At 38.6% G+C, this 144,179-nt stretch overlaps 1 protein-coding gene across 1 annotated transcript; it reads right to left on the bottom strand.

The window, feature by feature from the left end:
* Positions 1 to 10,215: 10,215 nt before the first annotated feature.
* On the bottom strand, positions 10,216 to 86,928 carry TRPC6 (transient receptor potential cation channel subfamily C member 6). The gene is made up of 12 exons (XM_030233950.2): positions 86,786 to 86,928; positions 40,844 to 41,618; positions 32,916 to 33,101; positions 30,882 to 31,046; positions 28,868 to 29,081; positions 26,908 to 27,135; positions 24,963 to 25,227; positions 23,944 to 24,139; positions 22,430 to 22,633; positions 16,363 to 16,446; positions 13,870 to 13,945; positions 10,216 to 13,121 (listed from the first exon to the last, which is right to left on the bottom strand). Exons 1-12 carry the CDS (start codon positions 86,926 to 86,928, stop codon positions 12,970 to 12,972), a joined length of 2,688 nt encoding a protein of 895 aa, XP_030089810.2. The 3' UTR covers positions 10,216 to 12,969.
* Between the last annotated feature and the right edge of the window lie 57,251 nt (positions 86,929 to 144,179).

Raw genomic sequence — 144,179 nt, forward strand, 5'->3', positions numbered from 1 at the left:
AGAGGAGGTTAGAAAGGAGGTTTGTTAAAAAAGTAAACTTTTCTCAATCAGGAATTTGATGTCATATAAAGTTTCTGATCCTTGCTGCACAGAAACAATAGGAAATATTGCTAGTCAAGAGGAGGGAAAAAAAAAGCTTTTTACTGACATGAAGAGTATAATAAACCTTCACTCTCCCATTTCTGTCGATGCTATCCATTTTCAGGAAAAAAAACATGCTCAGTGCTTCTAGAGCACTGGCAGGTTGTCACTCCAGACAGTCCTTTGCCATTTTGGTGCTTTCTGAGGTCAGACCCCAGGATCTTTATGTAAAAGTGCAGTGAATAATAATATGAAAGAAAGAAATATTATTTTTTTCATTAAAATATACTTTGTTTGGTCCTTATACCCAGTAAATAGATCCAGAAGATGGAAGTTTGGTGTAGATCTTTAGATGTCTTGGGAGCAGCCCATAGAGGGGCAACTGGAGCTCTGAGCAGTCCTGGGTGGATTCCTGCAGGCAAAGACTGCTCTGGGGGGTCCTGTTGGGTACTGAGGACACACAGATCCCTCCCCAATGCACTCCTAATTCCACAGGGGTCTTCAGTGTTAGAAATCCAACAGCCATGAAAGCAGTAATGCTATGGAAGCAGGTGGCAGCACCAAATCTTAGGCTACACTCCATGTAAAAAGAGCTTACTTTAAAAGCAGGAAGATACTTTTCCTTCCCACGAATGAAGGCCTTCTAATGCCTTTTATTTTGCTTATCACAAGGCATTAGCAGCAAATACACACAAGTCAGCTCTATCTCTGTTTTTTGGAGAAGAGTCTTGCTGTTTATAGCTGTGGGGAGTGATTTAGTGTTTCCTTACTGAGCACTGGTGTCATGCAGAAAACACAGCAATGAGATATTCATGCCTTGATTTCCCTGAAAGGAATTTTTTTTTTTCCCAAATTCCACAGGCAAACTGATTTGGTCATTGTTTCCAAGTGGGAGGACAAGTCCTTTGTCATATACTCATTCCATAGAACTCCCATCACTTAGGACCTGGAAAGCAGCTGTGTAGATCTTATTGTCTGTGTGTCCTCCCAAAAACCTTCTAAAAATGAGAACATTTCCCAACCATAAATAGTGAAATGCATTCACTCAGTTTTTCTGAGTCTTCCTTATATCCCACATAATTTCCCAAACCTTCTTATCTGTGGTCAGATACAGAACTCCTGGGGAAAGGTAAGTCACAAAGTTTGCTCAAAAGTCACCTGCTTGCTTGTTGCTTTCTGAGCCACAGAGTGCAGATTGCAGCACTGGCTTTAGTAAAAATTACTTTTAAAACCAGAAGCATATCCAGCAATAGATGGCTGTGTTTTTCCCAGGTAACCAGCAGTTTCAGCTCATCTTCTAGCAGGCACAGAAAACCTATGGTCAATTTACTCACATCACTCCTCTGCCTGCCAAGGCTTAAGAGCAAGGGGAGAAAATGAATAGACACAAGGCCATGTCACGTAACCAGCACTTTACTGCAGAATAAAATCCAGGCACTGAAGTAATTCAACCCTCATGACCTTGCTAGGACTGGAGATGTGCCAGTCCTAAGAGAAGAAATTAGATCTAAGACAAATAAACCTAAGTCACAAGGACAGTGACCATTGAAATGAGATTGCATATGTATAAACGAGGCAACAGCCAGTCCACTAGCAGGTGTGGGATGGTGAGGATGAGAAGTACAAAAACACAGCCTGACAGAACTGCAGTTTTCAGTTTCCACTATTGCAGCACCCCAGGAAACACATGCACAGTCCAAAACCATGCAACATGTTCAAACTGTGGATTTCTGTGGTGCCCCAAGATAGTGGGATGGGTGGCTGGAATGTTTTATTTTCCCTGAGTAAAATGAAGACAGCCTTTGAGCTATTCTGCAATGAGAGCCATCTGTGAGCCAGTAAACAAATCAAACATGGGAGAGCCAGAACCATGGAGCTGAGAATTAGCTTTGCAGCTTTCTAACACTGTTCTATCAATGACTCCTCTGTCAAGCCAGAGCAGATGAGAACTGGGGTGAGGAGCACCAGCCACGGGACATGTGCAGAGCTGAAAGGTGCACTGCTCCTGGTCCTCATGCCTTCTCCCACTGGGTCAGGACAGGTTTACTGCCTCCAGGGGTCAGAGGCTGGGCCCTGCCTGGTCCCTGAGCTGTGTTTGAGCTCCAGGGCTGCTGGGTAAAATGCTCTGCTCTATTTCCAAATATTATATATGCCCAAAGTGGCCATTTGCTCATGGGCTTCTCTCAGAAACTTCTGGCTCCATCCTGAGTGAGGAAAGTACAGCACAAGCCTTGTACAGAGCTACCACACTGGCTGGCTATTGGATTTGGGAAACATTTGCAGTGACAAAAAAATAATGAATGAAAACAGACATCATAGTAAAACATCTTATTAAATAATAATAATCTAATACAAACCCAGGAATGAAGAAGGTATCAAAATACATTTCATATTTACCTGTAACCTAATAAAGTTAATGCATGGCATTTAAGATACAAAAAATCCAACTCATTTGACCTTCTGCTGTAAATCCAGAGCAGGTTCTCTGCTTCTCTCTCTCTCTGCTCTCCTGTGCCAAAGAAGCTCTGTCAAACTCACACCTTCTAGCAGCTATTCCAAAATTAATATCAAGCATTGATGACCAAGGGTTTATTGGAGAAAAATGGTGCAAGGTGGGAAAAGAGAGAAAATAATTTGGAGTTGTTTTTCTAGAAAGAGGATAAGGTGAAAGTAGGTGAAGCACTTTTCATGCTTGGATTTTAGCCTGACAAGTGACAGCAGATATATTTTAAGACTTAAAAGTTCCTGTCTTCAGAGATTTAAAACATTCATAAATTCTCCCTGGGGTGTGACTTTTTATAGACCTTCATTTTTGATGATATAATATCTTTTTAAAGAATTGTTAAGACAATTTTCAAGGCAGCTTTCTAACACTGTTCTATCAGATTAGAATAACAACATTTTTCTGCTACATACAAATGTTATATTCTGCAAGACTTTCTAAGTAGGGATAGGCCCTGTTTGTTTGCCTATATTGGTTTGGATTTTTGTGGCTTTTGCTTGCCTGATTGTTACTTGGTTGTTTTCCCTGGCTGGGAAAATAAAATAAACAAATACTGTAAGTCTGCTGTTTTTAGATGAGAGGCAAGTGATTAATCATAGACATAAAAGACATGCATTAAAAAAAAAAAAAACAATTAACAAATTCACCAAGGGAAAAGTGAAATGGTGAAATCTTAGAAGATTTCTTGCATCCATTCTGGAGCACAAGCCAGAGGCTTTGTAAACATGGTCAGCCCATGATCCCAAATAGTAGCTTTGGTTAAATATAGGTAACACATTCAATTACTGAGGCTTGTAAATGTGTTTAAAGTTATCCATAATAATCAAAGACTTATAGAATTATGGAATATCTTAGTTTTGAAGGAAGTGCAATAGATCATCTGCACCACCCTCCTGGTCAAAATTGATCCAAAGCCTGTTAAAGAGCTCAAAACTTTGTCCACTCAGATTTTTGAAATCTGAAAATATTAAGACTACACAGTGTCTGTGAGCAGCCTGTGCCAGTGTTTGAACACGTCCAGGGGGAAAATACTTTTCCTAATATCTGACCCAGCTTTACTGCCTTGCACCTTGTGCCAATGGCCCCTTATTCCCGTCATGTGACCAAGATGCATAACTGTAAATCTGAAATTATTTCCACAGCCTTTGAGTAATTTTACTGCCATCATAGTTTCACTTGACTATCTCTTTTACAGGAAAGATTGCCGGGGAATGCCCAATGTACTGTAAAAATCAGATAGGTTTGGTGTCTGAATGTCTAATAATCCATGCATATGTGTTAAACTATATATATATATATATATATATATAATATTTGTGCATGGATATCAGATAAGTAGTATACACAGGCATACATATCAGCATGTATGTGATGGGTGTACACCTGCATGAACACACTTGTATAAGGACAGTGCAAAGCCTGTGTGAGCCTCTAGCCAGCCCTGCTCAGTGAGATGAGAGCACAGGTTTGGCAGGACTGTGCACAGCCAGTCCATCCCTGCTTTTTCAGCAAACCCAGGGCATTACTGCCCCAGCGTGGTGGATCGTGCTCTTGCAAGTGCCTTGAAATTGCAGGCCTAGAATTTACTGAACTTTTTCTCACTCTGATCTTTAAAGCTTTACCACATTGATACAAATTCAGAGTTTTGTTTCAATTTTCACTTCAGTTTCCCCGAACCTCAAATAATAGTGGTGCTATTAGACTAGACAGCTCCAAAAGAGGCATAATGTCCTTTTTGTTTTGAAAACATACACACAAAAAATACACTGTAAATGAATATAATCACTTCATCACTTCAGATTGTTTCGAACATTTGTTGGAAGTGGTGCATTCCTTGTGATTTCCTTTGGTTTGGTCAGCAAGCTTGCTCATGCCTGGAGAGATCTCGTGGAGACATTAGCTCCACTCACACTGCATTTTCCCATAGAACCCAAAGCTTCTGGGAAATACAGTTGGAAAATAAAAATGTTGTTAAAATAATTGCTTTATTGGAAAGAGGAGAATACTTCATGCATTTACATAGACATTTACAGGGGTGGACTTGGCAGAGTTTAGTGGGACTACTGCAGAGAGCGAGTGTGCAGCAAGAGGGAATGCAGTTCTCATAAACTGAAGAAAATGTGGTTGATATACTTCTGGGCTATAGCAGACCTTCTCTTTGATCCAGACAGTAGTTGTATTTATTTTGTATAGCACTACAAAAAAAAGCATTGTTGCAACTCAGCTAAGTTGAAAGTTGCGAATGTTTTCTTTTCCTGCTGTCCACAGGGGGACATCCCCCAGGAGTGGGCAGCTTTTTGTCAAGAAAATAATTATGTGTTCAACTCTCCTGGCCTGTCTTGCAGACCATAAACCTCAGGGGTTGCTAGAAGCTGATTTTCAGACAGTCACTGCTACTTCAGTTCTCTTGGAACTATTCTTAGGCTTTGTTTTACAATTTTTGGGACTAGAAACTCTCAAGTCACTGAATGTTCTCATTGGAGATTCCAGGCTGGTTCTTGCAGGGCTCTGGGAGCCTACCACAGTCCTGCAGGGACTGCACTGTAACTCAATCCCCATTGCTACAGCTCCCCCTTGTTCCCCCTTACCTACCAAGTCACCTGAGCTAAGAAGCACCAGAGGTTCCATTTGAGGACTAACTTCTCCAGGTTGTTTTCACCTTTGCTATTAGACAGAATTATTTTAGACAAGAAACTACAGGCCTGTATCACACAGAACAGGGTGCATACAGATATTTTTTAGTCCCATTATAAAGTTAATTAAAATTGTTTAGGTGTGCAGGAAGGAAAATTCACTCCAAGTCACTGGAATGGATTAATTTGAGAGTCTCTACAATGTATCCTGTGAATGCAAACCCAATTTCCAGAAATTCCAGGTTCTCCTTGCTATAGCCTATTAAAAAAGATGGATATCTAATACCACCTGTCATCTTCTGATCTGCATCCTGGGGTCTGCAGGTACACAGACAGCTTTACCTCTTGCTGCATCAGCTGATGGTATTCATTGGGCATAGAGGAATCCCAGGATGACAAACTCTTGGCTAGGAGCTGATGGCTATGCTAGAACACCACCATTAAATTTATAGGCATTGAAAGATGACCTGAAATATATTTATTTTAGTTAAAGTTGAATTCCTGCCTAAACCCACTCTATAAACCAATAAACCTAAAAATAAATGGGTAACCTTAATCATTTACTTTTCAAAATAAGTGTTAGATGAAAGGAAGGGATAAGTAAGCAGAAACAGTTTATTGGGAGCCAAGTATATGGCAACCTTGAAGTTCCTAAGACTGCTTCCAAATTTTTCAAGTTTTTTTCCCAGAAGAACTGGAATTATTTTTACCAGAGATACTGCAGTACAGTGACTGCTGTTCTGCAGCTCAGGTACTCCTCTCTGTATAAAATCAACCAAGAGAAATGCATGCATTTGAAGTAATTTCAAGCAAGCCTGACAACAGGAGAATCTGTTAAAACAGATTTCCATTCTTTTCAATTATGTGTAGCTTTATTGGCCTATCAAGTTGCTAAGGTAACCCCTAAGGACCATGGCATGCCACCATCCTTTGAGATGACGTTGGAGCAGGGAGGTGAGGATACCTCACTTGGAGCATCAAATGGGTCCTGTTCCCAAAACAATCTCCTTCATATTAAATTTTGGCTGGTGATCAGAAAATTCACCTGCATTAGATAAAAATATCTCGGTGTTTGCCTAATGCAGCAATTAAATTTGAGGTTTAATGAATGACAATTCTGCAAGCTGTTAAATCTACTGGAACTACTGGATTTTATTGTCTGAAGACAAGTGTTATGGGGGTTAATTTGTAATATTCACAGGTTATTTAAAATCTGAGTCTTACAAAAGTACTCGGTGTGAAGCCATGAAAACTTCTGCAGAGAAGAGCACTTGACATATTTTTATGTGCAATTGCCAGCAATTCTTGTTAGCTCAATACTCCATGGAGACCTCATTGCTGACCCTATAAGGGATTTACACTTAATCAGGATCTTGAACTACAATAGCTTGGGCCAAGGTTGTGCCTCCATTTAAAGCAAATATGTACCTCTGAAACAGCATTCAGAGTTTTCAGAGACTAGCAGGGGAGCCTAGATGGCTGACTGTAAGGTGTGCTGTGCCTGTTGAACCAGAAGGGACACAATTTGCACACACATGGAACATTCATGAGTGAATACAGGCTACCTTGCAACATTAGAAGACCCATAGGCATTTTGGGAATGATTTTGTCTTTATTTCTTTCCAGACTGATTTTGAGAACTATTTCTTGGTATAGCCAGGGCTGGTTTTTAACACTCTTGATGGTACTAGGTCAGTGCCCTCCTGTAGGGTAAGAGAGAAGCCAGGCACTGATATTGCTGCACCAGGCAGTTTCGTTTCCTCAAATAAAGTGTGATGTCCACTTCAGAGGGAAGTAAATGGCAGAATTCTAAAATTATGCTAACAGATTGAAGCTCAAAGTCATTTCTAGAAGAGACATTTTCTTTAGAGAAACAGAATCAACATGTCAGGAGAGACCACATGAGCTCTAGCACAGCCACATAAAGTAGTCTTGAATCTTTTACTGCCAACATGATTTGATAGCAACCTGACATTGTACCTTATCTTCAGTTCATCAGAAAGATTTGCCCATGCTGTATGTATTTAAAAAATTCACTGTGTCACTGATATTTCTCCATTCAAAGTGAGGGTACTGACATCAGTTTACCATTAGGAGATGGGGGGGCTGAATAAATTGGGCTACAGACAGGACAAATTCAGTGAGGGTCTCAACTGGAACTTTTAGAACAGCAGTTCTAAAGAACAAACCCATAGCAGTGCCTTTTGCAGTGAAGACATCAACTCATGAAATCCCATGGGTTTTCTCTACTGAAGTTGATTACATCATTGGAGTTCTGGTAAAGGTACACAAAATCTTCTTTAAAAAAAAAATACCTTTGAGAAAGATGTGAACTTTTTCTTCATTAATTCATCAAATCACTGATTTGAGCGTGTTGACTCAATTAGTCTCATTTTCTCCTGGCATAAATGAAGAAGCTGAAGAACAGAGACTGAGCTGGTTTAACAAGGGTCATAGGAAAATACATTTATTTGTATCTGAGAGTGAGTAGGTTTTGCCTACTAACAAAAAGTTTTTGGACTGTTTGTCACTTTTTTATGCTCTTTGCCCTTTGCAAACCTACTAGAATATACTTGTTTATAAAGCACAATTAAGCATAAGAATGGTATAAAAGTGTTCATATATAAAAGGGCATAAAATATTGCTATTAACATTGATAATGATTTATCTGCTGCATTTTACTTTGAATATGAACTGATCTTCACTTACTTTGATTGGAGTTCCATTGATTAAAGTAGCAAGGTGTAAATGTCGAAGAACTAAATCACAGAATATTCAAAAGCTTAAAACAAAACAAAATACTACTAAAATACATCCCCTTGGACAGAGAAAGCACTGAAAATTTGTACTTTTTGATCCCTACTGCACTGTCACATGGTGACAAGATGGTGACAAGAACAGAAAAAGGAACAGGAAACTTGGCTTTTTGCAAAAATTGAAACAAGAGAATAAATGAAATATTTTGAGGTACTCATGGTAACTAGGGAACAAGAGAAAAGAAAAGAAATATTTTGAGGTTACTCATACACCAGGGAAGAACAGTGCATGGGACTCCTTGGCATGGAGCATGGAGCTCAAGGTACACACCTCAGCCTCGATTAACTTCTCTTTTGAGATGAGCTTCTAAAGCACAAGTAGTTTTCCAAGCACAAACTTTGTGAATTCTATTTTCCACAAGCCAAATTAAAATTTCAGCAGGAACACAAGTACTTAGATAGATTATTCACACCAGGCAGCTTATAACAAATTTTTAAAAGTGTTAAATATTTACATGAAAAACTAGCAATTTACACTGGAAGAACAATTTCTTCTGTTCTGCAAATGGGTACAGTTTCAGATTACGTGGTTTGTAATGTATTAATTATAATGTTCAGATAGAAATTTCAAGCCTGAGGGAAATCTCTAAGAAGCAAATGCAAGGTTTTGTTGTACTAAACTGCATTTTGGGACACAGAAGTCATGAGAATGTGTTCTTAGTAAATTACAGGATACAGCTGCTATAGCTGAAGTACTGCCAAGATTAAGCTATTTGAAAACATATCATTGAAAATATATGCTCACCCCAATGTACTAAAACATGAGATATAAACTTCTCTTTATTATAAAGGTCCTGGTTTGGCAACAAGAATTTAGTTGCCATGTGCTCTGTAACAGAGTTTTTCTCATGTTTGTGATAGATTTGGTTGATGGGTGCTTTTGTTTATGCTGACCCACAGCAACACTAATGAAGAAGGAAAAATGAAAATATTGGTGCAGAGCAAAGAAGATCCCAACTCACCCATCATCCCTGGGGGATGGGATGGATTCTTGGGAAGGCAAGTTAGATCCTGCCCCTCTCAGTGACTGTCCCCATCAGTTCAAGCCCTTCCAATGAGAGGATCATTTGTGATGGTTCATGGCCTGGTAGTGCTCATGAGCTGAGTGCTGATTTCTGACAAGCTGGGACTTACACTTCAATAGAAAATGTTGCTAACAGCTAGAGTGGCTTTTTCAGAGTAAAAGGAGATAAATGGTCACTTCTACTATATGACTTACCTGGAATACTAGTCTACCTTAAGATGACACAAAATCATGCCTTTGACCATTTCTATCCACTGAACACAAAGAAAGACCAGACAAGCTCAGTTGCATAAGTCTTCACGGCTGTCATGTAAAATGAGATGAATCTGTAGATGCCACTTCTAAAACCAGTAGCATTCACTGGCTTGGCTTGTCAGTGCTCTAAAATATGGTGTAATGCAGCAGATTTTTACCTGGAATGTCAGAACTTTAATTTGAAATCCTGTAGCTTTTTCTCAGCATCTGTCACAGTAAATCTTGGGTACCTTAGGCTTGCATTGCATGATTGATCTCTAATAAAATTTCCAGTCCTCCATGGTGTAAAAGCTTTTTCTCAATATTTTCTCAATATCCAGAACAGTGTGAGAAAACCTTGCACAGACATTGATTCGGGGATTTTCTCACTTCATTGTCTTGTCTTCAGAAGTTCTCAAGTCCTTCCATACTTTTTAGTGAAATACATTTGGGTGAACAGAAAGGAGATTTTCTAAGGGATGACAAAATCCACTGATGATATTTCATAATTCAAGTTTAAGACATACTCAGGGAAAAAAATGTATAAAAGACAATACTTCATAGCAGGTCTGGTTTAGATGTGGAAGCTGCTGCTACAGAAACAGAATTGCTAAGCTCAAGTAATTAACAAAGTTTAAAAAAAAATTAGGTAGGTTAGGTAGCAAACTATCTTGTTATCCTAATAATTCACAAAACAAATCTGGAAATATCTTCTGATCAAATTATTGTTTTATTATAAATGAAAAGGATAACTATGTAAGGTGAAAATTATGTTACTGCAGATGTTCTGAAACATCTAGCATCAGGCACAGTTACAGGAGGCAAAATACTTGGCCTTGAGTCTAATTAAGTATGAAAAGACTTCTTTGAAATGCTTTTTTAATATTAGTGATGTTAGCAAATGAAAGTTTTTTACCATATCAGTGTTCCAAGTGGGAGTAGCCAAAGGTTCCCAGTGAAATACCAAAATGTTCATACAATGGATCACAAAGGCATTTTTAGTTTGGTACATTTAATTTTTTTTTAATCAGTGTGTTATATTTGGTATTGTGCTCATTTTAAATACTACATTGCTTGTCACACTACATTTGGCAATAGACCTCTTCCAATATATTTAACAAATTGTTCAATGAGTAATAACTACATATAAAATATCTTCAATGATTAAAAAAATCCATATGTATTTTCTTCATGAAATACAATATATACATTACGATCTTATAGTTTTAAGGTACATCAAATTTTGAGTTTAAACAAATTCACAGTGTACATTTTACCTCTGTAATAAAAATCTTCACTTTAAAAGTGCCTGGATCTCAAACTGTGTATGTGTATTTCCTCTCTCTGGGTTTATGGAGAGTGAGGGTTTACCATCAATGAGCACTACAGCAGATCCAAATTGTTTATTACAATGACCAAAAATTAAGACTTCTGATTATTGAAAGTGAACACTGACTGTCCCTGTTACCTCTGATCCTGACCAACAGGTTTTCTGAAGAGCTTCTCTCAGATGGGAGATGTGCTTTGAGCAGCATGGCCCCTAACACAGCCCTTCAGTGGAGCTGAATGAACTGTCCACTGTTTCAGAAAACCAGGTCCAAAATCCTCAGGTGGAACTTCAATTCAGAGGCCAGTCCTGGCCAAGGGAGATGGCCAGGAACCATCCAGGAGACAAAACGCAGTGAAGTTACCATCACACTGCCTCCAGCCTAAGGTCACACCAGCTGCCTGTGCTCTACTGCCTTTGAATCCTCACCTTCCTCCTTCTCCCTCAGAGGAAGAAGCCTTAGAAGTTTCTAAATCCTAAGTTCATTGCACCTGAGGCCCACAGGACACACACTGCTCCCCATACTCCATTTGTGGCTAAACTTTCGTGCCAAGCTCTTCCTCCAAAGCGTGACAAACACTCACGGGGCAAGCTGACCTCAGTCCCCCACCTCCACCTCACTGTCTCCAAGTGATTTCAAAACCCATTCTAATATGTCTTTTTTCCCTGAAAATACACAGTGAGTCCATCAACAATTTTTTAAAAAGAACTATCAATAAATCCAGCTGGAAGCTAATCTAAACCCAATAAAAATAATCTCCAGCCTGAAAGGGAAAGGCAGAAACATTTTAATACATTCCACAGTAAATAAGTTTCAGAAAGCTAATTTTAAAGCAATTACTGGCAAGCCTTTTTAAGTCCTGTTTCATACAAGTCTTTTGCAGGTGTGTTATACACCTGGATGCCATGTTTTAGTTTTTCACAGCCCTTTCACTAATCTCCAAAAAAAAAAAAAGCTTAAAGAGAAGAAGAGATGCCCAATGTAATGTATGTTTATAACAGATCCAGAATTAGTGACTGTCCAAAGAGAGAAACACAAATTACTCTATTAACCAAGGGGAAAATTATGGAATGGAATTTATGCTGTTTCTGTCTGGAAAGACAGAAACCATCTGACTGTCCTGCATGGACATTGTTACACAACAAACAGCCAGACAGAGCATGGGATAGCTCATCTGCAGTTTAACAGAAAGAGATTTTTAACTATTGCAGTGGGCAGGGTGAAAATGTTGGAGCTTTCTTTATCACATGGAGTGAAGATTCTTCATTAAAAGAGTCCTAAAAAATGCAGCACAAAAGCTGAGCTGTCACCAGTGGAAAAAAGGACGAGGGATGCAAATCCAGAGAAGATAAGATTTCATTATTTTTTGCAACAAGACTGTTTTGTTTGCTATCTATGTCTGCAGAAAATTTAATCATTTAAACAGGTTTAACATAGAGAAACATGATCCCCCATGCATGAAATTCCCAGAATTCAAAGAGAGGTTTGCACCTAACACTTTAGTATCTTCCACCTCAAATAAAAATGTTGCATTCAAACCCCTAACCTGCAGTTTTGGAGGTTCAGTTCAAGACATAAAAGCTGGAGAACTTGGAAATTCTGAAACAGATTGGACCATCAAGGGTTAATTATTTTGGGTTAAAGAAAGTTTTCTTCCAGCCTCAGAAATAGCTTTTCAATAAACTTGGTGGAAAATATTTCTTTTTTAATGCACTGACTCCCATTGGAACCAAGGTATCTCACAGGATACTCCAGTGCTGACAGGGATCAGTAGGGAAAATACAAAACAGTGCTCTGAGTGTCCTGATATCTACTTCTACATGGAAACGTCCATAAGTTTATTTTAATATCCTACACATTCTTAAGAAAGGGAGTTAGCTTATTTTTCTCTTTTTGCTAGTTGGGAATGCTGGAAAAATGAAATAGGTTTTGATATATGTATATATTTAAAAGCCTGGATTTTTCTCTTTTGCTTCACTAAAATATATGTAAGAATGGTTACAAAAGGAAATTTGCAAAAATAAACAGTTAACATAGGAAAAGTTTCAATCTATGCTTTTAATCCTTCATGACTGATCTCATCAAGATTCCACTGGAATTCTAGATGGTAAATTGAGTACTTGAATTATCTCAAATCAACTATTCTTCAGCAGGTAAAGAATAAATATCTTTACTGAAGTGGTATGGTCTCCCTACTGTAGATCTAGAGGATTTGCCACTGTGTTCTTTCAATAAAGAATTGGAATGATTTAATTTCTGAATCTTTTTTAGAAATGTGAGCTAGACTTGAGGAAAACAGAAATATGGCTTTAAGTGAATTGTTAACATTCTGTTGCATATCTTCTTTTGGTTATCTCTTGCTTTCTTCTTCCTTAGAGTCAAGTGACAGTTTTTCCCCAAGTTTCCTTATAAGTTCTGCCAGATCTTCAGAATTCTGAGATTTCTCCTCAAGGAGTTCATACCGGAGACTTGAGATGTCCTGTTTAATTTCCTTCAATTCACCTGTGACAGATTTTAAAAGATCACAACATTAACAAAAGAAAAAACAGCATACCCAAATATCTCACAACTACATTTTTTTTCTTTGTTGAAACAGAAGAAGTAGATATTTTGCTGCCCATTGGTGAATCATAGGATAGTCTGAGTTGGAAGGGACCCACAATGACCATGGAGTCCAGCTTCAAGTGAATGGTCCACACAGAGATTAAATCCAAAATCTTGATGTTGTTACCACCATGCTCTGACCAGCTGAGCTAACCTCAGTGGAATGGTGTCTTGGGGATAGGAATACAAAGATGCAGTTCAGGAATCAAATAAATCTGAAGGCAAAAGTGTGAGACCATGAGTTCACAAAACTCATATGATCTATTTAATGGAAGATGCTGTTCTGCTGCAATAGAGATCACAGAATCATAGTAACAAAATCATTTAGGTTGGAAAAGACCTCCAAAATCACTGAATCCAATCATTAATCCATCACTGCCCTAGCCCACCAGATGATCTTTAAGGGCCCTTCCAAACCATTCTATGATTCTATTATTACTAGATGTAGCAACACATTTTAATGCTTGTCACATCAGTGATAGTTTCTGATGGGAGAGAAGAGACATAAATCCCATCCCCTCTTCAATAGCATATTAATTTTACCTCTTGTACTTGTAAACATGTGAGGTGGATTAAGTATTTTGGAAATATATAATCACTTTAGTTTGATTCTCTGATGAAATCTACAATTCATCAGCATACTCACCTTCATTGACTTCATCACTTTCCTTATCGATCTGAGCCTTCAACACGTATCTTTTAATTAGACGCTTCATTATTTTCTGCAGAGAAGAAACAAAGAAAGGAAAAAGGAGTTTTCTTAGTTGGACTGGTATTATTATGACATTTCAAAGTAAGAGCTCTCTTCCTGATTTCAGCTGGGACAGAGTTAATTTTCCTTTTAGTAGCTCGTACAGTGTGAGTTTGGGTCTAGTACGAGAATAGTGTTGATAACATGCTGGTGTTTTAGTTGTTGCTGAGCAGTGATTACCCAAAGGCAAGGACTTCTCAATGCCTCATGCTCTGCTGCTGAGCAGGTGCACAGGAAGCTGGGAGGGAGAATGGTTAGGACAGCTGAACCAAGCTGGCCAGAGGAATATTTCACACCATAAAGTATCATGCTCAGAATAGAAACTGGGGGAGGCTTGGCCTTGAGGGCTGATCACTGTTCCTCTATCTCTCCTTTTCATTACTACTGCTACTACTACTACTACTAATAATAATTTTTTTCCTTTATTTAAATTAGTGAAGTATCATTATCTCAACTCACAAGTTTTACCTTTTATTATTCTCCTCCTCATCCCATGCACTTGAAAGGGGCAGTGTGGGGCAGTAAATACGCAACTGTGTGGTTGACAGATGGGTTAAATGATGACACCTCTGTTACCTTCTGTTGCATTCAGATACTTCAGTGTAAAATTTGAAAAATTAAAGAAATTGAATGTAAAAATCTCTGCTTTCATCTGCAGGTGATATTTAACCTCTAAGATTCTGCATATATATATATATATATATACTTGAAAGTTAGAGGACTAAAGACAATCTTATGAATGCTACAATTCAAAAGCCTAAACCTACTACTGGAGGCTGTAAGAGCTATTAATACAGTTGCATCTTTGATCTCCAAACAGATGAAGCCATCTGGCCTTTATTGCTACCCAAAGATGATAATGACCCTGCTTAGCATTGCTAGTTGCTAAATCCTTTTGTTGTTAGTTTATTTTAACCTGTTTTGATACATTTGCTAAGTTATGCTTTCCCAATATACAGAAAATGGGATCCAAAATTCTAAGTCATTTAGGTGTCTCAGCTGGGACTCACCTAACCAAAGACAGAAGCTTTCTAAGGTAAATATACGTGTCTGCCATCTTCATTTCCTTCTATGGATAAAATGAGCAAACCTGAGAGCACAGCTCATCTGAGACAACAAAAACTGGTTAAATAGCTCATACCATGAGAACAACCAACCTCTCTGCTAATAATAAGGGGAATCTAGGCCAGCAAATTTATTGTAAATTTTACCTTTCCAAGAAAAAAAATGAATTCTGGCCCCGATTCTCCCAACAGTTCAAATGACTTAAAAAAAAAGGAACAAGGTATCCAAGTACGTTTTAGGATATGTATTTCTGCCTTTGGCTTTAATATTTTCATAGGGTGTAGTCCATGACAACACCATACTTCTTCTTTTCCATTTTAAGATAGAAAACATTAATAGATTTATATGTCTACTTTTGTCTCCACAATAATAGAGCTGACCAGAGCTGGTTTTGAGGTGAGTCATCTCAGATTAGTGGTCCCAGGCCATCACTGCAGTCACGCTTGCAAGGTCAGCAGCTGTGCTGTTTATTATAATGATCCAAGAATCTTTCAAATACAAAGTCACACTACACATGTTTATGGGGTAGATTTTTAATCTTGGTATCTATCCCTGCATCATAATGAAATTGGCTGTGAAAAAGTGAGGGAGTTTTTGGAACAGACTCCTGTAGACACTGCATAACATAAAAGTGGAATGGAGCTAGCCTGCCCAAGGGAAAGTCTCTCTTGTGATCAATAAAGTATACTCATTTTCTGTACCTTTTTTTTATTCAGATTGTCTTTTATATTGCCCAGGCACCTCTTGCTTCTTCCTTTCCACCCACTTTGTAGAATTACAGGAAGGAAAGAAGCAGTCTCTGGACCAGAATAGCTGAGATTTATGAGGACTGTGCTGGGTCTCTTTCTAGTTAACTGCACAAAGGCTCATTGCAGTTGTTTAGGAGGCAAAGGAAAAACAGACTGCACTGATAGGATAAAGGCTGACAGATACTTGCAGTGCTTGAGGCATTTGTATGTAGAGATGTGCCACAATAAGCTGATCTGCTTCAGCAAATGGAATGGAAAGATTTGGGGTTTGTTTTTGGATTTCTCAGTTCACATTGTGCAGTTGAGGACTCAACTCTAAAATTAGGAACATTTTTCTAAAGCACAGAAATACATTGCACTATAAGGGTACCATTTAAGAAACAAAGAGCAGTGAAAAACACCCTCAAACTGTACTGCAAATACCTAAACCATTTCATTTATTTCTGATACATACAAGATCTGTGGATTTATTCTTGACTCACGTTATTTAGCATAAATTCAAAACTGTCCTCATGCCATCAGTCTGCCAGTTCTACTACTTCTTGATTTTATTTAAAAATAAACTGGTTTTTACCTGGTATTGTCTTGGAGGATTGTTTAAACTGTTTAAGTGGATTTCATCTGAGCTTCTTATACTTGATTGCTTCCTTTGACCAAGCTGAAACAGAAACATTATTTATAGTGCAAAATAAATAGAAGATCAATATGTATATTTCATGTCTATATCCTGTGACACAATACCTAAGGCATCACAAAAGGGTGAACTGGGACTCCAGCTGGATGACTGGGCTGGAGTAACAGCGAACAGAAACTGCACAACCATATGGAATTACTTTAGATAAAGAGGGGGGCCAGTTCAACAAATGGCAGTGCAAGAAATATAAATCATGGTGGATGTGGATGAGGAGTAAGTGGGACTGCCACTAAAAATTCACTTCCCTGAAATTATACAGGGTCTAACCAAATTTTTACTCTTTCAAAGGTGGGACCATCAGTGCAGTGTCTCAAATCCTGTAGGATCATTTTGTACTTCCATTGAACCTCTCTATGTTGTGTCCTAATAGTCGAGCATCTACTGATAAGCAGACTGAGGCACTTTGAAGCCTGTAAATACTCTGTGGGATATTCTGGAATATAATTTGTTGGGGACAACAACAGGGCAGGATTTGATACTTATGCAGCTGTACACTGGGAATAATTTGAATACTATTAGATTTTGTTCAGCATTCCATAGAATCACAGAATGGTTTGTGTTGGAAGGGACATCTAAAAACAGGTAGTGCAATGGCCCTGCCATTGGCAGGGACACCTTCTATTAGATCAGGCTTGTATTTTGATACAAAAATTGATTAAATCTATTGGTAAAATATATTCATTAGCAATCATTATAAGTGTACATTGAATTTGGGAATTTTTGGTTCTTCAGAAAGATTCACAAATCTGTTTGTCCATACTTTTAAAAAAGCATTATTTATCTATTCAGTCTATATTTACTTGACTAAGCAAAAGTAATGATAAAAGATAAACAGTGTAAAACATATAAAAAATTAATATTTCTCTTATATATTTATCCACATGTGGACAGGCATGTATAAAAAGGGCAAGTTACTATTTTTTTATGCTTGAATAAAGCTACTTCAGATATTTTGAATATATATTAGAAAGTATAATCTTATCAAAATGTTTTAACTTAAACTCTTAAACTAGATATCTGATCTATAACAAAAAATAATGACTAGTGAATTTACACAGTCACTATCTAACCACTATGTTTTTCAGGATTTTAGAGCTAATTATACTTTCTTTGGCCTCATGTATAATACTGGGTTAAAAGAGAAAAACAATATTCCTGCTATTTCAGCTCTGGGATTTCTCATGCACCATTTTTTGAAATAATTTAGTAGAATAAGAGTAAGATCACGCTTCCTCTGCAGCAGCAGAGGACAGTTGCCTTGACTATTTACTAGGTATTTTAATACATATTTTAAAAGCAACGTGTCATGCTGGTTACCTGTTTCAAACTTATGTTACATTGTTTCACCTCAAAGTTAATCCATTGCTCAATTACAATTTGATTTTCACTTGAAATAGCCAAATTGGTAATATGCGGTGAGATGAGTTATGACACTGCAAACTTGTAAAACCAGGCACACTGTAATGCCTTCATCTTAACCTTCACCCTCCAGCACAGCTTTGAGATAATAATGTACCTTTAATTAGCCACCTTGAAAGTTGGCAGGTAAATCAGAAGCGTGCAACTTCATTAGATCTTCTTCTGTGTACCAGTAACAGGACACAAGATCCACTGTAAATTGCTGAATGACCACTTGGTGGCAGAGGCTGCCAAGATTTCATTATCACGTTTAACATTTTTAACTCTCTTTAAACTCTCTTTCAGCTTCCTGCCTATGGCTTTTTTCTTTCTCCAAAATTAGTACTAGAGTGCACTCAGCTGGTCACATTGGTGACTGACCAAGAATCCGTATTTTTAAGTTAACACTTATTGATTATGAGTAACCAGAGGGGAAATTATGTAAATTAAACAATGATACAAATCCCAACCAAAATAACTCTTCCTCTAGAGTGTGGGGTGAAATATGAAATGCAGGATATACGGATCATTGTTCTTTGAAAACACCTTCATCTTTAAACTTGCCTCTCATTTCATTATTCTCTTGTATTATTTAAAATTCAATGCAATCAGAATAGTAATGAAATTACTGTTGGTGTTTTTATTAGCACTTTAATAATGTCTCAAATCAGAAGCTGCTGTCAACTTGCAATTCCAAAAGATTGTAGTTTCTTGGATCAAAGAGGAGAGTTCCCAGAAAGTGACTCAGTTTTTTCTCCTATAACCAGACATCACTCGGAAAATTTCAGAAACACTGTTTTATGCTAGGAAAGTTAAAGTTAAGATATTTTTCTTGTTTGAGTGGGGCTTAAAGCTACTTCAATAAATAGTGGTCCCTTACTTCTTTTCTGAAGGGCTATGTTTACTGAACAAAATTTAATTATATAATCTCTCACTCATGATTTTTATCTTAGGAAGATGAACAAGTTCTGTGACATTTGAGCAATAAACTTTCTCAATGCCAAGGATATTTTAAAATTTAGAACAGAAGTCAAAGTAGGGTTTTTTCCAAAACTCTCTTTTTTTCTTCATTTCTTTCTTCCTTTCTATTGGTTTGAGTTTCTCACTCACTTCATGTATAAAATGCCAACTCTAGCCTGAAACAAGAAATCTATGGATTTTAATCAACAGCCGTAAAGAAAACCTCTTCACAGTCTTTAGTATTGCATTTAGATATGGCTCAGAAAATTAATTTCTGGTGTACTACACTTTGAACACAGCTATGTACATTACTTGCTGTTTAGCACTGACAGCATCTGGCTTCGTTTTCTGCTGGCACTAATCAGGGCAGAGCTGGAGCTAGGAGTAGCATTTCCTTCCTTCCCACCCTAATTCTTGTCTTCCTCCTCATCTGAAGCTGCTGCAGCTGTTGCACTGAGAAGATGCAGGCTCTGCAGCAGAACAAGCCACAGGCTGGGTGTGAATCAGAAAACTCCAGTGTGTGTTAACCTCACTGGGCACTGCAGAGCAATGGCTTCCACCAGTAAACTTTTACTGTCCTCCCAGGCAGGACTCACACCAGAGCAGCCTTCTATCTTCCTAGGCACAGCCTGGCAACTGGAATGGTTTGGGGACAAGAGGTTTCCTACTTTGTGAGGAAAACTACCTGAATAAGGGCAAGCCATTCCTGAACTGGCCTCAATACCCAGATTAGCTACCCATGTGTCTCTTAGCACAAGCACAGTCATCAAGTCTTGGGTCTGGTCTTGCCAAATCTTTCCTCATCTTTCCACAGCTCATTTTATTTATAGTAGCTCCCTGCACGGGTAGCTCCTTGCTCAGCAGTCATGGATGGCATCAACCCACTCAGCACTAAGTGAATCAAAAGACAAAATCCCAAAAGCCTGAGAGTGCCTTTGAGAAGATGCCATGACAGCCTCAACAATAATGAACTGTCAACAGTGGATCAAAAGGTAACACAAAACCACTTTAGTTACTTCTTGGAAGTGCACACGATGGCAATAGCCCAGAGATTCAGATAAATTCAGCATGTAGAAGCCCAGAAGGTAAAGTAAAAATGCAATCATCTGCTAGTATCTGCTGCAAAACCTGAGAAATTAATAAATACAACTCAGACACTTTACTTTTTTCAACATAAAATTGGTTTTTTAAAATTTGATTTGCATTTTTATAGCTGCTTTGGCTGCAGAGTAAGCACACTTCATTTAGGATTACTTATACTAAAATCTGAACTGAGTGTAAAAGCATCAATATTTGAAGACTAAAAATTAATTCAGGGCTAGGAAAAAATCTGATAAACAATATTTGCATCTCTACAGCTCTCTTTCAGAGGGACTGCTGTAAAAGCTGACAAACCTGCTACTGTTTTATGTAGAACTGATAATTATTACACTTTGCACCCTTCTAGAAACATGCTAGAAAACATGAATTGCTAGGTTTGAATGGAATGATAAAAATACATCTTCTTCCTTAGTCTGTATAAATGGGACTCAAAAGAGTTCCTCTTTTATGGGAACATAAATTTCATGCTAAAAAGTCATTAACACAAGCTTGTAAGCTACTTATGTGCTTTTCAAATTCACAGAATAAGTGAACTATGAAAAAAACTATTTGTTGTTTTCCACCACCACTCAATTTTAAGTTTATATGCACCTCCTCAAATGCACAATATTTTAGTGATGGCTTTATCACTCACAGAGGTTTTAAAATTGGGCTGCATCAGGCAGCTTGAAGAAAAGTTTTGCAAATGTCAGATTCATTAAAAACCTTAGCAAAAGCATGTGTCATTTCTGTTAGGTCCTAAATACATTAGGATTAGATTTTCCAAACAAAATGAAGTGAGATCTGTGAAACACTAGAAAAATTACTGATAATAGAGATGAGACACTTGAACTTAATAACAATTTTGACTTTGATAACAGTGTTTTTAATACCTGTATTTATTTTCATAAACTGTATAAACTTACCCAGAGGCACAGGATTTTTCCCTAAAAGTCCTTTTTTTTTTTTCCTACAATTGTGAGCATTTTTTTCTCTTTTACTCTTCAGCTAATAAGTGTAAAAATGTATTGGTCACACTGGTGACAGTGAACTGACAAATGCACATAAATTCTTTACTGGTCCCCAGTCTAATGACTAATGGCTCTTGACTACAGACTCAAGAACTCCTAACTTTGAACAGGCCTCTGCTCAGACCACAGCCCATTTTAACAAAGATCCTTCCACACTTAAATTTCCACTGAAGAAATTTTGTTTTGCCACCATTACAAATTCCTTTTTTTTTCTGTATGTTAGCATATGCTCACCTTTCTACTCACGACATCTGATCAGCTGCCTTGCACAATTCTTCTTCCCTAAAATGCTACAATAGTGCTAGAATAGAGCAAGTCTTTACATTTCCAATACCACCTAACATTCCATGTTTTCCTCAAGCAATTGAAATGACCTATGCCAAGATCGTGCAGGAAAAATACACCTGCTACAAACTAAGCAAGCCCAATGAATCAACTCAAGCACTTTTCACTGAAGCTGTGTAAATAAAACAGGTAAAAAAATATTTTACAATAAAAGCAAAGGGCATTTTCAGTGGAAGCACAGACAGGCTACCAAGGGGGAACTTTGGAAACTACCCTGGCATGTGCGAGTGGCATTAGGAAAGACAATGCTTTGCTTAAGCTGACATTGGCAAGGGCAGTAAGAACTATTGCTACAACAGCAATATAAGGCAGCACAAGGAAAATGCAGGTCAATTGGCAGTGGGGAGAGGGATTTAAGTGACAGCTGGATGAAGGTAAGAATGAGGGACTTGATGCCTTTTTTTGGCTCAGGTTTCATCAACAGTTTCTCAGGCGTCTGTGCTTAGTGAAGGAATTTGAGGAGACAGGGAGAACTTGACCCAGGCAAGCCCAGAGTGCTACATCCACAGGTACATCTGAGAGAGCAGGTGCACCCCTTGGAATTTGCTATCATCTCTGAAAGACCACGCGTATTGGGAGAGGTCCCCAAAAGGAGAAAGGCAAATGTCAGATCCATCTTCAAGAAAGGTCAGAATTATGATCCGAGCAACCCTGGGCCACTCAACCTCCCTTCAGTAACTGGCAAAATAATGTAAGGAAGAATGAAACTTCTTGGAGCACAAGCAAGAACAGATGGTGACTGGAAAAAGCAGGTGTGTATTTATGAGAAGTAAAATCTGTCTGACCATCTAGATGGTATTGTGAGATAAAATGACTTGTAGATAAAGGGAAAGCAGGAGATGTCATTGGACCTGAACTTCAGCAGGGATTGTAACTATTCTATTCTATTCTATTCTATTCTATTCTATTCTATTCTATTCTATTCTATTCTATTCTATTCTATTCTATTCTATTCTATTCTATTCCTATTTCTATTCCTATTTCTATTTCTATTTCTATTCTCCCATATTAATAACTGATTCAGTATGAACTACTTATGTTGGGAAACTCATAAATAAAGCAGGGCAATAATAAAAATGAAGTTAAAATTGGCTTTATCTTCTTAAAGTCAATATATACAAGAAAAAAATTACCTTGTTCATCTCTGCATCTTCCTGAAAGCTTTTCTTTTGGCACAAAAATGGTTTAGAAATACATTTTTTGATTCTGATTAGGAGATACAGCAAAGATTTTGGGCTTGGCACTAAGTTGAAGGGTACTGGAAGAGTTCTCCCTTCTTCAAAGTAAGAAAACCAAAGTTTAGCCCTTGCAAATTTCCATTCTACATCAGCATCATCCTATAAAAAAGAAACACAGTTAAGACACTGTAAATGCCACTTTGACTATTGCAAATACTCTAGCTAAACTTTATGTGTGTTTTAAGTGTAATTGGCTGAAGTAAATCTCAAACAGATCAAGATTTATGAAAACCAAAATTTCAATGAATGGAACTGTTCTTATTAATCCATTTAAAATAATGCAATTGCAGTAGAACAGAATGGATTTAATGTAAATGTTGTTTATTCCAGAGTGAGTGCTAACAGTCTGCAATACAGCATCAGAATGACAGCCTCCATTACTAGTCTATAGACTCTATTACTTTAAACATGAAGTTAAAAAAGATAAGGTGACTCTTACCTAATTCCTTCAATTTTCTGAAATATATGATTAAACCAGATTTCCTATCATCACCATGGTTTATGTTTATCATTTATGATCACCAAAATATTCACTTTATTTCCCCCTGTAAAGTTTAAGAGGGTTTTCTGCGGAAAGGACTGACATCAGTTCAAGATCATGACTCAATATTGCTGAACCTGTTTTTAGATGCTGTTTTGTCCAGTCACTGTATTTTTAATGCTCCAAACTTGATAGATTTGCCCTGTGGCCTCCTGATCCAGAAGAATGTGAACATCCCTAGAAAACTTGTTGCTCTTGCTCTAGATTGACAATGCAATGTGCCCCAGTCAGAGCCCAGAATGTGAGACCAAAGTGGAGTCAAACCTGAATTTGATGCTTTGGCAACAGCATCCCCTTGGAAAGTCTGGGATGGCCCAGCTCCTAGAGATCTGCTTACTTTTTTCCTAAACAGTGATAATGGTTTAGCCATCTGTTTTCCATGGAATGCAAAAGCTCATGCTGGATTTCAGTAGCCCTGCTGATTACTTTGCCAAGTAAAGTTTTGTTCACTGCAGAGGTCTAGAGCAATGCTTGCCTCAGTGAAAGAAGAACACAGCATGCTGGAGACCTGCCTGCAAGGTCGAGACACGGGACCTTGCAGCAAAAGGGACATTTCTCAAGTAATTGCAAATGAGGCAAAGGAAAGCTTCACAAAGTCACATCATACAGCCCATACTCTTCAGGAACTTAACACAGTTCACCAGTAGTTTCTTATTCCAGTCTGGTTCTTACTATTGCAAGCACATGCAGCCAAGTAATTAACAGGTATTTTATAATAAAAAATGAACAGTGGCATTAATATTTTCTTCTAAAATTTTCCAAAAGCTTATGTGGTATCTTGATGTCAACAAGAAAATTTTCCAGGAGCCTGAGACAACTAGTTGCAACAGTAAATAGGATGATATTTCATCACAAATGGACTTTTTACCTCAATTTCCTGGAATGAACTGTTGATCATTGCGATAAGCATGTTCAGTAAGACGATGACCATGGTAACATTATAGACTCCATAAAGAACATAACCAATATTTTCAATAAATTTGTGTTTATAATTGATAACGACTGATTTAACTTCTGAGAGTCCAAATATAGCCCAGAACAATGTTTTGAAACTTTCTTCAACACTAAAAGGAGAAATTTGAAACATGCATATGTTATAGAAGAAAAGCTGTATATTCCTGTTGTAGAAATTATCATTTTTATACAGTGTACAAATTTTTCCACTATCATCATGTTGAACTCCACCTCTGTGCATACAAGTAGACTGTCTAATTTCATTGGTACAGGCTGTCTTGTAACATAAGATTCCTAACACTTAGGACTAACAATAAAACTATTTGATTCAGATCATATGGTTTTAGGAATCATATATCCACCCTAAAAAGAATATTACAATTATTCACTTGTTAACTACTTTAATCTACATACTACAAGCTTGCTGTTAATATGAAAATAAATTTAAAAAATAATTAACCTGTAAATACTTTATTTAAATTGCACCATTAGTTAATGTACTGGGAATTATTTCACCATTAACATGACAAATATTCCTAAATGACAAAGAAGACAGGATATCTGAAGGCAAATCATCAATTAAAAAAAAAAATTAGTCTTATGGACCATAATCTTCGAGCTGAGTTTTTACTATCCCACAATTCCAGGGTACAGTCATGGTGTATAAATAGTGATTTTTATATTTTTTTCAGGTTAGTTAATTTAAATGCATGCATTTCCTCCTGATCAGTTTATAGATAAACATACGTCCAAACCTCGGATGTACTTTTTCCCGTTTATCTCCATTTGTTTGAAGACTTATTTTCTCTTGCTTTGATAAAGAGATTTCAGTTCCCCACATCCAAAAATACAGTAGCATTGCAAAGAACATTTAGTATTTTTCTGAGCTATTGTTAAGAAAATAAAGGTCACAATTTAATCAGTTGTACTTACGTTGTGAAAGCTTCATTTTGTTTTGCTCCCAGATAGTAGGAGTAGAGATTAAACATGCCAATCATGAAAGCCACAAACACCATGATAAATATCACCATGAACTTGAAGATGTCTTTCACAGTTCTGCCAAGTGATATCTGCAGTGGTCCAAAGCTTTCATTAGCTGGTAAGATGTAGGCTATCCGTGAGAAACTTAACACCACTGCAATTGCATACAGCCCTTCAGAAATGATCTGAGGATCAGATGGATCCCAGTTTATTCTGGCTGGAAACAAAAGATGAGAATTCCTGTCAGTATAACGTGCTTATCCATAGGAGCCCTTTTTGGACAACCTCCTGTCAGTGCTCTCCCTAATGGAGCCCAGGATACCACTGGCCTTCTTTGCTGCACAGGCTCATGTTCAACCTGGTGTCCATCAAGTTATGTTTGCTACCCTATGAAAAAAACTGGCATTAAATACTCACAATTAATACCCCAGATGCTCTTCAAACAGACTCCAGTATACATGCATACACAAAAAAAAAAAAACCTCAACTAGCTGCTTTTAGGACTTAGGTGAAATTTATAACTTTCCAGTAAAATTTATAAGACTACAATTTAATGTGTTTTACACATTTTAATTGCTCTGCTTTTCTGCAGTCTAGATAGTGCAAAAATGCAACCTTTTCAGAAACAGTATCTGAAGCACAGAATAAAGACAGAAACTGATGTAATTTAGTATCTAGAGAAAAATACCTACTAATGGTAAGAGAGATGTGGTGGTGTTGAGAGTAACAGTCCTTCATTTTTTTCCTCCTTTGGGCAACCTTCTAGGACTTCCCAAATATCCCAAGCAAGTTTCTTAACATTTTTAACTCTTACTGGTAAAGAGCATGGATTGAGAAATATTAAAGAAATACAATAGAGTCTCTGAGCAAATAATAAATAAAAGATATATTGGCAAAATACGTTTATGAACTTCCTGCATCTCATTGCTCAGTTCTGTCCCTGCATTACAGTGCATTCATTCCATTCAAAGCTGCACCACCACAGACTGGTTTGCAGGACAGTATTGTATATTTGAACAGATTAAGATGATCTAGAAAAGGGGTGGGTGACAGTGAATTTATTTTGGTATTACTTCATTTCAGTGCTGTCTAGAACAGTCTGCAAAAATATGTACAAACTTAGCCAGGAGAACCATGATCCGATAGTGGAATCACAGAATCACAGAATATACTGAGTCAGAAGGGACCCATGAGGATCATCAAGTCCAGCTCCTGGCCCTGCACAGCACCATCCCCAGGAGTCACACCATGTGCCCAAGAGCATTGTCCAAATGCTCTTTGATCTCAGACAGTCTGGTGCTGTGACCACTCCCTGGGGAGCCTGTTCCAGTGCCCAACCACCCTCTGGGTGAAGAACCTTCTCCTGATATCCAGCCTAAACCTGCCTCAGCTTCATGCTGTTTCCTCGAGCTCTGTCACTGCTCACCACAGAGCAGAGATCAGTGTCTGCCCCTCCTCTTCCCCTCACAAGGAAGCTGCAGACTGCAGTGAGCTCTCCCCTCAGTCTCCTCCAGGCTGAAGAGAGCAAGTGACCTCAGGCACTCCTTGTACGATTTCCCCTCAAGGCCCTTCACCATCATCATTGCCCTCCTTTGGACACTCTCCCATAGTTCAATGTCTTTTTTATATGGTGGCACCCAGCACTGGAGGTGAGGCTGCCCCAGAGCAGGACAATCCCCTCCCTTGCCCAGCTGGCCATGCTGTGCCTGATGTCCCCCAGGACAGGGTTGGCCCTCCTGGCTGCCAGGGCACTGCTGGCTCATGTTCAACTTGCTGTAAGGATAGGAAAGAGAAGCAGTGGGAATTTCTTCAGTACTACATTGTAAAACAATGGTATTGGAGACTAATTAAAAGAAAATCAGTTTGTTTTGGCCCAATAAGTGTGCAATCAACTCACCCAAGGTGTAGTATTTTATGTTGGGCTCCAGTGTTGGACTTGTCAGATCTTTCATATTTGCATCAACGATGTTCTGGGCTCTGGATGCATGCCAAAATGCCATAAACCTTGCTATAAATGATGCTGCAAAAATTGCTAACATACCAAAATCAAGCATATTCCATAACTCAAACAGGTATTCCTTTGGACCTTGAGACCAAATTTCTTTACATTCAGACCATATCATGCCTGTGTAAGACAGAACGGAGAAAACAGTGTGTTCTTTATTCTTCATGCTTGTTTTATATTTTTGTTATATATAGGACATGCTCTTGGTTGCAAAACTACTTTGATCAGTGGGAGTTTGAACACAAAATTAAATCCTTGGACTGGCAAATTCATATAGGTTCTGAGACTTCTTTCTCATCTGAGTAATAATAACAATCTTTCAGACTGCTTCTTCCTGTAAAACTACAAAAGCTTTCCAAGAGAGGAATGGGATGTGAGTATTACCATCTGTTACAGACACAGGACGAGACAAGAAGTGCAGAAATGCTCTGACATGAACATACAATGGTGGTAGAGCTGAAGCATAATTAAAAATTTCTTATTTGCCATTTCCCTGGCTACAGTCTCTCTTATATATGTGACAAATGATCACAAAAAGTAAGACTCAGACCTAATCCTTCTTCAATAGGACAAAGGTATCTGTTAGATTCCTAACTGCCCCATAGTAATAAAATGAAAGTACATTATAAGCTTATGACAGCTGTTTTTTATTGTAAAAATCCTTTTTTCTTTTCAAGGTAAAAATTATGTAATTATGAAGTAAAATTCTAAAGAGTTAATAACTGAATGGAATAATGGCACTAATTTTTACACTTATCAAGTTGAAAGCACTTTTCATCATTTTCAGATAAGGACAATAATAATGTCAATTACAGTATCTAAATTCAATGTCACATCTCTATGCATGAATCAATTTTTCATAAACTGTCTTAGGCATGACACTGATACAAAATAGATTAAATTAGTAAAGTAGAACTTCAAATTGAGAATTTATTATTTACTTCTTTATTACCAGATGAAAATATTGATGTTTATGGACTTTAGAAACCGAAGTGCTATATTCTTCCTAAAATACAAAATTATAATAATTTATAAATAGTTTTACAATTAAATAAATACTGCCAAAGTCTTTTAAAGCTATAAGAATCAGTTGTTATACAAATTTCAATCACAGGGAGATCATAAAAGCAAAATACTTTAAATGCATAAGCTCTTGAATGGATAGCTTGAATTTAGCTCTTTTTACTGATATAACTAACAACCAGATCCTTAAAATATTTGGGCATCCAAACCCTACTGGACTAAAAGGTAGTGCTCTTGTAAGTTAGAATCTGACAGCTAAAATGTTCTGGAAGGTCTGTGCTCAAGAGTTCTACGTCACCAAGCTGAATGGGTCAGCTCAGAGTACTGCTCAGAGCACTCATTTCATTCCTGTGTTGGGATGGAAAACATCTACCACCAAATCTCTTCAGGGATCTATATTCTTCTCTTTCGTCACTAATTTATTCAGCTAAACACTATTAGTTCTGCAGGCATGCTTGCAAAGTAAATGATTAACTGGACACAAAAATATCTTGTCTCTTTATCAGGTAAAAGTCTTTCCTCCTGGAAGCTCACACTGGGACTCAACCACCCCAAAAACTGGGAGACACTTTGCTTTGACATTCATAAAACTGAATTAATTAATCTTCAGATAATATAGATTTCACCTAACAACTTAGTCTGCATGTTTGTGATCAACTAGACACATGAATCCTGCTGCCATCTAATAAAAAACACAAGGCCCATGTGGGAATGCAGACAGCTAAATAATTTCCCTTTGTTGCAGCTTTTACACAAAACATTCAAAGGAAAGGGTTCAGCTGGGTTCAGCTTCACTTGTAATCATAGCAATTTAAGCAAAAATTTTTACCTACTACCCAAGAAATAATAAGCATCTCCATCCATGAGAAACAGGATGTTTTCATCCTAAAAAGCTGTTTTACATTGTCTGTTGTTTCATTAGGTCGGAGTTTGGTGCCATCAAACCTGTCAGCTGCATTCATGACCAGCAGACCAAGAAAAATGGTGAAAGAGGCTGCATGGGCTACAAACTTCATGAATGGTCCACGCATTATCCTCCCCAGCTGCAACAGAGATTAACAAACACAAGGATATGGCACTGACTGATTCCAAATAAAATATATACAAAAAGAGCAGTAACACAGATAATCATATATTTCAATAATGCAAAGAAACAAATATCTGAAAATGTTTATATACTATGATGCCCTGTTCACAGTCATCTTTAGAAGTTTCTATTCATTTGCTATTTTCAGAGGAATAATCCATCAGTTTAACTTTTAGGTTATCAGCGATAGATTAACAGTGAAATTGAAATGAAAAAAATATAAAATATGCATTTTAACACAGTGATCTGAAATAATGTTTTAATTATTTTGTGCATCCAAGTCTACTATAGATAATCAAGAGACAAATCTATTACAGTTGGTGAATTTTTTTAATATTAGCCAGCTTCTTTGTGAGGCAAGACAGAAAATAAGATTTTGACACACTAAAAGCATTATCACTATGAGTGAATTATGAAGAAAAGAATTCCCTTTCCTGACTGATGTGATACTCAATTTAGCATAGTTATTGTGCAGTTTTCCCAACTTATTTTCTCTTTTTTGAAAAAGTCGTGACACCTCAAAAGATTATATTTGTAGAGTCCTTATTTCCTCCTCACTTGTACAAAGAAAAAGTTCTCAGCTTTCTAATGACTACGAACAACTTAAAAAATAGTTTAGTGCAACACTTTAAAACCTGAAAGTTCCATACAAGCTCACATGAGGTTGAACTTTTAGCAATTCTTTATTTTTGAGAGTACCTGTATTAATATTAAAAGTCTTAGCTTGTCCACTTGGTTGGCAGCTGCAGAAAAGTACTTTTTAATTTTAGACTGACTGCATTTGTATATGACAAATAAATCATTGAAGGAAAATAGCAAGAAGATAAGTCACTGCTACAGCAGAAATTCAATTACTGAAATGTGTTGTATCAAGGCATTTCAAGAGAAAATTATTCATAAAACCCCATGTCATAATTCCAAAAAGTGAAAATAATGCAACTGATTTTTATTGTCTAGATTGAAAGACATGAAAAAATATGGCAAAACATAAAAGGCTACAGAGTTCAACTTGCTAGAATTGTGGATCTCATACTGCAACATGTTGAACAATCCTTATAGGAGGCCATTTGTCCCTCTAACATACTTTCAAGGGAAATTTTCCATTAGTGTTCACTCGAAAGGGATACTGGCCAGCTGAAACAGGGGTTCAACACAAAGCTCAGTGAGGTCAGAAATTACAACCCATCTTTATTGGAAAGGTTTTCCATGCTGTATACAAACCCAACCAGATATATTGGTAGCACCTAATCGCACACAGAGCACTGCAAGTGAATGCAGGGCAGGTTGTGCAACTGCTCTGAGGACCTCATGAAATATGATGAATACTAGCACTGTCTTGACTTTTATAGAGTTATTTTTGATAATGAAAAAGAAAATTTCTTTTCAGGCAATTGGAATCAACTCACAGCTTGAACTTAGTTCACATCTGAATCAATGAAAAATGAGTATCCTCTACATCGGCCTGCTAAGGCAAGAACTAAATGAAAACATGTTTTATTGATTTATAAAGTAGGATTTCCTTAATGTACCACTTGGTTGACCATTGTAACTTATTTAACTTCATATTGCAATTAACACAACACATTTGCCTGTCTTAATTACAACTGCCTCAATGTGCAACCTTGCAGCCATTCCAGTCTAACTTGGCTTTAAAACAGCATGTTTCTGAAGAGCTATGTAAGTGTGTCTTTGTCATACAAGAATTTACTTGCTGAAGGATTTATTAGGAGGCCCTGACAAGGCTTCCCAGGCTGACCTTACTGCAAGGAGCAATCCAATAGGCCATGGAGAGGAAGGGCAGTCCGACTGCAACCGCGAGGACAACCAGAAACTTCACTGCCATCGTCTGCTGCCGCAAACCCGACAGATTCTCGTACCAAATGGAGAGGAGCTGCTGCTGGCAGTTTGGATGTGCTACAAACTAATAAAAAAAGAAGAGCACAAAAATGATACAGCTTTCAGAATAACTTCTCTTAAAATACAGCTATAGGAAGTGGATTAAGAAGGCTGGAATAGTGAAAATGCAGCTTAAATCCAAAGGAGCATTAGAGGGGCATAAGAAAAACTATTTTGATAAGCCAAATCTCCAGCAAAATGGCATGTTGCCATCAGCAATAAATATTTTAACTTAAAAACTTATTTATGAACACTCTGTTCTGTTCCATCACAAACTATTAATTTCCTCTTAGCCTAATTTATCTGGGCAAACTCTAGTTGTTTCCGACATTTATAATTTTAATTTTACTGCTTCAGAAATTCCAACACTTTGAGTCTTCTGTTCTGCAAAAACTCAACACAATCTTCATTTGGGAAAGAAATAATATATCCTATTTTCACATAATTAATACAGAAAATACCTTTTTTTTCAGCTGGCATGAGAAAACAGCTGTCACATCTGCAGGAAATCAGGTGAGGATTACTTATAACTTGGTTCTGGAACCATTTGGACAAACTGCAAAACTGAGAAGTCTGTCCTATAACGCTCTTTGTGTCCTCTGGACAGCATAAGAAGCACCTTACAAAGGTAGATGTTAAAAAATTGTAGATTCTTGTGTACTGTACATTTTTAAATTCAAATCTATAAATAAAATAAAAATTATTTGAATGTAGTATTTTTTTCTAGGTCCATTCTCTATACTTAAAAGATGACTGGCTGAAGGTACAAGAAATGTCTTTACTGAGATAAGAGAAAGTGTTGCAAGAAAGTTCACACGTGCAGAAGCACTGAGACTCAAACAGTAAGAAGGACTCAAGCTCAATGTAATCTGTTCTCTTCAACTGCTGTTTCAGCTCTCTGTAGTGACTGTAGCTTGGCAAGTGTTTTGCAGGTTGTGTTCATATATTGGTTCAGACAGAATGGGGTTTTGTCTTTTCTTCCCTGAATCAACACATAAATACACCTCACATATACATTTTTGTGTGTCCCCCAGGGATGTGAACTCAATTTCTGTAAAAATTTAGGGTAACATGCTTTTGAAATATACTTTTTATCTGTGTCTTCTTGATCTTTGGCCGTACAAACTTCAAATCTCCCTGGTTGACACAAGTCACCTAGAATTTTACAACCTATATTAGCCAAGACAAGTTTCCTGGGAAATTCCAATGTTTATGCAGCTACAAACTCAGCTGGTTTCACTGAGCACTATTCAGATGGATAGCAGAGTATTAAACTGTCAGTAGAAATGAAAGCAAGCCAAAGAAGGGACAATAATTCCTGTAGCTGGCACTGCCTAAAGCCTGCTTTCTCCTGAACTAAGAAACACAGTACTAATATTCCTAGGTTGTGCCTCTGATCCCTTCATACAGACACAAACACAGTTTCTGTGAGACATGCAGTTTCTCCAGGTTTGCTCAACTTCCTGAGCAAGACACAACAGCTTGACGAAAATCTGTATCAATACTTATTATGTAGTGCACCAGGACTGATGTGCTATTCTCCAGCTTTTATTAGATCTTACATTTTTCAGGCTTCAGAAGGAGTCCAAAATTTTTCCATCTTTTTTCTTTAAAAAACAGATTTAAAATAAAAATATGTATCAAAAACTTTTTCACATGGCTACACACTGTTTTAGAGTAATTTGCTCTCATGCTTATTGTGACCAGTATTCACCTTAAATATCTGCTTCTTGTTTATGTCACAAGGAAGGATTCTATAGATTGTAAATCCACTGTGCCCAAAGGGCCCAAATATTCATTTCAGTGTCACAGGCTACCAAAACATAAAATTTAACAAAAGCACAATTTTATACCACCATCATGACATGCCTGTTTGACCAACAGAATTGCTTACTTTTTTAACTTCGTACTTGATGGCGAGTTTTAAGCGGCTGAGGCTGGGACGACCATGCTCTCCATTATTATGGCTCATCTCTACATCACCATTCAGGATAGCTTCCACTTCTTCTGTATTTCTGCACAAATCAAGCAGTCCAACTACAAAATCTTTGCATTGCATAGACAGTTTCTTGTAATCATTCTGGAAAACAGAAGCAGAAAGAAAAAATCTTGGTGTTTAGATCCAGCATGAGAGAAGAAATTTTACATTCCACCTGCACCTCTGTGAACATGAATAGCTTCTTTGCATCTTGTTATGCTTTTTTCCCCTAGATGTTCAAGGAATGGAATTCATCTCACCTTGGTTGTCTTGTACATCTACATTATCAATTTTCACACTTGAGTAACTCGTCTAGACATGCTTTAGAGGAAATTAAAGTAGAAAAAAAAAACCAAAACATTTTCAGAAACATCGTATGACACATTTTAATGACCAGTTGAAGTTGAGATGCATAGCACAGGGGAAAGTTTTCTATTCACTGTTGCAGAAGTCTAGAAAAGATGTAGAAAATTGCACTGTAGAGATTTCAATTGGCCAAGATGAGCATCCTACGCAGAATACATCTTAAGAAATTCCCAACCTTCTTCAGAATTGCATAAATATACTGAAATTTCTAAGGCCTAGAATTATTCTTGTAAACTTTGTCTTTCCCCTTTGCCAGCATCTATTCTAGCTTGCAAACACAAGGTTTGATTGCTGGTCTCCAGCAACACTGCTAGCAGTGGTACAGCTTGTGTGGTGATACCACATCTCTGACTGCAGGCCTGCTCTAGCTCAAGGACCTCTCAAGAGACTTCAGCACATGGGCCAAAATGTTGCTCTGCAACTGCAGCTTCAGTTGCTTACTGCTTTAGCTAACAAGTGTTGTCCTTGGGCACTGTTTTCCAAAAGAAATATGTCAAAACAGAAATTGGTATTTTGTTCATTGCAATCTGCAGTTCATTAACCACTCCTTACAGGCAGCATAAAAGTTGGATATAGCTGGGAATTAGGTATAGATGTGTATCTAAAGCTAAAAAAAATCTCACAAGAGATTTAGTCACACACATGTCAACAACTTCTGCTACTTTTGTGATTTCTGCTCATTTTAATGTCTAAAGATGATGAAATTACTTTAGAACTTTTCCTAAACAAAAGAATGGAAGAAACCTCCAACCACCCCACACCCCACAGGAGTGCTCATGTAGTCTCTGTGGCATGTTCAAAGTAATTTTAACACATTGAAAATGGACACATTTCCCCTTCTTCCAGTCTGTTCTTCAGGGTATTTCCCCTTATTCCACTCTTAGTCTCAAGTTAGCCCCCTCTCTTTAAATACTTCCTTCACACTAACTGCCACTGAATGCATCTAATACTTCATCCTAGAAGAGAAGGAGCATACAGGATACCCTAATTTCTTTGCCTAGGGTGTACTTCATGCATCTTTGTGCTTTATTACCCACATTACTATAATAACAGTTTATTACTTGGATATATTAAAGGATTGCATCCAAGTTTTACTCTTCACTTTGCTTAGATGGATGCAAACATTCACAGACAAATATTTACAGATATCCACATAAAACTGCTAGTGATTTATTTTTTTAATAATATAACATAAACAAGGTAACTCAGATCTTTCATAAGAGCAAAAGGCACTTCAATGCCATTTATCTACAAAGACAACAGAAGCTAAATACTAAAATTAATAATTTCCTGTCATTCTGAATAATTTATTCTTTCATTTTTTTTCTCTCCATTCAGATGAATAACATGAGATTTTAACCAAAATCCTGACTTCTGGCACTACAGAAAGACATTTTTTGAGAGCAATACTTCACCTTTTGTTTGGCTTTCTTTTTGTCCAGAAGCTAAAAATCACCATTCAGTATTTTCAACACATGAATTTTCTCTTCCAAATAAAAGGAAAATTAACCTTTTCAAATTCACAGACAAAGGAGAAACATAGAGGCAACTACCCACACTTCCAAACTGATATTTGACCCTTGAATGCCAATATAAAAAAAACAAATAACTTTCAATAAACGTAAGAACAATATCCTTTGACCTTCATAAGAACTTGTGAAGCATTGTAATACATTAGTATGTGTGTTTTTTCTGGTAGAAGATAGGTACATGCATGCACACTCACACACACTCTTCATCTGTATTGCCCAGCTTAAGTGACTGACAGGGGACATGGAGTTTCCAAACTGTATGTGAGGAGATCATTACTCTACAGGAGAATTATCCCTTCTGAATTATGTTTGTACATAGTACCACAATATATTGGCACTGTATATTCATCCATAAAATCCATCTGTTTATTTTCTCATTTGCAAATGCAATAAAACATTTGCCCCCTCCCATGAAACACCATGACAGCTGTGACCAGTGGTGTTAGCTGAGATGAATAGTTCTCAGCAGTCAGGTTATGGCAAATGAGCTTTGGGAAATTGAGCATTGCCCATCACTGCCTCCACCTCTGCTGTGGCACAGGCAAAGCCAGCTGAAGGCAGAACAAAAATGAAATGACAGCAAAAATGATTGATACACTCTTCAATGTGTCTCTGTCACACACACAATAAAGGTCCCCCTCCCTGGGTCTCACATGTCTCCTGACATTTATGTGAGCCAAGGGAATGGGGCAATTTGTTTGGCTTAACTTATTTTCAAAAATGGACAAAGGCATGGATAATGAGTTCTCCTTTACTGCATGTTGTAAACGCAGTGATTTTTAAAAAATCCCACTCCTGAGAAACTTTAGATGGTAGTTAGAAACTAAGTTATCCGTGGAGGCTTTAAAAAGAATCAGCACTGAATTCTGCAGTAAAGCATGTGTGCTTTATTCTCTGCATGTGACAACATTGGCTCAAGGCTCCTCAGAAGTTTAGGGAAAAAAAAAAATTGTGCCAAATTTCACAACACCAAGGATGAGAGAGCAGTACTGGCTGCTCCCACCTGCAGAAGGGAGGTGATGACTTGTGGTGAGCACTGTGGGGGATGAGGAACTAGGGGTGAGAGTGAGAGTGGCACTGCTTACCAGAGTCACCTGTCAATGCAGCAAACTGTACTGGGGTGCCAAGTAAGGGAGCAAGCAGGCTCTCACCACTCTGAAAACCTCAGCTGACCATGCCCTGCTTCACCTCTGACCATGCACATGAGACCACAGCCAGGAGAGCAGGAGAGCATCACTTCAGCTCTATCTCCCAGAAGAAAGAGCCTTTTTTCACACAGTCCCCTGTGACCAGTCACAGGCTCCTGCTGCCCCCCAGACTGTGCCTGGCATGAGAAAGCTCTCAGGATGCAGGATAGCACTGAGCCCCATGGATGGGATGGAGCAGTGCTCCACACCATGTCCTGGCTCTGCTTGGTAAACTGTAGAGGACAAGATCAGAAATATGGACAATGGTAGACTAGAACTTAGGATTTCAAAGTGGGATGTAATGTTGAATGTAGGTGTCACAGCAGGTAGCTAAATACATTATTTCCCTTTCAAAGGTGGCCCTCATGCCTTCAGTGCTTCACTCCTTCTCTAACAAGTGATGTTACTTTTTCTTCAGGAAAGCTGACAATAGCTTAGTGAAAGCTGCAGTGAAGATGGGGGTCCCATTTCTGTAATGGGGATTGTATAAATGAAAAAAAAAACAAACACAAAAAACCTCTAGAAAATTAAACTTTTGAGATGGTAAATTGAATTTCACTTCTGATCAGAAAAGGAAATTCGGACAATCTTATTAAGGGGATTAGGGATTACTTTACAGCAAACAGCAATATATCTATGATTAACTTAAAACCACATTTTCTATTTCATTCCTTTAAACAATAAACCTGTCAGTTGCCATTGTAGTTGCAGTGGACTTTATAATAAATGCTAATCATATTCATTTTGAACAGCAGTGGGCCACAACTGTCCTTCTCAAAACTTCAGGCCACATCTCTGCAGAACATTTGTCATATATCATCTACATCTTTATGTAAATAGTAAAGATATTTGCTCTTAGGTGGGCAAACCACTGATGAACCATCTCCAAAACTAAAAATATTCTATATAATATCAAACTTTGTAAAGCTGCACACTAAGCCACGTCCTACACGTGCACTGAGGCAATCCCAAGTGCAAGCATGAGCTGGGCAGAGAACAGATCAAGAAAAACCATGGGAAGTAGGACTGGGAATGGTGTGGATGAAAAACTCAACATGAGCCAGCAATGCCAGACTGCAGCCTGAAGAGCCACCTGTGTCCTGGGCTGCATCCAGTGGTGGGCAGCAGGGCCAGGGAGGGGATTCTGCCCCTCTGCTCTGGTCAGACCCCACCTGCAGGGCTGCATCCAGCACTGGAGTCTCCAACATAAAAAAGGAGGTTGCCTGGTTGGAGCAAGTCCAGAGGAGGCCAACAAAGACAATCAGAGGGCTGGAGCACCTCTCCCATGCAGGCAGGCTGAGAGAGATGGGCTGTTCAGCCTGGAAAGACAAGGCTCCAGCGAGACCTTATAGAACCTTCCAGTACCTAAAGGGGCTCCAAGAGACCTGGAGAGGCACTTCAGGAAAAGGTCTTGTCCTGGAAGGACAGGACCAGAGCCAATGTCCTTAAGCTGAAGGAGCACAGGTTTAGACAACATATTAGGAAGACATTCTTTACTTTAAGAGTGGTAAGGCACTGGAATAGGTTGTCCTTAGAGGACTTTCCATCCCTGGAGATGTTCAAGACCAGGTTGGGGGGGGTCTGAGTAACCTGGTCTAATGGAAGGCTCCCTGCCCTGGCAGTGGGGCTGGAACTAAATGATCTTTAAGGTCACTTACAACCTTAACCATTATATGGTTCTATGACACAAAACTAAATTAATTGGTCTTCAGAAATACCTGAAGATTTCAGAATTACTTAGGAAGCTTGAATTAGCTATTTCTATGCTGTGCTTTACACATCTATCCAGTTGATATTACTTCCTTCAGAAGTAATTACTTTGTTCTGATTTTACTCCTAAAAAAGTATTTTTCTCCAAAACACTCTTAAATACTGCAACATTTTTAATACCTGCAACAATATACATGTAATGCTGGATGACACTACTGCATAGGTTCGTAGAAACAAAGGGATTTATTCCACAGAATAATGGTTTCCCCTGACTGTGGCATTTCTTATTTTGTATGAATCACAGTTTCATGGCCAGTGTTCTCTCTAATATTAGAAGAGATAAGCAATTTATAGGACAGTCAGAAAACAACCAGCATTACAGTTTGGCATTGATCCTTCCTATTGCCTCTGAGGAAGACCTGGAAATTATCTGTGTCACTGGCTGCTGTAGGCAACCACTTGAAAGTTTCCCTGCTACAATACCCTATCAGAAAGCTCAGTTTTAATTTAGGTAAGATTTGAAATACTTTAAATGGCTCAGGCTAACCCTAGGTGGAGCTAAAGATTTGCCACGTCCAGCTAACCTATGCAATAAAAATATACTTGTTTTGATTACACTAACACATGTAAAGGATTTTTGCCAAACCCACACTTTTAGGCAGTGACAACACTCTCCAAATTATTGTAGCAAACTCCTGAAATAAAGCAAGGGTAACATTTTTTTTAGATTAATTACTGCAACCAGGGATATAAGCTTGCAGGAGTGCAAACAAGCCCAGACTCAGTAGAGTTGGCAGCCTCCATTTCTTATAACTTTTAAACACTTGCACTGCCTCCCCTGAACTTAAGGCAGGGTATTTTGCAGTCAAGTCTCTGGCCTGTCTAGATATTGTAAATATCACTGCTTATCAATAGTGTAAATGTCAAGTCTCATAAATTCAGTTATAAATGTACTTCACAGTCTTTTAATATTTATCCAGAACCACTACATGGTTTTAGTATCTATAAAAACATTCCCAAAAGACTGTATGTTTCCAGATGCCTGCTCCTGGTGAAACCTTGAGTTATTGGAGAGTTAAATTTCCACACTGCCTTGTGCTTGTGCTCCTCAGTGTTCCTATTCCACTCCACTCTACCCAAAGAGTATGCATATTCCCAGCAGAGCCTGGATGATTAATGCCCAGCAGTATGGAGCTGCTTTGTCTCTCATCTCCTGTTTCTGCTGAGGGACAGTATCCAAAAATCTGTTAAAATTCTTTGTACAACACTACACTAGAAGGCAAGCTCTCATTTTAGAGAAAACAACTGAGACAAAAGAGGAACTGGAAAAACAGAAGTCACCAAAGAAGGACCTTCTCATGGCACTTCAGAGCTGGCTGCAGAAGCTTGTTCTGTGACCCAGCCTACTTGGGCTCTCACTGTGTGCTCCATTCCCTGCCTGCTGGTGCCATGGACAGGTACTGTCCCTCCACTCATCTCATGGATTGTGTTCTGTAGCATTTGAAGGGCACCTCTTGCTGGCTGCCCCAGATGATGAGTTTACTTATCTTTACAATAATCATGGCTTATATCATTCCAACTGTGGTAAAGGGATCTATACAGCTCCTACAAATCAGACATGCTATTTAGCCCAACATAGCTGTGAACTTAACAGGCTGCACTTCGGGTTTATGAAAAACGGTTTTTAGTTCTGCTCTAAATTTGCTCTGCTTTAAGTTAATCAAGTCCTTTTGTTGCCATCAGCAGCTGCTAAAGAGAAAGCAGTATGTGGTTTCAATACTCTTCACTGAACTGCACATAAAATCAGTGGATGAAATCTCAGCCCACCGAGGTCCTAAAGGTTTCTGCCAGGGACTTCATGGGGCAGATATTCATTCTCTGCAATAATCTCAAATGGTCCTCCCAGCATTTTGGTTTTTTCTCCTTCCCTCCAACTTCAGCAGTTCAGCTGCTGTTTTTAAGATCACCTTGTACATTCCTCTTCTTTATTTTCCCTCTCTAGCTGCTTATAATAGACTAGGGTCACCTATGAGCACAACTCCTGGGGAATTCATTCAGAACTGCAGCACCTGAGCTCAGGTTGGCTGAGTAGAGACAGGTTCACAGTTTTGTGAACTGTACCAAGATTATTGTTAAACATTGATCATGATAACTTCAAACACTTGCTAACACAATGTTGGAAATTACTCTGTTACAGCTTTGGAAGGATGCTGATCTCCTGCTAGTGAAGTCTCTATATATTGCTCTGTCACAGGAGCATCTGCTTTCGACAGGGTCCCATGAGGCAAACCCACGCTAAGTGATTGTAGCTAAGCCAGCTCATAAATAACATTGGCAATGTTTGCACAAGGCCTGACTTTGCATTACTGACAGATAAAACCTTACATTCTTACTGCCTTAACTCATGCTTCAAGAGTTTATGGAGCCTGGGTCTCAGCTATTAATATTTTTTTTTCAAAAACAAGTATTTTATTAAATATGTTTATGAAAACATTTCTATGTAACACTGAAAAAGCCTTTTAACTCTACAGAGTTTACATATAACGAAGCACAAAAAACTAAGAAAGAGAAAGAAGTGAACAGAAATTACAGAATAGCACATTAAAAAGGGGGACATTTATTTAGAATCCTCCTCATGAAGGAATGCAATACACTGTAAGTATGAAAGCTCCAAGTCCGAATACATGAAACTAAAGAGAATGCACGAGGGTTTGATAAAAACATGCAACTTGTCTGTCATAAGTGACTAAAATGTACCACTTGAGTCTCCTCTTTCCCCTGCCCTAAACCAGCTTCAGCCATGGGTTTGAAGGGCCTCCTTCACCCTCCTGCCTGGTAGGAAGTAGAAAATTAGTTCATTGGCACATTCTACATGAGCAGCTGAATTACAATCGGCACACAGCAATAGGACATTCACAAAGATTTAAATCTTCCACTCAGTGAAAAACTGTATCTTTTCCCACATTATATCGCTGATTTATGAAGGATAAAGTTTGCAGATAAAGGATAAAGTTTCCGTGTCAGCCAGAATCAGCATCCCCCTACTCACCTTGAACTCTTTTTCAATGTTGGCGAGCACAGCCAGCTCATTGCTGAGCTCTAAGGCAGTCATGACAGGATCTTCACTGGACAAAGACAGGTAGGCAGGGCTGGCCAGGCCTTTGTAGGCATTGATCCTGGACCTGGAATGGCTGAAAGAGTCATGCTTTTGTTTCTGGCTGCACTCGCCGCACTTGCAGAAGTAGTCGTGGGGCCTGTCGATGCGAGCCCCCTTGCGCAGCAGGGTGTGCACGATCTCGTACTCGTGGCAGTGAGCCGCCAGGATGATGGGCGTCACGTCGTGCGAGAACCGCGTGCCGTCCTCGTCGTAGGCGTAGAAGTCGTCGTGCTGCAGCTCCGACTGGCTGGGACTCAGAGCCAGCCTCTTGCCCTCGGCAAACGCGGGGTGGCTCAGGATGGCCTCCACTATCCGAACGTAGCCCTTGCTAATGGCCAACAGCAAGGCGTCCCCCACCCGGGCCAGGTTCTCCTTCTTCAGCAGCAGCTCGGTGATCTCCAGGTGCTCGTTGGCCACCGCCAGCTGCAGGGCGTTCTGCCCCATGTAGTCCACGCAGTTGACGTTGAGCGAGGGACATTCCTCCAGCATTTTGCGAACCACCGGGATGTTCCCGTACTCGGCGGCATCCAGGAAGCGCTCCTCCTCCAGGGAAAGGCTGGTGGAGCGGTCATTGAACATGTAGGCCGGCCCCCGGCTGGCCTGCCTCCTGCCCTTCTCCCGCAGAATGGTCTGTCGCCGCAGGGCCAGTCTGTTCTCGCTGCCCCGGCTGTGTGCACACAGAGAAATCATTAGTTCTGCTATATGCAAGGGCATTTCTAATAATGATTAATAAAAATATCCTAGTTCTTTATCTGCTGTGTATTTTGAGTGCAGCACGGGCACCAGAAACCCTGCCTTCGATGCTTTTTGTAGCCACTGTTACTACAAAACCTGAGAATCAGTAGCCAGCTACATTCTATTTCTAAAGAATGAAAAGCTGCCATCAATCATCATTTAACACTACACTTTTTTTCCTTATTTGTCCTCCCAACTCAGAGTGAGAATAAGCCACAGTGCAGAAGGAGTCAGCAGTCATGGGATGGGAAATGAGGGATTGCTCAGGACAGCAGGGCACACAAAGATGGAAAATGTCTAAATTCCCTTCTGCTTCCCAAAAGCAGCCAGGCTGACTTCCCTTGCTCTTACTCTCCCTACTTCAGCAACCATCTAACTTATATTTTGGTAATGGTTTCTCCTCTTTACCCTGGTGATACTTTTCTGACATCTCTAATGGAGTGCTCAGGCATTAACTGCATCTGGACAAGATAAAAGCACATCAAATACATTGTATGGCATCTCCTACATCCCATCTCTGCCATTCTTTTCATTATTACAGTCCATAATCTTGATATGCTATTTATTACTTCACTCAGGGGCTTGCCAACAAATCCTGCTAATTCTTGACTCATGATAGTTCTGAAATGTTTTCCAGTCTGCTACTACTGAAATCTCCAGCCATTTCCAACCATAATTATTAAATACCTCATTAATAATTATTTAGTCATTATTATAAAGTGAACATGGCAAACTTAAGTTTTCTGAGAATTGCTACAAAATATGCTACGTTCTCTTTAAAAAGAAGGAAATCTAATTCACTAATTCTATCTTATTTTTTCAGCCTATTAAGATTCCAATCTTCAATATTGATTAAATTGCAAATAATTTTCTCTTCTAGAATTACTCTGCTAAACTACTTATTCCCCATAACGTCATCTTTTTTCTTTACTGAACAGTAGCTTAATTATTCTTTGCATACATATGCTCAAATACACTTCACTACATTCAATATTTCCCACAAAAAATAACCATAATCAATATTTTGTTCATTAAATATTTAATGAATAGGAATTTAAATTTCAGTTAAAAAAATTAGTCCTTTGTGATTCAAACTTTCTTCACAAAAAGTAATATTACAAGGTATTATTTATTCTAGGTCGTTTAGATTTATCTTTAGTATAAATTTCTTTTCTGCTTCTTGCCTTCTCTGTGCTAGAGATACAGTCTTCTGCAGAACTGGAAATTGCCAAAGTCTTAAATATAAAAGGACCATATTTCTGCAAGGTAATAATAGGTATGGAATGTAGAATAGATCACAACTGACAACAGTAACTTATTAATTATAATTATTAGTTTCATAATTTGATATTTTAATAAATAATTATTCTGAATTGCTAGCAGGGAAGCACAAAATATTTAAATCAAGCAAAGAAATGTTTAGTTTTATGTTTAAATTCATTTTGAAAGCAAACTTTTTTCTAGTGATAAATGAGGAACCTATGAACTGTGAAATGTAGCTCTGAAAAAAAAGTTATATAAGCTTTATTTTATATTTATCTTAGTTTTCCTATGTATGTGTTGAATTTTGTAAGCTTGCTGTATTTTCACAATGCAGTGTGTTCCTGTGACATCACATTTGCAGAAAGTCTGAAAAGCAGTGCAAAATTCTCATATACATTTTTTATTGATTTGTTCTTTTGTACCAGAGTAGGTCCCAAGCAGTGTGAGGCGTTACCTACATGTAAGGTAAACTGACCTGGGCTTCAATTTAACCAACCAGACACTGAGTCCTGAGACCTGGCATCCAAGGTTGCAGAGGGAGAAATCATGGCAAGGTTGCTCTCTACCATCTTTTAAGTGCACCAATTTTCCAACTTTCTTTCCTCCACACTGGCCTCTCAGTTTTGAGTAAGCTGATTATTTAAATGCAGTAGTTCCCTATCTATCTTGAACTGCTTCTTTCTTCACTGCAGCAACCAATTACTGTTGAACATAATTTAAATCATTTATACTGAAGTTATTTGGCAGAAGGACAGAATAATTTAGGTTGGAATAGACCTCCTAGATTATCAAATCCAACTTTTGACTGATCACTGCCTTGCCAACTAGACCACAGCACTAAGTATCAAGCACCCAGTGACTGCACTCCTTTCCGATGCTTAACAACCCCTTCCATGAAGAAATTCTTCCTGATGTCCAACCTGAACCTCCTCTGAACAGATTATAAACAGATAAATTCAACTCATAAAAAACCAGAATGATTTTAAACTTCTTCCAAACAATAAAGATGTGTTCAGTGTAGATTCAAATCTTAGTTAAATTGTCAATATATAATATATTGTCATGATTGATATAAAATATGTATCTTTATGTGTCCTGCAAAACTAACCCAGTATAAAATTATTTTGCTAGTATTTGATCCTTGAACAAGGAAATAGACCCCTCAACAGAATCTTGGTCATTATTTTTTCCTGAGAAGCAACAGCTTCAGCAGTCTGGGGTGACGACCTGACCCAGTATAACTCTTGTGGGGACAGATCTCACTGTTTAAAACTGAGACAAAGGAAGCATTGTGTACCTCAGCCTCACCTGGGTCCTTTGTCACTGGGTCCACCAGCATAATCAGTCTGTGGGGGTGAACTGACACAGCCCACAGCCAAAAACTGCTGTTCATTAAACACTTCCTCTTCCATTTTTCAAATAAGGGAAAGAGATTCTATTTCTATTCTAGCAATACATTCAGTATGGTTTATCAAAGCAAAGGGCAATCATTGCAGTGAAGAATACTTTGAATTAGTGTCTTTGTCTAGTACCACTTCCTCTTTCCTTGCCTGCATTTAGAAGAAAATAATTGCTTAAATGGCATATTAAATACATACATTCCTTCTACAGTAGCTCATCAACTGAATTAGAACCTATTATAGAATGAAAGAGAATATATTTTATTGTTTGCTGGCCTGTACCACATGTCTGATGCAGACCTCTAGAATCTCAATGTACCCAATTTTTCCTGCATCAATGCATTTCACATGTATGAAATCAATGTCCTGGTTTATCCATTTGCAACCACAGTTAATTAAATTAAAGGATCTGTCATTTAAACTGGTTCTTGCAGCACAAGGCTATAAGTATGTTTAATTGCAACACAGAAAGATGACTTTTCTGGTTTATTATTTCTGCTTAACAAGACAGAGAAGCAAACATTACTTCAGGAGTTTGTTTAGAAAAATGTAAGACACTTGACTGCCTCCAAGCACAGGGAAAGGAATTTGACAATCCAGTCTTGTTTTATTCTGATCTTCTTACATTTATTTTACACTCAATAAGTTCCTTCCAGTTCATTTTTTCTTAAATAGATGCTCATGTCACAGTACTGGCCACATAAATCTTAAAGCCACTTGAAACCTCATCCTTCTCAGACTATAACTGCTGGTTGCAAGACACTCCCACTGTACTTTGGGGAAATGCAGACTAAAGTACCATACTCATTACTCCTTAGCACTGAAGAGCCAGTACGACCAAGGCTGGAATATTGTCATCATTTTTGATATCATATTGCAGGAAGGAGTTCTACAAAATTAGAAATTAAATGCAAGAGAGCACCAAAGGTCACACAGTCTCTACCATATCTTCCACTTGAAGCATGGTAAGATTCATTTTGTGAATTATTCAGGATGGTACTCCACTCATCTCACTTCCACCCTAGGATCAGTAGAATTCTAGTATAAATTAGTCATTTTTATCTCCTCTGTAGATAAAGGAGAGACATTTCTCCTACCTACTTTTTAAGTGGAGAACCTATATTTTTCCATTGTTTCAAAGAGAATCCCAGCAGATTAGGTGAGAGGCCTCCTTTAATGCATAGAATTTAACAGGAATACAGACCACAGAAGGATGATGGAGTGAAGCTCCTTACAAGTACAGATATCACCTCAAACAATTCCCATTAAAATATCAGCCTCTGTCTCGAAAGAAAAGGCTGTCTTGCTGAAATTTTATTGTCTGTCACTAATCACACAGAAAGACTAATCTTGAATTTGACTGTTCTAGTACTCAGAAGCATTAACTTATTTTTCAGCCTAAATTTAAAAATCACCAATTTAGATCTATTTTACTCAAACTAAGTATCACTTCCCCCTACAGTAGTCACCTGCCAAACATGAACTCATAGCAATCATATCTCCTCTCAACCTTCACCTTGTTGAGTGAAGCTTCTCTCATTTCCTGCTACATCCATGAAGTTAAGTCTGCCCCAAAACCCTTCCTGAGTACACCTTCCTAAACTTAAAATACAGTAATCCCTTGTGACAGTGTCTGTAGTAAAATGATTAGACACCTTTTTTGGTGCACTACATCTTTGGCTATCTCTCAGGTGCATTTACATCCAGGAAATCATTTAGGCACTATGGATTCTCCTGTGAGGAAGAATTCTGCCTTTGTTGACTTTCCTTAATCAGGTCTCAGACAATGAGTCTCAGATTTATGAAGTGAAAGAACTATGCTGAAAGATCTGATTTTGACCTTCAACTCCCTTTGAGGATATGAATTGTCATTACAAAGAGTTGTGCAGCTGGGAAAGTTTGGCCATGGGAAACAACTGTGAGTATCCACAGCATTAGAATCCAAATTAAAATGTTTTTTAGCAGATCCTGCAATATCTGCTAGAAGATGAACAAGCTGGTATAGTGACAGGTTAGAATCCTCATCTTCCTTTACTCACTTAAAAGAGCTTATAATATTTTAAAATTACCTTATAAGAGTAATCTGTTAATGCATTTAAACTTGCGGCTTGGCTTTCCTTCAAAAGTTTTTAACCTTTAGAAGAAGACTGACATCTTAAGGAATTAGAACATAAAAACTCAAAAAATCCAACTTTGCTACATACTCTTCAGGACCATGCTTTAGTAAGAGACTGCACTGAAGTCCCTGAACATAAATATTTTATATACGAATATAAAACCAGACATAAAGCCTGCTGTTCTCATGAAAAGAAAATAAATGTGTACTCATGTACACTGCCAGCAATGCAAATCTACAGGCTGGAAACATGGCAAGGAAGAAAGGAGGCTGACACTACTGGCAACATCCTGAAGGGAAGAAAAAAAAAGATCATAGACACAAACGCTGTCAGAGCAAACCAAGTGGAGAAAGTTGTGTTGACACACTGGTTCAATCACCAACTCCTCAGTCTTGTGAAGCTCAAGAATTTTGAAACGTGTCCAATCACTGTGACAACAGTTTGTTCAAAGTCAAGTACACAGCTGAAACAAGGTTGAAACCATTAATAATCACTTCTGAACCAACTCTGTGGGGAAGCTTCCAGAAAACTTCGAAGGCCACGAGCCTATTTTTACAAAGAGAAGAAAATAGCTAAACTGAATCAGTCATTTTCAAATTTAATTCTCTTATGCTATTGGTAAACTGTCAATAATTAGCAATTAGATAGGAGATCAGCAAGGAAGTAATACCAAAGAAGATCATCAGCACCAAACACCCAATAATAAATTAGCTTGAAACTATCTAATTATTTGAATTTGGATGTTCTGTTCTTCTACTGTCCTTTATCATACTTCTATATAAAAAAATTAAAAATATATGTATTATATAACATAATAACATATAATCTGCCAAACATACTTTATAAAATTATATACTGATATACACAAAATAATAGCTGCATATATAAAATTAAATAATATAAACTCCAGTTAACTAGAGATAGGATGGGAGCTTAGACAGACACATGGTGTGAACCTCTATATGATACCATGCTAAGGGACAGAAAATGACAGGTTGTAGAAAGCAAGATTAAATTGAAATTCTAAATGTAAAGACTGTAAACATCTTGAGACAAGTATCTGAAAAACTTTAGGTTTTCCATCCTTTGGCATGAGGATCCAAGGTTCCTCCATAACCCTTAGGAGCTGGTGGTGAATTCTAAGTGAGCTGGGGCTGAAAACCACTGTACATAACAAGCCAAAACCACCTGTGTACAATAAAGCTTACAAATAATCAGTGACAGTGACTGTCTTAGAAGCAAGAAAACCCCATAATGAACAAGCTTAAGTATTTAATTTTTTAACAGATGAAAGGTACAAGTAAGAGTATTTTTACTCTTGTGGGGTTTTTATCAGAAGATGTACATCTAACACACAGTATGAAATATAAAATCTTTAGGACTATTATTTGAAATTTTGGTGAAAACTGATTTGCCTTTTGCAACTGTCCCAGAGGTCTTCCTTAGACCTGGAATGTCAAAGCTTTCTTGCTTACAGACTGCTGAGAAGTGTTTTCTCCAAGCTGATTGATTATGTTGTGCAAATGCTTTTGTACAGAAGCAGTTAAATACAATTATGATTAAGAGCATGTTTCATCAGTCACAGTTTATGAACCTGGAAGGGTAATAGTCTGACAAGCACTTTCTTCAGGAAATAACAAAAGGTTTTCTCTCCTGAAAAGTAGTTTAGTGCCTATCTAATGGATGATGGAGAGAAAGCACCCAACAAAAGGCAAACAACCAGCTCCCAGTTTACTTATTTCATTTGTCATTCATTAACCCTAATTTTTACCCTTAGTTGATTAATAAAACCAGTGGCTTATTATTGATGAAGTAGCTTCCAACCACGGAAATGGGACAAGTAAATAGAAGCATTTAGGGAAATGATTGGGAGAAGAGTGTCTGAATAAAAATGGCCTAAGGAGAAAAAGTAGCCTGGAAAGTTGTAACCAAGTCAGCTTACAGATTTATCAGGAACAATACACAAAAGAAGTCACATTGCTTGAAGCTTTTAAAGAGGGGTGTGAGACTTAAATTCTTTCCCAAGAGAAAAAAAAGGGAGAAGAGAGTACTTTACCAGCCCAGAGGCTTTTATACATCACAATTGCAAAGTGAAGCAAACAGATTCACTGAATATTCTGAATTGGAAGGGACCCACAAGGATTAGAGTCCAGTTCTGGTGTAAACAGCCCATATGAGGATCAAACCCAGAACCTTGGTGTTACTAGCACCATGCTCTGACCCCCCAACTGAGCTATCCTCAGGGTCAGCCTGGGATGGAAAGGCAAGGCAGGTGACATGAAGAAATGGGCTGAGACTGCTTAGGATGGAGTGTCAAATAATATCATCCTTTTCTTTGAGGATTGCTATCATTTTAAGGTTTAAAAGACCTCTATGGATCTGGATTGTGTAGGTCTGAAGATTGAGATGTACCTGAGCACATTCATAATTTCATTCTGGCTGCTGAAAATATTTGACAATAAACTTTAAATACAATTTTAAAGCCTAATTTTCATGTCATTACTGAAAAACTGAATTCCTACTTTCCAATAGTTGATCTTGCTCAGAATGGTGTCTAGCTATGCCTGCCAAATTAGTTCCTCTCTGTGTAACACCTGCTCAAACATTTTTCCGCAAGTGTAAAAAAAAGTTGAATGCATTCACCCTTTAAAGCACAGTTTAATTGAAGTGTAATTGATTATTTTCACAGCTTATTTGATCAATGTGCAACCTCAACTCTGAGGTTGCTTAGAGATAGGAAATATTTATTTTTCTGCACTGTTTCTTGTAGAAGGTGGCAAAGAATACTGGTGTGTGCCCACCAGATGAAACACTTTATTAAAATACAGGTTTCCACATTCCTTCCATGATTTTCAGGAAGTTCCTCTTGGTGCCTTCTATATAAGTTGGTTGCATCCTCTGCCCTTCTGGAGACAGACCACCCAAAGTTCACTTGTTTAAGAATAGTAAAACAAAGATCAAACAGCCTTAACAATTCAAATTAAAGCATGTATTTTATCTTCCGGACTGGGAATAAAAAGGAAAATTAGAAGAAATGAAATATAAAGCATGACTTTAGCATAATTTTATCAGCTGGCTACTTTGCTAATTTGTGGCTTTTATATGAATACCTGAAGTACATCACAGTCTTCACAGTCACGTGCTTATAGAGGTATTCCACTTGCACATGCCAAGGGATACGTAAAATTCTGTATTCCTACAGTCTTACACATCACCATTGTGAGAGGAAGTGAATAATTCTTCATTTCTGAAGGTTTCTATATGGCTTTGTATTTGGGGATTAAATTTATAGAGGTGTATCTGACCTTACAAGTTTTGTAAAATGTAATGTCTTGTGCCTTGTTCACTCCCCAGTAACCTGGCCATGCCTAACTCTGTCACTGCAGCTGACAGTTCTCATTGAGGCTCCTTCTGTTAGCCCTGAAACCACCTCCCCTTCCAGAAACTTCATTTCTGGTCAAGTGCTTTCTGTCCATTTCAAGGCACACCTTCTGCAGAGCTATCAGTACAGGACAGTGCAGCAGCCTGCCAGCAGCTCTGGTGAGTTATGGCTTTCATCACTCGCCTCGCTGCGAGGTGACTGTCAGGACAACACTGTAGACAACAACTGCCAGGTGCCTGCTTGCCTCAAGCAAGCTTCTCCTCTCCACTAAGTATCACTGTCCTTTCTGTCTTAATAAGCCACTGCAATTAGCAATTTAAGAATTCCAGATCTAACTTTATCTGAGATGGCAATTTAAAAACCATTTGTCTGCCTAGATAGGAGCCCCCTGAAAAAGTACATCCAGTTCATATTAGATTCACCACTGAAGTTTCCATAACTCTCATATCATTATTAGTATCACAGGACTACTCTGATGATTTGCAGACCAGATCACTGAAGCTAGCAGGTCAGGGATTTTTAAAATGAGGCTAAAACTTTGTTCAGTTAGAAGGATCACAATCGATATAGCAGCTGTAACACCAACACTGCTGTCTGTAGATGACAAACGTGCCTCTATAAACAGAACATTATTACATTAGCAGTGAAATAGCAGACATCAACACCACAGCCCTTGTTACTTTCACAGAGTTCCTTAGGAATGAAGTGACAAGAAATCAAATAAAAGCAAAATCCGTTTCTCTTGTATCTCATGGAACATTGTACTTCTGTGTAGCACGTGCTTTACTGCTGTGTCCCACTGGTTATAAATAAAAGTACTCTAAATAGAGTGTGGATACTTGTACCAATGCTAAAACTGAATACAAACAAAGCAAACTTCTATTATATACAAGCAACTTGAGGTTGGCCCTCAGCTGCTGGAAATGCTGCAGAGGATCCCAGAGATTGGTTGGGAGCTGAAGATCAGAAATCCATTTACACACACCCCCCCTCTACCTAGAGAGCATGTGCCAATGCACTGACAGAACAATACATTTAAACCTATCTGGAGACACAACATCACCCTTTTATAGCGTGCATTTTCCTTCTGCCATGTCTTCTTCAATATTGACCACAAATAGGCATGTTTTGAAGTAGCACTTGGAGGGAGAGCTGATCACTTATTCTGCCTGTCCTCCCTTCTTTTGCATTTCTTTTTTTTCAGGAACAAGTACAAGCAGAGCCTGTAACTTACACCTACAAAAGACTGAAGAAAAGGGAGCAGGAAGTAAATTAGCAGAATATTGATCCAAAGCAAGGCAAAGGAGGTGCTCTGTCATACTGTGCAGCTAGTATGGGCAATGTGTCACACAATGCTACAGGTGATAAAAGCTAACAACAGGCTCAAGGGCCAACTACACAAATTCAGCCAACAAAAATCCACTGCTGGGATTGAATTTCCTTTTTCATATACATCTATATCTATATATCTATATATATCTATATCTATATATATATATATATATTTTATTTTAGACAAAGAATCATGTTGAATACCAAATTATATTTATAATTGCATATAGTTGCCTACTGAAAAGGTTTTCTTGAACCATTCCCACGTCTGTAGGTGTTTGCACAGCCTACAGCACATTCCAAAAGTTTCTGTTATAATCTATTCCTGTCTCAATAGTCTTAATATTTGTATCACACAGATGCTGTAAAAATTCAGCTGAATAAAAAAAAAATTATGGGCATTTTGTTATGTAAACTTCAGTATGGATAAAGATTATTCAATGAGGCAACAGGAAGGTACATCTATATCCTAGAGATAAAATTACATTTGTGTTGCTCCTCTGAGTAAAGCCACAATTTATCAGAGAGACATGGAATCTGATTTAGTACAGTGGTAATTTAGAGTTAATGGATTCATGTTTATAAAAATCTCTTCACGCCTAAGAGAAAAATATAGACTCAAGAGGTTACTGTAAATAAATGTAAGGAATAGGAACTGTCCTGAGCTGTAGTCTTTCCTGAGAATATGAAGAAGCATTTAGACAGCTGATCTTGATTTAAGTTCCACTCTAATAAATATGAATGTCTGAAATTAAACAACAGCTTTAAAAGACATCTGTACATGGTGTACCAGAAAGATGGGAGAATCAACCATTAATTGATTAGATCTGTAGCAGCCCATTCTTCTCAGCCATTCCAGGGCTGAAACATGAAAGTTCAATGGCACAAGCTCTCAGTGCTGCTGCAAGAGCCCAGAATCTCTCCAGCAACACTGGTGGGTGTACTACTGGTGCCATACACCATCCTCTAAATCTCACCCCTCTTGCCTTTGCAAAATCTTGTTCACCTATGGCTCACAGCTAGAGAACAACACCCATGTAAGCCTCATGGTTCTGATGATCAGCTTCTTCCTACATGAGTAATTACCTGTAAAAAACACAGGTGAGGAAAACTTTCCCCTGTGCTCTTCCAACCTAGCTTGAACCTTGATTTCTTTAAAGTACCTGACAGCACAGTCAGAACCTTTTCCTAATAGCTCCCCTCATCTGAATAGTCCACACCATAATGTATGAAACATACTTTGCACAGTGTCTCTTGACCTTTAGAGGGGAAAAAACACTAGATGCAGGTACATGGGGTTTCAGTTTAATAGGATTTAATCCCATTTAATTGTGCTTCCCTACTTGTAAAGCTTAACACTGCTGAGACCAGGAGATTTTGAAATGAAGGCAGGAAACCTCAGATACCTAATTTAGGATAACTGGGCAGTTCAAACTGCATGAAACTATGGTTCCAGGCTGTCTGCAGTCAGGGAAGTGATGCTATCCACACTCACTAGCTGATATTCCCAAAGCAAAGAGTAATGGCTGGAGAGGTAGGGCCCCTAAGCACAGTTGCACATTTCTGAGCTCCAGCAAAATCCCAGCTGTGGAACTGCAGGGGCTGGGACTCCAGATGGCCACAGCTGAACACTGTGGGTAGGTGCAGCATGTGAAAGACTGCCTAAATCTGCAAAACATTGACTAAGCCTAACCTAGCAGCCTTTTTTCTGTTCTGCTTGCTAGAATGGGCAGATATGTGGATACTTCACAGAGGTAAGAGAAAGATTCTGGTTGAATTTTGCTGAGCAAAAAAATGGAAAACAGAAATAAAAACTCAAGCAATGCTGGGGAGGTGTATATTTAAGTCATGACTCAGATATGAAGCAATGTCCTATTACAGTCCTGAGGCACTGGCCTTCTGATAGCAGTGGAGTTGCTATCAGATGTTTAAAAATTAATTTCACTTCAGCTCATAATGTTGTCACATTCTGGAAGATACTTTAAAAGCAGGGAAACTCCACACACTTGCTAGCATTGCTATTCTTCAGTTTATTGAACTGTGCCCTTTTACCACAGCCATTTCCATTCTCCTGGGTTTTTTCATGAGCTGAATGCTGCTCACTGACATATGTGTTAATTAACCTCATTTGTGAAATGCTTCTCCCCAAGCACTTTCTTAACTCCTTCATTTATTTTTAAACCAACACTTATTAGAGACAATACTGTCACCTACTTTATCCATATTCAAAACCTGCCAGAGGATATTAACAAATTGCTTGTAAATAATAACATACTATGAAATTAATATACCAGGAAAAAAAATCTGAAAAACACCATAACATTCTTCTCACTACTTTGGGTTGAAGTTTCATGTGTAAAATTAAGGGTATTTAAGTGATGGGCTGCACTTCACATGGCTTGAACCTAGAAAATATCTGTTAATAATAATCAACTGAACCAGATCAGGCAGAAAAGGCTTCCTACTTAGAAATTCTTCAGAGAATACACACAGTGAAAATGTTGCACAAACATTGCAGGGGGACACACCAGATTGCAGCAGACAGATAATTACCTACCCAGGTAATCAGGGCTCAAAATCCCTTGTCTTGTAGTTGTAAGAATAAACGTAGAGGTTTTACCCCTAAAATGTTACAATCTTAAACCGATCAAATAAAAAAAAAAAAAAAAAAAGCTCATCTACCATTTCTATTTCTGATTCTCTAAAATACAGAAGGTATGTTCACTTTTCCAGAAAACATGGTACAGTTTTTTTTCAGCATTTGTCTCTCCTGTCTGTGCTATTGCCAGTCTTCAACTTCCTTTCACCCCTGAGACATAAAGAAACCCAGCAGCATAATAAAATCTCCTTGTAACAGAAAGAGGCTGCTGGATTACTCCAACCTAAGCTCCCTTCCATTAGGAAAAGATCCATCTATGGCTGTTTCTTGGTTTCTGGACACTGGCCAATATCCTATTTCATCTTTCACTCAACACTATTCTACCACAGCTCATAATCTCCTGCAAGGAATCTTGTCAAGTGATTTCAGAAAACATAGGGCATATCACTTATCTCATGCAACATTTTTATGGTGCTTAGAAAGGACTTTGGAAACTTAACAAGGCGTGCTCCCTTGTTTTCAAATCTTCCTGCTATTGATGGATATAAATCATTTATTTGCAGAGACTCTCCAGCTCCCCAAACCATAGAAACTTCAGAGGGTTCATATAACAAACAATTCATTATTACAGTTATACATAGTGTAGATACCTGCTTTTCCACAAACCATTTTAGAAGAGAATGGAAGATGGTCATTGAAGTACAAGAATTGAAAATAACACAGGAAATAACACAGCTATATATGTCTTGTCATACACAGCTTGGATTCACTTTCCACTTGCAAGAATGCTGAATTTCCATTCACACATTTTACACCAAACAGTGCTCAATCTGTACAAAGAGCAGGTCATCTTCTAGGGCTGCAGATCATTGTTTTAAGTGGAAACTTGGGCATTATATTGAGCCCAGACAGTCATTACTTTTTCAGCTGAGTAAAAAAGGGAATCATTATTCTTCATGAGGTTTACTAACCACCTCAAGCAATTACTTTTGAAGACTGCTTAATTAAACTTTATACAACCACTCCCTATTCCTTTTAATGGTATTCATTACCATTTCTTTGCTATTTTTTTTTTTTGACTGAGCTTTCAGAGATCACTGGTGATGCAGAGGAATCAGAACATGACAGGTCCTTAGTTGGATTATCCTGATGCAAATTCCTGATTTTATCCAGAATATACTTCACAAACATGCAACTGTTATTGATATAGAGATGAGGTAGATATATGGAAACTGAAAGTAACCAGATTGAAATTGCCTCTGGAAGGAAAAGGTGTGCTGAAGTACTTCAGGCTGTGTAAGCTTCAACTGTACTTGATAACAACTTCTGTCTATCTCCAGCTCTGTTCTGGTTAGGAGATTTGTCTTGCATTGCACAAAAAAAATCTGTCTCTCAATGGAAGCAATGAATCTATGTAAATCTTGATCTTCCAGGAATTAATAAAAACAGTGAACTTATGCTGTGGTCAGTTTTGATGAAAATAAATTATCAACATCAGAAAAAAAAAGGACCAGACTGGGATAAAGTAAGGTAATTGTGTTCACACAAGCTGTCATCAAACAGGGCTTCAAACATTTAGTAACTTGTTAAGGAGAGGAGCATTTGTGCAATGCTTTAGTTCCACAGTGATAAAGAATATTAAGCAAATGTATTGGACTGTTTTAGAAGGTATCAAATCAACCTATTCACTGCTTATTTAACATTAATCAAGCTGGTAAATAGTCCAGGGTCACCCTGAACTGCTTTTTCCACTAGTGAGCAAAGAGAGTGATGCATCCCAGGGTCTTGTCCTCAGTTCCTTATGCCAATAATCCAAATCTCCTCACAGACAACCTGCACACTGCCCAAAGGAAACCTTTCCACAGAGACATCTGATATCTCCGGATACAAGGCAAACAACAGGAATGATCTCTGCTCTGAAAGCCAAAGTGAGAGCATTCCAGTGCTTACTACTAAAGGCAAAACAACAATCAAATTATCTCATTTGCAGAAGCAGAAATAATCCTGATCACCTAAAACTGTTCAGAATTTATCTCAAAGGAGTTTGTGGCCAGTGTTACTGTTACTCTTGCCTTAGTTTGCCACAAGTCTCATTGATGCTCATTCTAGAGTGGTAGCTTTGGTTGGAAACACAGACAAAACTAGATTTCCTCATTCACATTTCATTTATATTACATTAAATTTCCCACTGTCTTCTTTCTGTGTGACCTAAATAAAAAATTCTTGTAAGTAAAGGATGAGCTTTTACTTTTTTTCTAAAAATACTTTGCATTTTACCTATAAATAAGTAATAGTGATATGAAGCATCTGGGCTAAGTTCCCTGCAGAAAAATTAGGTCAGCTACCCAAAAAAATGAACAGATTCATTTAATGCTACCTCTAGTTTCAGAATGGATTAATTTCTTACTGAAGCACCTTTTGTGCCTCCTTAAATGCCTGGTACTAACAGATGTTGAAAATTCTATGAAAAATATGGTGGATTATCTCAGTCTTTCTTCAAGAGATCTGTATTTTGGATATTGTGTTTTCTGTTTCTTAGTCATGAAAAATACTACTGGGGGAAAGGGACAGGCTTTATGGAAGTCTGAGAAGAATTATGGAGAAGAGACTTTTCTTACCCATTACAAGAAAATTTAAACCAACACTTAAAGAATTCAGAGCAAATTAAAAGCAGCTTCAAAACTGAATAAAAGGAAAAGATGAAATAAAGTGGATACAGATGTAAAGAGCTGACTATTCAATGTTCTTTATAAAAACCACTCAATTTTACCTTTATCCTGATTAAAGCATTTTGGAGAAATAACTGCCCCAAATGGCACAGAAATACAAAACCTAAGGACTTGTTCTCAGGTTTTCATATATGAGTTGTTGTACTATTTCTTCCTGTCCCCTCTTCATCAGTTTCTACACTGGTCTCTGACTATGAGTCTTACAAACCTTCTGAAAATTGGGCCAGAAGTTTTAATAGAATTTCTTCTAGTTCTTTTTAGCTTACTCCACTCTCTACACAGGTCAGTAATAGCAAAAGTAGTTGCTTTGTCAGTCTCATCCTTTCCAAGAAAATCAATGTTTCCATTGCTGTGGCAGGGAGAAAATAAATTTAATACATTTTGTTCCCTTTGTCTGCGTCATCAAACATAACAGTCTATTTATCATGGTCTAGCTCTTCAGTGCTCCTTTGCATAGCTTTTCATATATAATGCAATTTCTAGAGCAATCACAACAGCTTTAAAATACTGAACTGAGCAATACTGAGCAATAATGAACTTTTTGAAAGGATGCTAAATTTATCGGAGAAGAAAAATACCATGACAGAGAACACATATTTCCTTTAACTTTTGCTGACTCTGGGGCATAAATTCTCAAATTTGTGACTAGTTTCCATTACAAAAAGAAGATAAGCAAACATTAAAATATTTTTACATTAGTTAAAATCAGAAAAAGGCAATCAAAATAAATATTATCAAATATCAAACAATAGCACTGAAACATCATCAACAATACGACCCTCAATGGTACATTTTTTCTTAGAGAAAAGAAAACCTGAATGAAGTCTGAGAAACTTCTGAATATGATTAACTTAACTGGCTCATAAAAAATTGGTTGAATGACCTAAAAGGGTTGTGTTATCATAACACAGCTCTATCAGGAAGCCCTGATGACAAGAAAGAACATTATGCAAGAAACCTGACTCATAAACATGGCACTCATGTTGGCACCTAGGTTATCTAGGGCACTTTAAGAAATGAAAAGATGGAAGCCAGTTGATCCAAAAGGGAAAAACGTTCTTTGAATAGGAAACAGCATGAGAAAATTAAAGAAAAAGTTACTCAGGAATTCAGGTCAGGAAATCACTCAGGAAAACAAACTCTGTTTCCTGAAACAGGACACTGCTTTGGACATTTCTCTGCAATACTAAAATCCATGGGTGTCAGAGGTGGCCTGAAAAACACTCCAGAAAAACACTCCAGAAAAACACTCCAGGAAGAAAAACTCCAGAAAAAACACTCCAGAAAAAAAGTCCAGAGAGACACTCTGCCCGCCCCTTTCTTTCGTGTGTCACCTCTCCTACTGCATCACAAAATCAGCAGATGCTGGTTGAGGCTTTAGGCTGGCATAACAGGATTACACCAGCTCTGCTCCCAGGTGAACTGCTACTATTCAGGGTCTGTGTGGCAAGAAAAAAGAATGAGTAAAAAAAATCAGAAAAACAAACCCAAAACCAAAGGAATGGGAGCTGGTGAAGCATTTTGATTGCTATTTTCACATGAAATTATGGACAGCATCAATAATGTATTAAGAAAACCGTCTGAACATGTTGCTGCCTTACACTGCCAAAATTCATGTTACCTAGTACCCAGGAAAGGCTTCTAACACTCATAAATTCCACAGAAATACTGAAAACCTGCAAGTAGACCTCCCAACTGAGTTACTATTTCAGGGGAAGGGAAGGGAAAGTAAATTCCAAGTAAGAAACTTGCAGATGTCACTACGTGAACACTGAACATCCATAACCTACTTGGCTTTACATCTGCTGGCTGATTCTGTTTCCCTAAAAAAGGTAACAATTCAAGCCAAGTCCTCTTCCCTCAAAACAGCAGAAACTCAAATTCAAAACCTGATGACAACAAAGGAAAACATTCCCCTAGATGTTAATTCATTTGGAATAAGACCAAAGGATGAAGCAGCTTATTTTCTAGGGAAACTTGTTTTTTCAGTTGTTCTGAAATTCATTAGTGAGGAAATGAAAGGTTTTAGTGACTACAGGCATGGAGAAAATCCCAAATATTACCTTGGGATTCTCTGCAGGGCAATCAGTGCAAAGTTTAAAAGAGGTCTCAAGTGGTTTGCTTAGTGTCAAAAGGACACGTTTTAATCTTGATCTTTAAGGTCACAAGCTAATTGCTAAATTACCATTTTTGTGCCTTAAAAGGACAAACAACTACTTATGTCTTATGCTTGATGTCAGTGGCCCCAAGATGTAACCATTAATTTCTGTCTGCTTTTGCTTCTGGAAAGAATATAATTGTGTCACCAAATCCCTAAGCACTGAGGCTTTTTCCAAAAGCAACTCCACTAAGAACTGAACAATAAATATCATAAAATAGATCTGGAATAAAACACCACCTTTTACAGTGGTCATTGCTGTGTCTAGGGTGTTTTTGTGTTGAACACTGTCAGAAGAAACTAAATAATGCACCCAAATCACCTGTTTTGCTAGGATTAAAGAAGTATATCCTAAATGCTGCCCTTGCTAAAGAACTAATAAATGCCCTGTGTTTTGTGAAACATCACTTTTTGTGTTCTATTTTCTGAGCTTCTGAAATTGCTTTTGTGACAGGGAGCCACAGCTCTTTGCATGAGTTACCCATATCTGGTTATGACTGTGTACATCAAAACAGCCTTTGAGACTATGCCAGAATAAAACCTCACATCCATTTCATGTGTCCAGAATCCAATGACGTGACAGGAGTTATTTGAAAATGCTGTGCAAAACTAAACAAATAGCACTCATCTAATGAGAAAGGTTTTGCCCTTATGATTGTTTACTGATGTAGCTCCTAATTCTTCTAATCCTTATTTTTCTGGCTACTCCACAGACACCCAGGATGCCTCAGAAGAACTTAGAGGAATCTTGAGCTCTACCTTTATGAGCACCATCTGTCATAATAGCATTTTTTCAAAGATGGAAAACTGACATTCAAACACAGTAATTAACTATCACAGCTGTCTGTGGGTTCCCTATACATGGCCTGTCACCTCAATCAATTTTATGGCAAAGCTAAATATCCATGAAAATGCAGGGCTCATATGGTCATTAATGACCTTGCCCCTCTGCAGGTTTCATTTGGAGAGGTTTCAGAGAACATTCTCTCATAACAATGTTTGGTCATCTCAGTTTTCAAAGTAACAAGCCAATTTGTGGCTCAGCTCATAAAGGGACACTTTTAGATAGGTTAAATGAGCAAGGAAGGGATGTGTATGGATTTGTGGATAATAGGGTTTGAAGGAATAAGGATATAAAAGCTGATGTTTAAGGAACAAGTGTTATAAGTGTTCCCAGTGCTGAAGTCCAGACACTGGGCAGTAACTTGTAAGAAATATCAAAATATGCCATCAAATTCCAGACACAGATTTAGCAGAGCTTGGCATGGTTAAGTCTGTATAAGTTTAATTTCTAAATCAATGCTTCTATGTTTTACTTTGTTTTATTCACAACTCAGAGAACAAGAAGTTCCTTACCACCTCTTATTTTCAATTTTATTCCTAAATACTTCTTTGACTGAGTTAGTAAACAAATCACTTTTGTTTGAATGGCTGCAGAATTTTTTGTAGGACTGCTTGAATGCCAACAACTCTGCCTAGAAGCACCAAATCAGACTGATTCTCATACTGTTGCACAGAAGATTTCAACACACCTCAGCAGAACACCCCAGGCATTTCTAAATGCTCCCTAAAAATGACTCAGAACACTGACTTACTCACATTTCTATTGCTAATGAGATCTAGAGGAACTCTTCTGTCAAGTCACTCTCCTGCTGTGCACAGTTTACCTCACTACACTAGATCTTTCTGACTTTAGCTGCACAAGAAACCCACCAGCAAGAAACACAGTGTATGTCAGGATGGTCTATTTTTCTTCTAAAAAATTTAAACATGAGTCACTCAGCACAGTAGAAAATAATCTGATGCCTTTAATGGGGTATACTCATGTTGACACCAGAACTGACTGGGGAAATGAGATAATATCTAATCATATCCATTATGTGTGACACAATCAGACACGATTGATTTGACTAAATATAGATGCACACAATGCAGACATCTGCAACTGAACTCGGCATCCCCAACCCTCCACACTGCTGATGGACAGAAATAAGCCCTTCCACAGCATGACTCACTGCCCCAAGTCAATGTCTGAATTGAACTGCACATCAGAAGTGTCTGTTTATCTCCACTTTTTGTAAAAGAGCTAAGCATGGCTGGTTGAGATGGAGATACCTACATACACATCACTAAAACTATCTGAGAGGATTACGACTTTTCATGCTCTGATTCAGGTCTGCACTAGCTGGTCCAAGGAAGGTATTGCCTTCATCCCAAAACCTTATCTTTCCAACATCCTTCAATCATTCTGACTATAACCTTGTCTGTAAATTAAGCATGCCATTTTTTTCAAACTCTGCTACTTTGTAAAGCAGAATGCAGGTAATTTAGCTAGAAGTTGTACCAGAAATTAGATTTAAAGCATAGATCTGAGAGATTTATGTAAGAACAGATGCCCTCTTGAAAACACACTCTTCTGATATTCAATCTAAGCTCCAGCAAAAGGTCAAATAATGCAGTGAAAATTCCCCAGGCAGCTGCATTTTCAGCATGGCAGCCCAAGCTAGATAAAGCCAAACATCTCCTTGAATCTGATCCAAATGTTACTGACTTGTGTGGGAACTGGTCTGGGCCTTTAATGTTCAAAAAGGATTAGAAAAACCTTGTAATGAGATGAAATCGTGCTATCTGTTTGGAAGAGATGAATCATTATTAAAATATGCCACCATCTTGCTTTAGTTAGCACAATGTATGAGAACATCAGTCTTTGAAAAACTAAACAAGTGAACAACCATCCATGAAAAATGTACAGGGATAAAACTCTCACTTGATCACAGACAAAATAAAGCTCTGTTGCTCACTTTAATGAGGCTGGGATTTTACTGTATGACATGGCTGTATGTCATGTATATCAAAATGAAAACTCTTAAAAAATGTATTCTGCTTTGATGCAGTATGTAAAATATTAGTCAACCTACGTAAATACGGACAAATTTGGCATAACATATTTTCTTTGTGCACTTGAGTTTCATTCTATAATTAAGATATAAATGCTCACACGCGGAATCCCAGATAGAGAGAGAGGATGAAGCTCATTCATTTCCCTGGCTTTCAGCACACCACTCTGTTTTGTTCATTCACTCCTCCTGATCTCATATGCTAAGTGCCATGAGTTGCTGGATCACAGGGAAGGCTAGCGAGCTGCCTCTGGCACACTGGGTCCTTGTGGGTTTCACGTTCCTGCAATACAAATAGTTTCCCAAGAAAATATAGACTCCTCCCTTTAATGCAGGAAACTAGTCAAAATGGTCTATGCTCAGAACAGGATACATAATGTATGGTTATAGAGAAAGAGAATTGCAGGTGCTTTCTGCTACTTGCTCTGTTGTCCTGTCCCTGTCCCTGTCCATACTGAGGACCTGTCTGGAGCATGCTATGATTGCCTTTCAGCCAGCAGATTAATGGTCTTTCTTTGGAATATTCAAGACATGGGAAGGAAAGCTGAAGAGAATGATGAATTAGAGTATATGTGCAACACACATAAGGGAACTGGTGTATCTGCACCAAAAAGTGAACTGGTGCTGAACAGCCCTTGACCCTTTATTAAACCCTGTTATTTACAAAAACACAGTGGCAGCATTCAGACTCGCTAATGGAAATTTTCCATGGCCTGGGTTAACTTCTGAGTGGTGCGTGGGAATATTTGGGAATGCTAGTTGGCTTATCCCAAAAACATACCAGGGACCATTCTAATAATTTAGCCATACAGAGTGAGATCTGGTGCCCAGGAACATTCCCTGGCACTTACTCATTTACTAGCACAGACAGAGCCTAGGGACTAGACATTGCACAGAAACCTGTTGTGTGAGATGCTGTCCAGACACATAAGAAAATGGTACTTTTGTGACCAACAGGTTTACAAGTGACAAAATTACAAGTTTTCAATTCAGATCCCAGGAGTTACTGATTCCATTTACAGGTGTTGTGTGAAATTGCTGGGCACGTTCAAAAAGTTGGAAATGGCACATTGGGTCCTGAAAGAAAAATGTGTAGAGAGCAAATGCCCAAGAATAACCCTAATAAAGCTCCTGTGTTTCCAAAACAAATAATAAACCTTGAATATCCCAGGAAACATGGCCAGCTGAATGACAAGATTTCCCTTCCCCCATATATTTCCAAGGACAGCAGATGCAAAAAACAAAGAGAAGAAAGGAATATTGTGTAGTTATTGATGAATTTAGGAGGAGAGGGAGGCAAAAGTCTGAGGTCTTGCATCCATTACAAATGTATGACACTCCTAAAACCAAAAAAGCCCTTTGTACAAGAAGCAGCAGCTTTTCTTCCCAGTTTCCCTTAACGCTTCTTTTTTTTTAATCTATTCAGACTTACATCTATTAGAAAAAAATAAGCCATCTGTTTTCTCAGGATAGGCTGTCTGCAATGTGAAAATGTAAATATTATTGTACAATTAGAAGATATTTGGGATGGATCTGCACTAATGCTTATGTGATTCCAAAATAGGAGGGAGTTTGAAGAATGGAAAACTAAAACAATTGAAAGAAACTGACATTTCAACCCATGATATATCGAGGACTACAACTGTTTTATGCTACATCAAGATACATTCTAGAAAATGAAACAAAGGGAGGAAAAGTAATTCAAAATGTGCAGCATATCAATTTCATTATAATAGCCATATCAGGATCCTCTGGGTCTTCTGAATCCTTCTTTGTAATTTGCAATCTTTCACCTGTTAGTGAAGGCAAGCACTGAGATAAGTGGCAAAATAGAGCAGTGGGAAGAAACAAATACTTTCAAAGTGTTTTGAAATGTGAAATCAAAATAAAACTTAAATATTTTAATGGAAAGATTGTAATCAATATGCTGCTGACAAGCAGCAGTGTAGCACCTTAATTACACTTAAGGCAATGGTAGAAATAGAATAGATCATACGCTTGTAATCACTGCAAGATTTTCCTTTTTCCTCATGCTGCAGAAAAGTCAAATGGAAGTTCCTGGGTAAATACATTAAATAGATATAAAAATTACACTCTGACATCTGCAGAATCCCTGCCTGCAGGCAAGGGTTCATTCTGCTGACTTTCTACGCTGGCCTGATGTGAACCTCCACCAAGTGCAAAGCTGAGTAATCACAGCTAAACCACAAGTTCAGCCCGAGCCATCTGCCTTCCTGCTGGGTGCATTACCCAAAAGCTGCACCATACCAATGGCATTTACAAGCTAAGGGCAAGTTCAGGCCAAGCTGGCATCCATCTGGGCAGGACTGTGAATACATATCCATGCAGAGGTTCTCTGTGGGAACAGCAGGATATTAATGTAATCCACACAAAATACCTGATTTTGTAGACAGCCAGAAACATTAAGTGCATATATGCTGAATTAAAATGAGAATGCCAGGTAATTTCTTTTGAACACAGAGCAAAAGGCTACCAATAATTTTGAAGTTAGATTCTTGAAGTTCAATTCAGCAAGACATTTTTAGTTAGGCAAGGATCTTCCCCCCAGTTATAACAGCACAAAGTGGATTTGAATCTGTAATACAGAAGTATAAATCTTTGTATCCTGTCACCACAGAATCTCATTGGTGTTATCTAATCCAGAGAATAATTTTGAGAAATGCTCAAGAAGCCTGTCTTCACTTTTCAGATGTGAATTTATGGGAGGAGTGAAAGATTCCTAATTTTCTCATTGCCTCGTTTTCACAATTTATTGGAATAATGCATGTTCTGAGGTTTCCAAGAAACATCAGACATATTTACTCAAATACAGCCTCATGAAACAGAAATTATATATGTGAAAAGAGGAATCTCAAACAACTTTCTGATGGAAATTCTTCATACTTATCTGCTGAAACCAGAGTTCAAAGATAGTCAATCACAAATACCTATGAAAATTATAAACTGAAAAATCCTACTTTTGAAATCTGTGGCTGGAACTAAAAAAAACTCCTAATAAATTGAACCTGAGTATTTAATAAAATATTAAAAAATCTCTTCTACAGGATTTGAAAGAGGAATTTATGTGACTTCTCATGTTGGAGGAAATATTGATAAAATGTAAGGAGCTTTTAAAGAAACCCGTATTCATCTAGCAAGGTTTTCCATTCTTCAGGATGAATTAAGCTTTAGGCTGATGAGTCTTTTTGCTGTAGCTATTTGCACACTTTTGCTATGTCCTTTCTCCTACTGTTTTTAATATGGGGAAAGCACATATCAGCACAACAGTACAGAAAACAATCTGTGTTAAACAACAAAAATTCCAGTAAAAAGCTTTTGCACAGCACAAAGAAACATTTATCAGCCTTATATGCATCTTGACCTGTGGCAGATACCTCTCTCAGTCATGAACTGGCTCCGAATGAAATCCTCAGGAAATCTCATTCCATGATTACTGGCATATGAGCATTTTTGACCTGTCCTGGCTGAAGAGCTCCAGTTCAGCACAAGTTATGACATCTCCATCCAGAAGATGCCCATCACTGCAGAATTATATCAATAACACAGATTTAAATTCTGCCCCTACAAAGGCAAAACCTTCATAATTAGTTTCAATAAATTGATAAGAAGTACCATCTAGAGAAGTACACGGAAGTAAAACATCCAGCAGAAATACTGCAAACAGAAAAAAAAAAAAAGTTAAGAAACATACAAAAAACCCCCCATACACTGTGAGTAACTATTCAATTAAATACTATCATACAATAAATTTGTAAGTGTTGCTCTAGCCAATTTCTCCTTTTTGCTACTACGACACATTTTTATTTTATTGGAAATATTTGAGAACACATTTACACCTCTATTGTACGACTATAAATATACTGCCTTCCAGCGTATTGTCAGAGAAGATTCTTTTCAATGGTTACATTGTGGCTATACTATGCAGCTAGATTAAACTGTCACAGGAGATTTATTTATTAGGATCAAGTCCAAACTCTGCTTTGAAAAAACTGCAGAGTTATACAGCTCCCTCCCCACCTGCATATGAGACGTTCTTTAATGTAAAGCCAAATGGAGACAGGTTGGGGGAAGATGGAAATGGGGACATGACACTGTGATCCCAGAAGCTTCCAGGGTATGTGTCAGGTGCAGGGCTTTGGAAGTGTGCACGGACAGGTTTAATCAAAGAGCATCAGCTACTCCTTCTGGAATCAGCAGGAAGTGAACTTTTAAAGCAAGGAAAACCCATACAGCAGGTAGGGGGCAGAGGGGGTCTTAAGAGAGATCACTTGTCTCTTACTATCAGTGAACCTTCTACTTAAAATTTTCCCAGGTTGGGATTGGCTGAGTGCTTGGGGGAACACATACAGACACACACTTAAATTTCTCTATCATTTGTTCTGTACCTCTCCCCTTTTTAGAGCTAATGAAAGTCTTCTTTTACAGAACAAAGAAATGTATTCTTTAAATTGGCAGTATCTGGTACAGTGTTTTTCACAAGTGTAGTCAACTGCGTGCATGGCATGCCTGTGAGGCTAATCCTCATCCACCTCTACGCTGGTTAAAATGAATGTTTCACTACAGCCACTGTGCTCAGCTCCAGTAAACTCTCTCACTGCTGAGAACAGGGTGGCAGCATGAAAATGAACATTTGGAAACAGGTCCAGAAACACTCTCATTTCTTAAACTGGAAAGGGAATTGTTTGTGACACTGTATATGGATTAGGCAAAAAGCAGGACAGGGAACTTTCCAACTTCTTACTCACAAACTAAGAAGTGGTATAAGATAAAAAGGTCATCAACAGCCTTGTCATCAGGAACCGTGAGGTTGTACAGCTCAAAACTCTGAAAGAAGGCAGCAAGACAAACAACAGAATTAAGAATCTTGGACTTCAGGAGAGCAAACATGACCTTCTTTAGAAAGCTGCTCAGCAGCATCCTGTGGGAAGGCAAAAAGTCAAGGAGCACTTGCTGGTTTTCAGGACACCCTCCTCAAAAATATGGAAAGAGCCCCTTGTGATATATCAAAAAAGCATTGCAGGAGGCCAGTATGAATGAACAACAATATCCTGATTGAGCACAGGAGTAAAAAGGAAGCACGGGGACAGTGGAAGGAGGAAACAATGTCATTCAGTACAAAGATACTGTCCAACCACATAGGGATGGAGCTAGGTGAACCAAAGTCTGGGTAAAGTTACAATTAGCAAAGGAAATGAAAAAACCTCTAAAGGATATTAAAGAAACCAAATACTAAAAAAAGGAAGGCTGAAGAGAAGATAGGTCCATTACTCCATGTGGCAGTGAACCTAATGGAATGAGTAAGTCTGAAGAGCTTGGTTTTCATTGCCTTGATGGGCAAAGTTTGTCAAGTCTGTGAGCCAAGTATCAGAGTGCAGGGGAGTAAAGCATTATTCTACCAGAAGATTAAATTGGGCCAGTTGGATATACTTAAGTACAACTGATCACATAAGAGACATGGTAAGTTTCTGAGGGACCTTGCCAATACCACTGCAAGATTGTCATGTACTATCTTTCAAAGGTTTTGGCATCTGAGAAAAGTTCCTGATTCTTGATATGCGGAAAAAGGCAAATCTTGCCCCCATTTTCAAAAAAGGGCTTCCCCAGAGGTAACCTGTGCACAGCTGTAGGTGAATCAGCCCAATCTCAGTATCTCAGGAAGTCTGTGGTAAATTCTCCCAGAAAACATTTCCCACACATGAAGGATAACAAGGTGGAAAAGGCAGCATCAATTTACTAGCAGCAAATCACATCTGATAATTGGACTTCCTTCCATGACAAGATGTTGGGCTCCCTGCACCAAGCTAGAGCCATGGCATCACTGACCTTGATTTTAGCCAGGCCTTCAATATGACCCCACAGTAGGACAGACAAATTGATGCAGTATGGTTTGGAGAGGGACAGGATAAAGGGGGTCCAAAAGTGCCAGGGCATTGGGGCTCAAAGGGTAGCAACAAGCACTACAAAGCCCAGCTACAGCTGGTTACCAGCATCCCTCCTGGAACAACACTAGTGTTTAATGGTGTTAAATGTGTGACATGGATGACAAGGTAGAGCACACCTTGGGGAAGATGGTGGGAGCACCAACACACGGGAAAGTAGAGCTGCTGTTCAAAGGGCAGACCACAGAAATGGGCCAAGTGTAACACTACAAACTTCATCAAAGGCAGTTGTGAAGTCTATGTCCAGGACACATTAAAACAGTGCAGCAAGCTGGAGAACAACTGGAGAAAATGCAGCGTTCCACAGAGGATCTGAAGGTCCTCAAGGTAAAGAAGACTCAGCAATTGCCCCCTGGCAAGGACAACCAAGCCTGTACAGTGCTGTACCAGTAACAGCGCTACCAGCAGATCAAGGGAAGTCATCCTTACCCTTTTCTGGGCAGTGATGAGTCCCTGTTGGGCACATCTGGAGTACTGTGTCCAGTTCTGGACTCACATGACTAAAGTATGGACATAACAAGGCAAGGCCAGCAAGTGCTCAAGGGTGCTGGAGCTCAAGAAATGAAAGAAGAGATTGAGCAAACTGTTCTTAATCATCTGGAAGGAAAGAAAGCTGAGGCTAAGATCTTGCTGCTTTTTATAAAGACCTGCTGGAAGGATATGAAAACAACTGAGACAGACTCATCTCAGTGAAAGGACAAGATGCAAAAAGCAGAAGCTGCAACACAGGATACTCTGATTTTGTTTGAAGAAAAAATGCTCACCCCTGGCACAGACTGACAAAACAATTTGTGGAGTCTCCACTGCTGGAGACTGAAATCATTCAAACTCAGTTGAACAATACTATGTGCAACATGAAGTAGCTGGATCTTCTCTGAGCAAACAAATAAGTATATTTTGGAATAATAAATAAGTATATTTTGGAAGCAGAGAAACATAAGAAACAGGAACTGTTTCTGAGAGGCAACTATGTTACAAGTGATTGAATGGACCAAATCATCACCAGCAAGGTGTGATGTGTGGTAATAAATTATTAAAAGTCAAGAAAAGAGCTATTAAAAAAAACTGAAGGGACTGGATTGCTTCTTCTTAATCTGGAGGACCTCCACTGCACAAAAAATTTCCAGATACATAATGCTTCAAAGACAAAAGAAAAAAATATTTCCTTGAACTAGGCAAGGAGTTACATCACGAAGAACTGTACAAGTTAAGCATTTGGAAACCAGAATTCAACCCCTTATTTCCTTCCACCAAAGCAATTTCTTCAATGACAGCAATATTTCCTAACTTCACAAATAAATTCCTATATGACATTATATCAAATGCATTACTGAGTCCTGGTACATTAACTTCTGCTGTCCTTATTAATATAGAAATAACCTGCAGTAGCTGGCAATTTGCTACATTTCATTTTGTCATATTATTCCTTTTTTCAATTTTCTGTCTAAAACTTCATATTCTGTTCTTGAAATGGAGCTGGTATATCTACCATTCACTAGTCACAAAATATCACCCCTATCTGATAGAGCTATTAAAAACTGAAATGGCAAAGAAAAGATTGTTTTCCTTTACAACTGAAAACTTCTGATAGGCTTTGAAAAAATTATTTTAATATTTTCCATATTCCTTTTATAACACATTTTTAATCAACTCTACAAACATGAAATTCCATTTTAGGAGACAGACTTCTAATTTTTCCTCTGAGCATCTATCTGACTGAAATGTAGCTCATTTTTTACCAATTGTATTTCATAAATTTCTAGTTACTGGCCATATTTAGGATGCTTAAGCTTGTGTGAAGGTGAAAGGGCTTCTAAATTTTAAGGATTCCAGTTGGTGATCTACACAACCCTTTGACATTTCAACACCCACAAGAGAATATGTTACAGAGCCTTTCTATTGTGACTTATTGTGTCAAGTGAGATGATGCCTTCAGGCTCTAAATGGGAATTTTGGTCATTGAAATGTACATTTTAGAGTAAAGAAACCATAGATAATAATCTGCTTCACTAAACTTGCCCTAGGAAATGGAAGTCACAGTATCCATTTGCCCTGAGCTGGAAACCTACACCTATTGCAGAAAAACAAATCATGACCTCTATCTGGTTCAGAAAGTCCCAAAATCAAAATCTGATCAACTCACAGTATACAAGTCCCTAATGAAAGCTCTCTGAAAGTGTAATATATATATTGAGATGTAACTTTAAAATAGGGAATGCTTCAGTGTTTTTCAGGCTTGAAGGTCACCATTAACTTTCCTTGAAGTTATTACACTTGTAACTGGAAAAATACAGCTAAATGAGTACTGAGTTGCTGACAAATTAGTACACTTTCAGTAGGATAAATTTTGAAAGAATACAGATAAAAACATCCTGCCATGATAATACACAGGCAACTTTATCAAACCTTGAAGCTCACATTAGGAAATTCAGTTGAAAGTCACAAAATCTGAGATCTTTTAAATCCACTGCCAGATAAAAATAATCAAAGACATTTATTTTCACAGTAGTTATAGTTGCCCATGCAGTAAGTTCCTCATTCTGTAAGCAGTGCTACAATATGAACATCCATAATCAGAAAAAAATATCTTCACATTCTTCAAATAAATTTATTATTTGGAGAGCTTTGCATGTATAAAAATGGCTTTTTAAAGTTCATCATAAGTTAGTCTTCAAATAAAATATATCTCAGTGTTGTCCATCTACATAAACTTTGCACAAACACTGCTCCCTTCCCACAGTCAATGCCATAAATAAGGGTGATCTCCAGATGGTGAAGCTGTTACAAAACCATTCCTCTTTTCCCAGTTATGCTGACATGCATTAATGCCCATTTATCTGTGTCTCTACTGCATTTATGACATCATCTGTACCATGACTCCAAAGAATTGTTTTTGTAAATGATAGGAACTCCAAAGATAAACATAAAGAGGCCTGAACTGACATTAAAGAAAGTGGATGACAGTAAACTTATTTTGTGTAGTTTTGCAAATTAGAAACCATCCAGTCATCCACTTAACGACAAAAAATGCAAATTTTTAAGGTTCTCAAATCAGTACACAACACCCCTCACAAGACACACACAAAAGGCAGTTTAATCAGTAAGAATGTAAGTCATCCAGGTAATTGAGAATCCACACAGCCCTTCAGCCTGCACAAGGAAAAACCAACCAGTCAATTTCTGGAGAACAATTTTTATAACTAGAAATGAAAGTCCAGCAACACCCAGTCAAATACAGGTCCCCTTCAGCAAAAGGTGAAACAAAAAGGTAAACAATCCGCAGAGATGTGAGATGAATAAACTAAGCTGAAACTTTTAAGTTTCAAGGCTACTGCAGGAGAACTATACAACAGCACTTGTTCTCCTATCCTGTCATCTGTAGGAATATTTGAAATTCTGTCATTAGATACTTCAACAACTTGTCTAAAGCCAAGATACACTCTATGTTTTCAAAGACTTTCTCAGATATACACAGGTTTTAGTGTGTAAGTACTGCAATTTGCTCTTCAAAATTAATTTAGTGGCTGTTTTTTTCCATGTAGTCAGCAGGCCTTATTCTCAATTTCTTGCTCTTCAACCAGAGATGAAACATTGGGATTCTCTGCACTGACTCTACTGTGAGTTAACAGCACTACTCAGGGCTGACATATTTAAATCATGTCAGGTAGCAAGAAGTAAGCATCACTGTTAAATTAATTCTCATTCTAATACTTTACAGTCAATAAAACCTCTTAGGAGATAAAAATCCTACTGTTCACCTATGCCAGATCATCTGTCAATCTTCATTTATGCAAATCAACTTGTGTTTTTAACCCCTTTACATCTGCAAAACTGACAAGTGCATTAATGCCTTATAACATGCTTTATAAAATCCACACACAGAAGCAGATTAGCTCAATAAAAGTATAATAGTTCCATGCCTACCCATCCTTCTGTCAAATCCTATAGGCACTGTTAACTAATGTTAAATGCCAGAACTAATTTTTTACGCCTTTCAAAAATTCTCACTCATATTATTATCAACTCCATTAAATGACTCATTAATATTCAATTAAATACTAGAGAAAATTTAATTTATTGCTTCCAAATGTAATAAATCATAACAATAATTTAAAACATTTAGAAGTACAGAATGCCAGAATCATGTTTAGGAGTGTGATATAATATGCACAATAGGAAAATTAAATGAATTGGTTCAGTATATCTAAAAGTTCATTTTTTTTTAAGGTCAGTAAGATGAATATACTATGTATGCAAAACTAGAAAAAATATTTTTGTAGAAGCAAAAGAATAGTAAAATATTAGTGTGGGTTTTTTCCACTTCCTTTTATGTAACTAAAGTCTAAGTTCTTAAAATTAGTTTGTTACTTTTCACTTCAGTTGCCTTAAAACCATTCAGACATAATCACAGGGTAAAGTGCTTTCTGAATTGGAGGGGACTTAAGGTTGAATAAACTTTTATGGGTAGGCTTAGATAATTTACATTTTCATATCACTTCCACTGCTCCCTACATACCTTTTGTGTACAGATTAATTCAGAAGCTTAAAGAACTGCAATTTAAGCAGAGAGAATCCCACTTGTCAAAACAAACCAATAGCTATCAAGTGCCTTGTAGTCCTCTCATTTTTAAGCTGCTAACAAGGATTCTTTCATGCATTCCTGGTCACAAGTTAATGACTATTCTGCTTGAATGGGGACCCTTTACTCAGACAGCCTCAGAAGAAGCAGCAGCTTCTGTAACACTGCTTGCCTGCTGCCCACATCTGGGATTTTCCCTCCCCAGACACAAAACCAGATAACACAGCTCTGTGTGTAGTAGCCAGCACCCCACAAGGCTGGCTGCTTCAGACACCCCTTTTGTGTACCTGTGGGACTGAGACATGGCCCCATCTTCTCCCTGACACCTCTCTGCTTAGGGTAAGCCTACTGAAGGATATCCAGGCAGCAGGGCCATGCATTTCCTTAGCTCAGAATTTGCCAGGCCCCTTAGGGACCTTAATTCCATGTGATGGGGATGGGGAAGGAACTCCTGACTGCCTGCCTTTGTGCAGTTCTTATCATGTAAGGTCCAGAGACCATCCACTCACAGAATTTTCAGCAGGTGAGGATAAACACAACAATACAGTGAAAGAAAACCAACACAAGCTTGTGCTGGCAGTGTCAAGAGCTCTGCTGAACTCTCTTTACTTTGATCATTTAATGATAGAGGGTATTTTCCTTTAATTCCATTTAATGGCATCTATTTTCAAAAAGGAGAAAAAGGGGAACCTATATGAGCATGTGCATATGTTATACACACATATAAATATATATTTAAATTTTATATATATATATATATAAGGAAGGAAGGAAAACAAACATTTGTGACATAGTAGAGATAACAGAGCTCATCCTAGACACTGAATGTATTTAAATCCAACTGCAATGCAGAAATCCAGGAATTGCATGGGGGGATTCAAGCAAAAGGTGAAACACTGAACAGAATTCAGACCAAACTCACAATGTCTTGTTTTATTCCTCTTCCCTGGTCTTCTAGAGGTATGAATTACTTCTGGCATGAGTCAGACACAATTTCCACCAACAGCTCTAGCACAGTTTATTTTACAGCTGCGGTTCCAGGCAATAGAGTATCAGCAAATAATGTCAGAGAAACACAAAAACCATCTTGAACAGGAGACCTGGAGATGATTAGAAAAAGAATGATTAAAGTAATGTAAAACACCTTAAGAAGACAGCTCTTCAGGTAGCTGCTTCCTCTACTTGGTCAGAGAAATGCTGCTGAAGGTAGCAAGTCTAGATACATCACTTTATATTTATAAAGCTTTATTAATTTTAGCTAGTCACATTTTTTTTATTGCTTGTTCTGAACCAATACTACTGGGCCTCCTTTAAGAAAAACATGCACAAGAGCCTCAGTAGAATTGTTCTTATCCTCTGTAAGGATAAGAAAACCCAGAGTTTACAACAAAACCCCATCAAGTTGAAAAGGACAAATCCTAGACAGGAAACAAAGTGGCAAAGATTACTCCAATATTTCCATATGCAATGCAAGTAAAGATAGAAAAGAGTTGAACAAGATGAAAAAAATTGCTAACTGAATGAGGAGAAAGGCACCTACATGGTTTAACCATAAAGCCTACAGTGAATGACACAAAACTGAGTCTGTAATAGGGCAGATCAACATGCCCTCCAGTCAGCAGTGTAGCACTCCAACACAGAAATAAATTATGCCTTAATCAGATTAGTCATCTTCTGGGTTGCAATCCAAAATTGAGTATTTCTTTTATCCTCAGAAGATCTATTCAGCCTGTATTTCTTTCTTGTAGATCTGACTGCTAATATCAAATGTAGCTGAAATCTTAGGAAATCTGCAAATATGGAATAAAACAGCCCTGAGATCTAATCAAATTTCTAGGTAGAGTCTCCACATTCAGAAACTTTCATGGTGAAACACTATTCAGAGCATATTCTTTTTTTATTTCAGATGCTATTCCTTTTTATAAATATAGTACCCTTCAATGTATTCTCCTTTGTATATCTCTCACTAATCTTGACCTGCCATGGTGAGGGCTCTGAACTGAGGAAAGCTGCCAATAAAATAAAGATGGGAGAAAAATATGGATTTTAACATCATGGATCTCCATGCTGAATATATGTCTCATGATTGCAGGAGACCTAGAATAATTTATGGGTGCATGCAATTGTGGATAAAAGAGACTGGATATGAAATGAAAGCTGTGTAAACAACTGATTAGGAAAATGACAACCAACAACCTCAGGACTACTCAGAGCACAGGAAAAAGTACTAAAGATCTTTTAAACATCTGAATAGAAAAGAGCAATAGGAAAATCTGTTGGAATTGGATGAGCCATCAGAGTTTAGGGACAGAGCTGCTTCCCTCTGCAGAAGCAGCATGTACATTTTCTGCCTGGCATCTGAGGAAGAAGGAACAGTAAGCTGTCTCTCCTTTGCCAAAGAAGTAGAAGAGAGTGTAAGTGTACTAAAGAGAGTAACTAACTTACAGATAATTGTGTTTCAAATAACAGAGCTATGCAATAATATAGCAAATACAAATGAGAAAAAGGTAATGATTAAGATTATTCCAGCAGTTACATTGGACTGATTCAGGAACTTAATATGCGTATCCATTTGTTCTTCCACACACTCTGTATAAAATAAAATGTGTCCATCATCTAATATAATCTAGGTCTGACCTTGTATTTCTATAAAATTAAGATTTCACTGAGAAACTGCATTTGTAACTCAACCAATGATGAAAGGCTGACACTAAGTTCAACAACTTCAGAGAGAACATTAGATCTAAGCAAACTTTTCCTACCTAGAAAAAAATAAAGATTTGCACAATATTCAATGCTTATGTCCAGGAGACCATTTTTTTAACAGCTGTGTTTGTAGGAAAATAATGAAATGTGCCTATTGATGCTCTTCCTGTATCAATGTTAGGAATAAGCCATTTTCATCATGTAAATGGGATGTACTTCTAATTAAAGAATCCTGGCAGTAGCATTAAATTTACCTCAACACACACACAATAAAAACTGCAGCAGTGCAACTTCAGGATGAAGAAGTCTTCCTGCAGAAGATCTTATCATTTCAATGTGTGCATACATAAAAGGGAAAGCAGTACAAAAAAAGGGAAATACTTTGGTTTACTTCTAATATTTGTTACGCAAATTAAGTTTCAGAATATACAGAGAAAACCTTGAGACTTTTATCTTCAAGAAGAAAACACAAGGAACAGAAACAAAAAATGTTCTGCCTTGCTAATATTTTTCTGGCAGGTAGCCACTGTGGATTGAGATTTCTGTTTTTCCTGAGTTGAAACTGGTCTTGCAACTTGGTCTTTGACACCCCACAAACCAACCTTACTGCTAAATAATTCACTACAGTGAAATACAGATATGAGAAATTTTCCTAAGGGGTATTTATTCAAACTGACAGATTGATTCAAACTATAAGAATTTGGAGCACTGACCTTCAGGTACAATGGTAAATACCAATCAAAAGCAGTTCTCACATGGTCATACTTATTGTCAAATTATACTGGATTTGTAATATGCTCCAGAGAAGAACTGTAATTTAAGTAAAACTTTCATTAGTTAAATAGTGTTAAGTGATAAAGAATGATGATTCTAACATCCAGAGAATCCAGTGAATCAAAGCAGAATAACAATGTACAGCATTTTTTAGCATGAAATTGCAGGGGCTCTAGCAGAGTTAGGACTCCTACAGCAGTAGTTTGTTGGGATGGAAGGGAACTCTCCTCCTGGAGAAATAAAGTACATTGGAGACATAAGAATCCAAGTGCCCTTTTCATTTATTTGGTGCTATATACAGGTTCTGAAAAAAAAAATCATCAGGAATTCTTGCTTGTCTAACTGCCTAACTTCACTTACCAGATTTTAACCAAATACATCAAAATTAAGGGGAGAAGGGGAGGCTCCATTACCTGAATCTAAACTTTCATATTGTTGAGGAGAAGAAAGCATTTGTATGGCTGCTTTGTGACTGATCTGGAATGTACAGCTGTGCATCAGCTCCACAGCACAATTAGCTGCATTTTCCCACTGAAGGGAGACAGAACTGTAGTTCTGGTCACAAGAGCTGAGCCTGGGCTGGTCTCTTGAGAGAACACCATGAGCTGAACACCGACGAGCAGACACACCTGAGTACTGCCCAGGGAGCCAAGGCACGTCTGCAGAGCGGGAAAGAGTTCAGCAGAGCTGGAACTGTCCCCTCTACAGCCATCCCTGGGGGGGATCCAAAAGCAGTTAATATTGGATCAACCCATGTATGATTCATGGTGGCTTCAACAAGCCAAATGCAAACATTCTTCTTTCAGCCACATTGAAACACTTTTGATTAAAAGGCTAGTGGAGAATACTTCTGAGAACAGCGCTGTCAAAATTTATTTGGGAAAAAAAAATGAAAGTGGTTTTTTAAACCATGAAAACAAATACAAAACCAGTAACATTCCACATGAACAGAAGTTTCAGATTTACTCAGCTTTCATTTTTACATAGGACTTGGGAAATGGGAACACAGCCTTCATCTATATTCTCTGTTGGAAAAATGAAATTGTTCTTTTTTTGCCAGGCATAAAAGATGACATCCAAGAAGAAGGGAAGGGGAAGGAAATAAACCCAAAAGACAAAACGCGCACTTTCAGAGTTTTGCTTACAATTTTTATTTACTGAGAAATTGGATTTTTTCCTCATGATCCACCTGTAAGTGTTATGCTATTTACTCTCTGCAGCAGCAGTAAGTGCAGCAGCAGTAAGTGCAAAAGTGTGAGGAGCAGAGGGTCATGCTCTCATGCAGCAATAATGTCTGGGATATAAAGTTAGTCTAGTTGACATATGATTTCTCCAGATGCTGCACATGAAAAGTGTCATGAAAATAGTTTTACCATCCTTCTCTCCCTCTCTGCAATGTCCCATTCCTCTACATGAGAATATACAGCAGCTTCATCTGTCATTGCTGCTTTCTGGAAATTACCTTGAATTTTTAGGAAGATGCTAATTGATGACTGGAGACAGGTGGGAAAACAAGAGAGTCTTATTTTGTAGATCGATAACTTTTTCAATTCCTTTGAAACATCCCCCCCAGTTACATCATTTTTAGCACCTTGCCTTTTTTTTTTTTTTTTTTTTTTTGGTAAGGTATTTAGCACTCATAATTTCATATTTACTGCCTCTTATATTCTCAGAACTAGTGCTTTGAAGAATATTAGAAGAATACTGGATGTTTTCTTGTTTTCTTCTACCTTTTGTCTCAGTCCTTGGCTCAGGGGTTACCAAGAAAAGTGAGAGGTAAGTTGATCCTATCAATCACTGACTCTCCAGCCAAGACAGTGACACCTGCTAGCATATCTGAATATATTCCACTAATGACCCATTGCCTACACTCAGGAAAAATGTTATGATTACAGCAGCACGAGAATCAGCCCAAGGAGCATGACAAAAAGCTGTGCTTACCTGAACAAACAGGATCACACAGCTGGAATGATCTTGACTGCTTGCTACCATGACATAGCAGAGAAGTACAACCCCAGCAGGGACAGAGGCAGGACCCCAGCCCTGCATCACATGTAAAAAGAGCCACCTCATGCCCCTGACCAGCAGGAGCCTGCTGCTGAGTTGGATGAGAGCTTGCACAGATGGGAACACTTCCACTTTCAGATGGCATTCAGTGCCACAAATCTTGTTCCATATTTCTCACAACAAAGAGCACTCACCTGTCCTGTGCCACTGCCAAGGGGCTGACTGGTTGGAAATTCATGTCTGGGGCAACATTCCCCCTCTGCCAGTATAATATTGAGAGATTCAGAAGAATTATTCCAAACGTAAAATTATTCAGAAATTACATCTCACTCATCAAAAGACACTTTGCTGTTGAATCTGTCATGCAATTCTGATTCCCCAGAAGTGTCCTCAGGCCTCTAAATACATACAGGAACTGGACCACATGTCTCTGCAGTGATTCTACTTCCCCTCCTCCTGAATTTATACTTCCATGCCTTTTCTGGCCCTCTGGAAATATCAAGACCTGTATGCAGTCAGAAATCTTGTCACAGACAGAGTTGGAAAAAGGCACAGACACCCAGCAGTGCTGCCACCAGCACCTTCCTCACTGATCCACGTCCTGCACAAAGCTAGTTAAACCACAATGGATATCCTTTCCCTCTCAGGCATTATCACTGATAACTAGGGAGATTTCTGCTGGTTTTTAATTTGCTGTAAAATCAGTAAAATAGAAACCTCAGGTCAGGAAAGATCCTCAGACAGCTTTGTAAAATGAGAGCCATTAGACTTGCTGTCTCTGTAAATCCCTGCCTAGGTTATTTTTTTTTAGTTTCTCTTCCTGTTATGCATTAAATGATTGCTGATTCTAGGATGGAAGTGGCTGTGGGGTAAGAAATCCCAGTGTATATTTTATATATGAACTTGTTAGGTAAGACCATTATTATTTTATCATAAAAAGAAGCTCTGAAATTTCACTGTCACATCATTTGCTGTTTACCTTAAAATGTGCTCACATCAGATGTTGCTAAATGATTAAATAGCTGTCTAAGTTAAACCTCTAAAATTCTCTTCTGAAGAAAAGTAGGGAACATTAACTTCTCCAGCTTTGTACCATATTCAGCTTACATTCTGCAGACCTGGAGATACTGTTGCTGACTTTTATGTAAGAAGTGCTGTACAAAATGTTCAAATAATCTAAACTCTATCTTCAAAAACTTAAGTTCCTCTGCCCTCCTAATTTTTGGTGGTTTTATTTGTTGCTTAGATGTCAGTTCAAGATATTGCTGGTTTTGCTCCACCATATCTGCCATGTTGCTGCAACTCCTTAGTCTTCCCTGGGCAGTAAGAGCTTGTTACAGACTCCCAGCCCCACTGACATCCAAGGGAATTGAACAGTAATATGGATTACTGCCCAAGTTTTCCAGAGCTTTTGATACTGTGTGGTTGAGTTTTTAAGATCCTGAAGTGAGAACATCTCACAATGTTAGGCCACACAAAATGCCCAGCATCCTTGAAAAGCTTCATCCCGTGCTTACTACTCATAAATGAAGTCATATCAGCTAAGTTTCTTAAGTGCTACTGCACTTCAATTGTATTTTTATCAAGGGCTGTTGGAGTTTTTAGCTCAGATTTCTACACTTAGAAGAGAGAAAACAAATTTTTGTCTTGTATGGGGAGAAGTACTATTGTCTTGTACTATTCTAAAACTCACTTGAGTTGTACGAGATTAAGACTCACAAGAGCAGCAGTCTTCAAAAACTGTCCTGAGTAATTAAAAGGAAACTTTTTCTTAAAGGGAGAGGAATATAAAATCTACAGAGAGGAAGAGTCCCTGCTGCCTTCCCACAGCCTGCCTCTTGCATCTGATTAGTTGGCATAACTAGGTAATCCACTCACCAGTGGAGCAAGATGATCCTTTGCAGAGCCTGAATGAATCCTGTGGGCAACCACCCTACTCTATGTGCTCCTACAGGACATTGGAAAGCAAAGGACAAGCAGTGGAAATGGCACAGGCAGATCCTCCAGCAGTCAGGATTATCCTTCAGGGCTAAGGGAAGCTTGCTCTCAGAGCACAGGATTTCTCCTTGAATAAGCACCACTAGTATAGCACACATATAACTTTCAAGAACTCCTCTTCCACATATCCCCAAATAAAGCTCTATAACCTTTCAATAACCATTTCAAAAGCTTTTTGTAGGTAATGTACTTTGAACATTGTGGTTTCACTGGAATTAACTATAAATTAATAAATCCAGATGGAAAAAAAACCAAAGAAACATAACTTCAACTCACAGACAACACAACAACCTTAGCAAATAAAGATAATAAACTAGAAAATCCTAGTGCATGTTTCTTTCATTACGACATTTTTTATAATACTTGAAAATTGAAAGTAATTTTAACTTATCTTAAGGAAGAAAAGCATATAACTAAAGATTAACACAGTGGAATTAAAACTACTACAGAAAATCAATTACTGCATTGAAAAGCAGAAAGGAAAATTGGGTTATAATTTTCTGTCATGAGAAACAGTTACTTAGGAATAATTCTCATTGAAGTTTACTGTGGGCTATTACTACTTGGGGAGTTTACTGTGGGCTATTACTACTTGGCAGGCCTAGGACAGGCACACAGAGTAGGACTAACAAAGTTTATCAGTCTGGCCTGGCTAGCTGTGCCAAATAAGGGGGGGGGAATCATGACTAGAAAAGCTGAAACATGTTGATGGCAGGCAAACAGCTTGCAGAAGGAAAAGAAAACACAAATCACTCCTCAAAGATAAGGGAATCTTCCCCTTTGAAAAGCTGCTAAGCAGTCAGCCATCAGTCCTAAAGTCAGCCAATGTGCACCATAGGAGAAACCCAGGCTGGGCCAGGAGGAAAATCAGCAGGACCAAGGGTTCCTCTGAAGTAACCCCAGCGCTGGCAGAAGATGACAGGAGGCAACAGACCAGCTCTGAGTCCACCCCTCCAATCTGCTGGGCACTCACCTCACTGCTAGTTAAGCTGATGTGACATGTGCAGACAGGGATAGGACAAGAGGGAATGGCTTTAAGCAGGAGATTTGATTAGCTGTTATAAAGAAATTCTTTACTCAGAGGGTTCTGAGACAACTGGAACAGGTTGCCCAGAGAAGCTGTGGATGTTCCATGTCTGGAAGTGTCCAAGGCCAGGTTGGATGGAGCTCTGAGCAAGCTGATCCAATGGATGGCATCCCTGCCCACAGCAGGGGTGTTGGGATTAGATGACAATCTTTAGGATCTCCCCCATACCAACCCCTTCTAGGATTTTGTAACACAGCACAAAGCTTTACTGAAATTCTCCAGACTGAATACTCTGCATTATTGTTAGTGCTGCAGCAGCACTACAGACCTTGTGGTCTGTATTCTGTTTTCCACAGATCAACCATGATCCTTTGGTTTATGATCCTTCTTTCTACCTGCTTGAAAGGGCTCATAGATGCCAAATATTTTGTAAAATATCCTCACTTCTTTGTTCTCTTCACTAAGGTAAATACTGACATCAAACCCAGTGTTTCATCAAGTTCTAAGACCAAAATTAACTCCAGCCATGCTCTTCTGAGCTGGCATCTGAGTTCACAACCACAATATTGATATTTTATTCATAGGAGTAATTTTTTAACAAAAGGGAACTACATTCAACTCTTCAGAAAACAAGTTATCCACTTCCCACACAGCTTTGAGAAAGCACCTAAAAATGACAATACTTGATGTGCCATTATTTCACTTGGGATTCTTGTAGTAAATCTCACATTTTATTCTTAATGCCAAAGCTTGCCTTTTAGGTTTTTTTTCAATATTGACAAAAATTTATTCAAACATATCAGACTAGGGGTTACAATAGAGCTGTGCTGAAAAATGCAATATTAGTAGGAAAAAGCGTAGTTAGACAGAAATGGATACGGAAGATAAGCCCAGACCCAGACCTTAGCCAGTCATCTTCACATTATATTCCACATATTTTATTTCACTAAAAATAGTATACTTGATTGTGTATGTCACTGCTAAATAAATAATAAACTTTCCACTTCAAGACAAAAATGTTAATCCATTCCAGAGAACACTGCCTGTCATTTAATTACCATTAAGCTTTTTGCCCACATTTAATTATCAAAACTTAGATTTAAATACTGCTTATCAACACAAATCCTTTAAGCCTCCTGCTGAGTGGACTCCGTGTACAAGTGGCTACACCAACATATAAGTGCACAAACCTGTTTATAAAACCCAGTGTATGCACTTCAAGTTTAAGGGTTTCTGCTAAGGCATTGCCTCACACTGCATAACAGCCTGGGGTATGAAACCAAAAGAACTTGATGAACACAGTTTAACCACCAAGCTCTTCTTTTGCTCATGTTTGCAGAGCTGGAAAGTCTAACACAGCCTGATGACGCAGACTTACTGTGAGAAACAGCTACTCACTTTTTAGAGTTTAGGAAGGTTCATCAAACCTTATCAAAAATACAAGAAAACTGAATAGAGAAAAAAGTTCAGGGCGCCGGGAGCAAAAGATTCCCCCTGCCATGTTCTCTCTCTCTCTAACAATGGAGGTTTCTCCCTTTTAACCCTCTAACCCCTCCCAAAGCTCTTGGGGTCCGTCAACCCCTTCTCTGAGGAAGAGATCTCCAGTGGTGGAGATCTCTTCCTCAAATCCTGACTGGAGGTCAGATGTCACCATAGTGACAAGCCAGCCCTCCCAGATGTCCCAACTCCAGCTGTCCCTTGATAACCACGCAAGGGGGTTCACATAACTATAAATCTATAAAACTTTTCTTAACCTATGTACATGATATTTGTCCATTAATTGTGAGAGCCAATCATCCCATTACTCATCTATCACACCACCATGCCAAACCACCTTTATTTTGGGATACCAATACTGGCAGGACGTCTTCAAGAAGCCAGTTATTATAACCTTCAGCTTCTGTGGTGAGAAATGCTGCTGGGACAGTGTTTGACAAACAGCATGCTGGTTATTAACATTTACATTGAAAAGTATTCCATACACATCCCACACATTTCTGAATCACTACTCCACCTTCCTTACACAAATTTTAAAAATTACTTACATTTTTATGGAAATCTTACAGTTTTATAAAATTATGTCCCCCAGGGAGGTGACTTTCATTTGTTTGGTGACTAAATGAGAGTTAGGGTATAAATAAACTTGCAGATCTATCACAATGGCTCAGGCAATATGATTATGAAGTATTAGCATAGGAAACTGGTTACTGTAGCTGACCAAAGAAGCTCACAGTTAAATCAGTGAGTGTACACAGTGAACACAAGAGTGCCTAACAACTGAACCCAAGAAATCCCACAAGCCTGCACCAAAAAAAGAGTACATGTGGGGGAAAAAGCCTACTTAATAAGAAATAAATACAGATATGTGTGATATTGAAAATGAAGCATTCTCTTCTACCTACTTGCAGGATACACAGAGTGAACTAAAATCTGGGGGGCTTGATAACAATGTTGTTGTCCTTTTACTCAAGACCTAAGGGACTACCCAGTCACCCAGAATATGAAAAATTCAGACATGATTTTTTTTCCAGTGCCCAGCATGAATTAGATCCATCAAACCTAAATCACATGATGATTTGTGCATTTGCTCCATACACTAGGCTATAAAAAGAAATGAACCCCCTTCCACACCAACTCTTCTACCTTTTTGATCTCAACGAGACTATTGCAACATATTTTCAGAAGACAAAGCATCTCATCAAAGAGGCTGACAATCTGAAACACAGCTGCCACATTGTACAGTACTCCCTGAAGAGATTATGTCTAATGAAGAGTCTGGAAAATAATTTTACAGGTCATTTCAAGCAAGACAGTTGAGACTAGAGATAAAAATTACATTATGTCAATGACAGAAACCATTATATTGCAGGCAGGAAAGAAACCATTAAACATGTTATTTAACAAAGAATAGGTTTTTAAGTATGTACTAGGTTTGGTAATTTCAAGAAACACGTAGCTGGAAAGCCACAAAAGTTGAGGAACAGTCTATGTCTCAAGGCAGTTATGCACATCAAAACCCTTTTTCCCTTGTTTTCATCTGATAATTTGTGTGCCTCATTTACTTTACAACTGACATTTTAATACACAATTATCCCTCCTCACATCTGTAAGAAAACATCTATTTTTTACAATGCAGAATATGTGAAGTATAAATAGGCAGTATAACCAGATGTCTGACTGAATTAGTGCCTTCTCACTAGCTTAGTGCACTGACAATCTGTCCTTCACTAGCATTTTTTCAGCAGGGAAGTTTACATACAAGTGCTATCACTTCCAAATTCTACTGCACATCAGCACTCAGACTTGGGGTTAGACATAAAAATGCACTTTTCATCTCGTTTTAAACCTCAAAACTGGGCTATTTGCCAATGAAATACTTGCACAGAAGGGACAAATCCCAGCTTATACACATTTTTGCCTTCCAGGAGACAATCTTCTGACATGTACATTGCAGTGTATTTCTTGATACATAAGGGGCAGGACTCAATGACCAGATGAAAGAACACTACTAGAAAGAAACTGTTTACTTGCATATAATTTCTAACACATCTTAGAAGTATTAAGTCTTAAAAAGTAAGACTTTGGAGTAAGTAAGTAAGTAATCTTTTGGAAATAATTTAATTACAAATTCTACAGATTGCCCAACTTTTGGATTTCCTGCTTAAGCTTCTGAATTCAAAAGAACTGTAGGATTTTTCAGCACAAAATTCCATTCAAATTTTGGTTTGCATTATACCACATATAAAGGTAAAAGCCTTCCATCCACTGCCGAAAGACTGTGTGACTCTACTTGGCACAGCTGATGAACTCAAGGTACCTTCTTGAAATCTTTTTTGCAGTAAAGATACCTTGGATACCTTAAAGCTGTCCTCCAGAAAGAGGAGCTAAAATACAGGAAATCGACCTCTGAAAATGGTTTGGGTTTTTAATATCATCCAGAAACTACATCACTAAACAGCAGTCACAAAACAGCACATGAGAAGCATGTTCTACAACCAATGTCCTCAGTAACATCAGCATTAGCACTAAATCACCACTTGAAGAAAACTATTCCTTAGTATCAAGCTACTTTTGAAACAATAGTCCCAAACCATATATGCCAGTAAGTGTGTCACCCTCTCAGTAATATTTAAAAGGAGGTAAAACTAAGCAAGCTTTTTTCAGATATCAGCTGTACTCTGCATTACTGTTCTCCATTAATCACCATAATAGCATCAGGAAATACCAGTAATTTGAGGATTAAAAAACCAAAAGTAGAGAAAAGTATTCGTAGTGCATGTAGATGATAAAGAGTATAAAGAGCATATGTTACACATGGCCCAGCTTATTATTTATTAAATTCTTGGCCATATGAAGGCTTCTAGCAAAACCAATGACTTTTGGTTGAAAAGGCTTATCTACCTGAAATGTACCTGAAATGTGATAAAGCTGGAAGCTAGGCAGAAAAACTAAAAAACAGTTTATTAATCACTGTACCCTGGAGAAGCCAATTCACTCTCTGCATTCATTCCTGCCAGCCAAGGAAGTCCTGGCAGTGGCCACATGTAGGCATTGCCTATGGATCTCTGTGAAGTGATTCTTTTCCACATCCAGAGAAACCCCAAAAAGAACAACTTCTCCATGCCTAACATGTATGTGAAAACCAAGCCCTTGATAACTTCCTGTGGTTAATGCTACCCTTGTTCTACAAAGCAACTAGATTAGGATGCAGGCTTTCCTTATGACCACTGTGAGGTGATGAGAGGCATTGAGAGAGTGCTGCACCAAGAGCTGCAGGCACAGGCACTTTTTCCACTTAATTCTTGAAGGGAAATTATCAGCACCCCACAGACCTTGCAGACTTTGGTTGAAGAGATGATTTGAAACACTTAACACAAGATCTATCCTCTCACATCTGCACAACCACTCTGAGTGAGTAGATGGCAAAAGAACTTCAGAATTGTCATATTAGTTCAAAGCTGTAGTCCACTAGTGAGAACCAATCCGAACTAAACATCACAAGGCTTTTTTTTCTGAAAGGATTCATTAGATATATGCACTAAATGTATGCATTCATATATCTTGAGACAGGGTTTAATTCCAATGTGCAGTAATATATGCTGTTACACTACATGAGAATACTGAATTAGTGATCCACAAAGACACTCAAGAATAGCAATACAGCAGTAAATTTTGAAAACTCTGGTTGTTCTTAGCTGAGTTGATAAATATTCAAGCCCTGTAAGTGTTCCCAGTTTCATTGTTGTAATTCCTTTCCTCTATCCAGGTAGCTGTCAAGTGGCTGGTAGGTGGCTCACGGATAAAACAGCAAATATTAGGAGAGCCTGATAACTGTAATTTACCATTTAAGCAATAAAATATAATTTGTAAAAAAGAAAGTACACATCTTCTGGCAATCATCTGAGATTTCAGGACTCATCTTGCATTGCTTAATACCCATTTTCCCCCTCTGCTGGGTAGCTTCTCCTCAGATGCATTAACAAGTGGTAATTACAGTAGTCATGCTGACAGCACATAACCAAAGGGACACTGCCAACACTGAACGCCAATAGACGTGGATGTTAAGTTGTGGTTCCTGGAACCTTTGTAATTTATGTTTATATAATTCAGCTTTTATTGCATATGTTCTCATAGTCTGCTTTAAATGGTAACTACCTGCCAAAATTCACATAATGAAACTACACAAGGCTACACGGCCTTGACAAATATAATGATAGGAGGATGGGGGGTTTTGTAATTATTTTGCAATAATGAAAGGAGGATGGTTTTATGCACACACCTGCAACGTGCGCTCTCTCGGTGGGAACAACCGGTCACAGAAGTTAAAATTTCTCTCATTACATTAAACCCGTTAGACACTATCAGTTCCATGTACACCCGACGTTTCTCGCCCTGCCCTCCACAGCTGAGCCCAAGCCACCCTTCGTCTCCCTGCCAGCGGGAAGGCACGCTGAGCTCAGAGGAGACCTGCCAGCCCGAGCACGGCGGTGCCAACGCTGCTCCTCCACCTTTCCAAACACAGCTACCCCTCCCCGGGGAGGCGAGGGAAGCTGGCAGATCCCCACCAGCGCTGCCAGCCCCGCGCCCTGACCCCCGCCCGCCGCCCCTGTCCCGCCACCGCCTCCCCCGCGCAGGGACGGAGCGACCCCCGGCCCGGCCGGCGGGACTCACACGGGGTAGAAGGCGTAGGGCGGCAGGGCGCTCTCCTCGCACAGCTCCGCGTCCAGCAGCAGGTAGTCCTGGCTGTCGTTCCGCCGGGCCCCCGGCGCCGGGGAGCTGCCCTTGCGCGGGGCGTAGGGCTGCGCCTGGCTCATGCTGTCCCGTGGCCGAGGTGCGGGGCGGCGCGGCGGCTCCCTCGGGGCGCGCCGGCAGCGCGGCGGAGGCGCCGGCGCTCGGGACCACGCTGGGCTCCCGGCGGCAGCGCCGCGGCCCCGCTCGCTCCGCGCCCCGGCAGCGAGGGGCTCCCGGCAGCCGCGGCCGCCGCCCGCCGCGCCGCGGGCGAGGCGCAGCTCGGAGCGGGGGCAGCAAAGTTTGCGGCGCGTCAGCCGGCGCGGCTGTCCCCGGCCGGAGGGAAGGGGCGGGAGGTGGGAGGGCGGCGGGCTCCGCTCGCCTCCCCTGGGGCTTCGGTGCCCCCTGCGCGCCTCCCCCGCCGGCGCCGCCGCCCGCAGCGCCCCGGCCCCGCGGAGCTGCGGCCCGCGGCACCGTCCCGGCAGCGCTGCCCCGGGCAGGGGCCGTGTCCCACCGACCGCCCCACCGGGACCGGGCCAGCATCCCGCCGCTTCTCCCAGGGCACGGCCCGCGGTGGTCCGCAGTGAACGCCGCCGAACGCTCCAGTGGGAGTTAGGCAGGACCGGCGGCTCGGCTGGCGGTGGCTCCCCGCGGCAGGAGAACAGAACTCCTGCTTGGATTTACAGCGGCTTGGTAGGACAGCCTGCGCTGCACTTGTGTCCTCGTGTAAGTGGCCGGGGAAAAGCATCAGTGAAAATGAATGCTAATCAAGTACACCCAAAAATTCTGCAGCTTTAAGTCTTCCCCATCAACTGGAAAATTTCATTGGAAATTCTGCTTCCTTTTCAGGCTTTTCGCCTCTTTCTTTCATCTCTGAAACATCCTCTTTAAAACGCTGTTCACCTGTTTCACAGAAGAGCTGGTTTTTAATCACCTCTAATAACAACAGTTAAGAGCAGGGGCAAAATATCAAAAATATCATAGTAAAAAAAAAACAAAAACCAAACAATACAATATTTTTGCAGTAATAGCACTTAAGCAAAACTCAGTCCACTTGTATTTCTCAGTTCTACTTTACTGGTAGCACTTTGTTTGATGATAGTTTGCAAATAAGTAATTACAAACTTTTCTAGGGAAAATGCATGGCACTGAAGAATTAACATCTGACCTTGATGAAATTTCCACGTTAAACATAATACTTACTATTTCATATGGGGATATTTAGAATTAAATGTTGCAAATGTATAGTTAAAACATTAGTGCATCCAAATAAAATCACTCCTTCATTCCTGGCCATGTTCACATATTGAATTGTGTTGGTGTTGGAATAGCACACAGCCCTGTACTCTCTAGGCATGCACACCTTCCCCTGATTTAGTGATGTGCTGTGAAAATACCTAGGCAAGCCCCAGGACAGTTGTTTGCAAAGCAGGCTGACACTGCCCTGCTCTCCAGCAGCCCCAGCCAGCCCATGGTTTCGGCTGCCTGGGCCACTGGGACTCGTCTCACCTACTGAAACTGCCAGAGGAAGAGCTGTGTAAAGAGACCTGCAGCTCATTTACGTGGTCTTTAGAGGAGGTGCAGAAATACCTGCAGTCAAATTTCTGAAATTTCTTTTGTCCTAGCTATGGCTCTCAAAATTACACTCCAATGAGTTTTAGAAATCTTCCCTTCTTTGCAAACCATTTTTTTCTGTTAAAGGATATTTTATTTTAAATAGGAAGTTTAGTACCAATGATACCATGAGTATTTTATAATTCTCATGCTGCTACTTCTTTCATATTACTATAAAAACAGTCAATACAAAATTATGTGCAGGCTTTGCATTTGAGAAATATGTTGTTGATAATATCTCACATTTTTATTGAAAGAAAATTGCTTTCTAGAATACTTTGTGATGGAATTTTGATGTGTTCCACTGCTCACATGCGTAACCACTTAATTTCATTTGTTCTACTCTGTTATGAAGAGACAGTACTTCTCCACTTAGTGCTTTTTGTATACTCCCCAAATCTTTGAAGTTACTTTTTATTTCCAGTAGTCTATTTGATATTAGGCTGTCGTTTCAAATGTTTTCTTCCAGGTACCTTTTTTTCGCCCTTTCCTTCCTGCTGTTCTTTTTTCTCCTCCCCTCTGGTCTATTTTCTTCTTTCTTTAAGTGAATGCCATCCTACTTTGTTGATGGGCCATCAGATCCCTTGATTTCAGAGTCTGCACTAGAGCTACAATAGAGCCACTTCCTCTGTTTCCTTCTGCTGCTTCCTTCAGTCTTGTGCTTACTGATTGAATGCTGCTAGATTATTTCCCATCTTCCACATGATACCTGTTCCTCTCTCTCAGCTTCCAGGTGACATTTCTCATTTTCTCAGTTGCTGCCCTTCCTAGATGCCAAACTTTCCTTGGTCTTCATTCTTATTTCAGCCTCATAAGTTCTGGTATTTCCCAAGGCACTCTTACTTTCTCACCAATCCCAAACCTTTCACAAATCCCAAAGCCACACTCAATAGGTGTTATTGATGATACAGTAATGACACAGCTGTGTGATTTTCCAGAAACATTGGGAGGATAAATTATAGAAACAAAAAAAATGTTCAATGCCCTTGAAAGGAAAAAAAAGATGCTGAGGTGAAATTCTGAATCTTTTCAACCTGATTTATGTTTTAAAAATACATCTTTCAACATACTGTAGCAACTGCCTTGTCTCCATTGCCCGGTTACAGGGTGAAAACATGCAGCACTATGGGAGTGGGCTGTACTTCTACTAGAGGTCAGATAAGCACAGATGTTCTGAAATCTGTGGGTTTCCAAGAGTCACAATATGATGGCAATGCTGGCTAAAGGTGGTGTGTGCCCTTTGGATGCATTTATGTTGGAATGGTTCAGGATATGGGAGTGGACTTGCATTTTTTTCTTTTTTTTAGGCTAGGGATGATAATCTATTCTGTAACTATCTGAAAGTTAGTGAGGTTAAAGAGAATTACTTTGGATGCCAAAATGCTGGAATGAAGAAGCAAGGTGTGGTCCTTTCCTTCTGTGAGAGAGAAGAAAAGATATTCTTAGCAGAGAGTTTAACTTTAGCTATCCATTACACATTGTACAAGTCTTCAAAACACCAAATGAAATTTATATATTATTCTGGCTTTCCTAATGACTTGGTATTTCTGTTGCAAAGATGAACATTTGATATTTTTAATGAATTAGACATTATTGATATTTATGCAGTCATCTATTAGACATTTAAATTGCAAATTTAATTACAATGAAATTGCTGTTCTGGAGAAAGTTATCAGATCTTCACTCTAGTATTTCCCATAAATATGTGTGTATATCTATATCTATTTGTAAAATCATAGTGAATACTAAAAACAAGCTGTTTTTCCTGAATCTTTATGGGTTTGTATGGCATGGTTTTGGTGGGGGGGCCTACAGGGGTGAGTTCTGTGAGAAGCTGCCAGAAGGTTCTCCCATGTCAGATGATGTCAGTGCCAGCCAGCTCCAAGACAGCCCCACTGCTGGCCAAGGCTGAGCCATCAGCAATGGTGGAAGCACCTCTGTTTCAAGAGATTTAAAAATGGGGGGAAAGTTTCTGCACAAGAACATTTGCAGCCAGAGGAAGGAGTGAGAGTATGTGAGAGGAACAGCCCTGCAGACCCCAAGGTCAGTGCAGAAGGAGGGGCAGGAGGTGCTCCAGGTGCCAGAGCAGAGATTCCCCTGCAGCCCATGGTGCACAGCCCATGGTGAGGCAGCTGTGCCCCTGCAGCCTACGGAGGTTCATGGTGGAGCAGAGATCCACCTGCAGCCCATGGAGGAGTCCATGCTGGAGCAGGAGTATTCCCAAAGGAGGGTGTGACCCCGTGGGAAGCCTGTGCTGGAACAGGCTGACAGGACATGTGGGCCCCTGAAGAGAAGAACCCATCCTGGAGCAGCTTTGCTGGCAGGATTTCGGAGCATCTGGGGACTTATGCTGGAGCAGCCTGTTCCTCATGGACTGCACCCTCTGGAAGTGACCACATTGCAGCAAGGGAGTGTAAGGAGTCCTCCCCTTGAGGAGGAAGGAACAGCACAACGTGACTGCTGCTTCCATTACCTGTCCCCCCGTGCCACTGGGGGAAAGGTGGTTTAGGATTCAGATTTTATTTTTCATTATCCTCCTTTTATTTGATTGGTAAAAAATTAAATTGATTTTGCCCAAGTTGAGACTGTTTTCCCTGTGACAGTAATTGGTGAGTGATCTTTCCCTGCTCTTGTCTTGACCCATGAAACTTTCCTTATATTGTCCCTTCTGTGTCCAGCTGAGGAAGGGGTTGATAGAACAACTTTGGTGGGCACCTGGCATCCAGCCAGGGTTAAACCACCGCTGAGATTTTATCTGACTTGTACACATATTAACCTTTCATTCTTTAGAAGTAAAAAATACCTAACTTTGACCAAAAAAATTTGCAGCCTTTACATGCTAAATATCTCCCTTGTGCACCTTTTTTAGTACATTATCAGAAAATACATCTGTCTTCTCAGATAAAAAGAACTGATGCATTAATGTGAAGTGTAAGTGTAGTTTAGAGTTGGTTTAATTGGTTTTATTACAGACAGCAAGTTACAAGCTATTCCATCATCACTCACTCAATCAAGTCTAGTGACTGGGATATTTCACTCACAAAGATGAAAAACAAAAGCTGAAAGCTCGTGTTCCCTGTACAAGGGAAAGGATGAGAGATGGAGTGAGCTTGCCTAATGAGTGACAGGCACATTGCTCAATGCCCTACTAGAAGTCACTTGGGTGCCATGGTAATGAAAGATGCAAAAGATGCCATGCAGAACAGCACAGTACCATGATTCAGCCTCATCACATAACTTACAAAAAGGTTATCTAGTGGAATAAATATAGGTGCAATTGTATTGCTAACTTGTAGACTAATCTAAACCTCTTCAGGAACAAGAAAAAGTGGCAACATCGACCTGTACTTCCAAGGAAATTTTCAAGGGTTCATACAGTGATGTTTAGTTGCTCACATTTAACCAAAGTCTTGTTGTGCAAGCTGGTTGGAATGCACTAATAAGGATACTCCAGCACATGCCACAGTCAGTTTCCTGGCTTTCTGTTCTGCCATGGGAATACTACCAAAACCACAGCTGAATAAACCAGGAAGGGTGCTAGTCAGTTTACCTGTGCAATGGCTAAGCAGTGTCACTGCTGTGGGTGTGAGTATCACTTGGAAAGAACAGAAGAATGCTATACAGCCTGGAGGTGTGAAGGATGTGTAACCTGCCTGATGGAATTCTTCTCTGCTCTGTAGTGCAGAACTCACAACTATCTTTTAGAAAGCCTGAAAATGGAGCCATTACTACTTAGTAATTTTGTTAGTTCTCTGCGTAAGATAAATGGAATAACCATTGTCAACTGCTGATTCTAATCCCAGCTGCCTTCTGCCTTTCTTTAAATGTGAATGAGGACAGAATCATGTTGTGCCAACCAGAAACCCTTCCCAATTTCTAAAATTCTTCCTTTGTATAATCTCTTCCAGCCCTGATCCAACCTGCTGTTTCACATTCAGGTTAGATATTAGAAATAAATTCTTCACTACGAGGGTGGAGAAGCCTTGGAATAGGTTGTCCAGAGAAGCCGTGGGTGCCCTATCCCTGGAAGTGTTCAAGGCCAGATAGGATCTGATCTTGAGCAACCTGGTCTAGTGCAAGGTGTCCCTGCCCATGCAGGGGGGTTGGCATGGCATGATCTTTAAGGCCTCTTCCAATCCAAACTGTTCTATGATTCTGTGACTTGGCTCTCATAGCTGTTCCCCTCTTATTCACAAGGAATGCTGCCTGGATACATGTATGAAACTGAAGTGCACATTTTAATCACTCAGTCAGAAATTCCAGATGAACCTTTTCTCTTCAAAGGGGAGCTTGATGAGGAGTTAGGCATAGATGGCTGCTATGGAGACCTAGATGAGAGTAGTAGGACTGGATCACAGAAACACATTCGAAAGCTGTTCAAAATTTCTTGGCTAGGAGCACTCTTGGGTGTTAATGGGCCTGAGATACTGAAGGATTTTTGAACTGCAAAAGAGTGGGGAGAGAAATAGAGTCTACAATGACAAAGAGAATTTAAGGATGTGCTCCTACCAGAACATTTATACTCAGGACTCAAGTTTGTGGGGACACAGAGATTTCTGGGAGCATCATTATTGCTGGACTGATAGGGATGATCCTACTCCCATCACTTAAACATGTGTACACACATACTGCCCCCTCCCTTACAAGATCCAGCTTAGCCTTTATATTTTTCAGAAACATACAGTTCTTCTCTATGCACCTTCACACAAGATCTGTCAGGCTACATTTGCCTTGGTTTACATGGTGTAATTAATTATTGTCAAATAATTTTAGAATTTTGAAACGTACCAACACCCACTTGTGCTATATCTACACAGTGAAAGTCAGTCCAATTGAAATACTGTCACTAAACCCATTGCAGCTTCATTGCATATAATTTTGTGGGTTTTGAATAAATACTGTGTTTCCAACCCAGCAGTCTGAGGTATATTGCTCCGAGATAAAGAGCTCTACTAGTCATCAAGCCCCTATTCCCATTACAGATAATAAGATACTCCAATTTTAAGTGAGTAAGAGGATATTTGAAGTCAAAGCTAAATAGAATTAACTAGAAAATGTATTTTTATTTTCCAAGGAAGTGGAAATGTTTTTAACCTTCTAATCAAAGTGTAGACGGAAAGAAATATTGAACCAGAGATCATGTATGTCATGAAATGCAAGACTAATTTGACAGAAATCAATAGATTTACAGCATAAGTGAGATCAAGATTATATTTTTTCCCTTTTCTACCTTCTTTCATTACGGAAAGGAATAAAGTATTTTCAATTTGTCATTTTAATGACTAACCTAAGAGCTTTTCAGCTTCCATTCCATGTTCATACGAGGCACTATATTAACTTCTGTGTCCTGCCTGAGTGGTTCAAAGCATCTCCACTTGTCACCTAAATTTGTCACAACAGCAAAGAATATAAAGAATGTGATACACTGAAGCCTTCTGTGTACATACTTTGCAGAATCATTTTCTTATCTTGGATATTTGATATTTAGACCTGCAAATGTGTAAAGAGTAAACAAGTATCATAAAGAGTGACAAATACATCACAGCTCCAACAAAAATAGGTTCTTAAACATTCAAACAGCTGTTCCTGGTATTTAATGTTTGCCTGCAAAATGTGTTTGAATAACAAGTTGATTAGTTTGACATGATCATATACAGCCACAGCAATGATGTGGTTAATAATTTTAATAATTTAATGTGAAAAAATTTCTATTTGCTTTTTATTTCAAGTTCTTTACAAGTCGAAGGTGTGAAGCTTCTTCTAATGAGAAGATACTAATTTTTTTGTTTGTTTCTTTTTCTGGTGCATACTAGAAATCTCTAGCATTGTCAACAATAAGGTTTCTTACTGTGTTTTATTAAAAGATGACATCAGTAGTTACTTGAGTTCTCAAATCATCTATGGTTATTGATGATACTATTATAAATTTATCAGTTATCTGCCCAGCATTACACTAGGAATTTTCTACCTCCTTTGAGAAACATACAAAACTACAAAAAGTGTGGAAAATATGTTGAAAGAAGACCAACAGATCTGTTTAACTTGAAAGCAGAGTAACTGCAGTCATTACCTCCTGAACATCTCACTGCTATGTCAGCTTTGTCATTTAGGGATCCTGACATGATGGAGATTAGTGACACCATTCTGCCTTCAAGGTGAAATTTATAATTATTGATATACCGATAATTTCATCCTTCTGTATTTAAAATAGTTAATCACAACAGTTTATCTGTCAAAAATATATTTTCTAAGTTATGCACTAATGGTATCTTACTTAAGTTTTCTCTGAATTACATATGTGCATCCTATTCCTTTACAGTAAATCAGTTTCTACCCTAGGTTTTTTTTTAACAAAGCTCTAAGTAATAAAATAACCCTGTCTAGATTTATATTCTACTTTGTATTTATTTTGTTAAGTGTATGTGCTACACCATCTTATTCAGTGACTTCAGTAGGGGAGAGCTTTAATGCTTCTCAGCATTAATATCTTGAAAGGTTCCCACCTTTTAAAACATAAGACAATGATTTTAGTTGATGTAGTTCTGCCACCCTGACTTCTCTGGGTTCTTGCTGCTGGCCTGAATTGTTTTGTTTGGAAATTGGGAAAGAAGTAGGTTGGGAAAAGAACATTGTGTTGCATGAAGGGTTGCAAGCGACCTCTCAGACAGCTCCATTAAGTGGTGCATGACAGCCTTCCCCTCTGAGTGGTTCTCTGGTTTCTCTACGTTCATGCCTACCACCATTTGTCATTCACATATTTTTAGGTTAGTAAGGGCTTGTTTGAATAACTGTTTTAAGAGAAAATTCCTCTCTGTAATCACACATCAACAACTATATGTGACCAAGATTGTTCAAGAGAAGATAGCCACTATCTTTTACTTATTGTTACTATTTTTCCTTTTCTTTTTTTTTGAAGGTCCACCAAGCATTCATTAAGAGAAATTAATACAATAAAATGGGGACAATTATTGTAATTATTGTAATAATGCAATAAAATGGGGATAATTATTGTAATTATTGTAATAATACAATAAAATGGGGCTAATTATTGTAATATGAAGTCATTTATATACATTAATTGTTGAATTCTAGGAACTAAAGGGCAAGATATAATCTATAATACATATCATATAAAACACATATATCTTGAGAAAGAAAACAGGGCTGATACAGAAAATGTATGACAACTCAGTCTGCCACATAGTGATTTTGTTACAAACAATTTGACAAGCTCTACCCAACATCCTTGGTAAGATAAAATTTTTATAAATACATCTTCCATGTATATGTCTTCTATTCTACAGTTTGAGCTGTGGTGGCATCTTTCAGGACGGTCTTTGACAATCAGTTCTACCCATTGTGACATCAGACCTGAATGAGCAGTCACTCTGTATCCTGCCACCAGATGGGACAGTTGGGCATTAATTACCTGAAAATCTTCTATGCTCCCTATTGGGGTTCCCACACCGACACCAGATGCATTTTCAGTTTCATAAACTACAGTAAAGGAAGTTAAATTGCCAACATACCTTGCAAGATGTTTATTCATTGTGTCTGGCTATGCCACCACAGTGTCAAAAAATACTTCTTGCAGTTGTTGATTACACTCTTTTAGTAACTCATAGGTTCCCCAAGGCTGGCTACACCAGATTGTGTAACATTGCCTGCCCCTTTTACATCATGGCACTTCAGGAATGATGGTCACTACTTACACAGTTTGTGAAATTTCTTTGATCCAGACCATTCTGACAGCATGGAAGGATTTAGCTAACACCATAACAAGCAAATAAGAACACAAAAGCAGACCATGGAAACCTGCAAGTAATATATTCATTAAACACAGCATCATGTAAGTTGAATCAATTTCAATCTAAAAAAGTTAAAATATGAAACATGCCCACCTGCAGTTTCTCTAAAAAAAATCTTTCCTTCTGATGAACTTCACAAAATGCACTGCAATGTCCATCTGCCTATTTGCTACCAGATTATCTGCAGAAAGAGCAGAGTGATAGTGTTTGGGAATAAAGGATGAAGGTGTGTTTGGAGGCAGAGATCCATCATCCTTTGGCTGTTAAGAATACCATATGGGGTGGAAGCAATTTTCACTTATCCTTAGATGCTTACAACACAGGCATAGAGCTATTCAGATTTCTTCTTTGGCTAATTGTCTATCCAATTCTTCTTTAGTTAGTTGTCTATCCAGTTCTTCTTTGGCTAATTGTCTATCCAATTCTTCTTCTTTGGCTAGTTGTCAGTTATCCAATTCTTCTTTGGCTAGTTGTCTATCCAATTTTCCCCCAGTGATCATCAGGGAAGCCTAGATAATCATCCCAGTAGATGTTCTTATATTGCAAATGTGCAAAAGCTAAGCAAAATAAATTCTGCTCCACAGTTCAGCTCCTACCTTTTAGGCTCCCCCACAATAGTCAATACATAAAACTTAGGCCATGTTGTAGTAATAGATGCATAAACATCCCATGAAATCATAAGAAACTAAACTGTGAAAAATATTAAGCAGGAGTATGTTTCCAGACTCCTATTTTGCAAATGGAAGTGATGAGATAGTATCTGCATTTCATGCCATGACCGCTTGACCCTCCAAAGAAAAGAAAAAGACAATTCTAGGATTTAGTAGAGACCTTTGAACATAAATTTAGCCCACTAAAGGAGTAGGATGAGGCTGGGACATGGGAACAGACAGAACAGCTCTAAGGAACATTATTTTACCCTTCTGATTAAAAATATTTATGAAAAATTGGAGAAAATCTACATCTTTAGAAAGATTTGGTTAGGGTTTTTTTCCATTATCATATGACAACTGTTATGTTGTAGGAAATATTTCCAAAACACCGATGTCTTACATTTGGTAGCAGTAAATTGAAGTTTGATTCTTACTTTTGTTCAGGCCTTGTAAAGTATCTGCATGGCTGGTGTATTTGTAAATAATGCTAGCAAAGAAATCAAATGTGATGATGAAAGCATTTAATCTTTATGCTCGTGTCCTTTTCAGTAAATATGCAGGTTCTTCTTTTATCCCCTGAGAGCAGATGTACCACACATAATGAGATGTGGCAAAGTATCAATATGCACAAATATCCCAAAAGGAATCTGGGTATTCAGTTCCTTCCTGGGAAGCAGGATTAATGAGTAATGAATAAATATGAACGTAAAAAGCAAGACATGGTCAATATTTAAAGATTACTGATGATCAGTACATTGGAGAAATTCTCCCAGAGAAAATTCGTCAGGGGAAAAAAATAAATATTTTGAATATATTTTTGAAGCATATGAAATAATTTTGAATAAAGCAGGCCTACTGAGAGTTGAGCTAGAGTTATTTACTCAATACTTCCAGGTAAAGTTTAACAGTTTTTTGATTGTTTAGACAGCAGGTCTCTGTTTTCTTCACCAACCTGAAGTTGCTAAATAACTTGCAGTTGCAAAACATCCTCGTCCCAGACTTCACAGTTCTCAGAATCTCACCAGTCTGGTGATTCCTCAGAGCTTAAGAGAACAGACTGCAAAAAATACCTGAACTGTGTGCAAACTGCAGCAGTTACCTACTGCACACATGAGTCATGTGGAGAACAGTTTGTTCTGTGAGCTTCACCTTCATTCTGAGATGGTTTTTTACAGAATTAGATGTTACTGAGATTGTACTCCCAAGGGAGAATATCTGCAGTAAAAACTAAGCAAATGCCCTGCACTCATTCTGTTGTAGTCCATGGATCCAGAATTGTATGATGAATTTTTCACCTTGTCTGAGTCCTCCAAACTACATCATGGATGAATCTCCTCATAGAAAAAAACCCTCCTCATTGATATGAAGAGGTAAACCACTGTAGTTTTAACTCTTCATGGCATCTTTGAAAATATGGCTAAGAGAACATTCTGGTGGGTTCTACAGGATTCTTCTGTAGATCACAAAAAAATGTATAACAAGGACAGAGCAAAAACTTACCTGAAATACATAGTATCCACAAAAACTATCCATACTGTGTCACATAGGTCACACCCCTAGTTTTACTTCATAATATTGATTAATAACAACAATAAATTCATACAAAAAGGAATAATTTTATTCTGTCAAAGCAGTTTGTGTCTTTAGGAATCAATTCAAAGGAAAAATCAAAAGGAAAGGATATTAAAGAATTATAAAAATATGTAAATGCTGAATCTGATCCAAGATACACGAGCTAACTTGCATAATGTTAACTATATTCTGATTTGATAAATTTTTCAGACAAAACTTCTCTGCAATATTCAGCAGATGCAGTGTCCACAAAATCATCCGTTATTACTTGACAGGTTTTTTTGTCTTGGAAAGAAATTAAATCCCCAAATGTTAAACAGTCATTCTTTGTCACTTCAGAATGTATCCCTTGATTATTTTTTTCATGATTACTTTATTTTGATTTTAGTAATTACACTTGAAAATCTAAAACCAAAATTAAGTACTTTAAACACTCTCAAAGTTAAATGATTCAGGAAGCCATATAATTTTTTTTTTCCCCATTAATTAAGCATTGGAACAATTTCATCTTTCCAGACAGTTGACAACTGGTACAGACTGCTTGAGTTACTGACAAAGAAAAAAATTATTGGTGTCAGCCTCCTCAGTAGATATTGCACCAGAAAATGAACAATTGAGATGAAATTCTGATTCCAGTGGAATCCATGGAAGTCATGTCATCAATGGACTACAAAAAAACAAGAGTTTATCCTGGATATTAGCAGGATTGGTACAGGCTTTAAGCAAATCCCAGCTGTATGAATGAGCTAGATAAGCATCTTTGTATCGTTAATATTTAGTAATAATACCAAAAACTCTCCCAGAACCAAGAGTCAGCCCAGTGGAATTCCATTTTATTGTTTTGGCCTTGCTTACTGGGAATTGTTGAAAATTACTTCAAAAATTATCATTGCATGAATTATGTTATCTGTGCTTGCAATATAATATTCTGTAGAGTCATGAATGCTTGATGAATGCTTTTAGAATCATCAGTTATAGACCCAGTCACCAAATTTAGAAGAACTAATGGGTTGCTAAATCATGGCATTTTATAACTAGTAAATCCTGAAATCCTACAAGATCTTTTAGGTCTCTGAAGGTGCTGGGGTTTAGGAATGGTATACTGAAATTTAGTGCTCCCACTGTGACCACTCAATACAATGCACTGCTCATTCACTCTCTCCCACCCCACCCCTCTCCTGTGGTGGGCTGGAGAGAAGAACTGGAGGCACAAAAGGCAAAGATCATGGGCTGAGACAAGAACAATTTACTAGAAATGGCAATGAGATAAGAAAAACAACAGTAACAGCAACAGTACTGATGACAGAGGGTACAAGAGGGAGGTAAAAAACTCATATGAAAATCCCCAAAGAATACCTGGCTGCTCCCTCTGCCATCCTCATTTATTGACCCTTAAGGGAGCCCTTATCTCATCCCTGGAAAATGGAAATGGGGGTGGTATCACATAACCTCTGGGTCCTGGCCATGCCTCTCCTGCCTGCTGCCAAAATTATCCACATCCCATCTGTAACCAGGACAGTGGGCACCCTTGTCCTCTGTGGGTGCACTGTGTACATTTTTGAAGATAAATACATGATCTTTGCAGGACTGAAGTTTTCTGGAATTGCTCTTCAAATCCCATAATAATCTTTAGTATCCACTTTCTGTGTTAAGGTACCTGCAGTGGACAAACGTTAGCAAGTTACTGTGGCTACAAGACTTTTATTGAAAGTGCATGTTGTTCCACTGGAAAGGAACATGTAAGCTGTGAGACTCTGCAAAAATGAATCCTCAGTTTCTGTCCCCTTTGTTGTGTCTTTTCTGAAACACTGGTATTTCTAAGAAGTGCTAAGGTTTCCAAGGCCACAGCAGCATTCTAAAGAGCATTTTTTCAGGCAACAGCTTGCTTCAGAAGTTTGTTTTCTTTGGAGAAAGTAAGTTGTTGTGACTTAACTGATTTAATTAATAAATTCTTGGATGAAACTCCCATGGAACTGTTTCAGAGCTACAAGACTGCTGTTATTCATCTCTGAGTGTTGTATATTGTAAATAGCTCTTTGGAATCTCGAGTCAAAGGGGCTGCTTGCCTTCTTCACTTATCAGCTCTTGGGACTAATGTTACTTGCGTGAGGGTTCTCAGTGAAAAAAGCTTCTGGTACTCTGAGTTGCAAAAACAGAAGTGAAAATAATAGTCCACTTCACATTCCTCTTGGGAATAATGTTTAAAATAATTCTCAGGCTTTAATGTTAAGATTAATTTTGACTTCAAGAAGAATAGGAATTGGTTCCAATTAAAAGGGGGGGAAAAAAGCAGTAGACCCCCAGTTTAGACTCAGTAGTTCTGGGAAGTTCCCTTTGCCTCTATCCTCTTATTATCCACTGAAGCAGCAATGAAAGGCCCTTTCCAAACCCTTTCAACAGGACTCTGGAAGAAGCTCTTTTTTTTCAGGTAGGTTAAATTTAGCACTAAATTCCACTCAGTTATGAAGTGCTGTGCTCAAAGTGAGAAAACTCCTTCAAAATAATTTCTTGCAACTGAGAGGAGCTGAGATGCTCTTTTGTCAGATTTAAATCAGAAGAGCTGAATCTCCAGTTGTGACTTGAGAAGTCTTAAACTTGGCCTTTTGATAATCAGTCATAATAGATTTGGGAAATCGATATACTTCATCTGCAATAAACACAATTATACTGTTTTGTTTAAAATCATATTTTAAGCCACATCCAATACTGTCCTGGTGAGAACAAGGCAGCAGCTGCTCAAGGACAGAAGTATAAATTTTGAAACACAGAGATATTGCTACATGGCATAGGAAGCAACAATATAAGAATACTACACAATGTAAAATATATCTCTGACAACTGGGTAGTCCTCCATTCATAGGTTCCAAAATCTGCTTTTAAAAAACCAGTAGATTTTTTTTTCCTAAACTATTGACTTTCATTCTGATTAAAACAAAAGTGTAATAACTTAGTCCAGAGCTACTTTCTGGGGAACTGAGGGATTAACACTTGCTGGTGTCATCAATGCTCTTGTGCCCCAGCTGTGGTGCTGCACAGCTAACCCCAGCCTACCAGCCTCAGGCAGTAGAGGACCTGATTGAAAGGTGAACATAGTGGTGGTGCTGAGTCAGTGCCTTAGACTTCCCCATTCTGTGATTCTAAGCCTAGCTGAGTTGCTCTGATCCCATAACTCCACTGAGGTACATACATACTTCAGCAAGGTGTTCCATGGAGTCACCTTCTCCTGATTTGTTTTCTCTGTATTTTAAACTTAATCCTACTGCCACTGTAGTCACTGCTCCTTTCCTCATCTCCCACTGCTCCTTACTTCCATTCCATGCTGCAGTTTTTGATGCAATATGTTTTTGCTAGGCTTTTGGATATAACTACTGGTGTATAGTAGGGACAGAACCCATCCAACAGTCCATGATATATTGAATTTAAATAAGGCAATCTAAGGACTTGATTAATTTTCCATTAGCAGTAAGTCACTATTATGCAATCTGTTTCTGAAGATATCACCCAGTATTAAGCAGTTATTATGTACTCCTTCTTTATGAGTCTGTTCCAGTGGGTTTTTTTCACAGTGACTGAGTGCTGCATCACAGTTTACATATGCAAATTAAAGCTGCCATATTAAACCCTTAATTCCTAATTGCCTTTAGGATACTAGAAGAATGGCCTGGCCAAACTTTCATTTCCCAGTCAAATTCTTAGATCTGAGAAGTTTTAAAAACATTTTTCTCCTCTCTTAATCATCAAGCCCCAAACAGAAGATGTTGATTTTCACCTGAACCATCTTCAGCTACTGCAAAATCCTCACAGTATGCTTCAAAGTGACCCTCACTCAGCAAAGTCTCCACTAGAAGTTTCCTGTAAGAGTCTGGGCAGGAACAAAGGCTGAGCAAAGATCTTTGAGCTTGTCCCAGAGGATTTAGTACCTCCTGTGTAACACACAAGTTTTATTGTGCTTGGCTTTGTATTTTTAAAGCTGAATAATTCAACCTGTGTTAAATAATTAATTTGGGGGAATTAGCATTTCAGAGATCCCTTGTATGAAAAAAGTCAAATCTAGTGTGCTGCTATGTTTAGGTTTGATCATATAAAATTGCTCACTTGATTTTATATCCATGTTTTTATACTTTAGTCAGACAACATAAATAATAAAACTAGCCACAGCCCTACTCTTGTTATTTTGATATCTAATAAAATGCACTGCCACTGAACTCCCTCCACAGTTTCTATAATGTTCAATATGTATTTTTTCTATCATGTCATGTCAACACTTACACACTGCTTTATCTAAGGACCTTGAATTTTACATGAACCTCAATTAATTAATGAAACTTTGAAGCAACTTTGAGAGACAAGAATGAATTATGGGTAAATGAAGACACAGGAGATTTTTGATTTGCTAGACTTCCACACAGGTGAGAAGCAGAATGAAGAACAGAGCTGCAGCCCATGGAGGAGGCCATGCCAGAGCAGGCTGATGCCCGAAGGAGGTTGTGACCCTGCCTGAAAATTGTATTGAATTCAATACAATTTGAAAGTATAGTAGAGACAGAACCCATCCAACAGTCCATGATATACTGGATTTAAATAAGGCAATCTAAGGACCTGATCAATTTTCCATTAGCAGTAAGTCACTATTTTGCAAAGCCCTTCAAAGCCATTCAGACTGTTACACACAAGCTCTTTGCTGGTGCAGCACAGTCCTGTCCATACTGGGCATTTAAGTCCTTCTTTAGGCAAGAAATTGAAATATCCAAATAAAACTGCTTGCTTAGAAATAAAACAGCTAAATTCAGGAGACCTACTCTTGTTAGCAATTAATTTCTGAGTGTTTTCCAACTAAAAACAAATGCTCTTAACACAAAACTAAATAATCAGGCCAAAGCCAATCAAAATTAACTCATTTACCAATCAACTCATCAGCATCTCTTTCATCTTCTTAGTGTTGAAGAATAGAACAAATTTAGCTTTGGGAAATGAGACTCCAAGCATATGAGACCCATATTTTTCAGGACTGATCCAACTAAAATGGTGAAATATTGAATCCAATTCTGTGGTTCATATTCTGCTTTATTTTACAACCGGATCACAGTGCACGAGGAATCCCCTATATGAATAGGATCTGAAAGAGAGAAGGAATAACAAGCCAACATTTTTATCTTTGCTTCATTTTGACCTCTACATACACCTGTGGGGGCATCCAGGCCCACCACAAGTCCGGGGTTCTGGGTATTTTGAAATCGCTAAACCACAGAGGGCTTGGAGATGATTCCTCATTCTTGCTCCCCTCACAGAATCAGAGAAAAAAACTCAGAAGAGTTGAGCTACTACTTCCCTCCATCTAAATCACAGAATGGTTTAAGATATCTATGGAACCTTCTTCTCTCCAAGCTGAACAACCCCAACTCAATCAGCCTTTCCTCATAGCAGATCTGTTCCACCCCTCTGATCATTTTTGTGGCAATCATTTTCATCTGTACTCACTCCAACAGGTCCCTGTCCTCCCTGTGCTGGGAGCCCAGAGCTGATGCAGCCCTGCAGGTGGGGTCTGAGCAGAGCAGAGGGGCAGAATCCCCTCCCTGGCCCTGCTGCCCACCACTGGATGCAGCCCAGGGTACAGCTGGCTTTTCTGAGGCTGAATTATGTTCAAATGCAGCACAATGATCAGCAGTCAGCACCGTTGGGTGGAGTTTTGAGGGGGCTGAATGGTATAAAAAGTCCTAGGTCAGTCTCCTACAAGTAGTGGAAGGTAATAGACTTAAGACATATGTGCAGGGTGCTGCTGAGCATGCCTAAGACATTTGCTGTTCAGAACATAGATGTCACCAAAATTTTTGTGTGTACTGTTTCAGGTGCCTGTACAGAGGTTGACTTGAAATTGATTCAAGCCTCCAACCTAGAAATTTGAATTTCTCTGCAGTCCATCCCAAGCATGATAGTAAGGAATTTCAATGTGGACTAGATTCTCACATCAACTGAACAATCCTGTTTCATTACATCCCTCTTTAAAATAAATAAAGTAGCTAATCTTGGAGGTGAAAGAAGAACAAACCAGCAGTTAACTTCAATATTTTGGACACAAAATAATTTTTATTTGAGGTGTAACACTGCAGCACTACTTTTCTTTTTGTTTCACTCACATATGGTGGGGGGTGGTGTTAAAATACCTCACAGTGTATGCTCTGGTAGTTTTATTTCAAGTATTCATACTATAATTGGATAATACTGACAGTGTGTACTGGGTTTGGCTGTTAATGGTGGACTTAATCTTTTTCCTATCAGCCTGAATGGTGCTGTGTTTTGGATTTGTGATTAAAACAGTGCTTTGTCTATTACTGAGCAGTGCTTGCACAGCATCAAGACGGTCTTTTTTTCCCCATTCTGCTCCAACAGCTAGTAGGCTGGAGGTGGGCAAGAAGCAAGAAGCTGGAAGGGGAGACAGCTGGGACAACAGAGTGCAGCTGCTCAAAGGGATATTCCAGGCTATGTAATATGTTCAGCAATAAACCTGAGGGAAGGGGACTCTGTGGGTGGTAGCCATTGCTTGGAGACTCATGGGTCATTGCTCTGCTACTGGTCTTCTTCATGCCTACATCACTCAGGTTTTGTTTGTTTGCCTTTTCATCTTTCCATCACTCACTGAACTGTCATTGTCTTGACCCAGGAGTGTTTTTGCTTTTGCTCTTCCCACTCTCTCTCCTCTCCAGTTAAAGGTGAAGACTCAGTGAGCAGCTGGGTAGGGCTCTGCTGTGGCCACAGTGAGTCCACCACACACAAGTACATTATCAGAATCTCACAGTGTGGCAGACAGAAGAAATTGATTTCTGAAGATAAAAGATAGGAAAAAAATAATGGAAACATAGTGATCTATCAAAATGTCAACCCATCTCATCTATGTAGTCAGAAGGTGTGAGTTTATGTGAACAGGATTTAAAAAATATAAAACCAGGTATAAAGATTAAAATAAGACTAGAGCAATGTGAAAACTAATAACACACAGGCCATAATAACAATCATGATAGGAGCAAAGATTGGCACATTTTCTCAAGAAGTATTCCATTATCTCCTGAAAGAAAAGCAAATATGACAATTGTCTTGTGTAAAGTGTGACAATTGACTTGTAGTCAGCAAACTAGGAAGATGCAGATTGCAAATATCCTGTATTCTTGAAGTAATGGTGCAAGGTCTGCACACATCCTTCTCCCTCATCTTGCTTTTTTCAGAAGAGTGTAGGAGTTCTCCTAGAACTCCTAGATGAAGCAATGAGCACTTGCAGGAAACAATGTGCAGTATGACTTGGTTGCAAAGTAAATATCTGTCCAAAATCTTGGTGTAAGAGCTTCTTCAATAAAATCTTCAGGAACGTCCCTTTCAGGAGAGGCCACCCCTTAATATGAATGATCATTTTTTTATCCTTTTGTAGTCTTCAAAACAGCAGTAGGTGTCATTAAAATAAATTCAAACTCCAGAGCAGAGATCTGATCTCATTACAGTTTCTCAAGTCCATAATGCCTTTGCTCACTAGATGAGATGGCTTTCTTGAGAAGGACCAAGTGCACCTACAACATTGCCACCTCTAAAACACTTCTAGATCATTGCCTTTTTTTTAATCAACAAGCATGTTGAGAAAGCTCTTCTGTACAGCAATGTCCTTTCCCTGTCCCACAGAGGGCAATTTGAATGCTGTGCTCTGGGTGCCCTGTACACTTAGCAGCACTGAAAACAGGTCTTCAAACACAAGATACTTCAGAGATTTCTCAGTTCTGAGTGGGAAGAAACTGAAGGAAGCCTCTGAGCTTTGTCCATGTGTTTATATGTGTGTCCATGACTCAAGCACATGGACATTTGCAGACTTAGCTAACCACTACAAATTCCTTGGTACTCAGTAGGACACTGTACATTTGTTTTATTAAAGGAATTTTAAATGCTCATTTTGCTAAGAAAGAGCCTTCCAATGGTATACATTAAAACTTAATTAAAGTATTTATGCTTTCTCCTTTGGATGTCTTAGGAACAATAGTCAGTGGTTACAACTGCTCTGTTCCAGGGCTTTTTCATGGCTCTTTTCCTCTCCTGTCTCAATCCTGTTGTTGACACTCAGCAACTTGCACAAATCAGGTAGTTGAAGCTGGATGAAGTGAATCCCGACAAAAGACAGATAATAGCAATCTTTCCCTGGCTGGATATCCACTCTTGGGTGTAAAACTACCTTTTAAATGGGGAATTAAAGAAGGACTCATTTGTCTTCTGATGGTACGCACCTTAATGCTTCCTTACCATCTCCCTCTGGCAAGAATGGCTGCACAGGGCCTTTACAGGAGCAGAATCAGAGAATTCCCTTGCTTGGCTGAGGCAGCAGCTCTGCCCTGGCTTTTCAGCACACAGACTTGTGAATGATGCACCAACACGACTCCATCAATTCAAGCACTGAGTGATAAGAACGCACTTGTTGCCACTGATTTTATGCCACAATTTGGCTCTCTGATGACAAGATTATACAAAAGTCTGATTTAGCTAACTATTTGTTATCGTTCCTCATTTGCCCAATTGATGAAGCATTCAGTGCCTCAGAACACTTTTCAGCAGATTTCTTGAAACTCTTTCATGCTCTGCAAGTTTTTGCAGATCTGCTACATTTCTAATGTTTATAGTTCTGGGACGTGGGTGAGCATTTTTGATGTTCTGAAAATCTTTTATTGAGGGAAAAAAAAAAGTCAGAAATTTACTCTTCATAATTGGTTACAAATTTTAATGTTATTTCACACAAGAACACCATCCTTCAGGATTAGGTGAGTCTTGAAGATCATGATGTCAATTCAGAGATGCAAAATGTTCAGTCCATGCAAATCTGATTTTGGCTTGTCTTTGGCATTTAGGGGAGAAAAGATTTCTGGTAGGGTCATAGTAAAACTGGTATGTACAATATGGCAATTATTCCTATGAAAATATTTGAAAAACAATCAATTTTTTTTTTTAATTAAGGTTTAAAATTCATCTGACTTGATCTGTGCTCTACCTAATACTCATTCTGAAGAGAGGATTACAAGAAAATATTACTAAGCATGTCAAGTGTTTATGAGGTCCAGATTACCTACTGTCTATAACCAAGAATGGAGATAGAGCAAAGTGCTATAACTTAGCCATGATTAAGGAGGAATGTCTCTGGCAGACCTACCCCTCATCCTTCTGGTGCCTTGGAGGAGTAATTTGCTATGCTTACATTTCAGTTAATCATGGGTTTAAAAATCTGAATGTGATATTCTTTTTTTTGAAAATCTGAATGTGATTTTTTTTTTTATAAAAACCTTACCCAAATGAGACATTTCACAAGCTGACAGAGGCTTCATTATGCTTGATTTTTTTTTTCCTACTACTTTGTAAAATGTTTTTTCATCTGACAATTTAAAACACATCCCACAGATGGAACTGTGCAGGCCACAATACACATGAAGTGAACAGAGACTTTAAACATAGTATTTGCCTGTAAAGAAACAAAAACAGCCCCTGAGTTATATAAATCAAACACTTGATTGTGGAAATTCTGCAGTGAAAGATAAACCTAACAAGAACAGAGAAATGCATGAGGCTGCTTCTGTGCATCACCAGCCTCTGTTTGCTGGAAAACCTGGATAATAAACCATCTTTTTGTAGAGTAAGATGAAAGGCTGTTGTGTTGGGCACTTTATGAGCCCAACTAATTAGGCATTTTCTCCAATCCAAATCATGAGGTTGCAGAGTACCATAAAATAAAGAAGATTTATAATATAAAAAATATGGAGGGCATTAGTAAAAATTAGGTGTAAATCAATTGCTGTTTGCTGTTTGTTTTTGGATGATTTCCCAGAGCCATACCTCAGAAAAACAAATTTGATAAAGTGCACTTGAAGTTTTATCTGCATAAACTTCTGCAATTAGGCTTCCTACAGCAAAGTAACACAAATGACTCTCTGCTATGCCTGTCCCCAGAAAAATAATGCAGAATCCCATTTGGGCTATTTCTGTGGCCCAGAGTGAGTATCTTAATTTCCAGGGATTTCAGGAATTGCACCTGCAAACCCAGAGATATTTGTAATAATTTATTCTGGAAACGTAATACCAAAATTCTGGATTATTTTTCTTGACTGGATTTTGTAAACAGAGTATGATATAATGTTCAGAAAGGATTAGAGACAGAAGGTCTTATCCTCAGTGTTAGTATGCACACTGCAAAATGTACAAGTCACTTAAAATGTTCAGCTGTATGAATAATGCCTCTTTAGTTCATGTTCAAATGAAGAGGAGAAAAACTGAAGAATCCCAACAGCCAAAACAAAGTTGGAATGAAGTGGGAATATTTTAACACTGTTTTAAAACTCGGGGAAACTTAATTACAGATTAAACACAAATGTTTCACTCTTCAGATAACACATTATTTGTATTCCATTTATTGGAAGAAGTTGCCCTGTTCTACAGAGAATGGCAAGCCCGACACTGCCAGAGAGGGCAAGCTGAGCTGAGGGAGCTGGGAATGCCCACCTTGTGCCTCTGGCAGGGATGCTTCCTTCAAACATTCTGGCAAAGACTTAAGAAAGCAGTTGCACAGAGAAAAAATTACTTCAGGCCTGGAAGAGGATAATATAGCAACAGGACTAGATGACTATTCAGAATTTAATAATTCATGCTTTCCTGATTGTTAGCAAAATCAAATTAAATGATTGTCATTTCTGCCTGGAATTCTTCAGATCTGAGGCACAAGTCTGCTTTGCAGGATCTGCCAGGTCACTGGACACCACTGAACATTTACAGCCATTTCAAAACGGGTCTGGATTTTCTTGTTCAAATGTAAACAACCAAAGGTAAAAATCCAATTATGAGCATGAGACAACTGTAATATTTTAAAGTCAAATGGAACTGCAAATCATACAAATGTTTTGCCTAAGAAATTGGGAATATATTACAATGGCAATCATTCTTTCTTGTGCACTCAACAATTTAATGTCTTTTAATTCCATGGGAGGAAAAATATTATATGCTTTTCATCCATTTTAACAAGAGAAGGGAAGTGTTTATTTTTGATTTCTTACCTATGCATGCTTTTCCTACAGTGATTGCATATTTTCTGTAGCCTTGCTCTCCTCAAAACAAGAATATTTACTAAAATTGCTGCTATAAACCAAAGAAGTGTTACAGCATCTCAGATAAGATATTCTGAACAAACCTCTGCATTTCCACAGCTCTGTTTCAAAAAAGTTGGCTGAAGAACAACCAGGAATCTTGATGATCTATAGCACCTAGAAACTGCATAGCATAAGTATCCCATAAGTTACAAGATCTTTTAGGAGACCCATATGAATAAGGATCTCAAATCCCATTTGGAGTTCCCATGGGAATGTCACCTACTCATCAGCTGAGCTAAGCTGAATTAGTTCTTGGTCCGAGGAGACCCTGCCAGGATGGGCACACAACTTCCAGCTTCCCACTGGAAGATCATGGATCATGGATCTCAGTAAAGATCCATGTATTTTTGCATTCAGTTGTATTAAAACAAAACTATTTACAACACATTAAAAAGTGGTTTGTGTTTTCCTTTGTCCCCAGCCATTTCAAGTGAAGGTAGTTGAAACACCCCAACTGTTGAGTGAGTTTCTGAGAGAAGTTAATAAACCTGTGACCATGAGTGGCATCAGCAGCCACTCAACACTTCCTCAACACACCTTGTCTCAAAAAGCAGATAAGTTGCTGCTGGAGTGGTGAGTTCTGTGGCTGGGACACACATTGAGGAGCCAAAGTGAATCCTGGGCTGTGCTTTTCATGAAGGGGTTAATTTCCACCATCACAATGGAGATTTGAACTATTTAACTTCAGGCTTTCCATGTAGCTTTTCACTATTTGAGGACTGATCCATTGCAAAATCCTAAAGATTTTATTATCTCCGGATATTTGTTCTCATCTTTTCTTAACCTTTCTCTCACCAAACAGTGGGGGGAATCTTATGGGATTAAAATCTCTGCTGTTACAGCAAGGGCACTACATTAAAAGGTTGCTAGGGCATCAGCACATGATGATTTGGCCTTTTTGTCATTTCTAATAGGCTTAATGAAAATGGCAACATTCACCCTCCTTCCTTGAGGCATTTAACTTTGTGCCTGAGGTGGGAGCCCATGTGGGAGTGGAGGAGGCTCCCAGCATGGCTGTTCTCAATTACTCTCCAAAGGCTGCCTTCACTGCAAAGGGGCTCTGAGGTCCCAGCCCATGCACACAAGTCAAAGGTCTAAAATTATCTCCTGGCTCTGTTATAGCCAATTTTCCTGCACTTCACACGGCCAGGCTGTGTGGGACGCTGTGATTAGAACCACACCGCACAAAGGTGTTCAGAACCGTCACTCGCGGGAAATTCTGCTGCCTTGGTAAAATATAATGACCTCTAATGATGTATAATTCAGTTTTGGAGGATTGTAATTAGCCATAAACCAAGGCTGAAAGATTGTGTAGGTGAATTGCAGTTTATAGAATTATAGGGCCTGCCCTTCCTGCCATTTAGTTCTGTAGGCTCTGAGCCATGGAGCACTTGCAGCTCCACTCCTCACACCCCACTGAGCAGGGCAGAAACTGAAACTTACTCAGTCTCCCATTGGGAATTGCTGCTCAGCAAGTACAAAACTCAGAGAGGTGGAGAATATCATAACCCAAGAATAACTTAAAGCTAGGATGTTTCCAGGGGAAAAAGAGGCCTGGATTCACTTGGGTGCAAGAGGGAATTAAATGTGAGGATGCCACATTCTGAGCAAGTGCTAAGATACTGCTCAAAAACAGCAGCATAAGACTAAAGATTCAATTTTAAAAGATGAAACTGTTCCTGCTTCTGCTTTTGAAAGAAAGAAGATGTGCTCTCCCTGCTGTAGGATTCAGAGGTAAGAGTCTCAGGTGGAGAAAAACACTTATCTACCACCCTGCATGAGGCATCTCAGCCCTGGAGAGCAATGGCATTCATCATCTATCCTGTTTTCAGTATTTCTCACAGCCTGACCTTGGCTGGCTTCCCAGCCAGTGCTCTGCTTTAGCTGCTCTCATCTTTGGGCACTCCCCCCTTTGGGGCATCACTCTTCCTTCCCAGCACTTGGTGAAGACATCAAGCAAATAGGCAGGGAAAGGGCATTTCAGTGCAGCAGAGAGGCACCCAAATATCTGACTGTACCAGCAGCAGAAAAATTAAACATCCTGCTGTTTCCCCATCTCATAAGGAGAACACCTGCGAGAGACAGTGCATTAAACACTGTGAGATGCTCAGAAACCATCGTAATTAGGGGCTGTGGAAGAGCACCAAGGTATGCTCAGGGGCAGCCCCTTTGATTTAGGAGCATCTGAACTGGCCTCTGGCTGAAGTTACTGTGGCAGTGATTTCCTGTGTCAATGCTTAGCACCCAGGAATTCACATTAAAGTTAAATGAACAGAGAATACCGTAGTTTCTTCTCCTAGATGTTTAATGTTTTTTAATACATGTACATGTTACCCAAAAATTTAAGGGTTTTTTTTAATTCATCAGTTGTTTTTCACTAGGTCTTAGTTTCATTTACAGACTTCCAAACTTGGTTCTGGGTCATAGCAGTGTTACAAAATGAAAGTAAATGTTTCCCTGTTTGGGAAAAAATAGTGTTGTATAACTGACAATTACTTCTCTGGCATAGGGCACAGGGACCTATTAACTTTTTCATTGGAGTTAAAGTGTCCCTCATTTCAATGCATAATCAGAGATATATACTGTGGATCTATGGAGAACATGAATTCCTATAACTGTAACCCTGGCCTTTTCTCAAGCTGTGAAATGCTTTTGTGAAAGAGCACTGTTATTATGAGTATGTGCACTTGAATTGTAAATTCTCAGGGTGTAATCTCAGACTTGGGTGTGCATATTTGAGATAGTGATACAAGAATACATATGGCTTCATTGCTTGAATAAACTGATGTTAAAAGTAGTGATTTACTTTTCATGGTGTTTTTGTCTCTTAGCAACCTCAATTGTTTTCATCATAGCGCATTTCTGTTTGAGTTATTCATTAACTTACAGTACTTGAAAGTGGTTATTACTATAATCTTTTGGGTTATGAACTGTTCTTTTAGGCTACAAGCTAATAACAAGAGAGGCAGCCACTTTATATTTAAAAAGTTTTTAAATATTATCAGATGAAATAATTCTCTTATTGGAGTATTAACAGGGTTACCTGTGTTAACAGAATAACCTGAGAAACATATTTTCTGGATAATCTAATCTCAGACCTCAAGCATGCATAAATTAAAACATATTCCAAACTTTCATATGTACTTTATGCATCATCTGTGGAGCTGAATAACATATTTTGAGGAAATGCATTTCTTGGTTCTATTTATTGGCCAAGGCTACTGACTACTCCTCTGCTTTGGTTTTCTATTAAAGTTCTGTTCACTGAGGGGTTTTTTATCAACTTACTTCAAGAAGATTAATGTGACATAGCCTAATAATTGTTATAGTTTTTAGGAAGCTCAGTTATTAAACTTCCTCTGGGATGTTATCTCATCTCCATCCATTACGTGGAGTTATCATCTCCATCACAAAAATTGCAAGAGAAGAAAAAAGAAAGACAGCGCTTGCAAGGATTCAAGTTTACATTGGTGTCCTTTTCAAAGGATGTAGGCTCAGAGGATATCCATGAAAATGTACCAAAAATATATGAACTCTCAAATACATTTCTCAATATTTATTCTTTCCTTATTTTGAAAACACTTACTGTTTTTTATGTGTGTAAATTATTAAAATCATACAGTACTAATATTTCAACATAAGGAAATTATTGTCTTGGAACAAATATTGCTCTGTAGCATCCAAAACATGAATAGAACAATTAATAAATGTGATCTCTACTGAAGCAAAGGAACTGAAATGAAACTTGACAATTAGGAGAGAGATCTGATTGTCTAAATCAAATAAGGGCAGAAGGTGAGTCACTGGTCTTTATAATGATGACAGAAAAAATTCAGTTCTGGACTGTAGTAGTCAAAGTGTTTCCTCAGAGAAACAGAAGTACCTGATAACTGAGTCACTGTGGGCACTAAACTGATGCACCTGAGACACCTGTATGAGGAAGATGAATTTGGTAATAAACCATGCCTGACCTGCAAATGGCAATAGGAAGCTCAATAAAACATCATCTTATATTGCACTTATCACAGATGTTTGGGTCTCTGCAGTGCTCCCTGGCATTTCTACCTCTTTAGGTTCTTTGATCAGTAATGGAGAGAGTGGAGCCCAAGAGAACACCTATCTCCAACTTGACATTGAAGAAGTTGTAAAATGCTCCTTTAGGTCCTTTCCAAGAAGTCCATTCCATTCCCACGCAACAAGACATTTTACTTTCCTCAAAATAAAACTTTCCTCTAAAAGCAAAGAAACAAAATAGTTTTGGCTATACTCAAATGAAACTACAACTTTTCAGGGGCACTCTCCACGCTCTTTTAAAGCTCATGATTGCTGCTTTGATGTCTCCTTTAATAAATGGAGATATGCCAACATTAACTGAGGTATGTCTGCTGCTTCATGACCTGGTTATAGATACACTGAAAGTTTCACACAGAGTTTTGCAAGAGTCTGTGAAGCAGAATAAAAATCTTCTGAGCTTTCCAACTTAATTTTACAAATGCCAGTAATGTCCACCACACACACCCATACTCATCCAACACCAACTGACTGTTCATGTGCGCACCCAAATGAAGACTGGTCTCATCAGGATATCTGTCTTTCCCTTTGTCAAGTCTTTTTACACAAAAAATATGAAACAGGGTGAATTTACATGCTTATGTTTCTAATATAGTTTCTAGGAAGGTTAAAAAAATCCATAGTATAGACTGTTCTATACTTAGATATATTCTGATGTTTGGCATTCCAAATCACTCTTATTTAGGTGCCTTCTAGAGGAAGACCAGCCTGTTTTGGCTATTTTATGCCTTTGATGACACATCTTCCAGGGTCAGAAATATTTTTTGCTTCCAGAGAACCTCATGCTTGCTGTACAAAAGGCAGTGATGTAGAAGAAAAAGGCAGGCAGTGCCCATATCCAGTGAACATGTTGTTTCATGTATTTGAATGTTGGTTTTGGAATAGCTGCTACATTCCCTCCTGGTTTTCAAACCTAGTAAAGCACCATCCTGCTAAAGGTCACCTGGCTACAGTTAGCCTGTGAAAATTACATTCTTTGTTCCAATATATAAGTAATTCCTCTCCAGATTTTTTCCTTTTTTTTTTTTCCAGAGATAGCCCAAACTTGCATATGACTTCTGTTGCTTCTGGAGAATACATCCTTCTCCCTAAGGACCACTTCATAATTCTGAGAATGTTGACAATGGAAAATATGGAATACAATAAAAAAGTCTGTAAAACTCTTGTTTGCAAGATGAACCTAATATCCCAAATTAACAATGAAATTTGGTCACCACATATTTTACAGAGCTACCACAAAACTTCTAATGCTTTGACTGAAGGACTCCCAGAAAAAGAGATACACAGTCTGGTGAGAGAAAAAGCACTACAATTCTTTCCACAAACTTCACAGATCTTCATGACTTGGCTGTTGGCTTTTACTGATTTGATTTGAGTTGCCATAGCTTTTCACTTATTATTAGTGAACTCAGTTTTGTGGTCATACCTAACAGCAACAAGAATAAAAGTGTACTCTGGTGGAAACTTTATCAAAAGAAAGCCTAGAAGGCTGTGAAAGGATGCTGAAATCAAGAAGGGGAGCAGAAGGAAGGCTGAAGAGAGAGATACCAAGAGGGAAAAAAACATCTACTTATCTCTGCAGAAAATCCTCTAAATGTTTAAAGGCCTGTTTGGTAATGTCCATATCTACTTCTACCAGCTGATGTTACTTGATGATTTATCTTCACTACGAACCCCCAGTCAGACAAAACCTCGGTTTAAAAAAAAAACAAAAAACAAAACAACATCCCCCCACAAAAAAAAAAAAAAAAAAACAAAAAAAAAAAAAAAAAAAAAAAACAAGCCACCACCCCCCAAACAAAACAAAACAAAACCAATCAAAAATAACACCAAACAAAACCCACAAAGAAACCAACAAAATTCCACCACACTCTGGTAGAAGAGAGTGAATGCAGAAAGGATTCCCCAAGCCTGAAAAATTCTCCCTTATGCAGTTATTTGTTTGAGGAAATATAGAAGTAATTGCCTTTTAATTGGACATAATCTTATTGGAACAGGGAATAGTGAATTTAGCACATTAAATAAATACAATCAAACTACTTTCTAATTACCTTCTTACAATCTCAGTAAGGAATTTGCAGTTAGATTAGGGTGTTTCAGGCAATTACATTAAAGACTTTCTAATTCAGAAAAGAATCCAGCTGTCACTTGAAAAGCAATATTGTCCTTGCAGGGCAAAATGCAACATTCTCCTGGTTTCCTTTAGTCTTTTTTTATCAGGTCTTTTGGTTTGCTGGTGTTTTTTGGTTTTGTTGTTTAGGGTTTTTGTTGTGGTTGTTGTTGGGGTTTGGTTTTTTTTGGATTTTTTTAAGAATAATGGAGTTTGGAAGGAAGTGTTAGATCCTAGAGCAGTACATCTTAATGCACGTTTCAACCCACAGAACATGGCAGAAAAAGGAACTGAACAGCACCAGTCATCACTATTGCTGCACGTGCTCCATGTCCTGACAGATGCTACAGACAGACAGACAGACAGACAGACAGACAGACAGGAAAAGTAATGTTTTTCACACATTCATTTTTCATTCTAAAACTACAGCTTAAAATGGACAGAGTAGAGGGTGAGCACGCCTGATAAATGTCACCTTAAGATACTTGGAACTGGCTAAGGCAGCATCAGAAGAGTGCCTGCCCTGTTTGAGAAGCTGTGGAGAATAGAGAAAGAAGGCAAACACAGTCCCTTTCCTTTAAAAAAAGTCAAGCATTTACAAAATAATCCACTTATTTTACCATAGAAATTCTGCTAAAAATAATTAACTAAGGTCTCACATGAAGACATACTAAAACAATCTCGTTATGAACCAATACTCTCAATCCAGCACAGCTTTTTCCATGACTGCATGACAGGCAGAAGCCTTTGTTTTGGCACAAGCCATTTGTTTGCTTGTCAAGTATTGCATAGAATTTGATGGGGAAAACAATAGATTAAGCTTCACTTTTCTAAAACTTGATACAACTACCATAGGCTGGATATAGCATTAGTTAGAAAACCTCATTCAGGTAGAAATCTTTTGATTATCAAAATGGAAGGTTGAACTATTCAGTAGGGATGTAGTGATAGCACAAGGGGCTATCACTATAAATGGCTATAAATGGCTATAAACAAGGAGAGGGTAGGTTTAGATAATAGGAAGACATTTCTTCTTTTGATGGGTGTGAGGCACTGGCACAGGTTGCCCAGAGAAGCTGTGGATGCCCCATCCCCAGAAGTGCTCGAGAGCAAGTTAAGATGGGGCTTTGAGCAGCCTGATCTCATGGAAGGTGTCCCTGCCCATGGCAGGAGGGTTAGAGCTGGTTGCCCTTTAAGGTCCATTCCAGCCCAAACCATTCTGAGACTCTGTGACATGCACTGAATACAGTGCTCTTCAATTACCTCCTGTACCACCTGGAAGACTGAACAGAAAGTATGTGCTATTGAATTTTCAGGTGACAAGAGGCTCGGAAACAAGAACTGTCTTGGAAACAGAATTGCAATACAAAATGAACTCCTGTGGGAAGTTCTGTAAAACAAGGACAAAATTCAACAGGAATAAGTACTCTGTATTCATATCAGGATATTGAATTTTACAAGTGTCTAGGAAAACAATTCATTAGAAATATTTTCCTAGAAACTCTAGGGACACCACAAGCTGCAAATCAGTTATAACCATCTTAACTGTTAAAAATGTGTGTGTGTATTAGAATATAGCCTGCAAGACTCCAGAAGCAGTCCTTACTCTTTGCACCATACTGGTAAATGTTTTGCCCTAATACTGTGCTCAACTTCTGAAACTGCATTCTAAGGAAAACCACTTAAACATTAGGGATAGTTCAGAGAAGAAACTGGTAAGTGGTTTATATAAAAGAAAGGGGGAAAAAATTGCTTTTAATTTTCTTGCCTATTGATTCCAGTAGCAGAAGGCTAAAAAAATACCATGTTAGATAGTATGAAAACTTTGCTAATTACATGGCTCTAGACCTCTATACTGCCTGGGAAATTGGGTTGGAATAACTGATTATGATATGGAGCAGTGCCTCTTTACAAACTTCCATGAAACATATTATATTGTCAATTTTGAAGCAAATAAAAACGTTCATCGTATTTTAAATCAGATGGCACTAATACCTGGAGAAATTTGCTTTTTAATATACTCGCAATTGTAAATAAATTTGTGATGATCTTACCAGCTGCTGTTCTATCATAATAAGCTTTTATGACAGCTCTTTTTAGACTTGTGAAGTTCATATTTTGATAACTGTATTTCATAACTATCTACATTCACTGAAACTGACATATTCAGTTAATTCCTATCTTGGTCATTACTTATAGCAAATAGTAACTAAGACTAGTTTATAGACTGAATTACGGGAATTAGCCAAAAGCTGTTCATTTCAGCTGTCTGAAGAGCATTGAAAACACCCAGATTTCCTATCAAAAACTCAGAGAGTAAAGTGACATGACAGACTCATGTGTGGCCTTAGTAAGTGCAAAAAACCTTATCATGGTGTAAAAGGGGTGCTTTAACTGAATGAGTAGCAATGGTGTAGCTTATAATAAATTCTGAAGCACCATAGAACAATATACAGATTTCAGAAAAGGAGAATTACTACCACTGTGCCAGCTCCTATGGGAAAAAGTCTAATTACCATTTTGAGAGCAAAAGAAAAAAAATTAGATTTGAACTACAGGTTTCATAGAGACAGAACAATAAAGAAAAGTATGTTTTAAAAAAGTGTAAAAATCATTCTTCCTCCAGTAAATCATATGAATTTAATTTTTTCATAAGTAAAATTTTGTTACATGAAGATCTGAGTAATTTTCATTACTTAAAATGAAAGCACAGACATTTTGCATCAGTTTTTTGTGAATTCACATCACAGGGTCCTGCTTTGGGGATTAGGAGAATCTTTTTTAAACCAACACAGGCAAGACCGTGAAGAGGCCCAGGTAGCTCAGCTGAAAATGAGGCTTCCTGGACTGGAAATATTTATAATATTTTATAATAATACCCAGAGGTCAAGGTCCATGAGATTCTGTTTCATCATCTTTATTCCCAGTGCTGTGCCTCCTGTGTGGTCACCTGCATCAGTGATGTGTATGTCTGGGTTCAAAAATAATATCTAGATCAAGAGTGTAACTTTTTTTTATTTAGCATTTTCACAAACTTTCTGGGACTTTTCACCTTTTCTGGGACTTTTATTGATATTGTTTCATACTTGCTACATTAAACCAATGCCTAGTAGTTCACAATTTATAATTAAAATTGAATCTGTAGTCTGACAGACCAATATTAACTCTCCAGTAAAAAAGATTAGTTTAATTAAGAACGATTCTCTTTCTTTCACTGTGCCAAATTCTCTAAGCTGGTAATTTTTAACACCTGGATTTTTCATTGAAATAACTGCAGATATGCTATCTAAGCAATGCAAGATATTTTTATCACACATGAAATTATGTTTTTAATATGGTAAGCTCATTACTTAATCATCCCAATGAAACTGCATTCATCAGCAGAGTAGCATTTAAGTACTGCCATGACTTCAGCAAGAGCACATCCATGATGCAGAAGATGTCTTTCAGCTGGCTTTAACAGGATTTTGTGCCACGTGCAGCAGTGGCAGCACATTCCCTTTTCTGGGAGGACAGAGCTGTGACATTGGCAATGGACAGTGATCGAGGCAGGACGCCCCAGCCATGGAATGATGTGCAACGACTCCAATGATTTCAGAAGGCTGAAGAAATGCTTTGTTAAGCTATATTATATTACACTACATACTATACTGTACTAAAACTAAAACTATATTATACTCAAGAAAAAACCCAAGACCCTTTCCAGACAGTCACGGCATGGCTTTGACCCAATTGGTCAATCAGTCCAAACAACCATCAGGAGAGTCCAATTAACAAATCCCTTTTGTTAAACAATCTCCATAACACATTCTGCATGTGCCAAACAGCAGGAGCAGCAAATAGAGATAAGAATTGTTTTCTCTTCTCTCTCTCTGAACCTTCTCACTGCCTTCCCCAGGAAAAATCCCGGGAGAGAGAATTATGTCTCCCTCTGCTCAGAGAATGTGAATACCACAGACAGTGGTTCCCTCCATGCCAGCCAGTGTCCAGCTGGGCCTTGGGGGCAGCCAGGACCAGCCTCTCACTGGGGACACCTCTGCAGGCACCACTTTCCTCCTCGTCACTGACTCCCTTCTGCCTCCCTCCACCAGAGACCACGTGCTTATTGAGGGGTTGGGGCAAAGAGAGATGCAGAGACAATGTGAGGTGAAGAGAGATGGGTTACATGTCTTGCACGTTCCTTCACAGGCAGGGCTCTATCCAGCTGGTGTGTTCTATGGTATGGCTGCACCAGGAAGCATTAGTTTGGGTTAATTTTTTAAATTTATTTTTGGGAGAGGGTTATCATTCATCCAAGCTTCCCCAGCCTTTTTCGCTCCAGTCATCCAGCTTCTGAGATATTAAAGGCTCTTGACCACCTCTATGGCACAGTTGCTTATCTAAGGCAGGACTAAAACATGGGCTTTCTTCACAGAAATTTTAAAATCTGCACATGACATTTACATATTATTTTTAAGATGTTAGAGAAAAGTATTAAAGTTCTCTGTCTCATGGCTCTTAAACAGAATACCAGTACTGGCTGACATACCAAGATCAAATATTTCATTATGTTGTACTAAGTACCAGAATTTTTCTATGAAGTAGCTAGGGAAACCAGAGCTCCCATTTTGCCCCAAGTTCTTTCCCTAACATTGTGATCTGACGCTAGAGGCAGAAGTAATTTCTCTCACCATGGATACCTAATACCAACTGCGGTGCTCCGGTGGTATCAAATAAATTCCACAAAGGGCTGGCACCCACTAGAAATCCATACTTCACTGGTACAGCCAAAGGAAGTTCAGCAAAATCAGCCATTGACCTACAATGGCATTAAACATTCACAAATAGGCAAACATGTGCTGTCCAATCTATATCTCCTCTGGGTACTGGAGACATTCGTATGAAACATGAAACTGGACAGGGCTAAGTACTTATATATCGGTAATTAACTTAAATTTTTAATCACTGTGGGCTCTACTAGAAGTTTGGACAACTGCTTAAGCAAATATTTACTAATGTCTTCAATGAGGTATTTATTTGCATCCTGAATCCCATTCTCCATGGCTTGGATTGTTCCAGGGCCATGGCAGCATTTCTAGTGTTTTGACCTGGGATTATTGAGCTTTTCATCTTTAGTCTGTACAGGTTTGTGTCCTGTCTGCTGGACTCTCCTCAGACAGTTTATTGCCCCTCCAGTGGCTGCCTTGTAAACAAAACTGAGAGCTTCACCTTCATCCAACCCACCTTTTTCCTCTGCATTGTTACAGAACAGATTCTTTCCCAGCTGGTATTTACCTGGATAATCACATCCTCTATTGTATAATCGCATCCTCTGTTGTAAGACCAGTGTTACACAGCCCAGCTTTTAGCTGTTTTACTTCTTTGTTGTACTAATATCATTGTTTCTGGCACAGCTTTTGCTTCTTCACCTTTTTTTATCCAAATCAAAATCTGCAAATATTTTGTGTGCTTTTGGGCTGCTTCTTTATTTTTTGCTGCAGTGTCACCTTTTGTGTCTAGCACTAATTCTTTTGAATTAAGGGCACTACCTCAATCCTCCAGTCCATGCTGGGCACACTGCTGTCATTCACAAAGCCCAGACAAATAAAATAATCTGTTGCTAATATCATCTTCCCAAAAACTGCAGTTAGTTCTGGAGCTTGATAGGGCAAATATATGCTGGCTCTGAGCCATTTTTCACCTTGGATCATTTTTCTTCTGTTTCATGTTGTGCCCCTGTCATGTCTGCAGTATCAGAGCCCTCTCCATCCTTTATCAGCTTCAGCCTGAATGGAGATGTGGGGGTATCTTAATTTTCTTGGCAAACCCTAATGAGTCTGAAGAGTTAACTCTATTTCCTAGTGCAAGTCTGCACATCTGCCTCTTCTGTTGGCATCCAAAACAAATCTAATTATGTAACCAGTATAAGTGTCCTGATCACTGAGTGCTGTTAAAAACTAATCATAAAATCCACCACCAGAAGCATAGCTGCCCTCAGACTTTGTGCTTTCCTGCTGCAACCCACCAGTTGCAGATTCAATGATGTGTGAGTAAATCTCCACATTTCATGAGTGTCAAAGCTAGTAGAGCTCTTATCCTCACCAGTCTCTCTCTCAGGGTGATGTTTTCATCACCATAAAACCAACTCCATATTCTTATTGAGCAATTTCAGACAGGCATTTCACTGCAGGAGCATGATTCATTTCCATCTAAAATAATTTATCCTGTACATATCTCATGGTATTTTGCTGCAAAAAATTGCCATGCTGTTGATTTCACAAAGTACAGACAGAATTGCTTAGATTTATTGTGGGAGGGGTGCCCACCCAGTGAAGTAAAGCACAAATGTCATCCTGATTATATTCCTTTCAAGCTGACACAGTAATTTCACCTATCAGTGACTACATATCAGTTCATACAAGATTTTAACCTATTTATTCATTTAAGAGCTGTCTTCTGATTAGTTTCTGCAAAGGTGTTTGCCACTGTGCCCTGCCAATACACCAAACTCCTAATCTTGATCCCCTGATGAGGGTGTGGTCGAGGATGTGTCATTCCCTCATGTCCCCTATTTAGGATGCAAGCTCTGGTGTGCTGCCCCCTCTTTGCAAAAAGCACCTTCACAGCGAGGCATCATGTTGCCAGTTTGTGTAGTGAGTGCAGGAGGCAATAATTTGCCACAAGACACTCCACAGTGAAGTCTCATTAAAATATATTTCTCATATCTATTACATAATATAGTGACAGAGATTAAAAATCCCATTTAAAATGCCTTTGGGTATTTCAATTGGTCCAGGGCGGAAGATGCAGCTCTAAGATAACTATATTAGTGTTAGAAAAGCAATTCACAATTATCAAATTCAGTTCTGTTCTTTCTTCCTCTGTTATTTACAGAACATTTTACATTTTTGTAGATATTAATCCAGAGCAAAATAGAAAAAAATAGTAAGTCTTTTAGGTTTTTTTTTTAATGTGTGTTGTGAAAATCATGTTCTAGGCACAGCTGCACTATATTCTAATAGTTTCTTAACAAGAAATGAGGCTGTGATGAACACCCATTAGCCATCCCTTAACCCAACATTTTTTCCTTTCTTCTTTACTGCAGAATTTCAGGTTTTGCTTCTCATTACACAAATTTCATTTCCAGCTGAGATACATGACATGGTAACAGCTTCCTTAGGGTTGGTGTCTATTTGAAAGACTAAAAGGCTTCTGGTTCTTCTCTGGGGAATTTTAGAAGTCAGGTCTTAAGAAAAATTACTGTTTCCTATGTGAGAGCAGCATCTCAGTGCTTCAGACATCTGCAGGAAACACTGCTTTGCATCTCTTGCACGGGCTTTATGGACCAATCAAGGAATAACTTAGACAAATGTGGAAAATCAATTATTACAGTCCTATTCAGCATTCAAGTTTGATTTTGGTCCATAACAGCAGACAAACATGCCTCTTTGTCCTGAGATGAACCATATGTACATCTAAATACAGACATACACAAAGAAACATCACAACTTTTCCATGTACATGTGTATAGTTGATGACTTCAGAGCATATGCATGAGCAATTCTTTGCTCCATTCTTTGAAATATTCAGCACTAAACCCTTTTAGTGATGCAAGGACAAGGGCTGTTTTTAATTCATCTTCTTTTTCCCCCTCAAAATAATCTAAGAAGAAAAAAAGAATCAAATCTCTTCAAAACTGGAATATTTATGGCTAATTTGAAACAGCTTTTTTTCACTGACAATTTTTAATCAATTGCTGTATAAACGATGATACAGATGCAACACAAATTACATATTGCTCACTGTCAATAAAAATTATATATGATACACTATGGATTTGGTCTATAAAAAATTTTCGAAGAACACCTTTACTTCAAATCATTTGAAGTAGATTTGAAGACCTCCTGAATCACTTAGGCTACAGAATGCACTATGTCATATAATCCCCATCATAAATTTATTATTGAATTTCACCTGAAAGTAGGTTCATATTTCACTCCTCTCCTCACTGCTCCAGCGCTACTCTTGTGGCCATGTTTAAGGCTTTTATGATTTTTAGCCAAAATTTAATTATTACCACCTTATCCTTAGCTGGTTTTATATATCTGTTCACTTCACTCTCTCCCCTTGCAGCATGTCCCTTGGAGGTATTTGTAAAGAGGGGACACTTTTTCCTGCAGGTTTCCTGTGTAAAGGACCATTTTTCCTTTAATACACAACACATAGACAAACAGGAAATGATTTGCTACTGATTTTCCAACAAGTCTTAGAACTTTTGTATAAAACAATCTCTAAGTATCAAATATTGCATTTTGTTACTGGCTTTTTCTTTTACAGCTTGTGTGCCTTCTCCATAGCCATGCTCTACTCCACCTCGTGTCGGATAAAGCTGGAGGTCAATAACAAGATTTTCTTAATATTTAAACCAAAAGGTGAACATTTCCAAGAAAAAGTAAGCACATCAAAAAAATCCCTTAAAACAGAAGCCTTTTCTTTTCTCTTCTTGCTGGTTACAGGAACTGCTGAGGAGCTACATCTGGTTTTCAGTACAAACATGTACTGATTGACAATATTTGGGATTGTTGGTGGACCTCACTATCATCTTGCCTACTTATAGAGGGGTAGTTCAATAAGAAAGAGAGGAAAATTGCAGCAGGAATCCCATCAGTCCTGGTCCCCCAGGACCTGTATATACAGAATTCTTAAAGCTGGGACCTAAAGCAGTGGCAAGAGCCCACATTTCCCTTCCCTCCCAGCAGTGAGCCCAAATGGCAGAGCAGAACTTCCCCAAGACGAGAATTCCACTGTTACCTGATGGATCAAAGGGGAGAGAAGTAAAAGACATTAATGGACAGGCCTAAAGCCCATGGATTTTGCACATGCTTGTCAGGAAGGCAACTCCCTGACCTGCAGAGCAGCTCCCCTTACTGCAGTGGGAGAGCTAAGCTGGAAGCTCCCTTGCTGGGCATTGCACTGGGGCAGCAGCATCAGTCACTGCAGGGCCTTTCAGGAGAGGAATGGAAGTAGGAATTTGAACTTCTTGCAGTGGGGAGCTGTGGGGAGCTGTGTTTTGGTAGGGCCTGATAGAAGCACAGCTGTGATGACCAGGGGTGGTCACAGGGCAAGGAGGAAGAGGCAGTGTGGAGCAAGGGGGTGACACCGGGCAACAACCAGGGCCACAAGTGGGGGTACAAGATCAGCTGTGATACCAGAGTCACTGCAATTGTCTGTGCCTTCAGACTTATCTTCTTCCCTCTAGTAAAAACTATTTGTTAAGCCAATTTTTAAGCTTTATAATGAAGAAAACTAGCTCATTTAACATGAAAATGTTAGTTTAGTTTTCTTCTTTTCCCTTTTACTGGGAGGCACAAATCAGCCTGTTAGCACTGGCTCCTTTGTATCTAAACTTGTCCCTTTTTGCTTCTAGTCAGATGCTGACAGAAGCACTGTACAGGGTATAATGAACCGTGGCTTTCAGGATTAAACACATTTATCTTCAAACAAACTCTTCGAGTCACATTGAACAGCAGTCCTCCCTGGAAACTCCCTAACTTCAAGCACACTGACTGATTGTTCAACCAGCAGTGATTTTTCATTGAAAGTGTTACTGTGTGCTAGCCAGGTTTTCCTAATTTTATTCCCAACCATGTCAAGAAATAGTCTGGGACACAAAGTAGCAGCATAAATAAGTCTTTAGGAATATTAATGCCACCCTTCATAGCAACATCCAGTGTGGATGTGTGCATATAGTCTGAAAGGACGTTTGGGTGTTAACACTGGAGTCCTTGAAGCACCTCTTCAAAAAGCATGCACACAGCACAACTGTGCTAGAAATATTAGTCACTGCAATTAAGGCAAATTTCTATGCAGAGATGTCAAGTAGGAGCTGATTTTTTCCTACTTACTGCAGTGGTGGATGATTAATTCTTACCCAATTACTTCTTGTAACATAAGGGTTCCTAAAGTTCAGGGAAAAAATCTGGTATTGGTTTCAACATTGTGCTTTCCTAGCCTGTACTGTTACTAGGCACACAATAAAGAAAGATGGATAAATTCTCTCATCCATACAAAAGCCCTATAATATTGGTCCCTTTCAGCTTTTAGTGACATGGTTTAATCCCTCCCATGGCTAGTCCATTTCACCCTTGCCTCAGAGTTGTCTGCAAGCACCATCTAGTCTGAAATTGTCTGGAAAAACAGCCTCACAGCCCTGAACAGCTTGCACCTGGGCATTCTCTAATCTTTTTTCACCACTTCACCAGCAAGGGCATTTTGAATTGCAGCAGCTGGCACAGAGAAGAGTCACCAGAAGCGAAAGATTAACAGCTCATACAGTAAATAGTAGCTTAGCCAATAGAGGTGAGAAAGATGTTACAGTGATTTACCCTCATTGAATAGAGCCTTTATCTTAGTCCATTTATACAGATATTTAATGTGGATTCTCTGGAGGCCAATCCCTGGCTGCTCTGTGGGGTCAGGTTTAGCTGAGCAAGGGCTTCTGGGTTCAGGCACTCTTTTAGCCCAGGGAGTAAAATGGAAACTAAAGTTCTTTTCACCCCACAATTATATAGTGTTTTGTTTCCTACTGCCTCCCATATTAATATTGTATCTAGTATGTCCAGAAAACCCATGGCCTCCCTGCCACCACCAAGTGTTTACAAAATTGTCTGAAATGTCCCCAGTCTGCTCCAGAAAGCTGGAGAAATTCAGTGCACCATACTATGTTATAAAAGCACCTAGACTTGAATTTATTTTCACTGAGAGAAATATGAAATATTATCATTGATTCCTAGAATGGTTTGGGTAGGAAGGGTCCTTAAATATAACCCAGTTCAATTCCCCAGCCATGGGCAGGGACACCTTTCACTAGACCAGGCTGCTGAAAGGCCCATCCATCCTTGAACACTTCCAATGTATATTGATTTTTTAACTCTTTTCTGATATGCTCTATCAGATTTATCATGGGGAAACATTTCTTTGTGTATTTCCACCCTGTAATTTATTGTGCTGATGCCTACTTCCAGCTGAGAAGCACAAGAAATCTAGAGTCCATCTTGAGAATCTAATTTCCTGACATTACTCCTTCTCTAGAAATGTAATTTATATTCTATGAAGAAGCTTCAAGGAATTCCAGATGCTCAGAAATCTGAAATGAAATCCTATAAGACACAACTGATTCTTTATTTGTTTACCTTTCATGCAAAATAGTTTCAAATTATACATTTTATCATTATGTTTATTTACTGTTTACTATTAGTTACGATAATTTACTTTTCACTGATTAAAAGCTTAGTTTTTCAAGTGTTTGCTTGGAGTTTAATCAGCAAGTAACATTTCCAGAAATAGTTTATGATTTTTCTGTCAATGCAAAACAAATTTCACTGCTGTTATGGCAGCATTTTCTGTATTCCTTTTTGCCTGGTGCTAAACTTGGCTTTATTACTGAAGTACAGAAATTGCACATTACTTGAGATTTCAGGAATTTCTTTACAACACCATCAGCAGCTGTAAGGAACTCCTTTAAGAACACACACCTGAATCACTGAAGTTTCTCTGCAGGAGAAGGATTCAACCTCTTGTCCCAGGAACTGGGGACGTCCCTCAGCTCTGCTAAATTGGCATCAGATGAGTGGCAGCACTTGAGCTAAGGACTGATTTCTAAACAAGGTTATAGAGAAAGGTTATTATAGTGCTCTAAAATGAGGGTTTATTATGTCAAATTGTGTAGCAGAGGCCAACACTCAGTTTCCATCTCCTAAAAATATAATGTTTTAGCATGTATCTTTCTATATCCTAATATAATGGTGAGTTTTGGAGGGTTTTTTTGGTTTTGTTTTGTTGGGGTTTTAATATTTGTGTTATTGTTGTTTTGGTTTGGTTTGGTTTTTGGTTTTTCTTGAAACTCCAAAAGAGAGCGGTATTGAGAGTTGCATGGACTACAGAATTCCTGTATCCCTCTATCAAGTTTTGTCTTTTGGGAAATTGCACACAGCATGCAGGATACAAAATTCAGGCACTTGACATGAAACATGACATCTCAAGGATCATCTGTCTAGCAGAGTTACTAACATAGCTACAATTTATGTGTAAGCTGCTGAATCTGTCAGCCAAGAGTTAGGAACTGGATACAGCCTCCTGAAATAGAGGCCCCACTCAGAAGTCCTTCACTGTCTTTCACTAAAAAATAAACATGATAGCCATTGGGGTGACATGCCAAAAGCAAAGCTGCATTTTTCAGAGGCAGAGAAGTTTTAGCCAACACATACCCACAGGTTTGCCGCTGTGTCATCAATATTGCCCAATGGCTTCAAAACCATTTTAAAGTCTTAAAACTCTCTGGCTGCTTGGGACGTGCTACCACCCCAGTTCACATGCTTGATCCAGTCAGAAATTTGACTGAACTCTCTATGCTTCTTTTCTTTTTTTTTGATTCCTTCTTTTTTTTTTTCTCCTTTCTGTTCTGTGAGTGGTTTTGGGTCTGTTTTGTTGAGGATCTTTTTGTTCAGTGTTTTTTAATGAACAGAAACAAATCTCAGAATTCTATTAACTGATGAAGCTCACAGTTCCAAGAAGTAAATCCATCACTGTTTTCATATATTACTTATGATCAAAGCCCTGGCTGAAAGTAATGATAAGCAGCATCATTGCAGTGCACTCTGAACACTAGTTCCAAGAAGTGATGAAATTAGCTTTTTGTGATAGTATTTGAAAGCAGCCCTCCTGGAGCCTGACTTTCACAGTGCATTTGGATCTCAAATTTACAATTTACACTGAAAATTAGATTGATTTTCATAAACTTAGTGGGGAAAAAAAAAAAAAAAAGAAGCAAGCATGACAAACAAGGGCTCAACCCTCTTGGTACAGGCTAGTGCAACAAGTGACTCACTGATTCATTGATTAGTTCATGAGGTTCCTAACTCACAAGTTCTCTAATTTACAACTTAGAACTTGTACCTTGTGCACCTACCTGCAAGTCAGTGAGAGAGCTCATGCTCAGTCCTCTGCCACACCACAGCTATGCCCTTTATCACACTGAGCACAAAAGGCTCAGCAGTCCAGCTGCTGTTGGATCTGCTTCCAAAACTTTTTGGGCAAGGTAACACAACTCTGAGCTTGGAATTTGGTCTTGCAGGAGACAGCAAGCTGCAGGTGGCAGTGGCCACATGATGACATTTAGTCCTCTCTTCCATGGTGTCCTGCCTAAATGTTTTCCTTGCTTTGACCCGATGGCACTGCTCCCAGCACACATCAGACTTTGGCATGAGCTGGGTAGTAGGGAAAATCTAGCAGAAATGGAGCAGTCCCAGCTAACTCATTTTCCCATTGCAAGTACATTAGAGCCTTTGGCTGTTAAGTGACTTATTTGGTTAAAATTCCTTCCATTTAAATCCCAGGTGTGTAGGACATTCTCTTTTCTTTCATTGCCAAACTCTACAGGGAAGTGAGATATTGGATTGCAAATATGGGCTCCCATATCTGCTATTGTCAGAGAAGGGACAGAGATGCTATTTGCACACAGAATGCTTTTCAGAATACATTAGCTCTCTTACTCACTGCAGAACACCAAAAGGACTATTTTCTTTCAGTAAGATCAGGGGAATTACAGCACTGTCACTGTGGCCTCTATATATTCTATAATATATTCCCTTACTTCAGATAGAAATAATTAATTTACATAATAAATGGGGAAAAGCCCAAATGTTTTCATCAAACTGATATAGCAGAATTGATACTAAACAGCTTAGTACTTACAAATGTTAGAAAGCCAACTGCACCCACAAGAATAAAAAGAAAATTACAGAATTCTATAACCCCTCCCCCAAATGCTTTACAACGAAATGAAAGTTAGCTCACTAGCTGCAAATGGAGACAGACTTTTGAGTCAAGCACAATATACTAGTGAGAACAGAAAGTCAAAACATGCTCTGTCCCAGTTCTGTCTCCCACTGAACAGACACATGCCTTAGGCTTACATGCCTTGTATCTGCTCACATACACACATGCTAGAGCTTGGCTTTCATCCTGTACACAAAATAACTCAACATCAGCCTCAGGTTTGTCCCTGCAGCTTTGTGTGAGCACCCATAACTTTAACTCTTTTGTTCATGCTCCCTTCGGTGCTGTTCCTGTGTCCCTTTCCAAATTACATCTTCCTTGGATTTTCTTTTCTGTACATCTTTTTTATATTTTAAACACATTATTCAAAGTCATATTTTGCCCTGTTTAACATGTTCTGTCTTCTTCTGCTAAACTGCCTAAACTTCAAGCAAACAGGCATTCAGTTAGAAGGGATGGCAAATGGATGCCTTAATCATCACACATCATGGAAAGGGAGTGGTCTAACAGACACTCTAATGGGTTTGAAGTTTTACAAATGGGTTGAGCAGCTCTAACAGCTATTACCAAAATGTAAAGCCTGCTTCTTCTTCCCTTTTTTTCTCCTCTTTTTCCCATTCAGCTCTCCTGATTTCACATCCCAGCCCCTCCCATGAAACCACTTTAGTTGCCACCAGGATGAACCAATTCCTCTCACTAAATCATCAAAGAATGAGCCCACCAGAAACAAATGTGTCATTTCTGCCAGTTTAAGGAGCTGAATCAGCTCATCACAAAACCTGATGTGCACCAGTGCCAAGCAAGGGAAGTATGGGCAAGAGAGGAGAAAGTAGTGGGACTGCATCTTTTGGCAAATCCAGGCTGCGAAATCTTCTTGTGCTAAAATTGCTTGCTTGAAGTAAGTGTGCATCAGAAGAGGTGTAATCTTGGTTTGGTTCATTCATCATCTCTAGACCAGCTTTGCTATCAGCCATCACGTCAGCACTTACTTAAAAAGTAAATAGAAGCACTACTTCAAACACAGGCACTCGCAGTTTCCAACCTTGCAGAAGTTCCTAGTATCAAAATATCATGCAGTAGTTCCACCAAAATTAGGGCTTAAGAGCTGTAAAGGTTTCCCACTAACTTTAGTGGGAAGCCTGTTTTTCTTTATACAGCTTGATCATACTGGATAGAGTCACAAGATTAAGTTATAGGGCTTAGATTTTCTGCTTCTTTGTCAGAAAGTAAATATCTCAACAGTGTCCACTAACTTTGTAGAAGTACAGAAAATCTCTGTCAAATGAAGATGAGCAATTACTAAAGCCAGAAAGTAGTTTTCTATCACTTGAAGCATAAGCCTCACTACATAACTAGAAAATAAAGTCAATAACTGACATTAACTGCTTAATTTTTATTTAAAGATAATTTTATCACCCATTAATCACAGTTACATTCCTTATTAAAAACCCTTCAATGCTAACAATGGCTGACAAATATTAAGGTAGATTAAGCTGATTTCTAAATGAAGAGAAGAATCCACAACCCACCCTTTACCCTTCCTGGCAGTCACTGGAGGGGGGCTTGCTGTCTGAGTTAGAAAGGCAAAAAGTCTTACAGTCCTGCAATGATAAGACTGTGATGAAAGCAGAAATAAAGTTCAACCTGAAAAAAATCAGAGCCATTTTTACCACGAGGTTGGGCAGCATATCCTCATGGGCTAATGTAGGGTTGGGAATTTTGGCAGTCAGGCTGTCAAGGAGGTTGCACCTTTGCTCAGGTGTGACCCTCTACAGCAGTGCTCAAGGTGCAAACCACGGAGCCTCCCAGCTCCCAGCCTTCTCTGCTGGAAATTGCACAGCTTTGTGTTGCTGCTGTTACCAAGCATGGGTGCGAGATGGCACAAGGCAGAGGGAATGCAGGAGAAGGGGGAAACTGGGAAGTGAGAAACAAAACTTCTGACTCCTGTTAGAGTCCAGCCACTCAGCAATTTATTGTGTGCCAGCACTCAAAACACATTTCTTAACAATCAGGGTTCTTCCTAAATAAATAGGAAATTATGTTGAAGATTTTATATGAACAATTCAACTTGAAAATTGCAAAGTAATATTTTTTGTAAGGCCCTTGAGATCATGAAATGTGCGTTGCGTTCCCCTATAATTTTATCAGACATTTTCAAACTCCAGTAAGAATCTTCTGAAAGGTCACATGAAATAAAGACTTGGCTTTTATACTCTTCTCAGGAAGAGAGTATAAAAGTGACTGGTGTTCTCTCTCATGGAAGTTATTTCAGCATAGCCCAATATAAAATCATAAGTGAAAGAAGTGATTATTTCCTATTGAAAATATGCTATTTTTTTAGTGTTGAATAGTTAATAGTTTAATCCAATTGTTTTAGTAGTTGCTAAATTACCTCAGTAACTTACAAAATTTAATTGCAGCTGCCTTTTTTAGAAAATTGCTTTTGAATAAGAAAGTTCTTGACAAACAGGCCTTTGGAGCTATTACAATTTCATCACCAATGTAGGCTAAGACAGTAGCTGCAGGTCTCAGTTATGCCAACTGTGAAGATAACTGATGAGAAATATCTTTATTCTTGTTAAGAAAAAATTACAAGTTTGTGAGGCACCTTCATGTTTTGATATTGACTAAAAGGTTATGTAGGTATTGACTGATAATTTTTCACAATGAAAAAAATAAAACCCATAAAACATAAAATTCCAGACCTAATCTAAACCATAAAGTTTATTTCTACTTGAATCCTATGTCATGCAAGAAATTTAGAGAGAAAATTTCAAACTTGGCTGAATATATAGCTATGTTACATAAATTTTGAGCTAAAACAAAGTGCTGGAGGAACTAGTGTAGTACTTCATCTGTTAGCTTGCAAAAATTGTGTTTCAATATTTTTTTATTTTATTAGATATGAGGAAGGGGACAAGTGAGCTCAAAGAAAAATTAGATAACTATTAAATGACAAGATTTTGACCCATAATGATTGCTGCCATCACAGGTGATACAGCACTATTCTAACCATAAATTAGCACTCTTTCCTAGGAACTGTGTCAATTATTCTTAGGATTTTAGTGAAAGTTTTGTATGGGCAAAGAATCTTGGACAAATCAATTAGCAGAAAAAAGTTGAGTTCTAGGTTTTTCTTCAACAGCAGCTACCTTGAAAATCTGAGCTCAACTCAGCCACCTAAACACAAGTTCTGTGTTGTTTGAGAGACCACAATTTTCTGAGACAGCCTTACAGAGCAGGCTGGTATTGCACAAGGCCTTTCAGAACAGAGTCCTTCACCAGTGGTTTCTGGAGGTCAAGTAGAAGGTCATGTCAGACACCTCTGGCCAGGGGTTGCAGCCTACAGTGAGCTATATGCTGCTGAGATTATGCTAGAAAATTAAGGTTAGGTCAGTTGTGTCTGCATCAGGAGCAGACACCTGTTTGTCATCACTTAGAGAATGGCAAAACCAGGGGAAAAGGGGATCCAGAAAACCTGAAATTGCAGTAGTTTAGGGGACCACTGAATTTCCTGAAATTTCACAGAGAGGTCGTGCCCATGGAATTCTCACTGATGCAATACAAAAATGATAAACTGTCTTTCCTGGCACAGAGAATGACCAGAAATAGGTCCAGTGATCCATCATCTCTTTTAGCCTTCCTCTAATACTTTGTCCTTTAAAGACATTATTTATTGACACATATTGTCCAAGGTTTGTTCAATAATCAATTTCTGCTTTAATTAAAGCAGAGCTGATTCCATAAAGGCTGTGGATATTATTAAAGGTTGAAATGCTGATTTAGTGAAGCTTACTGATTGCCTTTTGTTGCACAGTTCATGGATTCAAGGAACTGAGGGCAATTCATAAAAATTAATAGGAGTGACCTTGCCTGTAGGCAAGCAATTTGTTACAGAGCCTGTAATAGTTTGAGCTCAAAGGTAACTGCTAGAGAGGTTCTCACACCATCCTTGACATGCTCTTTGTTCTCCACCTTTCAAATGGATGACAGTGATTCATCTTCTTAGTTAGCCAGTTGTCTGAAAGCCTTGGAGACACACAATAGTGCCAGTGGAGAGAGCCATATTTGACACTTCCAATTCTGGCACTAACAGTGCCCAGAGGGTTTAAGAGAGAGTGGATTTTTGTATTTGTTTCCCAAATTGAACACAAGAAAAATATTTAGGGGAGATACTGCAACTCTGGCATCTCAGAGCAGTGCTTTGTTTCCCTGACAGGGGCCTGGACTCAGCTGTACAACTTGCTGAAGACAGTAAATCAACTCAAGGCATGCAGCAGGATTTAGCTGCATGCTAAAATAAAACTTATTTTTTAAAAGGACCCTCTAAACCCTGAGGCAGAGGCATTGGGCATAATTTTAAAACAGTCAGTTCCTCCTTACCACTTCCAAAAAAACATTCACCGAGACATACTTTCTACTCACTACCATGAAATTGTCCCCATGCAACACTAATTAAATTTTCCTATACTTCTCAAAGGACAGTTCTTTGAAAGTCTAAACCTCTGCCATCAAATAATCAAGTATCCTTCCATTATCATCCCAGAGAGGTGGGCATTTTCCCTCACTGCTGGCAAAGAAGGAGAGCCAATGTAGGGAGGATGAACAGCAAAGTGTGTTCATGTCACTCTGCCATTCTCAGCCAACACATTAAAGTTTGCCCACGTGGCTGGGGATGTCAAGTATTAATGGACCACATTTGCTTAAATTCTTCCTTATTTTCTCTAAAAAGAGTGGAAAATTGCTAATTTTTGAATCAGTTTTGCTGGCAGCAAACTGTCATGCTATGAGGAGCTTGTGAAGTTGTACTTGGGCATCTAGGAATGTCAGTCCTGGGGCTTCCTGAAAAATGAGGGCAATGGGCTTGCCAGGGCTGCTTACTGTCATGTGGAATAAGAACTTTTGTTGATATACAGTCTATATCTGGGCATTTTGTTTGATGATCAGGAGTTATGGAAACTGAGGAAAGACTTGTCCATAAACTTCAGTACCAAATCCAAAAATGTGTAGGACCAATAAAAGAAATGAGAGCTTTCATTGCTATTTAATTTTTGGTTTATTTTTTATTGAATCAGCAGGTGATTTTAATTGAGTCCATGTTTGACAGAGATGTTATTTGTTACATTTCAAAAATCTATTAGTCCAGAATAGAAATGTAATTATTTTACCAGCATCTGGAGTTTACTGAGCCATCAATTCTGTGCTGTTAAGCAAGTGACTCAAGACTTCGGGAATCTATTTGGTACCAGTCCTCTTTGGGAGCATCAGAGAAAGGTTAGAAGGTTCTTACAGTACCTCTGTCAGCCCTTTGATTCCTTTTTGAGAATTAGCTCAACAGAGGGATAAGTATGTCCAAAGGAGAATAGAAGCAATATTTTCTGAAAATAGATCTTTGCAATTTTCTTTAAGTATTGGATTGAAATTAGTTAATTAATTCAAATAAAATTTAATAGTAGTCAATATAAGTTACCAGGAATCAATTTTTCATAACCTTGAGTAAGCTTACTTAAAAAATTAAGTAAACATGAGATTAAACAAAGGAATCCATAAATTATTATAATTAAAGATGTATTTCTTTATTTTGTATCATCTTCCACATTGCTGTCATCTTTGTTTGGTTTAGGCTGAGGCTTTTTTAATTGATTGTGACCAACAGAAGGACAAATATGAAAAAAAAAAATTAGGAGGGAAACAAAACTATATCTGCAAATGAAGGTCAAATTCATGACATCTGATCTTGAGAACACAAATTTCCCATTATCTCTAAAATGAAATACCACAAGAACTTGGGCTGTAATACTTGAAATCCATGAACTTATTTAGAAAATAATCAAGTAACCTCTTTTGCTTATGAGAAGAAAATTAACGCCTAGTCACTAATGTGTAGTGATTAAGAAAAGCCCAGGTCTGATGCCAGGCCATGCCCTGCCAACCCAAGGAACTCCAGGCTCCACATCTCCCCCACATCTCTCTTAAATGCTCTTTAAACTCTCACTGGTTTTAGTTTCATTAGCACCCAATAGCAATGACTGCTGAGCAGTGTCAGTCACTTAATTTGAAGACAACACAGCCCTTAATAATGAAGATGAGTAACAGCCCAAAAAGAAGAACATCAGCCCCTGATCTTTTCTACAGAATCAAAATGATTTCAGAAAGCCAATAAAGAAATAAAAAAATCAATTGTGTTCCATTCAGTAAAAAGCAAAGCAATTGTAACTACCAAATTTGACACAGAGGGAAAGCACCCAAATGAAGCATCATAGTGACCTGCCCTCGGACCCAAGTGAGAATGTCCCTCTTGTGTCATCCTGAGTCAGGTCAGAACCAGGTGCAACCAAGCTGTGGGGGATTTGCAGCAGCAGCACTAGTTCAGAAGCAAGATATTCCCAATGGCAGTACTGAGAGAGGCTCTCAGTTTACTCTGCTAAAGATTTGTAAGGAAAATTAATCTTCAAAACAGATTTCAATAAATTTGGGAGGTGAGAGTTTTTTGTAACTACAGGGTAGATCTCATTTTTCAGTGACACCCCTATTTGGCCTGGATGTTCTCCCAGTGAAGATTGTGGGGTTTCACCACTGGTCTTAGCCTGATTTTTTACCTGTTGTAGACTTCATCAGATTTCAGCATAGGCTAAAATTGAGGTATTTTGTGAATCCTATTATCTATGAACATTAAAGAGAAGGAAATGGTCTGCAACAGCCATGAAGACAGAAGCTAACTCACATATTTTTTCCTAGTGTTCAGATAGAGAATGTAGCACAGGCCAATCCCATTTTCAGCTCACTTAAGGGAGAGTAAATACCAGTCTTGCAGTTCAGGCTGGAACATCCTCAGCACTGTCAGATGCTCCTGGCTGCAGGGTTTGGGGTTGGGCATGCCTTTAATTCCAGAGGTATGAAATAATACCTTCTGTCAACTAGATGAGCATTATTCTTCCAGAGTTTAGTCCTCAAATCCACAAACTTCAGCAGCAAGTACCACACAAATCTTTGACGTAAATTTGGACAGCAGGTAGAACTTGCTGCTTTTAATTCTCTTTAATCTTTGCTGAGCTGCTTTTCTTTAAATTGCACTACAGGTACTAAATTTCTCTCCCCAGCATTACAAGTTTGTAGGGTTTTGTGTTTGGGGCTTTTTTATTTAATTGTTTTTTCTTGCTTGAATGGTGGAAGATAATAGCTATCCTGTGGCTAGCTGGAACTGCCTCCCCAGAATGGATCAGATCACAGCTTCTGAACAGGTCTCTTTTCTTTAAACTGTTTTGCTGTATCCTTACAGGGAGCTCTGAAAGTTTTCCAAGCCAGGATTAATGTGCCATGGCTGTGGAGTGAGCAGAGGGCAGGATTAATAACTCAGCATGAGCATAGCCACAGATTGAAGTGGTTGGCATTCCTGACTGCAGAGTACTGTCTTAAGCAGGTTTCAGGTACAAGAGAACAAAGAGAAGGTGCTGGGGGGCAGACAGCAAAGGGCTGCAGCACTCTGGAACAGCATTTACATGAACCTGGGCATCCAAAGGCCATAAATGCCTTTGCTTTGCCTCAGCGATCCTGAAAGCACCAGAACTTGCTGTGTGCCCCTCACTTAATGTTCAGCACCCTCATCTCTTGTTCTATATCAGCACACTCTGAACTAAGCTTTGGGATTCTGAACTGCCTGCTTTGGATCATTATCCAAAAACCAGGAGAAATAATGCCTCTTCTGGTTCAGGTCCTCAAAAATCTGGTAATTGCTGCTTTTCTAGAAAAAATCATAGGATTCATAACCTAATCACAAGTCCTTTCAACAGAGAAAAGGGAACCTTGAGTTTTAGGTCCTGTTTAGCCTAAGGATTTCCACAACTTCAGATCTACATTCTTGGAGAAGAGTGCTAGTGTCGGCTACCACTGATGCTTTGAGCATTTCTTCCTTTTCTCCATTACTCAAAAATATTTTTTCTTCCCTTTCCAAAAGAAAAGATTGCACCATCTTGTGCTTTGCTCAGCCAGTGAATTTATGGTTTTTGGGTTTGGTCTTTCTTGTTCTTGGCTTGTTTGGTTTTGTTCTTATGGAAGCACTGGAGAGCAGGATTTAAAAAAATGTGGAAGAACAGAAGGATATATAACCGAGAATTTGCTACAAAAGGGAGGTGGTATCAGGATCTAAGAGTTATGCAGGGACAGTGATTTCTAATTAATGCAAATCTTTACAGTTCAGGAAAGAAAAGAAAAATAGGAAAATTTAGGCAAAAGAAAAGGTATTTTGCAGTGGAGGCAATCTAATTTTATTTCTATTAATGTTATCCTAATATTCTTTTTACAGTATTAACTGAAACAGTGACAGAATCACAAAGGGAGACAAACTATGAGAAGAAACTGTCTTTAAGCACACCACTACACATAACATAGAAACTTTGAATAGCACAGGTTTGTGTCCTGCTACATCTCACACAGTCCTGGCACCTCAACTATGGCAAGATCATCATGGCAACACTAAGGCAAGCCTTGGCCAATAAAAGCAGGGGGCAAAATAAGTCAGTTCATCTTTATAGAACTATCACAAGCATGTTTAAAAATGGAGCCTGAGCTCAATGATGAGTTTCAGATGCCTAAAGTATCATTTCAATAGAATCAGATCTTGTCCTTCTAACCCTTCAGACGGGGAGCCTGAGTATGCAGGTGTTTTCCACAGGCCAATTCTAGTGCAGTATCCATCCTGCTTCCATCTGACACTGAATGGAGAAAGAAATTGTGGATTATTGAAAAGAATGCCTTTGGGATCTAAGCCCTGACTCAGAATATTAGCCTCTCAGGAATGCCTGGAAGCAGGCTGGAATCAGACTCCCTGTGTCTGTTCTTCCTTTGGCCCTCATGACTTGGATCTGTGAGGAGCTGTAGGAAGAATTCCCAGTTCAACAACAACAGTGCTGGTGAGGACATTTTCTCAGAGGTGAAAGAGTGAGTAGAAACTATAGACAGGGAGGAAGTTTAAGGTGGTAGTGAGTGCTTTATCCACTAAAGGTTAAGTGCAAAAACATATATAAAGCCTCTTATTCCAGGAGTTGCACAGACTAGATGACAGTCTGCCTAAACCTGGATTATGATGTGATTATAGCCTGCTCATCCTCCCAAGCAATGTTTGCTCCCCTTTGGAGCATGTTTGAGGAGCCAGTGAGGGATATCTGAAGGTCTTCCAGGCTAGGTAGGTAAGTATCTACAGGACTAGGCAATATTTGAAAGATGCAAGTCTATGTTGCTCTCTAGGTGAAATGCACACAGCTTTGATTTAGGTGCCTGTGTCTCAAATTGAATAAGATTTTGGCAGCCTGGCTCCTATCCAGGGCGAATTAAAAAAAACATTTTTGCCACTTGTTGATGTAAAAAAAAAAAAAAAAAGATGAAAAATGTTATCAATACAGAATTTCTACAGTAGATTAACATGAAATTATTTTTTGTATTTTTAGCTAAGCTTAAGATGATAAACAGGAATAGACAGGTAAATGATAAATTATGAAACACAGATTCTTAATAATCCTTGGTCTCCTGTGCCCAAAGGATTATAAACTCAGGAACAATTGCAGGCAAGAGTAAATGCAGGTAAGAGGCAGCAGACTCACAATGGCATCACGAGACCTGGATTTGTCCTGTCGTGCCACAGAAGTACAACTGACCTTGTAATTGCTTCTGAGAAATCTGGATGTGCTTACAGAATTAGTCTAGATCTCTCTAACCTAAATGATGTTTCTAAGACTTCCCAAAGCACCCCACAAACTGTTTCATATTTTAGAATCTAAATTGTATTTCTGGCTAAGTGTAATGTGTTTATCCTTGAATAAAGGTACGGTAGCTCTGAAAACAGCAATTTATAATTAGAGGTAAATACATGGACATAATGAGCAGGGAAGGAAGAAGTAGCTATTAGAGCTAAACCTGTCTTCTCTCCAGACATCTTCACAGGAAATATTAAAGCTATTATTTCCAGTCTCGAAGATTTAGGCTCCATCTGACATAAACTTGGAATTTTCATTAATGTTAATGAAACTTATGCAGATGCATCAAGTGAAAAATAGTCAGTGAGTAATAAAAGCTGTAGTATAGCAGAAACAAATGACACCATACAGAGATGACTCAGCAAAGCCAATATTTAAATATTCCCAAAAATTACAGTAATTTAATAAATTATTGGGATTCTAGCAACACTATTTACCTGTAAAGATGCGACTGGACACAAATAGTTGGACAGTTGTTTGGTCTGTCCTTTAACACCCATGTTTCTAGCTGTCCCCCTTAAGAAAAAATCTCCTTCTCTGTGTGTATGCATTGCCCAGATTCCATAAGAAGAAAACATCCATAAGACACAATTTCTCCCTTTCCCATGAAAAAAAAAAAATCCTTCCTCTGTCTGAGGATTATTTTTTATAAATATCCAAAGATAAATATAATTTTTATGGTCCATGTCTCATTGCCACTTACATAATATATATATATATATATATATATATATATATATATATATATATAAAATATACATTGGATTTATATATATATATATATATATATATATATATACAGTGGATTTTTATCTGTTAAAACAAATTTAACAGATACTTTTAGGTATCTGAAAAGGTGGATTGGTGAAAGCTTAACACAGGGAAGCTTTTTGGAGCTTGGTGTCTTAAGTACTAAAGTACCCCTGTTTTTAAGGCTGGATAGATTCTTTCTGAGTTATTAGTAATTCAAAGGCCTCAAGATTCCTCTGCATATTTCACAGAGAAGCCAATGACAAATTATGCATAAAAAGAAACTATTCTGTGTTCTGGCTGCTCTTTGTAGCAATCAAAGTATCTATAGCTACCAACACAGTATTTTTATTTCTAAGTTAATTTTCACATTCCCAAATGGGAAGAATGAAACCAAAACCAATCCTGTTTGTATGAACAAGACATACTTGCTTTCTTTCTTTCTGCTTCTTGTTTCAACTTTTCTGAAAAGCTGTGCTGTTCACTACTGTTACATTCTTAGGCTGCAAAGTCATAACACAGAACTGAGTAGCCTGGAAGAAACTGATGTTTTCCAGAGGAAGGTGAATAAGGAACTGTAAAAACTGAGTCTGCCTGAGCTACATGAGGTTTAAACTCTAATCCAATTAGCAATTAAACTGGTAGAATCCTAAATCTGTGTCCTGGGTCTCCTAATCTCATGTTTCAAAACTTTCTTCTCCCCAAGGGCTGATAGCTTATCTGTGTAGTGAAACAAGTGTGGGCTAGTTTAATTCAGGTAACTTCATTTTCCCTGATTTCTACATTAATCTTTGCAGATCTATTCAGTCCATGCTTAGGCTATGGATTGAGTCTAAAATATGTTTGATATAGATGATGATATAAAATAACACAGAGCCCTCTCTCTCCTGTCTGCTGATTCCCATCCTTTACCTGGGAAGGGCTGTAAGGAAAACCTTGAAAAACATTAAACAAACAGACAAATAAAGAAACCACCAAAATCAAACCCTAGATTTGTTCATGGTCTGGCTGGCAGACCAGGCAACCATGCTGGTGTCAACACCCCAGGCAGTGACAGCAAGTAGGGAAGGGCAGCAAAAGAGAGTCCAGTAAGGGCAGTTGTGATGAACCATTTGTTCTGTAAACAGAGACATGATTTCCATTTCCCAGATGCTCACCCAGCCTTTCATAAATTGGCAAGTGACTGCTCAAACACTAAGCAAAGAAAAAGTATTTGTAGAGGTTTAAATGATCTTTTAGTAGGTAACAGGCAGATGGACTCTGCCTACCCAAGGCAGGGAGTATGATGGCAATTGCTGACAACAGCTGGCTGGAAAGACATGTGCTTGACTCCTTTCCTGCTCTACACCAGCACAGGCTGCTTGATCACTACTTTGACTCTGCAATTTGCAGAGGAACAGCAGCTGGCTACCATCAGGTTTTTTTGGAACACTAATACTTTCACTGGGTAAATGATTAGTAGCATTCACAACAAACTGAAATTTATTCCTTTTTTTTTTTTTTTTTTTTTTTAATTGCATGTAAATGCTGTCTTGGGTAATACATATCTAAATTGCCATATAACATTTATCCAGTCGTAACCAAACCAACCAAACCAACCAAACCTTTTCTCCATGAGGAAAGAAGGTTGACAGAGCAAACAGGGAGTATTTTGAGCTATAGTTAGTTCCTCAACTTTTGGGAAGTTTTTGAGACAATTGCTACAATCTGCAGTGCAATAGAGTACAGAGCATAATGTAATCACAGATTATTCTTTAATTTACTCAGTGCATAAGAGGATGAACAAGTTGAACATCTGGTTGTAGAGACATCTACCAATGAACTTAGAGCTGTATTTTAACTCATGCAGCTGTCCTAGCCAGCCAGATTAAACACTTTTGTTACTCTGAATGTCTGCAACACATGTAAGGGTCTGTGGGAAAAAACTGTCTCACATCATTTGCAAGCTCTTTTTGTGAAGAAAACTCTTCCTCTCATAAAATATGTATTCATTCAGGCTAAAAATAGAGCTTTGTAAGTCATGTTCACATGACCTATGTACTGAGAATGTGCCTATAACATCAAAATAGCAAATGTACCAGAAGGACTGACAAAACAGGGATACCTGACTCTGGACTGACAGAAGGTTTTCATTCCCTTGTGAGTTTTTTCAGTATTTTTCCCAAGGAATTGAAACATCACATACATCTTTCTATCCCTTGAAAATTTAATGCATTTCAACTTGATCCAGGCTAAGAGCCTCTTTCTGCCCCTCTACAGGTCAGTGACCTTGTACAGTGTGTATGTCAGCAAATAACTTGGAGAACAAATATGGGATGATTTAGGAACCTTGGACCTTTGCACTGGTTTTGCACAGGAGGACAAGTTGATGGAGTAACTGAGAATGTTTCTTCCCCAGACAGTGGAGGAATGGGTAACACAGCCCGGACCACAATGACCTGAGGAAAATGAGTCTTGCCTGTCACCATGATCTGGGACCTTTTGGCAGAACCAAATAGCACAGGATGAGTTTTATCCATTGCCTATGAATGATTTTCCCGGGATGTGTGGCTGAACATGTAGGAAACTATTCCTGAGATACTTGAAAACTGCTCTAATTTTCTGGGTTTATATTTTGTCTTTTTAAATTTTCAACAATAGACATGAACAAACCAATATTAGAAGTCTGGCATTCTAAATTTTCTTCACCATACTAATATGGAATTTCTTCAAACTTCAGGATGTTTTCTCGAGCCTGCCTGCAAAATGAGACACTTCATTAGGACACAGTCCTTTGACTAGACTGTCCTTATTACATTATTTTTATTAGTTATTGAAATTATTTCTGTTTATAAAGTCAGCAGCCTCCAAAAATTTTCTGCTGTCCTGAGCCACCTTATTACCAATATATTATTTGTGCTTCAGTATGCATCAGTGGCTCCTCATCATTAGTCATAATCCTAGAGTTGTAGGATTTATACACACCCTTAAAGGCAAAAATGAGTTCTCAAGGTGGTATTCTAAACCTAGAAAAGACATTATTGTCATAGATAGTAACAGGGATTGTCAGGTAAAACATGTATGAGTGACTGGATGTTCAAAGAATGTTACCAAAGAGCCAGCCAGACACCCTGTCAGCCTGCAAACTCATCCCTTCTCCTGAGACATTCCTGCTTGGTTTGGGCTCTTGTTACTCTGACACTACACTGCTTTCCAGGCAGGATGGGGTCTTCAGTAATCAAGCTTTACACCTAAAAGAGACTGGAATTTTACTTAGGACTGGGGTGGGACTCTGATAGTAATTTGTAGGCTTAGTAAATGCTTAGTAAATGCTTCTTTTGTGTTCATGGCAGTGTAACTACATAGCAAGAAAATGGAAATTTTGTTTTGTGGGCTACCATTGCTGTGTTAAAGATCCTCCAAAATCAGTATGACTTGTGCTCAGTACATGCTGTTCTGGGCTGCATGAGACTTGTGCTCCTGGGAAGTGGATTTTAATATCAACAAACAGGGAAGTTGTCACAAAGGCGAGACTCATGCAGCACGTAGCCTTATTTCAGGAAAAGTGGTAACATCTGAGAGTTGCTGTATGCAGCTGCCTTGTCATTTGGGTACTAAACAGAGGACAGTGTGTTTAATTTACAAAGCCAATATTAATTTTTTATTTCCTATTTATTAATAGGCAAGCTATTAATAGGAAAGTGCAATTGACAAACATTGATTTGATGCTGAAAAAAACATCTGGAAGTCCACCAGGATCATTGATGCAAGCAATGCTGTGCATTTTTGTAGTGCCTGTGAAGTGTTAGTGAGATCCATGGGCACTCTCCTGGAAGTGCTTGGAAACCTGAATTCTCTGTGGGCACAAGGATAGTCATCCTGATACCCAGGGCTGCACCCAGTGCCAGAACAGAGGCAGTTCTCCTTGGGAGGCTGTATCACCTCTTGGAGGGACAGCTAAGATTATATTTATAGCACAGCTGAGGGCAGGGGTCTAGGATACCATATTTGAAATATTACATGACTGTCTACTACATTTCCTGCCAGTTTTTGCTTCAAAGCACAT

The sequence above is a fragment of the Serinus canaria genome, chromosome 1, assembly GCF_022539315.1.
Source record: "Serinus canaria isolate serCan28SL12 chromosome 1, serCan2020, whole genome shotgun sequence".
Classification (NCBI taxonomy): domain Eukaryota; kingdom Metazoa; phylum Chordata; class Aves; order Passeriformes; family Fringillidae; genus Serinus; species Serinus canaria.

What these genes read in the sequence shown, in the direction of transcription:
- TRPC6 (XM_030233950.2), bottom strand. Translation starts at nt 86,928, where the DNA reads ATGAGCCAGGCGCAGCCCTACGCCCCGCGCAAGGGCAGCTCCCCGGCG. An exon ending in CATAAAATACTACACCTTGG is followed by an intron (nt 25,228 to 26,907) that starts GTGAGTTGATTG and finishes TTTTGTTTCCAG; the next exon opens with CCAGAATAAACTGGGATCCA. An exon ending in AAGTGATGAAGTCAATGAAG is followed by an intron (nt 13,122 to 13,869) that starts GTGAGTATGCTG and finishes AATCTGTCACAG; the next exon opens with GTGAATTGAAGGAAATTAAA.